The 144,179-nt window shown below is 40.6% G+C and overlaps 3 protein-coding genes across 3 annotated transcripts; 1 reads left to right on the top strand and 2 right to left on the bottom strand.

Moving 5' to 3' along the window:
* The first annotated feature begins 62,564 nt into the window (after positions 1 to 62,564).
* On the top strand, positions 62,565 to 68,682 carry STMP1 (short transmembrane mitochondrial protein 1). The gene is made up of 3 exons (XM_063395602.1): positions 62,565 to 62,670; positions 65,604 to 65,657; positions 68,221 to 68,682. The coding sequence occupies exons 1-3, from the start codon at positions 62,656 to 62,658 to the stop codon at positions 68,299 to 68,301; spliced, it is 150 nt and encodes a 49-aa protein (XP_063251672.1). The 5' UTR covers positions 62,565 to 62,655; the 3' UTR covers positions 68,302 to 68,682.
* Positions 68,683 to 75,078: 6,396 nt separating this feature from the next.
* SLC13A4 (solute carrier family 13 member 4) lies at positions 75,079 to 100,022 on the bottom strand. The gene is made up of 16 exons (XM_063394840.1): positions 99,639 to 100,022; positions 93,993 to 94,121; positions 91,293 to 91,429; positions 90,905 to 91,086; positions 90,149 to 90,203; positions 88,502 to 88,541; positions 87,689 to 87,766; positions 86,209 to 86,399; positions 84,944 to 85,063; positions 82,031 to 82,132; positions 80,829 to 80,930; positions 79,684 to 79,792; positions 78,447 to 78,563; positions 77,941 to 78,102; positions 76,337 to 76,474; positions 75,079 to 75,684 (listed from the first exon to the last, which is right to left on the bottom strand). Exons 1-16 carry the CDS (start codon positions 99,801 to 99,803, stop codon positions 75,547 to 75,549), a joined length of 1,965 nt encoding a protein of 654 aa, XP_063250910.1. The 5' UTR covers positions 99,804 to 100,022; the 3' UTR covers positions 75,079 to 75,546.
* A 1,434-nt stretch (positions 100,023 to 101,456) lies between these two features.
* FAM180A (family with sequence similarity 180 member A) lies at positions 101,457 to 126,834 on the bottom strand. Its single transcript, XM_063394881.1, has 3 exons — positions 126,354 to 126,834; positions 104,983 to 105,083; positions 101,457 to 104,684 (listed from the first exon to the last, which is right to left on the bottom strand). The coding sequence occupies exons 1-3, from the start codon at positions 126,427 to 126,429 to the stop codon at positions 104,343 to 104,345; spliced, it is 519 nt and encodes a 172-aa protein (XP_063250951.1). The 5' UTR covers positions 126,430 to 126,834; the 3' UTR covers positions 101,457 to 104,342.
* Positions 126,835 to 144,179: the final 17,345 nt, after the last annotated feature.

Here is a 144,179-nt window from a genome sequence, read left to right as displayed (position 1 = left end):
GATAAATGCAATAGTACAAAGGACCACTGGCAGAGTCAGAATGCAAACCTGACACCCTGTTGGTCAGGGTGTTGGAAGCAGCCCGCAGTGAGTCCTCCCGGAGTGACCAATGTGGTTCTGTTGGACTAGAGATGATCCTCAAGAAGTCCAGTCATCCTCTGGGAATCCAGTGCAAACAGGCTCCTCTGGTGTTTGGGATTGCTGGTTTTATCCCGGTGGAAAGGCTTTGGCTCCTCCCGCTGGATGGAGCATCTCATAATGGAATGAGGTGATGTTATCAGTGATGTGAGAGGCCTTAAATGGCCCATTCACAGGTGATGTGCCTCGGAGGAGGATGGGTGGAGGAAGAGATAAGAAGGCACTGCCTTATCTGGTGTTATCAGTTGTCCCATTCACAGAAGGCATCTGCTCTTTTCTCCCCCTAGAGTTACAAGAGATAAAGAACAATATCTCCCAATGGGTTTCAACAGATTAAAATAGAATACACATTTTTGGTTACATTTTTCAACCCAAGACACAAGGAGTTCTACTTTATACAGGAATAGGACTGTAGGGAGCTTTGGTGTCCATACAGCGTCAGGGGAAACTGATTTATTTACCATCAAAATAGCCCTTAGTCATGGTGACCTGACCCCCTCACCCCAAAAACTACTCCACTACTGGTTAGCAAAAAAATCAGGTGTATACAGACACCATGCAAAAATTTGAGTTGTTGAAGGATGTCAAGGCGTGTGGTGAGAAAGGGGCAGTGTGGGCAGAGGGATCTGGGGCAGAAGGACAGGGAAAAACAAAACACAGATGGGGGCCTGTAGCACTGTGCAACAGTGTGTCCCTGAGAGCGGCCTGCGGCTCCGGGCCTGGAGCACTCTGCTGGTAAAGGGCTGACAGTAAAGGTGAGGAGACAGGGTCCAGTTTGGAAATCTGAGTGCTGTTTATAGTCTGCATCGTGGGTACAGCCTCGAATGGGTTCCAGGGATGAGAGCCCCAAGGGGGCCAGGGATCCAGGGTTATATACCATATAAAAGGGTGGCCCTTGAGGGTCAGGGTCCAGTGGGGATGGAAAAAATGGTGCAGAGGGGTAAATATGAACTAGGGGGACTAATGGTAATGCCTTAAGTTTTAGCTTTCATGTTTTTCAGATTCTGTGCTGCCTAGGGGTATAGTTCTGAGCCTCATATTAAGTGTTAGTAAGCTCTCTTCACAGAGTAGGCAGACAAAACAAATCCTTTTCTGCTGAAGACCAAGGACAACTTTCAGCCCAAAAACATAAACAGAGGACTGAAGGGAGAAACAAGGATGAGACATCACCACCTGAATCTCTAATTGGACAATTAAACACTCATATGCAAATACGCCAAAACTTATAAAAGTGTAATACATCGTGACCAGCCATCCATTTTGTGACCATTCTTAGTCCACCCTGGGTGTAACCATGGTCAGGCACTGTCGTGCCCTAGGTGTATCCTAGAGGCCTTTCAATAAGTACCCACTTTATTCTCTAGCTCTGTCCAGTCTCTGTTCCAGGTCAGCCATCCCAAGGCATCAGTGGGGTTACAGGGGTGGGACACTGCAGCAAAAATAACCCAGTGGGATTCTAGGGAAGGAAGAACATTCTAGGATGGGAGCATGTATGGTGAACAGGGGCTGAACAGGGTGACATAAGCTTGACAAACCAATAGAACAATGAAACCTAAGAAATATTGATGTGTGGCTGCAAAGGCCTGTGGGAGGAAGGATTTTCTCACCCTAATCAAAAGGGTTTCTCTCCTGGTAGCAGGCCCTGCGTCTCCACACAAGAGCCTGTGCCTAGAGGGATAAAAGAGAATTGGTGAGAATAGGACAGGGTCACCTGGAGCATCAGTGGGCTACTCTCTGTAGAGCTGGGCTGGGTGATTTGTGCTGTGAATCAAGGACCTTTCCTTGCCTGAATATTCCTTGTTATAGCCACACAGGGCCAGCGTCACCGTCCTGTGTGTTCAGGAAGGACAGACACTGCTCCTTCCAGGCCATATGAGCTTTACAATCCTGTGTGGCAGCAGGCTGGATGCAGCTATCCAAGGGACCAGCCACTCCCAAGGACTGACAGAAATGGTGATGATGAAGTCATGCAGCTGTGATTGTATTTCTCACATGAATGCTCTGTGCAGGACCAAGAGGACACCATTTGTTCTCAGGCTGGGGTGTTCTGCATTCTTGTTGTCCTGGAGTTAGATGTTTGGCCATGTCCAACAAACCTGATGTGACCTACTTCCTGAGAGATTAAGGAATCCAGTGTAGATTATGGATTTTAGGGGTAGCAATAACAATTCTGCTTTCCACAGTTATTATGAAAAGTATCTTTAAACTAAAACCAAAAAACCAAACAAAAAACTCCAAACAGACAAACCCCCCCAACCAAACAAATAAAAAAATGCCAAAAAAAAAAAAAAAAAAAAAAAAAAGCCCCATCAAAAAAACAACCAAAGCAAAATGAGTTCCCTGGAAAGGCAGAAAGGTGCACAGGACACCTGAGGCAGTGACAGACACACACCTAATTATGTCTTCACTTAGTCCCCAGGGGTAGCAAATCCCAGGCACCTGTCTACATGTCTGATAGATGGGAATGAACATCCCAGCAGGACAACCTGGCATTTTCTTTTGAACAAAAGGAAGCAGGTTCAGGAGGGAGGAGTAGCTCTGTGCGTCATGCTCTGGAAGAGCGGAGATGAAAGCTGTGGTTAAAATACGCCTTCCTAGACCAGGCAGAGAAAAACAAGAGATAGCAGTCAAATCATTATGGAAAAGGAGGGGTTTATGGATTTCCAAGTTTGGATTATGTCATGCATTTAAAAGAGCGTAACATTTAAGAGGATCTTTTAAAGTTCTTTTTGGTAAAAACAGCTTCACCCTAATGGAACCAGCTGACATTTTCACATTAAATGTATATGTATGCATATACTTGTACATATATTTTCACTCATAATCTGAAATGGCAAAGGTTCCCAGGGACATTAATAGGGACAGTCATTAATTTACTGGAGTGAAGACAGGTTTGTGAAGAGGCCATTTCAATTTCAAAAAGTTCTTTTGGAAAAAGCCAAATTAACTTAAAATTGTTTTGTTGTTTTAAAATTATCTTCTACATGGAAATAACTATGACTTGCAGTTTTCTTTCCTTTGAGTCTATTCTAAAATAAACAATAACTTTAAAGGACACTAAGACCCAGAACAGCAAATTTTCCCTGTCCTCAAATTATATTTTTCATCCTGTCTATCAACAAAAAAATTAAACTGTTTTTAATTTCCTTGCCTCAAGGATATCATTCAGGATTGACAGCAACCAAACACATTAACCATTGTTAAAACTTAAATCTAGGTGGAGTTTAATGACATTTTCATCCTACCTCCCTAACTGTTGTTTTGAACTTTACATCGCTGGATTTTACATGCATTTTAAAGACAGAAAATTCAATACAATTTATATCAATCATTCCAATGCCATAGTAAACACAAGGGAAAAAAGGATGTCACAAATACTTCTAAGAAGCAAAGTATTAAAACAAAAAAGAAATTTTAATTATTCATTAGTTTACAGGATCTTGATTTAGGCAAATTATTGTCCTCTTTTAAGGGTTTAGAAAGATTATTCCCTAAGAGTTATTAACCTCTCCCAAATATAAAGATGATTAATTCCTTAGCTGTTTAAGGTATGATTCCTCACAAAATTTCCTAATTAACTCCTGCACACGCTATTGCTTTTTATTTATCGTACTTGAAGCTAATTAACTTGCATGCTTGTTGTGGCCCTTAGGAAAAAAGCTATATGAAAGAATTGGTTTTTATCAATGAATTGGATGAAAAAAAATGATAATTAATGAATATTCTGCTTCAGGTTTTTATTTCTATTACATCATGGTGAATAGCAGTATTGAACAACTGAGTGTCAAATTGAAATCACAACTTGGCCTTCAAACAGCGACAACTTATTTTAAGTAATACCTCCTAGGACTATGCATAGAAGAGAAAAAAAAAGAAAGAAAAAAGTTGGGTCAATCCAGAACAGTTTCTTCTAATTGATGTTTTGATTTATTGAATGAATAAATGAATAGATTTTTGGGGGTTTATACATGAAAATGGTTGTTTCAAGAAGAAAAGTCAATCTTTCTTGCCTTGGCTAAACGTGTTCAAAGCAAAAAAATTTTTGTACAGTATTGAAAATTTGCCTAGGCTGGGTACGGGTATAAAGTCTCTAAAGATCTTACCACATCTTAGTATCTAAATAAAGTAGTTTATTTATACAAAAGCACATATCTGAAGGCAAAGAGTTCTGAGAGCGGCCTTATTCTGCAACCAATTATAAACCTAGGCAAACAAAGTCTAAACAAGACAATAACTAAAGCATAGAAATCTTAACACACAGAGTTCTAATGAAACAGCAAACAAAGCACAGAATTCCTAACAAGCAGAACTAGTAAGACTATAAGCAAAGCACATATCTGACATTACAGCCTCTAGGTAAATCAGCCTCCCATCTGACCCCAAGCAGGATTTTCCAACCATGGGGTCACAATCACAGAAAGGGAACACAAGATCACAGATCCCAGACAGGGGTCCCGACCGCGGGGATCACAGTGGCAGTGGAGGGGTCCCCAACTTGGCAGAGTTCCCGAAAGCAGGGCCGCAGGGACAAGGAAGGGTCCCGGGGTCCCAAACCCTTGCAGTTCCCGGTTGCAGAGACAGGAACCCTCACAGACTCCCCAGCAGCCCCGAACTGAGTCCCAGGGCAAACGCCGCAGGGGAAAAGGGAAGGGACGGGATCGCAGGGGCCAGGGAGGATCCCTGGGGTCCCGAACCCTCGCAGGAGGAAGGGAGGGGACCCCAGGGCCCAGATCCCAGGCTACAATAGATGATACCTTTACAATCCCATTCGGCTCCCTGGCAAGGCTCCTTCCTCAGGCTGCAGGAGGCGGAGGTTGGATCGATAGATCGGATTGATCAATCAATCGATGCTTCCACCTCCAACCCTGAGGCTTTTTATCCCAAATTGCAAAATGCATATTCATATTTTTTATCTACACACTAACCAATCTAGGTACAATTCTAAAGTTCGTAAAACTACGAAAAACAGTATCAGAACCTACGCACATAACATATCTATTAACGCAAAACACTATCTTGCTAGCCTGAAGTTCTATCTTGTTATTGTAAAAAACCTCTATCCTATCATATATGAAAAACTCTGTCTTCCCTACATAAAGTTTATATGAGTTACAAACAGCAGTCTACCCTATTTTTGTTATGTCTTCACTCTATCGCAAGGCCTGAAGCTGTGTCCTTCTACACTGAATTAGGACTTAGGGCATGTAAAGCTTAAAGCTAAGGGTTAGATTTCTACTTTGTGCATTTAAAGCTTTTATATATTCTAATTTTTCTAAAGGCTTTAATTCTATCTCTGTACTTTTCACTCTCTGTGGAGGATCCATGGAAACATGGACTCCGACAAAAATTAATATTTGAATTAATATTACTAGGCAATACTTTGATAGTTATTAACAAAAGAAAAGAGCTCTTCCATTTTCTGTCGCCTTTTATTAAATTTCAGAGGACTTGATTTATTTTATTTATATCTATATATATATTTCCAATTCCTTTCAATATTTTGTTGGTAAGTTAACCTCTTAAAATTCACTTTAATTTTTATTATCACTATCAGAATATTTTTTTTGCTTAAAATTTACCACCATTTGATTTAAAAATTAACTCGAGGTCTTGCACTAAACAACCAGCTTTTGTTGTTGTAAAATTTGTTTTTGTCTCTCCTAGGTACAGAGAAAAGGTTAAATACATGAATTATAAAATGTCCACAAGCAGAATAAAAAGAGAAAAAACATCAGCTGCATTGTCTTTTCAATCTTCTATCTAGAAATCACTTCTTGGAACTTTGAATATTTGAGTCACAGTTCGAACATTTGACCCTGAGTGGCAGCAAAGTGGAGAGCAGCAATCAGAAGCAGATGCACCCTGCCACCCTGCCAGGACAATTCTCATCTTCCTCCAAAGGCTCGGGGAAAAGATTTCTGCTGAGAAGTTTTATTTAAAATACCATGCCTAACCACCTCTCTGGCAGCACTTTCACATTTCATCTGTATTTCTAGGCCTTTTGTTTCAGATGCAGATCAGCATGTCTGAGTGCCTGCTGCTTGCCCATGTGGGCAGTTTGGAGTGCAGGCAGCTCCAGTTAGAAACCACGACAATCTTCCAGGCTGATTTACAGAGCGAGGCTCTCAGTTGCAGCCCGGCCTTATCTGCGTGCACAAAAAGGCCAAAGCAGCACACAGAGCCTTCCAAACCCCACAATTTATTCAGGGCTGTGCCTCTGCAGCACCGGCAGCGTGGGAGATAAGCTCCCAGAAGTGCCTGTCCAGGCCTGCCCAGGGGTTGTGCCAGGGTGGGAGGTGTGCTGTGGGGCACAGCCCAGGCTCAGGATGCTGACACCGTTTCAGAAGCACTGTGGTGAGCTCCTGGACACGGCAGGAATGTCAGACAGGTCTGAGGGGCTGCACGAAGAGGGAAAACAGCCATGGAAACATGCTACCACAGCAACCCAGAAGTGACAGAAAATCACTGCTCCGCCTCAGTACTTGGTGATATTTAAAAGATGTGTCTCAGAACCACGTTGATTCTGATGAGGGAATAATATTTTTTTTTTCTCCAGAGGACAGAACTTTACTATATATGCAGCTGCTGAAGAGAACACAAGTCTAGAACAGCAGCAGAGCAGCCTAGAGTTTTTGTCTCCAGATTGCTTTGTGCAGTCTTCATAAAACATGTGCTACTATTAAAATTTTTTTCAATCCTATTTAAAAACCCAAAACCAAACTAATTGAAAAAGATAAGGAGCAATGGGTTATCTCATGTTTCTCTCTTGCATCTGTATTTGACTTCCCCAGGAAGAAGTCTCTCAAGAATCAATTCACTTTACTTCATGTACTGTGAATTGAGTTCTCTTTGAAATAGGTCAGTGGCATAAATGTTGAATGTTTAACTTCTGTCCTAATTCATAGCAGCTACTTATAGTGCAAACTCAATTTCTTAACAGACTAATATTTTGTGTGCAAAAATCATCTATACAACTTCTGCCTTTCTTCCAAGAACTGATTATGTGGATTTGTGTAAGATTTTCTTAGAAAACCCTTAGAAAAGGTTTTAAGGAATCTCTTGCTCTTTTCAGGAAACAAAAGGTACGTGATTTGTAACTGCTTCATCCTGAATTGTTCAGTCAGTTTAAAATGCAGTTTAAAATATTAAAAGCAAACCTAATTAATTAATTAAAATTAGGTACTTTTTGCTAAGTCTCTAATTTAATCAGATTTTCCATAGACAGCAGCTTCTGCATAAATATTACACTTATCTTTTTAGTGTCATTTTAGCTTTGACAGCACAGCCTCACCACATAAAGAAGGAATAATTATCTTCACAACCATCCCGAGAGAAGCCCATTTCTCACGGGAATTCATCATCAGAGGTCTCCAGCTGTGACCAAGGCACTCCTCACCCAGCAGAGAGGAGTTCCACAGGCACTTGTGGGTGTGAGGGTTGTGTGACCGTGCAGAGCTGCTCTGGGAAGTGGCAGGGTCACTCATGTCACAGCAGCAGGGAGGGCTCCCTGAGGGCATTAAACACTCGGGGAAGACATCGAGGGAGCACAAAACCCTCCTGGGCAGTGGTCAGAGAAGCCTGAGGAGCTGGATTTTTCAGAGGGAAGGAGCTGCTTTCCACTCTGAGCTGTGGAGACTTCACAGCTTCCGCAGTAGCTGCCCAGCAGAGACAGAATTACAGAGACAGAGGATGGATGCACAAATGCAGGCTCTGATAAACGTAATTTGAAGTGAAACCTTGGTAATAACAGTCATAAACTTTGTACTCCATGGCTAATTTTATTATTTTGCTACTGAGACTCATTAAAAAAACCCCATCATTCGGGGGTGACTTTTATGAGAAATTTTATGTGAAATAGAGATTAATTTTGAAGCTAATATTTTGATGCTAACTTTGTGATGTTGGAGTGAAAATAAGAATTCCTGCTTTTCTGTGTTGACTTACAGTGATGCAGTGTTTCTGGAAGCATGACACTTTAGGAAGACTTGAAGCTGTCTGAGGCTTATTGGTGTTACTTCAATTGCATTTGGGATTCATTTAATATTCTTGAGGGAACATGGAGTGAGAAAGAGTTGAGCATATCAGATTCTAAAGAGATTTTTAAGCCTTTTGCCACAACCTGCTGGACTAGAAACCCATTTCACATTTTCCAAGAAATGTTTATTCTTCCATGGGCCTTTGAATTGGGTACTGTAGTGTCATTATTGCATTAGGGATGGCAGAAATAATGACATGACTCAGGTCTTCTTTCAGAAGGCAAGAGCAAGCCTTTATTGTACATCATCCTTTTTGTAGACAGTTCTGAGAGAACAAGACACAATTGGTCCTCAAACCAACACTCCACCATCACTGGCCACTCAGGAACAACACCCTTCATAAACACCTCGCAAGTAAACAGCAAGTTGGAAAAACAGCAGGTGCAAAGATGGTTTCCCTCTCACAGCTTCTCAGCCAGTGTGGGAAAGTTATGAAACTTGCTTTCCCACAGATTCTGCTGCTGCCTGATACTTAAAAATCTCTCTCTGACCTGGCTGTCAGCATCCACACTGTGGCTTTATGGAAAACATCAAATGTTTAGAAATTGCTATAAAATCTGATTCAACAACAGTGACATTATCAGGAGATTAGGAAATAGTTTAGGTGTGTTTTACAAGTCTTTGCAACATGAGTGGCACAAATATTCATGACTACATCTGAAGAAGAACAGAGAGAGAGAGAGAGACATGAATAAAATACAGTGACAGAAACAGCAATACTCAGATCCACCAGGGACTTGTGGCCTACTGGGTCCACTCTTTATTAACGGTGACTTAGTCATCTCTTCCCAGTGACAAACTCACTTACTGGCCTCACAGTGGTATTGTGAAAAATATTCCATGCTTTCTTGGTTCTGAGGCATTTCTGGAGCTTCATATGAAAGCTTTGAATCTGTATCTAAATAATTTACTGATTAAAATTTTTTATCAGAAGGCAAAGAAATAGGGGAGGTTCCCTTCTGTGGCCCAGTGTCATGGATAATGCAGGGACAGAGAGAGCTGTATGATTTCTATATTGCCCCATGGAAAAAGAACTAGCTCAGGAGTCTTCCATCGAGTGTGACAAGACTGTGAACTACATAGATATCATACAATTTAATCTGTTTTAATTTCCTTCCTCAAACTTTCAGTGAAGGGGAAAATCAAACAAGACTTCCTACACCAGGAATAGGACAAAACCAAGAACCTCAGGGTCTGACTTACCCTTGAATTTATGCCGTGGTGGTGGCTCACTGTGGGGAGGAAGAAGTTTATGTTTTCTACTTTGGTTTTAAAATCACCAGCCCTGTGAGCCCTTAGACTGGCTATATTTCAATTTGGATAGAAGAGGCTACTATGGTAACCTTCTTTGTGTTGCTAGGGCAACCATTTAATAACAATTAGTTCCTTTAAAAGTATTTCACCTTTAACAGAGTGTTAAAGATTACACCCAACTCTTCCAAAAGGTGTGAAGGGAAGGAGTCACACTACCATTCATACCAATTAATAAAACAACGTTTTTTCCTTTTGTTTGTTTGGGTTTTTTTAGAGAAGGAAGTACAATTTTCTTGCCACATATGCTTATGCAACTTGCATCCCATGTACAGTCTCCACAGTATTTTTATGCTTGGAAAAATACACTCAACATCATAAAATGTTAACAGGGCTGCACAAATTCAGATCTCTCAAATTAGTGTGTCTGCATGTCCTCATGGCATTGTGCTCTCCCACCCTTTGTTACTGGAAGTCTTCAGTCCATGACTTAACTGGGCACTTGAAGCAACTTTCAAAGTCAGGAACATTTTAATTCAGGTCTCTGAGCTGCAGAGCTGAGATGTGAACTTGGCAATGTGGGAAATGTCACTCTGTGTATACTCAGTTAACTGACAATTCAACAGTTGGGAAATTTGAGTCTGAATCCATACTTGCTCCCTAACTTATCCACCAGGAATACAGCTTTCATAGAGAATATTCTCTAATGACCTCACTGCTCATCAGGGGTTGGAAGTGAAGGGTGATAAAACCCTCCCACTCATGACATTTTACTGTTGGTCACCTCAGTTTAGTGGCTAATATTCAACAACTCACTGGAACTTTCTCCTTAGTTTTCTGGAGCATCTATATTTCCCCTAAAAAGCTTACCTGAGCTGCCACGGAGAGCCTTTCCTGATAAGCAGAGTGATTCACCACAAAGCTGCAAAGCAGCTTGGCACTTCCCGTAGTGTCCAGAAGATTTTGTGTGCAAGGTTGTTAACTTGCCTTGTTTCCAGGAGTGAAGCTCCTCAATCCCCACTCTGAGGCTTTGGTACCTGCAGAGACTCACAGATTTCACAGCGGCCTGACATTTCATTTCAGCTAACCCTAAATCCTATGGAGAATTTCAGATTAAAATTTCATCTGCTCTGTGATTTGAGGCTCTGTTTGTCTGGTGTGACCTCAAATGATGCTCTGGGTTGCATGAGATTGTTTAGAAGCAGCATTTCTCCCTCTTCTCCCTTACTCATCCACACTCAGACCACAACCAAGGAGATGAAAGTCTGTTTATCTGTCGCACCTTCGTGCAGCCACCTGAGGAGGGAGATGATGAGAAATGGGAAACCCTCTGAAACCACTGTCCCCGTGGCTCAGATTAGCTGGGGGAATGCAGAGAAAAGAAATTACAACAGTGCAAAGGAAATGGAACTGAGAGGAGAAGCACAGCTGAGTCACAACTATTTCTCTGATATGTTCAAACACTGCTGAACCCTTCCCACCAAAAAGGTAAACAGACTCCAAATCCCCACAAGCTGAAATGGATAAAAAAATTCATAACTTTGTCCTTGTTGCAACATGAGGCTGATACAATTAGCCTTGCAGTCTGATTTTTCATGCCTGTAGCTATTATTGAAGACATTATTTTGAAATGTAACCAAAAAGAAAAGTGAAAGTGCAACAATTTTCTAATCACCATCAATTTCTCTGGCCTTTCATCTCTCATAAAATATTGGGTAACATCTGGCAAAGAACCCTTTTTTCCCTCCCCTCTGGCACTTCTTTTAAAGTGGCACTGATGAATCTATCTGGCTGAAGGCTGTAAAAGGAAAGCAGATGGCACACTTATCACCCAGAAACCAATCCCACAAACTTGTCCTTTACAAGCATCTCTGGTGAGGAAGCAACTTGCTAATGATAGCAATTAGCATCATGGAAATACCAAAAAGGCCAGAACCTTGCAGAAAGCATTCCTGACAAACTCTGGGATTGATGCTTCTGATGCCAGCCAGGCAATTAAAACCCCTGGTGTGTCTAATGCTAATTCATCACAACTTATCAGGTCCTGTGGGGCTTTACTTTGTCACAACAGTAGCTTGCTATTAAATGCTAAACCAAGGAGAAAAAAGTGGAGATCTCTGATTTTTGTAGCACTACAGGAGTCTCAGGTTTTTGTTTATTACTCTTATTCTATAGGGACATTCAACATCAAGTTGTCCTGTGTGTATTGTGGTTTGGTGAAAGTCACTCTTTCTCCTTTGAAGTAACTTTTTCCACCAAAGGAGGGGAGGAGCAGTTCACAACAATTTGGCAGGATGAAAGTTGTGCAGAGAAACTAATTTCAGTATTGCTTTAGCCTGTAATTTTATACTGTAATTAGACTCCTTGAGAAGGATACAGTGATAAGAATAGAGGTTCCTGGTTAAGAGCTGGACATGGCTTCCAGGGAGCAGCACTTTGCAGAAGACTAATTTGGGAGTCCTTGCTGCAACCCATGTAAATGGAGCATTTTTCCTCAGCTTAATGCATAAAAGTTACTGAGACAGAAAATTAATTTAGAGGATGCAACCTTGCAATGAATTCTAATTATAAACCCAATTTTGGCTTTGTACAACTCACAAAGGTATTTTTTGTCACAACACTGGTAAGCTGATTTTTTTTTAATTGAGGAACTCTGTTGGTTCCCTTGCAAAACATTTCTTTTTCAGTATGTCTCTCAGCCTAAATGACATTTCCCGTTGTAGGTAGCGTGTAAAGAAGCAAAACTAGGTCGTGTTTTGACAAATGACCCTGGTTTTTGCTCTAGTATTTCTCAGTAGGATAAATCTAGAAAATCAAAGTTATAAAGATTGTCTCAAATTAGCAGTTTGAAAGGTGCAGGGGCTTAACAAGCTTCAAGGAGAATATCAGTTTATTGCTGAGAACTCATCCACTTAAAAGTGAATAAAAGTTTATATCTGTGCAGCCTTATTACACGGCTAGAACACAAATTCCACAACACTTGCTAGAAAAAAAATTGAACAATAGAATCCAAGCAAATCAGGGAAATCTGTTCTCAATTCAACCATGTTTGCGCTCCAAATGGTCATGTTAGAATTTTCATCTGCATGGTACTTTTGTAATAATTTAGAAGCTTCAGAGACTAATTTTAACCTGAAAATGTGGTGTGGGTTTTTTTGGGTTTTTTTTTGGTGAAGGTGGATATTTTATAGTTTCACGCTTCCTCACTTTTAAAAGTGAGCTTAAGAGAAAATGAATGCCCAGACACAAAGTAATGAGCAGGTAAGTGTGCACATACATATATTTCCCGTTTCTCTCGAGTGGTTCAGGTCTTGGTGCACAGCAGCAGCGTGTGGTGAGATTAAAGCAGAGTCTCATCTGTTCTCCTGGCAGACATTGATCAGCACCCACTGTGGCTCTGGGACAAGATAAACCAGGAGCTGCAGAGGAATTTCTGTCTGATCCCTCTGGCCAGAGAGGTGGTACATCAGTAAGACAACATCTCACACTGTCAGATTTGTTCAGAAGATCAATAGAAGACCTCTGTTCATAGGGCAGTCAATCTGTTACCTTTTATAAGCAGTAAATTCCCTTAGCAAGGCGTGAAGAACAGGAATACAATAGGAATTAATTTGCTTTGATCACAGCCAGATCTTGACATTTAGTTTCTGTTTTGTGGATAATAATTCTGAATGGTTAGGTGTTTTCCCCCTCCTGAGGTATAAAATTAAAAAGTCACTGTAAGTATAAGAACAGAAATCATTATAATTTGAAAAAAAATGAAACTCCAGGCATATGCCCAGACATCTTCTTAAGCCATGCTTGATGCAGCTTTGGTCTTGTTCACTGTCTGGCTGGATGATCTCTTTATGGTGAAGAATCATAACTCTGGTCTCACTTTTCTTGGCAAGAGGAATCTGACCCTGGGGGTTTAGCAGTGCAGACTGTGGGAATCTCATATAGCACAAGCATGAACAGTACAGCCCACAAAACCTTCCAGCAGCTTATTCACAGCCTGTATTGGTGATGTGTTTTAAAATCATGAAGTAAAATGTCTTTGTCTTTCATGTACTGCCTGGCTGATTAGCCCATTGTTTTTCATCACACGTTGTCAGAGTATAGTTTTGAATAGATTTATTCACATGTATAAAGTAAAAAATACATGCAAAAAATCCCAGACAGTGTTTGTCCCAGCTGTCTGTTGCAGTCTCAGCTCATCTTTCTGCTTTGATTCCAAGAACATCTGGCAGAAACTGATTTTCAGCAGCTTGTGAAGTAAATAACACCAAAAACATTGGAAATGATCACAAGATAATACAGATGAAAATGGCTGATTGAACAACTACAGCAAAAATGGATGGGAAAAAGAACTGTGAAGCCATTGAACTATAAAAAGGAAGAAAACAAATATTAGGTTTGCAGGTGTTCCAAGCCCAAGATGAATAAGTTCTGCTAACAGTTTCTTTTTCCATCTCTGTGTACTGTGCTGGCACACCAGAGCCAAGCATGTATTAAAGCAATCTACTTTCCAGATTTGTTGAGCTACCTTATTTCAAGATCAAGTCCTGAAGTCAGAACTGAATGAGCCTAAGTGACAAAAACATTAGATATGGTCAGAAAACATTCTGTCTTGTCCCCTGTAGTTCCTGGAAGAGATATATAGAATTATATCCCCAAGACTACTTCACCTCCATTTCCTGGTAAATCTTGCTCTACTTAACTGAAAAAAACAAAACCAAACCAAACCAAAAACCAAAAAACCAAAAAAACAAAAACCAACCAACCAAACAAAAACACACACACACACACAACAACAACAACAACAACAAACAAACAAAAAACAAAACAAAACAAACAAAAAAACCAAACAAAAACAAACAAAAAAAACCCCCAAAAAACCAAAAAAAGCCATTTAGTGAAAGAGTAACAAAAAGAGATCAATGGGGAAAGGAAAATTTCCAGGCATAAGAAAATAAAAAGCTGGTAACAGAGCAATAGAATAAATTAAAAGCACATTTCATAAACATGCTGGAAATAAATGTTTTTTTATCTTGTGAAGGAGTAACACTGCATGTAATGAATTCCAATCAGACTGCAAAACACTTTAGAATGGGTGAGAACTAATTTTCTAAGTGACTTACTTATCATGTTATTATCAATATTCTTTTTTATTCAGTTTATTCTTACAGCAGAGGTTCTGTTACCACATTAAAGTACAGATCAGCTGTAGTCAAACAGCAATGTTTTATTTTATATGAGAGTGGATTCACTTCCTTTTATTTTTGCCTGCTTTTTGTTCTTCTGATATGAAAATTAGTTTTCCTGCTTTCTGCTTCACTTACTGCATTGCTAAAATATTGTTGCTAGCTTGTTTGGTTCTTTTTTTTAATCCCCCAATCTTCCCCTCCTCTGTTATTTCATGTGAAAATCAATGGCCACATCCTATTATTCCCATTATTCTGCACGTTCAATTTCCTGTTTGCACTACAATTTCCATGATACAAATTGTTGTTATTGCTAAATGAAAACAACAAGACATCTTTATCATGTTGAACTGTCTAATAACAACAACAGTGTTTAGCAATTTTTACTGCTTGCTCCCAAAGGGTTAGGGGCTGCAATATTGCTGTGGCCTCCCATTCCACCACATGGGAAGAGACATATTCTTTCCCTTGACCCCTCTATCATCAAGAAAGTGATAATGATGATAATAATGATAACTTTCAAAATTACAAAAATTTTGACTTATTGCCATAAGTAATGCACATCATTGTGGGTTTCCCACAGAAAGAGTTTTCAAGCGAGGGACTTGTACAAATAACATCACAGCACCCACCAATACTGACTGCCACGTGTCAAGACATTATTTCACCTGGCTCTGGGATGCTCTTTAGGTATATAGAGGGCACTTTTCCAGAAAATCCACTTGCACTTTGGAGACTGTTTTAAACCATTGGCATTGAATAAGTAATTCCTGTGGAGTATAGTTTTGACATGGCAAAAAAGTACTAGTACAGATTGATCCCTTGGTAGGGGCAAAGAGATTTTTCTGCAGTGAATCCCAAACTAATTCTCAAGGGAGAAGAATATATGGGTTGTAAAACAGAGAGGAAAAAACCCCAACAATCTAACAAAGAAATAGAACATTACTAAATGACTGCAAAAAAATTAAATTAAGTACTGGTAACAGTATAATGTGGTTTCACACTCAAGTAACAATAACAATATTTAAGTTCACCTTCATAGTTTATTGGTTCTTGTATGAATAGTGCAAGTACATTTCTTAGAACTGTGAAGAAGTCTCTGATGAGGGACTTCATAAATACTTGAATTTGCCAGATTATTTTCAACATGTATGTAACATGGACTTAGAGAAATCAGTGGATTTAGAGCTGTACACACTACCCATGGACTAGTTGTTATTCTTTTAACTAATTTTCATCTAAAGGAGAGGCTGATGAAGCAAAGTGGTCTGGTAACCACCCTCAAAGTGTATTTCAAAAGTTCCTTCTCCTGGTTCTCCTCTTGTTCATCACAACTCATCTTCCCATTAAGAGAGAATGTTCTTGACTTTCCAAGAAAAAAGTGGTGAAAAAATTAATAAGATGTCAGCAAAACCTTTTTAATTCTTAAAGCTTTGTATTAAGTGTCCTTCTAAGTCTGAGGATAAGGAACTCCATTTCAATCTCCACCTCAAAAGATTCATATTAGAGTAATAACAGACACAAAAATAATTTCCTTCCACAACTCTCTGCTGAGGACAACATCTTGATAAAATTCTTACAAGAAGATTTTTTCAAGAGAAATTTTACTTCCACAGTTGCATCCAGTTTTACAGACCTACTCAGAGTTGTTGACAGCAGGTGTCTATGCCATAGCATGTCTGAGAGGATGAGCAGACCACCTCGCTTTTTCAGCTACTGTAAACGTACATAACAATTGTTCCTGTATATTTTTAATTAATAACTTTGTTAATATAACTGCAATGTGATATCTGCTGTCTTTCATAACACTCTCTGAAGCACTCCGTATTCCTGGATCTTTCTCACTCTGTAAAGGTATTACAGTGTGTCAGTAATTTCAGTCAGAAAGATCACAAAGTTAAAAAGCAAAGCTGAAATGTAGCTGGATTCCATTTTTTCCCCCTTTAGCTTTATCTTCTGGTATCTCTAAAAGGTTCCTGTAAAAAATAAGGTCTTGATCTGAACTTGAAGTGTACATGGGGTTTTGATTCATTCAAACACCTCTGGCAATGACAGAACCACAGCCAGGGACCTTCAGACAAAGTCAGAAGGAATAAAGAATTCCTTGTTCTTGTAGCATTTCAGGTGGGGGAAAAAAAAAAGATTAGCAATTATTTTAATAAGCTTTATACTCGGTAACAAAGGTGAGGAACCATCAGTGGAGGATGAGGTGAAGCTGCCACATAGCTCACTGTTTAGCCTGGTGCTGCCTTAATTTTCTCTGACTGCTTACTTGATGTGGCCAGGAGAAAAAAACCCAAAAAACAAACAACTCCAAAATCACATGTAAAGCATTGAAAATATCCTGGCAAAAGCCAGTGTTCCCACGCTCACCTAGACTTGTTGTATCTGATCTTTTTAAGCCAGGTTTAATATTGATAGGGCTCTGCAATTTTGAAGGTTTAAAGCTTCTGCCCAATAGATTGTTTCTGGAACAGCTTCAGAAGTAAATAATTTTATGGTCGCTGCACACTGCAGGTAGTGTATCATCAGCTGCACCTACAGTCAACTGTTCATAGTTTACTAACTCAATATAACTCAATATATCTTGATGATATTGGTTGTATTGAAGCTATCTACCTGGAGAACCATAGCCTAATATGACAGGTCTGTGGCAAAAAATTCAAGGTTCATGCTAGATAAAGGGTGCATGCAAGTATTGAGGATTATTCTAGCAAAAATCATTGCCAAACAAGCAACTAGTTCCAGTGCTGAAAAGGTCACTGGCAAATGAAATGTTCTTTAAAGGATTATGCAATTCCTCATATGGGTTTTAATACCAATTTACTGAGCACTGCCTGCAGGTTCACAGAGCTTTAGATCAGATTTTCAAGTTAGTAATGGATAGAGATCTATGTCACCTCTGCAGCCAGGAACTGCTTGAAGTGGAAAGGGGGAAAGCAACATGAAATGAATAGAGTGGGCATTTATCTTCTCAGAACCAGTGCTTTCAGCACAGCCCATCAGGAAGCATTACACTGGGATTGTCCCCAGCATACAACATAATCAATAGGGACCTGACCTTTCCCGTGCCTCGGACAGTTTGTGATGTTCCGAGGGAAGGAGATAAATAAACAGATGCCCTCAAAAGATGGTAAATGGCTGCCCTCTGTCTCTTCTGAAGGTAAAAAAGAACTTTCCCATTAACATTTCATCTCCTCTCCCTTGGTAAAGGGTGGAAAAGCAAAGATAGCACAGCTTACTTAATTAAGAGTCCAGTCTACCAGCCAAATAGCTTGCCCAATCCAGAAGTGCAGAATTCAGCCTGTGGGTTAAGTTGCATGTAATACATAGAAAACTATACTCTAATTAGACGAAAACTAAACTCAGATTAGATGATCTGGTTGCATTTTAAAACAATTTATATGTTAAAAAGAAAAAAAAATGTTCTTGGGTTTTAATTAAAAATATTTAAAAGGTCATTTACAGCACTTCTTGCAGAGACTTTAAACGAAATGTTAGGATTTAAATGAGAAATATTTCATTCCCTGTTGTAAATGAAAATATCCTTACTGGCTATAAATTTGTTTTTTCAGGGTATGGATTGAGCCTCAAGCTCTTTATCTATGCAGGTGAATCATATATTAGATTCTTGGAAATAACTTTATTTAATTATAAAGTAAATTAATGCTGGGCCTCAAAACACCCTCCTGTTTACAGTTCTTCTCTTAAAACATTTTGTTATTGTTGAAACTGATTCTCCTGTGGACTAAATATCAGTTTTGCATATATAACCCATAGTTTTCATTCCCTACTGTGTTTTCTCCATTCACACCCAGCTGGCGTTTCCCTAGTTAATGTCATGGGTTTGCCTACTCTAGTTTCAAATTTAACGGTTTTTGTTTGTTTGTCTTTTGCTACTTCCTGTTACTTCTGTGTTCCAAGATGTTTGAATTCACTTGATTATCATTTTTCTTAAAAGAATAAAAATCTGCCTCTCACTCTTTCCTTAGAAGTGCAAGTCTAGACATCTAACACTTTGGCAATGTCTCCGTCTGTCAATAAATTTCCTCTGACACCTGGCAGAAGCTTTACACTCTTTCTCCTTGACCTATTGCTACTGATGTGCTTCAAAAATATCTAATTAGGTATTTAAGATGCATTAATATCTTCTTTTTGTCTTTCCTCTTAACCTCTTTCTGCAGTTGTTCCCTGGTCACATCTCCACTTTCCTTCCTCCCCAGGATTTATGCTCCAGTGATTGGGACAGCACAGTCTGGCACAGTGGCTCCATAGGGGAGTCAGCACAGGCTGAAATATGAATATTTCTTCAGTGCTGAGCATTTTCCTTGCCTGTGTCTCTGCACAACAGGCACTGGGGCTGGCAGCTGTAGTTTTGACTTTGCAGGCTATATTTAAGAACTGATTAGATTTACAAAGTTTCTGAATGCCCACTTTTCTAACAGGGACCTCAAAGTCTCTCCTGGCATCGCTGCAAACTTGGGACAGGTGATGAGGATGTCCAAATAACAAATATGAAAATGTTGGTTTTGGAGCCATGCTTCCCACCAGCACCTACTGGTTTCCCAATCCTCCAAGAAGCTGTGTAACTACAGACTTCCAAATCCTAACTTTGCATTTCCAGTCCCTAACTCTAGGCCTGCAGGTGAAACTTGCAGATGGCTCAGGATCCTCACTGCAGTCCATATTCTCTGCGTTTTGCCTGCTGATTGCTGGATCAGCACACTCTGATGCTTCTTTCTCCTTCTATTGATTGTAGTGCTTCTTGTTTGCTTGATTAAGGGGTAAAAATTACTGAAAGAAGAAGTACTGAATGGTCTTACAATGCTTCTAATGCTGCCTTAAAGGCCCCTTCAGACACAAACCTGAGCCTTGATTCCCTTCTTATCAGTCTCTACTAGACAATAAATTGCAAGATATTTTCACACTATTTGTTTGTAAAGTAAAACTGGAATCAAAGTTCACAAGCTTGGGGGACACGTCTTTTATAATAAACTAGTTTTTATCATAAGCTAATTATTTATTAATCAGTATTGACTCTTATTTTCTGGGTTTGTTTTGGAAGATATCCAAATTTCTCTTTTGAACAATTTCCACGTTTTTGCACAGCTCTTTGCACTAAAAATATTCCATTACCTACAAAAAGAAGTTTGGTTTTATGTAGTCCTTAGAATTTTAGAACACAAGTGACTGTGAAACACTCATTAATTTCTTTGCATGATAATTCTGAAGTCTGTGAACTATTACTTTATGTACTTTCTTGATAAGAAATTAGAGACCAAATTGCTTCCTACAGGACTGGCAGAAGAGCCAAACAGAAGCTATTTTTTGAGAACCTATGTGAATGTTTATACAACCACTTGCAAATCAAGATCTATGTTTTTTTTTTAGAAAAAAGTAGCTTAATAGTCTGGAAGTTCCTGGGTACAGTTTCTGTGCCATGATAGGAGTATCTTTCTATTTCTAGAAACTGTAGAAGGACTCTAGAAAAGAAATTTAAAGAGTGAACATTTAACTCTGCCTGGCTAAAATCCAGGAAGACAGAACCTTCCAAGGTGACAGTGTGTGAAGTGTGGCTGCAGAATAGACACTGGTATTGAGAATGAGATTTTCCCAGCTCTGAAAGGCAACCTCAGAGATACAGATGCCACAGATATCCAAAAAACCTCCTTAAAAACAACTACAAATCTCTCCTGCTCTTTGTCTTTGGATATGCCCAGAAATTAATTATTTAGGCATTATGAGTGCTGTGCAAGGAATCTTGTAATAAAAATATCTATTTGTGAGGTATTTTCAGTTAGAGTGACCTCTTTATACCCTATTTTTACATCTTTTCTCCTCTCCTTTCCACTATTTATGAGCTCTGCACAAATTCCATACTATGCTTCGGGAAAATTGTTTGAAATATGCTACACAGGTCTAGAAAGGAGGAAGGGACGGTGGGCACTAATGGAAAGTGACTCTGAAAGAAATCAAGTATCTATGGCAAATATATGAGAATAACCATGGAAATTTGAAATAACCTGGGAAATTTATTTGTGCTGAAAATACCCAGGCAGTGAAGGAAATTCGGGGGGGCATTGAGAAGACATGCAGATCACTTCTGAAAACACAGATTGTCACCTCATTTCACATAAAACAGGTGAGAGCCTATCCTTACACACAGGAAAACACATTCCCACCACAAGGAATTTGAGCACCACTGTTTTCCTGCCATCTTCTCCCTTTTGAGACACTTTTGTACCCATCTCAGTTGCCATTAATACATTGTGAGTCACATTTCATTCCAAATATAGACTCCTGAGCAATAGATGTGAGATCCCAAAATACTAAAATGACAAACACTTGCTAATGCAGCTAGATTAGATATTTAATCTTAAAATATTGCTTTTCTCTGTGTTATATGTGAACTGCAGTAGAACAGGACAGAGTTGTGGTTTTATAATGCATTTTTTATTCAATTCCTCAGTGCTTTCTCTTAATACTGGCTTCCTGATGGATTTTTCAATGTTTTTCTAAACTTAACTCTTGACCTTTGCAGCAGTTCTGGACTCATGGCTTTCATATCATACTGAGTCCTTCTCTAGTCCTCCAGGCAAAAATGCACTCTGTAATGTTTGCCCACTGTCCTGCCACAAAGAGCCTTGGTCATGAGGACTCTCAAAGCTGTCAGCCTGCAGTGACCCCATGACATTTGGTTTTGGCAGTCACTAGGGTATATTTCTCTTTAAGTAGTTTTTACTGAAAATCTTCAGCAAGTAGCTCACCTTAGGTCCTGGAGGCACCTACTGGCCTGCCATCACCTGTTTTTCCTTCCACTCTTTACAGTTTAGCTTTCTGTAGATTCCCTCTTCCTCCTGATTTCCCTTTTTTTCTTCTTTCTCTGTTAACATAATTACTGGTCAAGATTTTTCTTTCTCTCGTATAAATATTTTCTCCTGTCCCATTTTAGGTTGTGCTGGAATCAAACCCTGGTCCATCCCCATTGCCTTTCCCCCTTGTTTTTCTTTCTGGACTTAGGAATAAATGTCACAAATCATTTATTACACCTTTTCTATCTTTGTTCTCCAGTTAACAATTCTCCTCACATTTAGTGGATTTTCTCACCCCAGCCATCAATCACCTTGTCACTGTCTTTGAGAATCTCCCCACTGCAGCCAGCATTTTACTAATTCCATAAATAGTCCTGTCAGCCTCCCAAGAGGAACCTGATCAAAGGGAGGGCTTTTGCATTGCTTTTGTCTTCCTGTTCTAAAACTATTACATTTACCTGTTAAGAGCAGATGCTTCTGACTGCCTTTTGCCCAACTCCTTTAATTCTTTAATTATTCCAATGACCTCACCATGTAGCTTGTCTTCCTTGCACTCTTTTTATCTTTCCTTTTCACTGCTTTCACTACTGAGAAGAGCTTCCTGGCATGTTTTACCTCACAAATGCATCTATGTCTTTTGCCTCTGAGACATCCCTTTTCTACATCATTACAGATTCAAGTGATCTATCTCTCGGGTTTGCAATCTACATTTAATCTTTAATTTAGAGTGCTTTTTAACACTGACATGTAAGACTTATTTTTAAATGTGACAGGTTCTTTTTCAATGCTGATGGTGGGAGTACTGCAAAGGTGGAGTTTCATTGTCCCTTTAAATCCTTCAAGCTCTGCCATCTCACAATTCAGTTGCTGTGGCATCGTGTTGTCAGTTCCTGTCAGAGGCACTTTTGTGCTGCCAATGTGCATGTGGCAGGCTGCTGCTGAGGTCATTTTCCTGGTCCATCACTTTGACTTTCACACTGCAATTGCTCGCACCTTCTGGGTTGTATCAGAGTACTTTTTTTTTCAAATTTTCCAAGCTCTTTGGGTCTTGTCGCAGTATCAAGATGACATTTCCCTCCTGCAGGTGATCTGTGAGGCCAACTTTCATCACACTCATGTTAAATTCTGCAATTCATGCATTCAGGCATCCAGTTACACTTTCACCTATCTTTTATTTCTTAAAGCCTTACCTAGAGCTCTGGTTATTCCTTTTAAAACCACTGCTTAACAACCATTCCTCTTTGATGAGATGCTTACTGAAGTGGGAACTGCTGGGATTTGGGTATATTCTGAGATCAGAAGCCAAGCACGCCCACAAATGTTGCCTCCTTATTTTCCTTTACTCCTCTCATCTGTTTCTGTCCATCTGTTTTGTCATAAAGTTTAATTCCAATCTCTCTGAACAGAAAACAGATTTATATATTCACAGCACCAAACCTACAGCATTTGACACACCAGGATCCTAAACTGTGACTGAAATTCAAAGATGAAGGCCACAAGATAATGTAAACAAATAAAAGGAGATGTAATTATTTGAATAATTTTACCAGTATTTTACAGATGATTCCATTATTCATTATCTTTATTTTTAAATTATTCCTGGAATTTTCATAGTTTAGAAATATTGGTGTTGGGGGTTTTGTCATACCAAACTAATCAACATTAATTTCTGTGTGTGAATCCTGGCAGAATTTTGCCATCAACAGTTCATGAGCATTTTCTCTAAAACAATCTGTAATATTGTGACACAACAAGTGTTAAAAGGACACACTAACATTCCTGCCAATAATGACAAGAGGGAGTTAATCCATATGTTGATATTCTGTCAGTCAAAAGCAAACTAAGAAATAAATCTTTATTTAGGCAAACAATAAAGAGAACACTCCTTGGATTTGTTTTTGGTTTGTTTGTTTGGCTGTTGTCCTCACCCATGGCTTTCTGTAATTATTTTGCATAAAAATAAATACCATAGCTCACGGTAGACACGTTGTGGTCTACACATCAGGAAGGTAAATTAAATTTGCTTCTCTTTTTCTGAAAGCTCTTTTTCTTGTTGTGTGGTCTAATATTAGGAAGAAGAAAGAACAACAGGTAACTTTTCTCAAAGACTTTAATGGAGATCCATACACCTACTATGCCATTTTTATACACAGGTACTTTCTCAGCTCAAATTTCAGGGGCAGAGGTGTGTCAGGGGCCCTGACTACAATGTAAAACCAGCAGAGAAGAATTTTTAAAATGAAACTGTCCTACTGGTTAAATAAAATTTACTGTATTTCTTAAATTTTAATTTTATTTTTATTTGTAATGTCAGGATTTGAAATTCTAGTTTTTCTGAAATTTCTCTGTTTTCTCTCTCTACACAGGCAACTGTGTTCTCCTAAATTGCAGTACTGAATTTCAAGGGACACAATCATACCTTTAAAAGATTTGCTGAATTGAGAACAACGCTTTATTCATGGCAAGTTAAAATAATCTTTCCTCTGTGTGCCCTGGTTAACAAGATGTTTTGATAAAATATTGTCCTCATGTATAACGTCAGAGCCCCTAATGTCCCTAACCTCTGAAACAATTTCTAGAGCAGATAATGAAAGTTGGTGTCTGCATGTCATTTGTGCTTTTGAAAAGGTCCCCTGAAGCCCAGTGATAGAGTGGAGTGCTGTTTTGATACTGAGTGCTTAGAAGAACAGTCAGTTAATGGTTTGACATTTTCTAATCTGGATGCATGAGATAAGTCATAAAAGAAAACCTAGTGAGCTCACTATAATGGAAAATATCAAATAATTTTTTTTTTTAATCCAACCAGGTGTTGTACAGAATTGGGTTTGGCACTGCATTACTTGGGTAACTTTGGAAAGTGCTCCCTGTCTCACCTTAATTTGTATATGCATATACGAGGGTTCTGACTAGTGAATGTCTCTGCTAACTCCACTGTGCTAACTCAGCCACAGTGTCTAAGCATCTGTAATGGTCAGAATTCTTCCTAATGGTCAGAAAAATAGGATATAGCCATTGCCTTGAAAAAACCCTGATGAAATCCTTGCATAAAATATATATATTCTAAATTATAAACAAAACCATATCTATCTTTCTGCATGAATTCTTTGCTGGCCTCCTTGGACCTAAGAGTTCCTAAGGAGGAGGTATGATTTGCTCTTGATGCAAAGAACAAACTGCTGCAGTTCCCCTTCCCCATTCAACCTGTGGCTGTATCTGACACTGATGGCCAGTATTTCTCATGTGACAGAGGAAGCTGTGATAAATCCTGAACTGGGATATTACAGACAGATGGGATTGCTTGCAAAGTTTCATCTTAGCCTCCTCAGCCACTGGTAGGAGTTCTCCTTGATGACTTTTAATGTGTTAGACAGAAGCAAGAGAAATCCTGCACACAGTTCAGAGGCAAAGTTCCTGCTGACCTCAGTGAGGACAGAGTTTCTCTCTGGGACCTCCCTCTCAGCTATCACCACACCAATCTGCTGCATCTGCTTCCCTTTGAGAAAGGAGACCAATCATCTCCTCTGTGATCAGCAGCAGAGAAGACCTCTAAGGTTAATTGAGTAACTTTATGGAAGAGTTACTAATTTATCTCTTTCTGTTGGACTCCTGATATGAGGGCAAAGATGATCCCTGCCACTTGACTGGGTGGAAGGCAAGAACTTGTTTGTGTTGTGGCTGTAATTACAGGTAGTTTTTGACTGATATAAACAAGAATGTATTAGACAACAGATAGAAAAGTAACAAACAATACAGCCCTCTAATGGTAAAAGTGAATGTTAACATTTCAAAGAATAAACAACAATTGCATGAGAAAAATATTTTTATACATCACAAAAAAAGTACTGCCCATAATCCTTTCTCTGGTACTGTGGAGATCAACTGGACTAAAGTAAAGAAGATGTTAAATCCCAAGAGCACAGGTGATGATGAATCCCCAAACACAGCAAAAATGTGTATCCCTGACCTTGAAAGGCAGCAGAGCTGCAAGGGACAGGAGAAACAGGAAGGATGCAATGTTTGCTCTGTGACTCCTTTCCATAACCACAGAGCTCACAAAATTGCCCTGTGCTTTGGGGGTTCCTTTGCCTGGTTTCAAAAATCAGTCACTCCACTGGGAACATTCATCTTCCCTGAGCTAAACTGGGAAGTGACTTCGACCTGAATCCTGCTGTAGAGTGCTGAGGAAAGAGCCTAAAGCTGCTTTTGTCACTGGCTGTATTTAGGGTAATGCCCTACAGTTTCCAAGGCAGTGACCCTGTTGTGCAATTAAAGCAGAAACTGAAACAAATGGATTTTATTCTCTTCATAAATGTAAGAAAACACAGTTGAGGTCGATTAATTGAAACAGGAGATGGTTGCAGGTGCTACACTGGGAGAGTAGCAGTAGATCCAGATCTCTGAGCTGTTTGTTTCTAATGTGTGCTCAGTTTTTCCCTTGTGAATAGGCCAAGGGCGAACAGAAGATGTGGGAGGAACTGGCTGAAGACATTTACTAGTAAAGTTGCTTATGTTGAATTATTTCTGTTAGTATGTGGGGGAAGACCTCAGGTTTAGGGATGTGTAAGTCTTCTGCTTGTTCTCTATTTCATGCCTTTTGCAAGGGACTATGCCTAAATGAGGGACTGCAGTTAGTAATGAAGTCCTGGCTTGCTAACAATCAAAGCTGAGAGCCTCATCACTATCCCCATACCTATGTTCTGTTCTCATGCCCCTGTAGCAGTCTCTATGAGTCTGACTGGATGACATGGAAACACAGACCATGGCCTCTCTTTCCTCATATTAATGAATGAGGGGTTTAATATAATTTCTGTTTACATCCAGACCTTCTACCAGAGAGCTTCTCGCTGTGTTGGAGCTGGCCAACACAGACTCAATGTATCAGATAAAGACAGCATGTAAATTCCACAAAACTCCTTTTTCTCTCCTCCTGGCCCTTATGGCATTCACACCTTACATCATAAAAATAAGGATTTCCTCTCCCTTGTCTTTGTAAGAGAGCACTGACCCCTCACTGATGTAACTGGGTGCTACTACTGTGAAGATAAATACATGAAGAAAAGGGGAAACTCTACTCTTACAGCAATCAGTAAGTAGAGATGTTTCCAATTTAGACAATGTTTTAATACATTCCTGCTTTCAGCTGAAGGTATAATTTACTTTCTGTATAATGTAAAGTGTTCAAGGCTGATGCATCTCCCAGAAGGTTTGTTTAGGCTGCTCTTTTCATCAAGACATTTGTGTGAGCCCTGATCATTCTGGATGCTCTTACTGCACATGGAATCTCATAAGCATTACAGAAGCTCTATTTTTAAACTGTTACTTAACAAGACCTATAGCTTTCCACAGGAGACAATAGTTTTTGGCTGGTTGGCATCTTTTCTAAAATGGGAAGAGACAGCAAATACTATTACCAATTTAATTAGAAGTAACCCCAGAAATAAATCCATTAAAATTGCATCAGTGGCAGTTCAGTGCATTCTTCAGCTCCTCTGAGTTTTAAATAGAAGACAGACAGGCTTCTGCAAGTCACTTACTACTAATATTATTTTTTTCATGTTGTAACTCAAGAGAAATCCAGGCCAAATATATCATATTTATTCGAGTGATACTACCAGTGGCACAGTAGACATGAAATTTGTCAACTTTGCAGCAGTATGTCCCATACCATACATGCATGTGGTGACAGGACAAGGGGGAATGGCTTCAAACTGACAGAGAGGAGTTATTTGTGAGAATTTCATTCCTGTGAGGGTGGGGAGGCCCTGGCACAGGTTGCCAAGAGAAGCTGTGGATGCCCCATTTCTGGAAGTGTTCAAGGCCAGGTTGGATGAGGCTCTGAGCAATCTGGATAGTGGAAGGTGTCCCTGCCCATGGCAGAGGGTTGGAACTTTGTGATCTTTAAGGTTTCTTCCAACCAAAACAATTCTATGGTTCTGTGATTTCGTATCTCACACTCCTGCTCTTTCCTTTGCTGCAGAGCAAGATGTTGGAAAGTACAAAGGTTTACCAGAAATGAAAATATTTTTTCATTTTTCTTTCATAATTTTTTATGAAAACAATTTCTTAACTGTTTATCTGTAAGCTGCCAGATGGGATGTGACAAAATAAAATATTTAAGGAAATAGTAATGTAAGAGATTTAAATGATATGTCCAGGTCCTACCACTGACAGTTTAAGTAAACTTCATTCTTAGCTTAGCAGGATAAAATTGATCATTCTTAATTGAGTTTCCAGCAGACACAGTCTCTTTAATTGATCTTTTGTGTAACAAGATATTTCTCTGAATAAAATTATCTCCTGTGTGTGCAAACATGTTTAATAGGAGCAACTGTGCTCACTGAAATTCTTAATGTCTTGAAATTCAGAGGGTACCATGGAATTAGTTTTGTATATTGACACCAATGGAACTTTGAGCCAGTCCTTTCACAAGCCTATGAGGACAGGTCTAGATCAGAACCAAAGATTTCTCATATCCAGCAAGATAATGGATGCTACAAGAGACATAAAAATCCTCCATCTAAGGAGGACAGCTGAGACCCTAAAATAGTATCTGCAAAAGGGTTCACTAGAATTAATACACACAAGCAGAGGCCAAATCCCAAACAAGCCCTTTGCTATTTATCACTTTAGCCTTCCCTGTCACCAGGTTGTCACAGACTCACTGCTATGAACCCAGGTCCATGTGAATGAACATTGTTCTCACCATCAGTTCAGGTCTGTTGAATGAAGAGGGAATCTCATCCAAATTCAAGAGGGTGGAAAAGAAAAAGAAAGGTGTTTAACTGAGTCTGAGGCATCTATCCTCACTCTGAGAAAGAAAAACATGCCGGAGGAATAGCAACAAAGAAAATCTGGGGAACTATAGTCTGATGAATCTAACCTCAGTTTTTGGTAAGATTTTCTGGTAAATTCTTGAGTAAACTATTTGCAGGCACATGAAAGACAAGAAGTGATTGGGAACAGCCAGGATGGATTTAGCAATAGAAAGCACAACTTGATTTGTTTCCCATGAGGAGATGACTTGATCCATGCACAAACAGACACAGCAACAGATGTTGTTTACCCTGACTCCAGGAAAGATGTCAGCATGGTATTCCATGATGCTAAACTGAAGGACTATATTTTGGATAGATGCAGTATAAAGTGGAAAACTATCAGATTTTTTTTTCTGGCCTACAAGGTAGATTGTCAAAGGTTTAAAGTCCAACTGGCAGCTGGGTACCAGTGGCACCTCTTGGTATTATTTAAAATTTCATTACCTACTGGCAGTCTCAAATACCCACCCAAAGGGCTGCCAAACAAGAGCATGTTGGGGGAGTGGCTGACATGCTGCCATTCTGAGGGGCCTTGATAGCCTGGAGATGTGGGTGAGCAGGACTCTTGATAATTTCAACAGGAGAAATGAAAGTCCTGCAACAGAATGGAGTAAAATGGGGACTGGACAGCTAAATAGAAACCATGAAGGAAAGGACTTGGGAGTTTTCATGAACAACAAACTGAACATTAATCACCAGTGTGCTCCTGTGGTGCCAGCAACTGCAAACTGGATTTTAGTACTTGGATCAGAGACAACAGGTGGAGGAAGAGATTATCCCCTTCTTGTTTCCGTAGCACACTCTTTGTGCAAGACCTTATGCTGGTTAAAAGCTGCAGGAGTGTTAAAAAAAGGGGTCTAGATGAATAAAAAATGTTTTTACCATGTAATGACCCAATAGAAAAAGTACCTTTAATTTGAACACTTTTCTTCTTCATACATGAGATGCCTTTTGGGGGAGGGGATCTTTATGTTTTACAGGGAGGAGACTAGTTATGAGAGGTTCTAAAAAACATGGAAAATGGCATTTTGTCACAGAACCTCGGAAAATAGGTCACAAGGCTTGTGTGTTCACACAGAAATTCAGGAAATTTGCAAGAGTTTTGGTGCATCTGCTGTTTTGATGGGTGTCTGAGCAAGGAAATAAAAGCCTCCTCTGATAGGAAAGGTTTTCAGCATGGATGTGAAAGGAGACGTGAAAGCTGCCAAAATAAACCCCAGTTTTATATATTTCATATCTTCCAATGCTATAAGAAAATGGCTCATTTCAAAGTTTGAATCTCTCTAAGAAACAGATCCATTTTCCTGCATCATGATCAGCTCCTGGATCTCTGGATTGTATTTACTGCTTAGCAAAGTTAGTGGCAAGGTTCATCAGTACTCCTGCCAGGGTCAGAGTTCCTCTTAAAGTGGGTAACAATAGTATTTTTTCCAATACTATTTTCCCAGAATAGTGTCTCAATGGCTGATTTCAAATATAGTTGTTCTGAAGCAAATTTTGCAGCTTTCTTTCATCTGTCTGATTTTTCACTCCCTGACTGGACTGCTAGTTTACATTGGGTGCATGTTAAATGACTCTGTTTTTTCTACCATTATGTGGGCCTTCAGTTCTAAGGCCAAAAAAAAAAAAAAAAAAAAAATTACTCTCAAATCTTTCTGCTCTTACTGTGCTATATTTGTCACAAATATTTTGGTATTGGACAAGACACTCAATAGGACAAACAAAGGTTGGCTTTGTCTCATGTTTTTTTAGGCATTCAAGCAAAGATTCTGTTCATTAGTTCCCTTCAAAGCTGTGCAGAGTTTTATGGTCTTGGTGCACTAAGTCGATGTTTGCAGGTACCCCTCATTTTGCATTGACTCTAGAGGAGGAATTAAAACTCACATCTGATAAATTCCAATTTTATCAGAAGAAATATGGGATAGAGTATGAGAGAAAAAGAAAGAAAGAAAGAAAGAAAGAAAGAAAGAAAGAAAGAAAGAAAGAAAGAAAGAAAGAAAGAAAGAAAGAAAGAAAGAAAGAAAGAAAGAAAGAAAGAAAGAAAGAAAGAAAGAAAGAAAGAAAGAAAGAAAGAAAGAAAGAAAGAAAGAAAGAAAGAAAGAAAAAGAAAGAAAGAAAGAAAGAAAGAAAGAAAGAAAGAAAGAAAACTAAAAAAAAAATTCTAGCAGAATAGATGGTCTTTACAGAAATTATATTTATTAAGCTAGTAGCCTCTAAACAGTTCCATATATTATTCCTGCTCCCAATGTGTTATTAAGATGATTCTTCTGAAATGAAAATCATTGAAATTGATATTAGAAAAACCAGCAGCTCAGAATAATAACCAGCAGCTAAGCTACTGGGTTCTGAATAAGGATTTCTAATTCTCCTTTAGCTCTTCTCAAATTCCTCTTAATACGGCCAAAGACATCCACAAATTGGAAAAGCTTCAGCCAGCAGAATATGGTTTATGTGCCTTGTGTGAGAAAGAGTCAGCACAGCTTCACAAAGGCTCCTCACGGCTCTCCCAGCAGTCTGAAGTGACCAAAGACAGTGGCTTCTCAGACAACTTTATCTTTAATAGGTGCATCCAATTTTAGTTCATCACCCTGCTCAGAGGATTTGTGAATCCTCTGGCAGCTGTATTGCTCAAAAAAAACAGGGTTTTTGTTATAAAGTAGATTTCTAGTGGAACCACATATAAGAGTAGCTGTAACATTTTGAAAGAGAAAAATTATTTTCTCACAAACACAAAGAAAAAACAGTGGTTTCTACAGACCACTGGGTTTGTGAATGTCATGGTTGAGCAGAGGAGCACAGGATATGTTGTATTTTGGATGCCTCTGACCTTGCAGAGAGTTGTTTCAGTTCAACAACTGTGCAGCTCTATTGCCAAGAGAACTATTGTAGTGCTTTTGTTATACAATTTAATTTTTCAGCCCAGATAAAGAATTATCTACTAATGAACCCTGGTACACAGATATGGTCATTTATATTATAAATGGTGACAATAATTTCTGTCTTTGAGGCACTTGTACATCATGCAAGTTATTGCACTCTCACAGAATTAAACATGCTCTCCGTTCCAAATCACTGGCCAACATAATTTATGACATGGGGATCCTTTTTGCTCTATTCAGCTCCTTCAAACTCCTTGATGGGTTCAGAAGACATTGGAATGTTTTCTTATTTGTGCTCTTCCCTCCTGGTTTTTGTAATTTTTACTTTTAATTTGCATCAATTATTTCAATACAATGAAAAAGAGGTGAAGAAAACCAACTGGTGTGAAGCAAAGATATCTAGTGATTTTCACAGAACGGAGCAATTGTAGTTCAGGTTCTTCTTCTGTGGAAATGTTCTGTCATCAGACACCACCCTGAACTGCCCCTACTGCCTGGTGTGTTTGTGCTTTGTTTTAAAGCACTATTTCATTTAAAGCATTTTAAAGCATTGTGGAAAATATAATTTTTCATGCAAGGCCTTGATCTTGCTGAAAGTTGTCGTGACAATGAGGTATCCAAAATTCCCTGTAGGGCAGGAAATTAAACCACTTTGCCAACAAAAGGAAAATGAGGAGAGTTACCATTTGCACTCCCACTGTTTGAAAGGAAAACTCGTGCTTCAAAGGTGAAGGCAAAATTGAATCAGAGGAGGACGCACAACTCACTCAGGTTGGAAATTTTAACCACATGTAATCAGTGTGAGATCTTGCACCTACAGTGGCCTCGAAACAATAGTTCAGGGTGGGATTAACCACTGCACTTATCTCTGCTTAACAGTACATAAACACAGACTGCACAAACTCGTTTTTACTCTAACCCTCTCCCCTGCACTCCTCTGACAAGAGATGCAGCTCTCTGTGGCCCCAGGCTTAGCTCCAATGCAGCCCAGCTACAAAATCTGGGGATAAATTTCCGAGCAAGGTTTCATTGTGAGAAAGGGTTCTAGGGAAACACACATAGCCATGCAAAGTAAAGAAGCTAAAACTATCAACTCACAGCAGTTTGTGGGTCTAAGGGGATAAACATCAATGTGGAGACCTGGTGTGTAAAACCATGAAAGGAACAACAGGGAGCCATAAGACAGAAAAATAACAATATCAAGGCTTGGTGCCCCTGCCCTGCCTGACATACAAACACTCATGGGCTTCTTACTAGGAACTGCGAGCACACGAATTGTTTAGACTTAAAGTTTGGCAAGTGTAGTTGCTCCTTGCATGTATTATCTAGCAAATTACTTCTTTGGTTTTTCAAGTAATCTGTTAAGCACTTGAATAAATGCTAAAGTCTGCCTGAATAAAATGATCCAGGGAGAGTTAAAATGGCAATATTGAAAAGAGCTTTGTCAATTTTACTTTGTCTCTCCATTTGGAAAATCACTATCAGCTTCTCTTTTCTATACCTAGCTCTGACTGGTTAGATGGGAGTATAAACCAACAGAGAAAAAAATAAATCAACTCTATCAACTAAAAGACTTAATTACAGTCATTTGTTTGGTTTTACTTCCTATACTATGTAAAAGAAACCCCTTAAATTGGCAACTCCTCTTCCATCACATCTGTAGCCTTCTATACTTCTGACATATTCTTTATTGTTCTCGTCCGAATTTAAAACTCTTAAACTTCATATAGAGTTCATGGATAGGAATAAAAAGTCTAACATGGAAGTATATATTTGATAGAGAAATAGGAGAAATATAAATGAGATGATATCTACAAAGGTGTTCTTCCAACCAGTGGAGTGAAATATGTGACTTGATCTGTCTTTGAAATTAATTTATCTTTGAATATCTGATAAAATCATGCAAAAATTAAAATTGTTTTCTGCACAATTTCTGTCTTTCTTTAATTCAAGGAATTGTGAGTTGAACAAAGCCAAATCTTATTTAACCATTAGAAGCCCTTCAGAAAGATGGCAGCTAAGCTCTGTGGAACTTATTTGACATTCAGATTATTTTTATTATAAAAGTATTTATTTTATTTAACTTTTTCTGAAAAAGAACAAATATGACAGAGGTAGATAGAGGTGAGAGACAAGACATCTTATTTCAATAAATATTTAGAAAGTTCTTAGGCTGTATTGTGGAAGACAAGTGAAAATGCTACCTCATAAAATGAATGTATGGTGCGTAAAGTGTAGAGTATTGTGTCTTCAGCTTACTGTAGTAGAATATAAGATGCAGTGGATTTTTTTAGGGTAAAATTATACAGTGTCTGCTCTGAGAGCAGGCAATGGGAATAGAAATATTGAGATGTAATAATGCCTCTATTGAAAAATCAAATGAGAGGAAACCTGTCTACAGCTATTTTGTTCTCAGGTCTTTATGTCTAGCCAGACTAGCAGGCAGCAGCTGCACCATGTTGGGAGCTATGCTAACAAAGTTTGCTCTTCTGTAGAGCTGAGCCATCAGGACAAGCTTCTGAACATTCCTGGCATGAAACAGAGACCTTTGCTAGGGTCCTTCTACAGCCTGGACAGAGAAGAGAGAAGCTGACACCACGCAGGCTCCTTTTAAACAGGTTTAAAACGCTCTGTGCCCTCCTCTGTTGGGCCCTCACACTGTAAACAATACACTCACTTCATTTTAGCACCTCTGATACCCCGGGCCCAGCTCTGTTAACACGTTCCACACCTCATCTCAACACCTCTTGTTTCCTCTTTCATGTGTTCCCCATGGCCAGAAGCCTTCACAATTCTGCCTTAGAACTGTTGTGAAGCCTCTGCATGTGTGAGAGCTGGGCAGAAGGGCAAATGCAGCTTTTTGTGAACTCTGTGATGAAAAGGTACCTGGCAGATTAATTCTACTGTGACTTCATTCAGCTCCCAGCTAAAGGCATGCTATAGGCTGGATGTGGGGTCTGACAAAACCACCTTGAACATGCAATGGATAAAACATCCATACAGAAACAGGCAGAGACTTCATGGGAGTCTTCCTCAGAAACCCATGACAGCATAGCAGCCTCTGGCTTTGACTGTCTCACCTGTCTGTGACAGGTGTCTGACAAGATTTACAGGAGTCCCTTTGTATTTGGCTGATGCCCAGCAGTAATTTCAGCGTATCTCTTTTGTTAGCAGTTAAAATATGCCACCCCTACAGACAGCATCCAAGAAAACCCTTAAATGATCTTTGTGAATACCCTCTGACTGCTACAATATGCTTTTCAGTGCTAAAAACCCCACTGTGGTCCTACAAAGACTGCCCTTTTACAGGACTCTGGTGCTTTAGGGCTTATATACTTTAAACCAAGCATTTCTGAATTAGGAGCCTTTTAGAAATGCATGGAGAAATGCACTTTAGTTCTGTTCCTAGGTTTGGGTCTTTCTATTCCTCCAGAAAAATAACCGGTGAATTACATGAGCAAGCTGTCCATTGCATCCCAGGAAATACAGTTCAGGCTGTTTCACAAAGCTAAAGGTATCAACACAAAAGCATTCACATATCACTTGCAAATAAGACACAATTATGTAATTTTGAGATTTAAAGTAAGCCTGGAATAAGATAATAAGTTTACTTCCCTTAGAAAGGATTTTAGGGATTTTGTAGCAAGAACCAAATGTAAAGTTATAGCATTTTTTTCACTAGTATAATATTCTGCATCACTCCTTATTGTGAGATGAGTATTTTGTATAAATTTCTCTGTCCAGACAGTGTGATATCCTGAGACTGTTTGTTGTCATATTTTTAAATAGATATGTGCAGAGAAAACACTTTTCGAAAACAATACACTGCAAATATAAAATCAATGTTTTCCTTGATTGCATGTCTATCCAGGAGAAACGTTCTAGTTCATTTACAGACTATTAGATTCAAAACAGAAATGACTGGATGAAATTCAGTGAGTCAGATGAAGTGCTAAGTTGGAACAGATAATGCTTATGGCTTAAAATCTATTAAATTCTTTAGAAAGCAAAAAATCCCCTAGTAATCGAGATAGATATGTAGCACACTGTCTTGTTTTTCTGAAGGGAGTGACAGCTCAAGTCTAGAAATACATCTTTTCCTCAGAGATCTGTTTGGTTCGTCAAACTAGCAGTATGACTCTACGTATTTTCAAAGGCCAAGAACTGAAGCTGAAAATTTGGGCACTGATTCATCAAGGTACCTAAGAATGAGCTCAGTCTTAAAATTGCTCTGATCAAAGACAAAGTTCCTGGTGCTACAACCTGATTTTAGAGGGCAAATTTAGGATTAATGAAAAGGTGCCAGAATGAAACATGTGAGAGCTGTCATCTCTTTCTGTGGAGCAAAAAAAAAATGACATTGGAAGAAGCATAGCCAAAAAAGCAAGCTTTTCGGGGCCATTCTTGCCCATCCCATCTTCATCATCCTTATCCCCAAGTCTTTAAGCTTAATTTTATTCCTGATGCACTGCTTGAGGTTCTCAGTGGCAATTTTAGTTCACACCAACAATGGTAATGCTGTACTGAACAAATTCTGACTAATAATGTAAAAGGCAGTTGATTGCTCTAGCCAGTCCTCTTAACTAGCCAGCTCCCTGAAGAGTTCAGCATCCTTTCTTCCACTTCTTGTCCCAAATTCATTGCTTGGACTTGTTTTCCAAGGTTCCCACGTTAGCAACACCTCAGCACGATGTCTGCTACATTTTTCTCTCACTCAGAACATGTCAGGACACTTGTTTGACTGACATGTTTAATTATGAGTAGCTGGAGCATGTTACAATCAAATGCACAAAGGTGGTAAAGAGAAATGAGATCTGCAGTGGATTATTGGAGGGTTTTAGCACCTTACAAGCCTCCAAAGATGCTAGGCTGTGAAAAAAAGGGGTTTTTTTTTTGTAGGAAATTTTCAGAAGAGTCATGGTTTCTTAACCAGGGAACAGTTGTAATAAATAATAATGAGTAGATTAACTGAGACCTCAACTTCTATTTATCAATAATGCCCTGCCTTTGGCACTGCTAAGTTTCTCATCAGTACCAAGCATCAACACATCTCTAATGCAACACTGAAAACCAAAATTCTTCTTTTTGTTATGGTAAGGGAAAAAACTTTGGTGGGGGTTGGTTTGGAATTTTTTTTTTTTTTTTCCTCAGGGTGTGTGTTCCACAGCGTCCTACTGTGCTGAAAAAGAATTCTGCAACTTCCTGCAAGCTCTTACCTGAATTTGATGAAGACATGCACTGTCATGAGTTGTCATCCACAGCACAGGACTGGGAATCACCCCAAACTTCCCACTTGGGACACGGGGAGGCTGAATTACAGCCCCTACTCTCAAACACTGCAGAATTTCTACAGCCTCCTCAGAAACCAGGATGCCGGGACAGGTGGAGATGGAAATGGGGGCCAGACACAGTTTTTCTCACCAAGCTTTCTGTCTCTAACTGTGCCTGGAAGATGCACAGGGAAGAACATGGCAAAGCAAGGAGTGAATAGTTCTTCCTGAATGTTGGCCTCGTTTGGGAAAATGAGTCATTACAGGATTTAGATGAATTGGTCTAACGTTCGAATGGGCTAATAGTTTCTATACCCGTGATGTTGTAGAGAAAAAGTTCCAAAATTGCCAATTCACCATTGACAAAACACTTCCCTATGAATAAGTTTGGAGGTTTCATTTTTACCATTATGACTAATTTTGTGTCAGCAACCAATTTTATCATCTCACTAATTTCCCCTTCTTTTTTGATCATTTATGATTAGGAGGAATAGCAAAAGCTCTACAAAGACTCTTGAGTGAAAATATCAATGGCAAGCCATTTATTTACATTTGCAATAGCTTTTCAAAACTTCAATAATTGAATTGAAATTCAATAATGCAGTATTAACCAAGGCCTTTTTATTGCTTGCTTGTTAGCTCTTCCAAAGAATCTGACAGATCTGTAGTGCATGACAAAAATGTTGATTTTCCCCCAATGTTTTACACTTGTATATCAGAAATTATTCCTATTTTATTATAAAGTCTGCCAGTTTTCCTACTGTTGAAATCAGATTTACTGAGATGTATTTTTGTAAAATCTGTCTTAGAAACTGGCTTAACTTTCTCTGTTTTTGGATCAAAGCCTTATTGAATACTTTAGTAAACAAGTTATTATCAACTGAAAGTTATTATCAATTGTGTAAGTTTTTTCTGAATCTTTCATTTTCTAAAAGGTTCTCAGACTTTTACTTGAATGCAGGTCTCTCTTTTAAACCTCTCCATAGCGAAGACTGGGGTATAACATCAAAAATTATTTTTTTCACTTTTTCCCTTTCCCTTTTACACCTGTATAATTTTCTGTCTTGGCTGACTCTGTTTCGCTCATTACTTTGATGTATTTTTAAAAATTCCTATTAATTTTTTCTGCCTTCAGCAGGTTTCTTATCAAGGACGTTACTGATGTGCCTCCTTGCCATTCTGTGTGTCATGTGCTGGTTTCTGTTCTTTTTTACATTTCTTACTTGGACAACATTGGGAACACATATACATATTTTTCCTCTGAATCCACAATTGCCTGGCAGTAGGACGAAGGGAATACACTTCACTGGACTCATGGAAGAAATCCCTTCACAGAAAAAGTAGAGAGGTTTTGGAGACAGTTTTTTGAAGAAAAATTAGCTTTTGGGGACAATTGCTACCCTGAAATAGTACAACTCCACAACACTCACAGTGCTTCCGCACACTGGGAAATAGAATTTTTTTAAACTGTAGGTATAGCCTTTGAGTACAGAGATTATATACTGCACAAAATATGAGCTACTGAGTGACATTTGCCTAAAATTTCACCTTCTAAACTCCTTAGAACTGAATCATTTAAGGAAGCACTTAAAACTCTCCATTAAGCTGACAGTCACTGATTATTAAATTTCCTAGGACTTTTTTGTGTGGGGATTTTTGTGGAATTTTGGGGGGTAAGAATGAATTAGTCAAGCAGTGGTAGTCACTGAAACATCTTCACATGGGCACAGCAGCAACAGAAGAAACAGACCTGCAAACAAGGGGGAAAATTCTGTCTTGACTCTTCAGGCTTATCACAGCAGACAGCATGGCTCCTGTCCAACATGGTCATGGTCTTTTCAGTTTACTTTTCACTGCTGGATCTTCCCCTTTTCAGTTTAATTTCTTTTACCTTTTGTATTTGTACTCATCCACAATGCTGGACCAAGACCACAGACCCAAGCCAAGTGAGAAACAAATCCTGTCATCCACCTCCAGGGCTTAGTGAAATTCCACTCTTTTTTCAGCTTCCAACATCATGTAATCTGTGTCTGATAAAATGGCAGCATAGCACTTGGTATTTCTAAAACATTTGTAAGCACTTTATTCAATTTATCAAACATATTTAAACTTAGCTGTATGTGGAATTGACAGAAATTGCAGCACTTAACCTTTTAGATCACTTGGTGCCGATTGTTGTATTGCACTGGGTATTTTTCCTCTTCAAAACCAGAAAATAATTATGTGCACTTTTTTTTCTACTAATTATACAAAACTATTCAAATGTGTGTTCTCAGGAGTTCACCAGCTGCTATAAAGAAAATTAACCCTATCCCAGCCAAACAGACACTGTAAAACACCATCCTCCCCCTCTCCCCCCTTATTCTATGGCATTGGGATCTGATGTTAAGTGATCAAGAAGGTGCAATTAGGGTTACAAGGAGTTCACAAAGGTCACAAGCTGTTCTTCTGATAACACTGCTGTGCTCTGACTCTTTCTAGAATATCTGACAAATCAATTTTCAAACAATAAGTCCCACATTCAGGGAAGCATCTGAAAAAGTTTTGCAAAGTGATCTGCAGATGACCAGACCTGCTGACATATTAAGAGTCTTTGACAAACAGCGTGAATCAGATCCCTCTCTGGTGCATTCTCCTTCTGCAGTCACAGAAGGTTCTTCCTACAGTTGAGCCTGTATGGGATGCAGTAAGATTGTTTTTATGTTCTACATGGGCCAAATCTTTTCATTTCAGCAAGGAGGTTGTCTGCAGCAGTCCCCCACCTGGCAAAGTTGCAAGGTCTATTACTAATTTAAGGCATTCTGGTTTCATCTCTTTTCTATGCTTCCTTATTTTAGCCTAATATTTGCTCTTTCACTGTTATATTCAAATCAACTTTGTTCTTGAATCTTCATCCAAACTCATAGTGGTTGACTGCCTTAAATCCAAAATGAGTAGTAGGGTTCTGAATATTTAAAACTGCTGCTTTGGTACTGGCACTACAATGACATCATACACAGGTTGATCACTGTTGGCCCTTGGGGAGGGAAAATATGAAAAGAGAAAAAAAATACAACTTTAATAAAGAAAGGTACTTTCAGTAACCTTATGCATATGAAGAAATACCAAGGATGACCCATGTAATACAGCAACTGTAAAATTTTTAAGAAAATGGAAGAAAAATTAGATTTACCTCTTTCTGGAGGAGAATTCTGCAGAGCATAAATACAACTGATGTGCTAAGGTGAGGTGACTACTAAATAACATGGGGACGTAAATTATTGTCTTAATAGAACAGAAGCAAACATACATTCAAACAGGTTTATTTTTCAGAATATAAACTTCAGCATAAAATATAATGACATTTCTAAGAAAAAAACCACATACACATAAGAGGATGCATGGGATAATTCCTTTTTTTTTCTTTTCTCATATCCAGTGTATTTATTTAATTTAGATACTAGTTTTAGACTCTTTTCTAATGGGAAGATTTGAAGAGACCTCTTGAATTTTATAGACAATTTAAATTTGAAGTAAGTACAAATCTTTTACTTTTGAAAAGCAAAGTTTTAAGGACAAGAGTCATTAATTTCTTCTTCAGGATGCTTTGAATATACTGGGACTTGCTTATTTTCTCTAGAGGGCCTTATTCCTAAACTGCAAAGGAAAAAATAAATATTCATCTCTGTTGCTCATATAAACATTAGCTGAATCTTTGTCCAATTAATTTTTAAAATAAGTCTTCCCAGAAAGGGCAAGGATCTCTTATTTAAGACACAGGTGCAGAGCTTTAAAACTTTGAGATACAAGTACTGACAGAAGAAGAAACTGGTTAAAACTGAGTTCATTACTTGTCTCCTGTTAACACAGCATAAGTCAAACTTTCCAAAAACCAAGCAGAAAAGAGTGCCTTGAGAAGGAAAGCTGTGTTTACAGACTAAGCACTGGGCTCTTGGCTTTCCCTCAAAGTGTTGCTAACACTTGCTGCTCTCATTTTTGCCACGCACAGATACGCACACGACCTTCCATAATCCGCCCATACCCCGGGGGCTGTCCTGGCAGCCAGCTCCTCCAGAACCACTCACCCGTGTTGCTCCCCTTCTGCTCAGCCTTCTGCTTTCCAGCTCTGCTGGCAGTGGCCACCACCACACCAGCTGAGCCCCCAAATTCTGATTTTCGTGGCACAGGATGAGCTGGGGCTGCTGGACCCACCCGTGGCAGCTGCTCTGGCATCTGCTCTCCTGAGCCACACGGTGCAAGTGCTCGGTGCCTCCCACTACTGAGCTGCATCTAGCCCTGGCTGTCCAAATGGTTAATTGTTCCTTTGATTTATCCCAAAAGGAGAGTATTTAGGGTCTTTTGGCTTTTCTTAGGTCAGTAACTAGCTGCAATGATGAATATATTCCAGTATAATACAATTGCAGTGAGGTATCGTAGACAACTTGTAAAATATCATCTCTTTTTTCACAGAATGTTAGTTCAGATACACTGTCAAAATGCTTGCTTTACATCCGAGAGTCCTAATAGCAACATCTTGGAACAAACTAAGGAATATCTCAACAATATGGTCAAGAAGAAAAACAGATTCACCACTGCTAATTTGGCATTTACTTGCAGCTCCCTTTACTTGACAGCTTGAAGAAACACCCAGTTTTCACCAAAGCAGTTTTCAAGTTTTCCCTTTATCTTATCTTTATCATTATTTAATTTATTTATCTATCTACCTATCTTTATGTATTTATCTTCCTCTATCCATTTGTTGGTGCTACTGTAAATTAAGACTATCAGTGTTTCACAGAGTGAATTTGGGGATTTAGGCCCTGTGAGATACCTACAGGGTTAATTGCACACCACCTAAGAATGAAACAGCCTAGTCATCCTCCAACACTAATTGTACTTTGAAATCTTTTCAGTGACTCGTCCTGTCCTGGTGTCTTATGGACAATAAGGCTTGAAAAAACCTTGGAAGGTAGATTTCATTACAACTTTTAAATAGTGTTATAAAGTGGACTGCAAAGAAATCAAGTTCCTTGCTCAGTGCTGTGCTGTGAATCAATGATAGACTCTGAAATGTACTCAAACTGACCTACAGCAGGTTCCTTTCCATTAACTGTAGGGCTGTATTTTCTCAGATATTGAATTCAGAGAGTCACAAATATTTTCTTCTCCACTATGGAATACAAAGAATAAGTAACTGGAGGTAGGCAGACTTTTATTATTATTATTATTATTTTTTTAATAAGGCTGTATAATGTTTCACAATTAAGCAATTTCTTGAAGAAAACTTCTGGGTCTTATGGTTTTGCAAAGCATCATGGAGCATGGGCCTATTCTGTTGTTTTAGCTCTTATTTTTGTGAAAAAAAACCCCAACCAAACAAAAAAAAACCACAACACCCCCCCCTCAAAAAACCCCCCACAAACCAAAAAAAAACCCACCAAAAAACCCCACCAAGCCCCAAGAAAATGCACACACACAAAAAAAGGAGAACTTTTTAACTTGAGCTCATTTGTTTTGCTTCTGTACTTTAAAGATCTGGACTGGAAGATGAAAACTGAAATGTTCAGACATGCTCTTTTTCAAAGGTAGCAATTATGAACAAATTGGTTTGAGAAAGGCAGAGAGAATGGCCATTCATTATAAGGATTTCAGAAGGAGAAACTTTTCCCCAGGAAAATATGTAGGCAATTGTTTATTTCTTTCAGTCATTGTTAATAAAATGGAAGTACTGTTTTACAAAACTCATGAAAAGCACTGTCAGAAATTTCTCTTTAGTTGAGATGTCAATATAATGTATTCAATTTTTCATTCACATCTCGTTCTTTTCTTCCATTATTATCAGCACTATTTTTAGATCCAGACTGCCATGGTGTGGTGTTTGTGTCTGGGACAGAGTTAATTTTCTTCACAGTAGTTAGCACAGGCTGTGTTTTTGGTTTGTGCTGGAAACACTGTCTATACTACAGAAGTATGGAAAGCTACTGCTGAGCTGGGTCAGGGTCAGGGCCCTTTCTGCCTCTCCCCCACAGGGATTGGGCTGGGGGTGCACGAGAAGCTGTGAGGATGCACAGCCAGGACAGCTGATCCCTACTCCCCCAAGGGATATCCCATCCCGTGCATTGTCACGTTCACCAGGCAAAGCTAGGGAAGAAGGGGGAAGTGGAGGGATCTTGGGAGTGATGGTGTTTGTTTTCCCAAGTCACTGGGATGTGTGATGGCACCCTGCTTTCCCAGGGATGACTGAACTCCTGCCTGCCCATAGGAAATGGGAAATGAATCCCTTGTTTGGCTTTGTGTGTGTGGCTTTTGCTTTACCTGTTAGGCTGCCTTCATCTCAGTCCATGAGTTATTTCACTTTGACTCTTCTCATTCTCTCTCCCATCCCACCAGGGCAAGTGAGTGAGCTGCTGTGTGGGGTTTAATTGGCAGGTGGGGTAAACCAACACACTCAGCAAGCACTTCTTGTCAGGGAAAGAGCTGCTACAAAATGAGGTGCAAAATCTAAAGTGGTCTCAGCAAAGAACTGCACACTCTAGTGCCATAATGGTGATGAATCCATTCCGTTTCTGATCAAGCAAAATAGTGGAAAACAACCTTAGCACTGAAGCTCTTCAGTCTCTTAAGTGTTTGTTTCATATCTGATGATATTTGTCAACCAGCTTCTGTTACACAGTGTCACAAAGAGTAGGAACCATGTTTTGCACAGCAAACTCAACCTGCCTTGCAGCTCCGGTGACTGTGACCTGGAATTCAAGAGCTCTTCATGTGCCTGCCATCTGGTATCTCCTGATATTTCCTAGCTTTCTGACAGCTTTATCAGGCCTCCAGCACACTGGTGACTTCCAAGCACTATGAAAAGCATGACCAATGCATCTAGAAACATCATTAGGATGATTCCAGGTACATTCTCACTGTGTGATTCCCTTCCTTGGCCACAGGAGCTGTCTGCTGGTGTTTGCCAGCCCTCCACTAGGCAAGAAGTGTGTTGGATCAATTAATGCATGCTCAGCATCCTCTCTTAGTATTTTATTACTTTATTATTCACAGGCAGTGAACTTCAGTGAGCAAGTTCAGTCTTTCCCTGGTGATTCCTGATGTGTTTCAGTATAACATGGAATCTGAAATATTTCCCACATATACTCACTCTTTACTCACTCATATTCTTTCACACTTTCAGTGTGAAAGACCCCTTAAGGCAAACTTTGTTGGTATTAAGGAAGTTTAATATATTAAAAACCCAAACAAAACCCCTGAATTTGAACTGAGAGTTTTAGAAGGAAAAAACAGGCTTCTGAGAATTGAATAATTGTTTTTCAAAAGGCTTTAGATGCTTAGGAGTTCAAGTCTCCCTGATTCACAATGAATATTAGGCTTTCACAGGTTGTGATTTATTTTAATAAGTAAGGTAATTGTCCCAAATTACTGGGAGGGGAGGGGGGGTCATAAAGTTTCCACTAAATCACTGTGCTAAACACTGCTCACAAATCAGACCAGGATTGTGTTTTGCATACTTGCTTCTCTTTGACAAGAAAGAGATTTCACCTTTCTTTTCACTGCAACAATCATAATGTGTTAGTATAACTTAAAGGGTCACACACTTTTATTTTTATAATCAGCCTACGGTTTAAGTGAATTACAAAGCAGAAAAGTGCTATTAACATTTCAGTTCACAGAACTCCCATAGTTATCCTATGTGACATTTTAAACCTAGTATTAACGCAAATATCTAGCCATAATAAAAGAAAGATTATGGATGTTGTAGTGTATGAATTATTGAGAAAAATTATTCCAGCCAAGATAAAATGGAGAGTAGTTAAAATCATTCCCTTATTCTGCTTCTATCTGTTAAGTCAGCTTCGATCAAATGAGATGATTTTAAGCTTTAATCAAAGATTTGTTTAAGATATAATTTTTTGCTGAAATATTAACAAAAGCTTATCTAGTCTTTCAAGCTGTATAATACAGAAAGCATTACAAACAATGAGGATTTCACACATTACTCCTGTGTAGCAAACAGGGCAGCCCTTCTGCTGATCAGCATCAAGCACAGCATTTAAACTTCTCAGTCATGCTGGTACCCCTGACTGAAATCTCAATGGGCTGTAACAAGAAACATTAGGTTTGCCAGTGTTGCTGAAGTGGCAAAGCAAAAATTCAGCTAAACAGAGCTTTCTGATCTCAAAGTTACTGATTTGCAGTCAAATCCTATAATATTTGTGCATCTTTTCCATGTAACATATAACTTTCACAATCTTCTTGAGAGAAACCCTGTTACCCAGTAAAGGTAGGAAAGCCTGTACATGGACAGTAACTGCTTGTGCCTCATTTTACTCATCTGGAAAATTAATATTGGTAACATCTGCTTTCCAGGTCTGAATTTATTAAAAATTTTATAATATGGATCTTGAGATACAGAGGTTCAAATAAACAATAAATATTTTTACAGTTTTCAACTTCTGCCATTTATTTAGGTTTTCTGAAAGCAGATTCCCAAAAAGAGCAAGTAGGCGGAGCAAAATGGAACAGTCATGATGAGCCACACAAAGCCATGCAAAAGGAGGCAGGTCTGAAATAATACATCTCTAACATACCTAAGGAAAAGACTTAGGCATGGAGTTACCTCTTTTAAGTCAGAACTTTCCAAGCTCCAATTTTTCTCTGCACTGCAATCCCAAAAGTACAGTCCTGCCTGTGCCTCTTGCCTAGCTAGCACAGCTGCAAACCTGTGCCCCTGTGGCCACACCACTTCCAGTCTTGGTATCTTCCCTACAACCTCGTGGCACAGGCAACACCAGCACCTGCCCCACTGGGTACGTCAGCTCTGCCAACAAAGTTCAAGTGACACTGGGTTTTCTCCTCTCAAATAGACACTTGCTGGAAGCTGCCTAACAGGGAAATGTTTTTGCCAGATGGCAGAGGATGGTCTGGATCTTGTTGGCGATTTTCCTTTAGTATTTACATATTTTTGCCTTTCACCTGAATCAATCACCTTTCACCATGCTTTGGCATATCTAGATAAACACTGGCAGCCTGTGCCCTGCCTCGTCCCCACACCCAGCAAGGCGATGTTCTCAAGTGGAAGGCATAAAGTTCCTGCCAGCTTAAGGATGCAGATCTCTGTGTGACTGAAATGTCAGATACTGTATTAACAAGGTAGCAGATTGTGGTGATAATGAGGTGCTGCAGCCTGTCGCTATGTTACCAACTGCTCTGAACTGACATGTCAGAAGGAACAGCAAGCAAAATGCCCAGAATCCCTGCTTGGATCCCCTTCCTACTTCTACCACCAACTGAACTATTTTAAACATTTACAGATATAGCCAGCATGTTTCTTTGTAAACAAAGCTTAAAATGATAAATAGATAAATATGTTACTCCAGCAAGGCTACCGTCTAAACTCACCCTCTTGCCTCTCCAGTTTGCCTCAGATTGCATCTTCCACCCTCCACAGAGAAGCATTGCTTAGGGAATTGGCATTTCTCTGCCCCTTATCTGTCCCTTGAAGAGGCCAAGCTCACCCTGCCCCAGCACTGTGTCCAAAAGTGGATTGAAAGAGTAAGGAAGATTTTCCTGCCGACTGGGGATGAGGTGAGAGCTGGGGATGCTCTTTAAAGAGGGAGGAGGACATTCTTCATCCCTCTGCCTGCAGATTTTATCTATTATTGCCTTATTTATTCAGTGCAAGCATCATCATCCTCAGCAATGAGCATTGCTGGGTAATAAAACTTTCTGCAGCTGGCCTGGGGGAGTCAGGGCAGAAGGAAGGAGGATAATGTACAGGGCACAGCCAGCCCCTTGCCTTCATCCTGTACAGAGCAGCACAGAGCTCCCAGCAAGCTTAATTCCTTCCCCTTCCTCAGCAAACCCACCTACTGTGCAAAGCAGAACACACTCCCCACCAAACTGCTTCTGCTCCCATGGAAATTTTGCATAAATAAAGAGAACAAAGCAGTCATTATCATGATGCCAGGGATTCACTGTGACTTGAGTGGCAATTTTGATATGGGTTGGGTCTTCATTACAGGCCATGTTTGCTGAAGAGAGATTGTGTTTGGAAGAGCATCTAGGATGTGTCTCTGTGCTCATAGGCCCCAATGCCATTTTTAAAACTCTCTCCTCAGTCAAGCAAACAAACTTCTTGGAGTCACTTCTGGTTTTTTCCTGCCTACTATGCATAAATGATATTGATTATTCTTGATTATTTTACTAGTTGTGGCTGGATTCTCATTTCCATAAAATGGTAGGTTTTCCCAAAAGTATGTAAAGTGATATGTTCTTTTAAAACCTACAACCTTTAAATTAGAAATAGGTTCATTTTCTGCTAAAAGATCTTATCCTAAGATATCATTATCCTAATTCAGCAGTAAAATATTTTAAATTGGTTTTGGGTGAAAGTAAATTTCTGCTAAAAATGCACAGCAGATACATTTTCAAGAGCCAAGAACACAATTATGGAAGCAATTTTGTTGTTTGTGAAAATCACATCCAAATAGCAGTGGCTGCTAGGCATTAAAGTCCAATGAAGAAATTTTTCTAGATTATATGAATGTAAGCATCATGAGGAAGGTGTCTGGATTTCTGCAGAGGACAACCCCAAAGCTCCAGGTACCAGATGAAATGAAGGAAACAATGTGCTATTATGTGCTGCTATTAGACATGGTACTCCAAAAGTAATGGAAAACAGAATTTAAAAAAAAAAAAAAAAAAAAAAAAAAAAAAAAAAAAAAAAAAAAAAAAAAAAAAGCCAAGACTACCTAAACCCCACAATTCCAGGTACTTCTGACTGTGTTTGAAAACAAATTGCTCAGGGCAGAACTCAAGTTGTCAAGTTGTGTACACCCAGGAGGGTCCAGCACGTCCCTGTCTTTCTGGTGGTAAGGGCACATGGTGGCAACTGCTGTACTAAAAAAAGAGAAAAAACAGGTATTTCACCAAATTTCTGGTTAGCAGTGCATGGAAACTTCATGGCCTATCACACTTGATCAACCCTATTCACCCCCATGACATATGCCATCACTTCTCATTGCTCCTGCCACACAACTCAGAAGAAAATTGGCAGAATTTATGCCTCCAATGCCAGGCCACACCAATATCTTACAGGTGTTGTATTTGCTCCTCTCTCAGCTTCATTTTCTGTTCCTCCTTCTTGCACCCACACTTGTGAATGGGCACAATCCAGTACCTGAGACAAATATCTGAGAAAACATCTTATTCTTTAGGCTCTGCTTAGCAACAGCTGCCATCAGATTTATTTGAATAGGGTAATATTGCATAAAAAGGAAAGAGAGAGACTGTCAGGGCCAACTCCAGTGCTCTACAGCGGCTTCCAGTGACATTGTAAAAGGCTGGGTTTTGGTAGAACACGAGAGGGCTTCAAGTGAATGTGTGTGCTTTCTTACAAGAGATTAATACTAAAGACAAGGAACTGTTAGTCCAAAAAAAGCTGTGGGATGTCCACTGCTCAAGGTTTTCCAGATGTCTCCCAGGTATATTTTAGGCATGAGGTGCCAATATGAGCCTGATGATTAAATAAGATCCCTTTCAGCTCTATTTTCTATGACTGTATAATTCTGACATATATTGTAATACATTTCCTGCTTCCTAAGAAAGAGGAAATGCTGTTGTGCAGTTCTTTAACTATATTTGGTGGTATATTTTTATTGACAGCAAGGTCCCTGGAGTGCAAGATGTCAGGTACACTCACTCAAATATAAATAATAAAATAGGTTTTTCTTCCTCTATTAATTCCACTTAGCCCTTTCTTCCCTTCCTGCCGACAGATTCCTTATTAACATAACTGGAAAGGAGAGTTTTGTTTTCCCTTTTTCAGTAGAAAGTTTTGTTGTTTTTTTCCCCCCCATGGGAGTTCAATGCATGAGCTTAACAACATCAGCCTGGTAGATTGAAATGTGCTTTTTAACTTTGTCTTAAGAGAAAACCTAGAGGAAAAACGTGGAAGAAAAACAACTCTAAATGAGAAGTGCAAGATAACTGCTACTCCACAGCGGATCATTGGCAGAATATTGTTAAGGTCTGTCTGCATCAGCAAGGCTTGTAATGAAACAAATTGTCGGGGCCTTCAGACAGTGTGTTGTAATGAGGAGTAGTCTTCTGTGGTCAAGTCTCTTGACTCTGCTTGTTTTTATCCATTTACTGGCATGGTGTGTTTTATAGATGGACCATTATTGGCAGATGGCAGACAAGCACATGTGCACACAGTTGGATACCCAGGAGCCTCGGTGAGATATCCATAAGACCAAATGAAGCATTGTCTAGGTAAATTTTGACCATAGGGAAATCTGGTAAAACATCAGTCTCTCACATCCAAAGGCTTGACAAATACCGTGTACATGGGAACTGATAGCTTTATGTTCTCTGTTTTTCACAGCCTGAGATGTCCTCTGCATTGTTACAATTCCTAGGGGCATTCTGAGTTACCAGCAAAAGAGAAGAAGCCTCATGAATGTAGCCACATTTCCACATTTCTCTTTATGCTGGGAAAGCAACCGAATTAATTTCCTAGCTCATAATTAATAACTCCAACACTACAGAGGGAGAAAGAGCATTTAAATGATTATACAAATGTAATTTCATAAAGGTAATATATCTTAGATATCAACTTACACTGTGTGCTTTAATTTCACAAAGTCATCGCAGTAGAACAGAGGCATCTGTGAATCTTTCCCACTGTGCCCAGGCTCTGCACAGAGGCTTTGTTCTTTTCCAGTCCTCAGAAGTGCAGCTCTTACTCTATGCAAGAAAGAGGAGAACATTCCTTGACGTTTTTAGCTTCTCAAGTGCTTCCTTGACTGGCCTGCTGCTCTTGTGTTAAGACAAAAATTTCACCTATGTGGTTAAAAAATTGTCCATCTCTTCCCTCTGCTTTTGAAGCATCCAAAACTGTGCCAGGGAGAAATATTACAGAGAGTTACAGAAAGATAAAATGGAGAGGTAATAAAACAGATCCAAAGATGGCATGGAAGAGTAAGAAAAATCTGCTGTCTCTCTGCACATAGAACTTTTCTCCTGGGTTTTCTGAGTTGAAAACATAGTACTTAGATGCAAACTCTTTTGTGTTGGACAGTGGATGATAATACGCCTGTTGAGATGGATTGCAGACTGACAGCAAGCATGCAAGCTAGTGGTTCAGAATGGAAATGAAGAGGATTTTTTTGTCTTGAGAGTACAGATGGGCAAACTACAATGAACTGAGTTGGAATTTAGCAGGAAGGAAAACAGCCTGCAAAAGAGAGCAAACTGACTGGCTTCCAGTAGGCTCAGCCCCTTACTGCCAAGTTTGCATCCATATCCAACCCCAGACTCAGCCACCTGCTGCAGGAGGAAGAATGTCACCTCCACCACCAGGAACATACAGACTTACATGGTTGAAAGTCCCCAGTCTTCACCTGACAGCCCAATGGTGGCTTTAGAAATCACAGTGTCTTGTGATGTAACTTAGTACTATCCCCAGTAGTTATTAGGATCAAATTTACCCTCTGAGAATTTCACTTCAGTGCCCTGGAACTGGTTGCCCAGAGAAGTTGTGGATGGCCCATCCCTGGAAGTGTTCTAGGCCAGGTTGGATGGAGCTCTGAGCAACCTGGCACAGTGAAAGGTGTCCTTGCCCATGGCAAGGACAGGTTGAAACTAGATGATCTTTAGGGTCTTTTCCAACCCAAACCATTCTATGATTTTATTATCTTTTTATAATACTTCATCTAAAAAATTTCTTAAAGATTAACAGTTATATCAAGGAAAAAGAAGTTTCGTAGAATTTACGCTGAGACTGACACCCACAGTAATATGGAACCATTATACTACCATTTCTTATGAAAACATAAACAAATATCCAAAGTGTACAAAAAGGAGATTTCTAGTGGAAGCACTGCTAGCAAATTCCTGATCAGTTCTGGGCCTTAAAATAACAGAGGATCAGAAGAGCATCACAACAAATTAAGTACACGACAAATATAACAGGGAAAATAAGACAATTTTTATTTATTTCTCTTGGTGGCTTGCAATCTATGCTTGCTAAGCTATCATTTTTTATAATAACCAATATGACTTTAATTTTCAGGGTCTGTGATAATGCAAATGTACCTTTAAAAAAATAAAAAGTAGATCCCATTCTTCCCTTGGGACAATTTTAGGTAAGATAACTTCAGCTTGCTTAAATGGGTTCACTGAAATGATAAATTGCAGCATTTATAAAAGTAGCCATTGTACCCAAAGGCAGGTGTTGTCCTTTACTACATTGAAGTATTTTGTAAAAACATGATGAGCAGTAATCAAATATTATTATAAAAATGATACAAGTAGCATGTTTGTTTATCAAAAAGAGTCTATTTCAGATTCTGTCAGAATCCAGGCAGAAACACTGCTAGAGCCATTTAGGAGCATATAAACAAATTATTAATTTGGAAGACAAGCTCAGATCAATACATGTTAGATCAGTAGGGTCTCTTTAAAAAAAAAAAAGATGGAAGGCACAAAGGAGATGGGCTTCTTTATGGATTGAAAAAGTGAAAGTGGTTAGAGGTGAGATTATTCTGCACTCTGATAAGATGTGCTCAATGCCCTCCTGACAAGGTGCCCATACTAGTATGGGATAGTACAGAACTATACTTCCAGTTATTTCTAGAATATCTGCTAGTACAAGAGTTTGTGCATAGATGTGTGAGCACCTACATGCCAAATATCACCCCACGCACACTTTCAACAAGATAATGCTGCAGAATATGTTGGTTTTAGTCTGGATTGTATTCACTGTGATTCTGTCAGAGTGATGCGTGACCTTACATCAAACTCTGTTATTTCTCGATATCTCGATTTCTTCATTTCCAAAATTATGCCAATCACACTGACATAGTCATGGACTGTATTGAGATCTGATGGTGAATAAAATTTCATGTTAATGGACTGAAAATCACTTATGGCTATTTCTCACTAGTGTGAGTTGGCTAAAATAATAGCCATCAGTTTGATTTCATTTGTCAGTGTCAGGGTTTTTACCTCCTACTCAGAACACTGCTTTTCACTGAACTTGTCTTTTCCTTCCTTTGGCATTTTATTACAATTTAGGAGCCTCATCAGATCACAGCACTTGCACAGAGAACACAGAAAGGTTCCATTAACCCAAAGAACTCAGAGATCCATAATGGGAGTTTCCAGTGCATTTGTGTCAGCTACCTTTGTACCCTTTAGCATTGCTTTCTTCACAGTATTCCAAACTTTCATGCGAGTCTCAGAAACACAAGGGGAAGGAAGAGAGAAGAGAGAAGAGAGAAGAGAAGAGAGAGGAGAGAGGAGAGAGGAGAGAGGAGAGAGGAGAGAGGAGAGAGGAGAGAGGAGAGAGGAGAGAGGAGAGAGGAGAGAGGAGAGAGGAGAGAGGAGAGAGGAGAGAGGAGAGAGGAGAGAGGAGAGAGGAGAGAGGAGAGAGGAGAGAGGAGAGAGAAGAGAGAAGAGAGAAGAGAGAAGAGAGAAGAGAGAAGAGAGAAGAGAAACTCTCTCCCTCTGGGTCTAAGAGCCTGTTCACTGATTCCTTTTCCCACTCCTAGTCCAGCAGACCCTGAACAACTACCTGCCAAGCTTTATTGTGGGATGTTTTTTGGTACCTTTTAAAATGTTTCTATACACTCCTCTCAAAATAGAAAAGAATCTGAATAACATCTGACAGCAAATATACTCACATTCTGTAGATACAAAAATATTTTCAAATTCTGCTATTAACAACACAACAATAGCCAATAACTTTACTTATTTGTGAGATATAGAATGGAAAAATAATGAGATGAGAATACATGCATAAAGTGGTCCTTCTCTCCAATACTCAGTTTTTCCAAGAAATTAAGATTTAGCAGCTTTTGCATTCCCTCCATCCCATTATTTTACCATACAATCAAAGAAATGTGACACAGATTGATTTTCTGTTCAGGATAAGACATGTGGGTTCCTCAGAATGTGGCTTCCATTCTAAGTGCAATAGGTTTGCTGGAAGAAAGAAATGAAGGGCCACAAAGAGAACAAATTACATGACAGCATTACTCTCTGTGCAAAGAAAGTATTGCAATGGCACCTTGCAATGTTGTATCTAGTTTATTGCTTTTCTTCAAAGAAACATATTCAATTACTAGGGAAGAACATGCTTATTTTACCTTGTCTGCAGTCTAGATTTTTCAGCAAAGGCCCTTCTCAGAGTTTCTGAGCTTTACGTTTTAACTTGTACCAAGGAGTAAAGGAGGTGGAAACAGAGGTAGAAATGTCAGGACAAACTTTTTGGGATCCTTGGGCAGAGGGCATGGAGATAATGATGGGGAAAATAATTTTTAACTGGTATTAAAGTTCAGGATAATTTATGAACTGCACCAAAATTGCTTTTTCCAAATCAAACTTACATAATTCAATCATTTTTCTTATTTTTCTATCAGCCTTTTTATTTGAGGTGGGATGGAACTTTGAAAATCATTTTGTTTGTTCTGAGGCATTTACCTCATAAATAATATACTGCATGCAAAATAATTAAATAGTACACAAAACAAATTAGGGAGTACGAGGACTGAGGAGACCTTTTCAGTTGTCCTTCTTCCCTTTGTGCAGTTCTGCTCCTACACAGTCCCTTGAGCTTTCATTTCATGCTTACAACTGTTTTTCTCAGCAGCACCCTTCCTGATACAAAGAAGTCTCAAGCCTCTCTGGAGACTGTGTTTAAACATTCCTGCCTGAGGTCCAGGCCATCAGCTCAACAGACCATTCCAAATGATCTTGTTTTATGTGTTGCTGCACATCAAGAGCCTTACCAGGGCCATGTGGCATGACACAGCTGTGCTTTTCCAACTGCTTTAGACAGAAGGAAAATGAAACTTTTGAAACAGCAAAATAAAATATTGAAATTTAAAAAAAAAAATGAAAAAAAGAGAAAAATTATACACATCTGCTAAATCTAAACAAAAAGAGAGTGTCTAGTGAGGCCTCATTGATTCCAGGATACAATGATGCCAATGGCTGGGATTGCTAAAACATCTCAGAAGATGGGTTTCATATAGTACATCCTGCAACACATTGAAGTGCGTTTTTCCTTTCTATAACAGCTTCTTACCAAGGTTTCTCTGCTAGCACAGGTCTGTTGCTCAGGGATCACACCTCCTCATATCCCTGAGCAATGCCAGCACAGATTTTTCCTGTAGGAGCTCATCTGATATCAGCTCTTTTAGGGGCCAGTTCAAGAAGACATGAAGGGAGAGCAGTTTGATTCCCTTTCTCCTTTTATATCTTTAAGATATGACAATGCATTGTGCAAAATTCCCTGCGTACAGAACCAGCTATAGCTTAACACTTTAGTTCTTTGGCTTTAGTACTTTAAGCTGTGACATAATTCTTTTCATGCCTCAGCAGATGTAACTATAATAATTAGAGGCAACTCCTGGAATGAGCTGTAAGGATAATTGCCTGGGCACTTGTGAAATAAGGGACAAGAGGTAGAAAAGAATATCATCTTTCCGATTTCATTAAACACTTTGCTAAACAGAATCAGTAACTTCTAAACAATATTTGTTTACCTGTGGACTTCCACATAAATTCATCCTCAGATGTACAGTGATTTTTATGAAGCTTTTGACTCTTATGTGCATATTAAACAAAAAGGGTGCAGGAAACTGTTCTGTACTTAGGTTATGTAAGAGGTTAACAGGGAGCTGAGCCAAAAATTTGCTATAACATTACAAATTAGCCACTGCTTCTTCCAGAAGTTTCATTCAGGCCCTGGGAAATGTTTCCCTTTACTATAACAAGGAAATATTGCGGGTTAAATTTACATTGCATAGGGGGTTAAATTAAATTCTCAGTGGGGAAGGAATGGTTACTAAGGCAACAGGAGCATGCATTCAATACCTGTTATTCAAGCCTGTAACCTCATGCTCATTACTATCACATTGTTTTTTAATATTCTAAAATGGATGCTGCCAGAATCACCTTATTTTGACCTAAGTAGCAAGACATGAATAATATGAAAAGAACTTGCAACTGCTATCAGTATATTAAGATACTTCTTGAGAACTAGAGATCTTTTTATCTGCAGAACAACTTTTGCTTCCATGGAATAACAAATATCCAAAAAGCATTTGTAAACACAATTCTGAAGGAGTTCTGAACTGGAAAACAGCAAGGCATACTGGGATTTCCTTAAAAAACCCGTGGAACTAGCAAAACAAATACCTACAACCCCTTAGTAGATACTGAGCACTAACAGGTTAGAACTGCCAGCAGGAGAAGATTAAGAGCTTGTTGAAGACAATAAACAATATGAAATGTTTGAGGTGAAAGTGGAGCACTTGTGTCTCTCTACATTTTTCTCCCATGCTAAATGAGAATAATACATTCATTATGAGAATATATTATCAGAATGAGAACGTATATGCCAGTTTTGATACATAGTTAAAAGAGGTCAGGAATATCATGACAAGAACTTGCAAGATCTAGTACACATTGTATAACACAATAGCACTTCATAAAGCTCTTAGGACAAGATCATAGAATCAAATACACATAGCAATTCATCCCTAAGCTTACTCAAACCTCTCCCATTCAGAAGTTAAATGTCAACAGAAATGGATGCTTTAACTTTAACAAAAAATATATATGCTTTTAAAATGCTTCCTTGAGAGTGAAAATGTTTTCCCTTCATAATCATCAGATTGTGTAGTTTCATTTAATTTAGACTTTTAAACTACTCTAATATAAATATGTGATATCTTACAGAATGAACATGACACACATGAACACATTGTTTTATTTTAATAGCATATAAATTTGACAGTGCAGTTAACAATGTCTGTTCATGGAAAGCGTGAGCTTGCCTTGCTGTTTCTTGACACACTACCAGAAAGGAGTTGGGGTCAGCTGGATCATCTCAGCTTTCTATTTCAGTATCCTTTCAGAAGGCAAGGCATTACATTAGTCCTTTTGTAAATTAGGCCTTAAATGCCCAATGCTTTTCATAATTTGGAGGTAGGCCTCTAAGTCTATCACGTTTCTTCATTTACGGAATTTACACCTTTGCAGCCTCAATGTTACCAAGTATAACAGAGACATATCTATCATCCATCTAAAAGAATTGTGCAGTTGAAGTAAAGGATCTCATTGTCTGCATCTAAATGAGCCTATGAAAGTGAGAGCACTCAGCACTGAAACAGAAGGAAATTGCCAGTTCTAAATTACATATTACAGACAAGTACAAAGCACAGATTCATCAACCTGGTTAAAAAAATAAATATATATTTTGCTTAAGCTAAAATCTCACATCCTATAATATCCTTCACTGTATGAAATCACAGTGATTTGTATGCTCCCTGTAACATCACATTGGCCTAAACAGAAGAATCATTCAAACAGTTCAAAAAGTCATTGCAGGAAAAATTATGTACATAGTATGAGTTCTAGACTTTTTCTTTTGCTTTTATTAAATTCTTGTAAATATTCTATTCTGTAAAGGCAGCTGTCAAACAGAGCATGGGTTTTAGTAGCATTTGAAACTCTAAATCCTTCTTGGGCTCTTTAAATTACTTAGCCCAAACCCCAAAGCCAGCAGAAGGCTCGAGACGCTCTGGAGCTGTAATTCCTCAATAGAAGCACTCACAGCACAGCAGTCAGGGGCAGGGCTGCCAAAGAGCATTCACAGAAGTTGTGCTTCCCAGATTTACTTTAATGGCTTGTCTTGTACAGTGATGGAAACTTGGGAAGTGGCAATAGAAAATTTCTTGGTAAACTTGGTAACTGGGAGCATTTGAACTATGCTTGCCAGTGAGTATGACAGTCATCAAAGAAAAACAGAAAGTGAGTGAACACCAAATAACTGTAATCAAGTAAGTGGGGTTTCTCAATTTCATGTGATGTGTGCAGGTTATTATTTGCACTGAAGACTAAAAAGCAATATGAACAGGGCTCAGCAGAAAGCACCAGTGTGGATTTTCTTGTGTCAAAGATTAATTGAATATTTAGAGCCACAGTCCTACCAAGGCATGACAACTGTGACTTGTCACCTGAACTTCTCACTGCATACATGGAAGTCTCTTCAAGACAAGAGTCCTGCGGCATTTATTTTTAAAAAATCTCTTCTTTCTGACATTACTACTGTAAGGAGAACAGGTCACCCTTTAGTTAATCTCTATATTCATTTAAATTATTTTAATTAACTGAAGAAATGATGTATAATAAAATAACACCAGGGAGTTCAAGGGGCTTGGGATTTGGGGGGGGGGGCAGGTTGGTTTTGTTTTGTTTTCATAAAAAGCAGAACAAACAATCTCATGATAGAAAGAGGAGAGCTAATTAAAATCTGGACAGATAATCTTATTCTTTTTGAAGGGCTGCTTTCTAAAGTGCAACACCACAATTAGATTATTCCACCAAGTTTAATGAAGTGGGTCAGTTAAACCAGTGTCTCTCTGTCTGTTATGAAAAGCTATCTAGTGAAAATCTGGAGTCACTTTTGGAAGGAAAAAAGTGTTCGAAAAAATTCTTAATAATTATTACCTAATTCTGGAATAAAAAAATTTGAAAGATGTTGATAATATTTTTGTTAATTTGAAAATATGTCTTACATTCTTACTTGGGAAAAGAGCACCATCTACTGATCATCTCTCTGAAATTCCTGTATGATGTTTCCCTTGAGTGTGTTTTCCTTTGTACAACGCCAGAAGTTTTGGATGACTCTTCAACACGTGAAAGAAAGCTTGTGTATCTTCAGCCATAAGCTCATACCACTGAGATGTTTTATTGTTTTAGTAGCCAGCAACAGCTTAGCAACAGGAAGCAAGCTCAGCTTCAGATCCAAGGCAGGGAGGTCTCTAGTGAGGTTTCTCCCAGCTCTGTCTCACAACCCAGGGGGAGCTAAGGCTGTAAAGCCTGTGGGTGCACTCAGGGCCTTAACTGCAGCAAGAGAGCTTAGCTATAAATAGGTTTTCTTTGCTCATTTTTCTGCACTTTTGATAGGATCTGAGTTCTTAAAAAGCTCTAGTGCTGTTCTGAGAAACAATTTCAGAAAACTGGTGTGCTGGTGATTGCTGTCATCCTAAGAGTGATGGGACTACTTCCCCAATGTCTCACACCTGATGTGATTGTGATGATTGTCTCTAAGCCAGAATGTCAGGAGCTCCCATAGCTGCATGCACAATTACAGCTTGAAAGGCTGGTTAAATCTGCATGACTGGCACCCATGCCCTCTGTGGGTCTGGCACAGATTGGAATTCATGACATGTCTATTATCAGCTCATGCAATTATGCCTCTCCTTGAGTCACTGGAGAATTATATATTCCTCATATATTGTCTGCTTCTCATATATTGCCCTTTTCAGGCCACAGCCCAGCAGCAAGATCTGAAAGGTATCATTATTCAATAACTCATTGCTTGACTCAGCCTCCAATTTTTGAATTCCAAGTCCCAGGGACATGTGCTCATGGGAACTTCTCACCTGCTGGGGGAGGAATTGTTTAAAGAACATTTCTAGATGTTGTAGCTCCAGGGCAAAAACTTAAAATCATGACTCATTTACATTCAAGATACTCTGCTACCCTGCCTATAAATAAAATTACCAGTCTTTTGAGTTTGAGGGGCTTTTGTGTTATACCCTGGAACTTATAATGAACAGGTTTCTGTTTCTTCTGGCAGGGTAGATGGTTATTTCCATGGCTTTTTTTCTTTGGTTTTTTTTTTTTTTTTCCTATGCAAAGACTGAAAAATCTCTTTCCTCCATTAAAAGAAAAAGAAACCTGAAAGATGGATATGGCACGGCCTCTCTGACCAACTTCCACCATCACCTCACTGACCTCATGATGAACCAGCTGAAAGCTGAGTCCAAGTCAAATATAAGTTGCCTATATACATAAATATACTGAAGGTGTGAGAAAAAAGAATAAAGCAAAGACATTTACATGGGTAAAACCAGAGGCACTTAGGTGTGTGATCAGATATTAAGCAGAGAAATTACAGCCATCTATAGGCCTATCTATATCACTGTGAGACAATGTCAAGGTATATGATAAATTCATAGATATGGTTTGCAGGTGGCCTTTTGTTGAGATGCAGAATTAAGTTACAATGCTAGGATGGAATGAATGGTTGAAAGGGTCAGGAAATGCAGTTTCATGCATCTTCAAGTAACAAAAAAGTGTGTTTGAATTATGTTTTTTTCTTTTTTTCAGTTAAAGTATTTCAAATTCTCATGGTTGGTTTGTTGTAGGAGTATCCCATTATTTTAGGATTACTATTTTACACATAAATAAAATTTTGCTTGTATTTTATGTTTTCTAGCTATTCCTCAAGTCCCTCTGATTCCCCCCGTTGTGCCAAGGGACTTGTGGAGTTACTCTAGAGAGGAACAAGCTATAGATGTTTAGATTCAGAGATTGAATTAGAACCTCTAGCATCAGACATGCCATGAGAATAGGGACCACTTTCTCATTTTCTTGGAAATGCAGAAACAGTGTTCATTGAAGTGAGGCCAGGCTCCTGCATTGTTGTGTCACCCCAGGAGTGTGACCGACGCCTCAACTCCAACTCATGATTCATGCTACCCTTCAGCCCTGCTGCTCAGAGAGCATCCGTAGGTTTATCTCTTCTAGTTCTCCTGAGGCTCACGTTCCTCATGCTCTAAAGTTTCCCTCTTTCTGCTGGGGAGCATTTTTAGCAGAAGGGGGTGCTGCGGAGCGCATTCTGGAGTGCACTCTGGGCCCGGTACTCCTGACATCTCCCTGTTCCAGCAGGAATGTTTCCTCCAGGGCAGCAGAGGGGAGCACACACTGCAGGTTGGCTGGGGGCTGGCATGAAGGGCTAAACTGCTCTCTCTGCCTCTGACAGAGGCTTTCAAACAAAGCCAGGCAAACTCCAGTGTGCAGAATCAGCTTTGGCTCACAGAGTGCTCTGTGTAAAAATTGACTTGGAGAGAGTCAATATGAACCACTATAAACCAGCTACCTCTTCTAATCATAACTACGTTTGAAAATTTGGCCTTAAACAATTTGACTCACACAGGGAGTCAGGGATGCCTTCTGTTTTTCTATCTGAAATGTAGTAGGCTATTGATATGAGAACTCCAGAGGGCCTTTGGAATACGGCCACTAAGAGGAGATGGAAGGCACTGGAAGTTATTATGGAAAACTAGGAAAGATTTGAGATGAAAGGCTACCTTTTCTTTTTTTTTTTTTTTTTTTTTTTTTTTTTTTTTTGGGTAGGCAATTACACTTGATGTATTGAAAGGTCTTAACTTTTACTAAGTTTTTGACAAGCTGACTGCACTGGAATTCTGATTTCTTGTTACATATTGTTACATATTATTACAATATGTAATATTTAAATTGAACAATCCCATAATTGTTCAATTCTTATTACAATTACAGTTGTTCAATACATGTCAAGTCCGTAATACATTATTTATCTATTGTGTACTATAATAGTACAACTTCTCAGAAAACTTGAAACCACATCAGAGATTATAAGATACTTCGCTAAAGCAAAGCAAAGGAAATGGGCAGAGCTAAAAACAAAATGTACAGATTAAACATAATAAAACTTCAACAGACATTTTACTAGATGGGTTTCTGGCTCCATCTGGTGTTCATTTTACAAAATTTCTAGCTCAAGGAAGTATGATTTCCACTTCCCGTTCCAGCTACACATGAGAGATGAAGAGTGGTATTTAAAAAACAGTTAAATGTATGTATCCTGAGGACTTGCATTCAAAGTTGTGTATTAGTTATTGTGAAAGTACAAGAATACTTTTTAATATTAGTTTTTATATCCTGTGACTTAAATATTTTTCAGCTCTGAGAAAGGACTTCTATGGCAAACTTATAATTTCTCCTTGGGATATTGGTTAGAATGCCAAAATACTACTCCTCCCTGATAACCTTGCTTTGCTTACATCCTCATGATGGCTAAATCAATAATACTGCTTTATTCAAATAAACTCTCAAATATTTGCAACACAGGTATCACAAGTTTTCACATCAAATATTTCATTGGTGCTGCTTTCAGATCTGACAATAACATATTTAGTGGCTGTACAGAAAAATCTCCTGCTTCACTTGGCTTGTCATAGTTTCTAGGAGGAGTTGATCCATCACTGTCCTAGGGGTTGAAGAAACACTAATGTGTCTTTAATTTCCTGGGCTTTCTTTTGGGCCCTTCTTGTAGATGTGTTTGACATAGGCCCTCTTCCAGTCATTAAAGATATCCTCTGATCTCCATAACTTTTAATTATAAATATTAATATTATAGACAATGGCCCTGCAGCAATGTCAGCCATTTCTCTCACACTGGGGCAAATTTTGTCTAGGTAAATACTCATGTGGATATCAGAATAGAAACTCATCCTTGTTAGCAATTCTCACAATATCATGACAGAACACCCTTCTTTTTCTACTGGGCCTAACATATGAAACATCCCCATCCTAGTATGTTATAACTCACCAAACTTATGGTAAAAGCAGGGTAAATTAAATGTTATCCTTTAAAAAAGGTATTCTCACTTTCCATAAAGTGGCGTGTATATATACTGCACAAGCATTATAAAAACAATATTAAATCAACATGAATGCATCTTCAAATATGATTTAGCACTTAAGACTAATGTTGAGGAGTCAGTACTTCCTGAGAAACAAACTTTCTACATGTCTCAGGGGCTTGAATGTACTTGCAGAATACCAGAGTGCAGTACATAACATTGAGAAAGTCTTCCCTAGAAGCAAAAAAAGTAGGTTTGAGTTGTTTTGTTGGGGTTTTTTTGTGGTTTTTTTTTGTTGTTTTTTTTTTTTTTTTTCTTGGGGGAGGGTGGTTTTGTTTCTCTCCCCCATGCCCCCATGTATAAAAGCATAATAGTTGCATTTATAACTGCCAGACTGAGCTCTTCCTTCTACTAACGTATACCATCCACAGCACCCGACACCTTGACAGTCTTTGACCCAAAATGATTCAGAATTGGCTGATGCAAATGGAATAGTTTTACTTTAAAGGAAAAAAAAAATTGGCAGTCCGCTAAATGTCACAGAGGAAATTCGTGGCATGTAGGAACTGTGCAGAGTAATGTTGAGCCAAGACTGTCTAACACATGTTGTATTCATTATAGCCTAAGCATAATAACAACATTTTTAATGAACATTATCTCCCTGTGATGATACTGTGGAGGCATTATAACTACTAAAACCTTGTTTGACATATCTGACATGTTTCTGACATGTGCCCAGGCTGGAGTCTAATATTATCTCAGTACTCTGATCCTGCACACATGGAGAAGGCTTCAGCATTAGGAAAAATAGTTGTTAGCAGTCCATTTGTTCTTCTTTCCAGAACGAAGCTCATTTGTGAGACCCCTGGAAGAGCCAGACATTCCAGAAGATGAGGAAGCCCAGCCCTGGCTCTTGTGCCACATCCATTTAAATCTTTGTGTCATTTCCAGGTGGCAGCTCTTGCTCAGGGAATGAAGAACAATGCAGCAGCCTGAAATTCAGGAGAAAGTGGTCTCAAGTCTGGATCCTTACTAGGGTATCACCAGAACAAATAAGAAGGTGTTACTTAGTATCTTTCTGTGTTTTATCTTTCTTTCTTTCTTTTTTTTTTTTTTTTTTTTTTCCTTCCTGAAGTGGGTGGGAGATACATCTTTACTTCACCAAGGTACCTTCCCCAGAAAGGCAGAAGCTACATGTTTTCTATTAGATGGAGCATTCGAGTTTTCTGGGAACTGAAACTATGTGAGTTAACCTGCTTTCAGGGTAGAGTTTTCCCAAGAGTTCAAAAATATAGGTATCTCTTCTTGTTGTTGTTGTGTTGGGTTTAGTGGTGTTTTTTTTTTTTTTTTGTTTGCTTGTTGGGGTTCTTTCTGCCTGAAAACTTGAGGGGCGGAAAAACGAGTTTTGAAATACATTGCGATAAAGCCTGGGATCTCTTAGTGACCTGCAGCAGGAGAAACCCTCCTAACTGATATTTACTGCCCAAATGCCAATGAATTAAGTGCAGCCATTAAAAGAAGCTGAAGCCAAAGTGATCCACAAAGAACGACAGATACTCATACAACTAAAAAAACAAAAACAAAAAAACCACCACCAAAAACCCAAAAACCAAACAACCACGGCCCGGCCCCGCCCGTGCAGCCCCTCAGGCGGCGCTCCCCTCACGCCGGGGCGCGGCGGGGCCGGGCCGGGGCCTCCCCCGGCCATGGCGGCGAAGGCGGGCCCGGAAGGGGAGCAGCCGCCGCCCGCTGACATCCCCGGCTGTCGGGCGGGGCGGCAGCGCGGGCAGCGGGCGCCATGCTGCAGTTCTTGGTAAGGCTCCGGGCTCCGAGGCGCGGCCCTGCCGCCTCGGCACGGCGGGCAGGGGGGCGCTGCCCGGCCGGGGGAGGAGGGGCGCGGTGCCCGGCCCCGCCGCGGGCCCCTGGCCGTGGCCGGCCCTGTCAGCGGGGCCCTGCGCCCGCTGTCGGCTCCCCGGCAGCGCCCCATGCTTGGGCGGCTTCCCCCTCGGGCGGGTCCCTTCTCCCGCTCCTTCCCACCCGTCCCCCTTGTTCTGTCAGAACGGTGCCTTAAAGCCGCTCTGCAAATGGAGTTCCACGGCCTTTTTTTCCTCCAAGTCGTGCTGTTAATTTGCCTTGGAGATTCTGCTTGCTCACGGTGATGCTCGCCTTGCTGCTCGAATTTCTTTGTGTAAGCGTAAATACCTCTGTCCTTTAGTGAGAGCAGGCGCGTCAGCCCTTGCCATTTAGTACACCCTTAAAAATGCATCGCTTGAGATGTGGATTTTTATACACGGAAATTAATGCAAGGGATCACATTTCATAACTGGCTCGAAGAGCAGCAGAATTATTAGACTGAATTAGTCTTTTGTTCAGGTGGCTAATGAGTTTCATAGCAGGTTGATACCAGCAAGAAGTCATGGCCTATTGTAAGTTGGGAGAGTCTTGGCTGTTTTTATATAATAAATAAATGAGGCCTATTTCTCATCCCAGCTTCATAAGGACAAGTATGAAACTCTCAGTCATTTCTGTAGCTGTTTATAATCCCCTCTGCACTCCAGAGGAAACCTTCAGTAAGGCTAAATATGGTTAGCCTCTCAAAGTTTCTGTGTTTATCAGCTCCACTGCTTTCTGCTAATGTATTTTTGTTGTTGTTGCTAGATAAAATACTTTATATTTATGACTTCTCATTAGTGCGTGAATGTTAGACAAAAGATATACTAATTCTGGTTTTCTTCCCTGTTTGAGTGTAGATTGGACTTACTGTGTCTGCTTAGGTCGGTAGCAGAGAGATAAAGGAATAATCTCACAAACCTTGTGTTTTTGCAATCCAGAGTTAAGCTTTAAAAAAGTAATTTGTTTACAATGCATCTTGAAATGCTGGGTGCAAACTGGAAGGCCCTGAACCCTCATCAGTCCCATTGTTTTTAGTGAATATGCACATTTTCGTTGGCTATGTGTTTTACTTTCCAAATAATTGAAATTTTAAGTAGTGACTTTTTTCACCCTACTGCTTGAATTGTCAGCTCTAAAAATAAATGCAACTGGGTGGATGCAGTGCTGGACTTTCCAATAAAGGAGTACACTTCAAGGGAGTACTGATCTCAGTACTGAGTACTGATCTCTGCTGAGTCAGAGTTATCTCACAGCAGAATGTGACATATATTGGAGAGGTTTTAGGGTAAAAGCCTGGAACACTGCTAATAAACAAGAATCTGGTTTGTGTTTCCAGGTGACTTCCCAGACACTGCTAAAGATACAGGAAATTCTCCTCTGCTTAGAGTGATGCTCTGAATTAAGAGGAATCACAGGTCTGGTTTTCATCAGTGCATTATTTGTTAGTATCTCCTAGAGTACCTACTTAGCTGATCATTGAAACTACAAGAGCATATGCTAATCAGGGCAATACACACAAGAATAATTCTTCTTAAATTGTTAAATCTAAGCTTAAAAAAGTGATTATAAACAACGAATAAGACCAAAAATCTGTTAAGGGAAATACTGAAGTAACTTGCAGTCAGAGTTCATCTGACAGCTCTTATCCAATTTTAGTTTTCTGTAGATAGATTTTCACCAGTGTTGCTTATGGAGTCTGAATCACAGAAAAGATGAGCTGTGCTCTGTGCCACTTTGGGCCTGGAAAGGATGTCTGGTCAGTAAGTGACGGCAAAGTTGTTTTGTAGACAGTGGTTTTATTTTTCTTAATATAGTCTTATTTTGACAGCAGTAACCATGAGCAATAATGCTTTTTAAATAGAACTGGCCTCAACTGCCACAAAAAGTGATTTGTCTGCTAACAGTGAATGAAAGCACAATATTAGTAGTGTCCCCTTTCAAAATAGTTAAATGAACTTTCATGGTATAGGGCAAACTTACTTTGAGGTGTAACAACAAAAATAAAATGTAGACTACTGAGGAGCTGCTGAATGAGAATCTCGCGATGTGTCTTTGAAGAGAGGACTTTCTTTCACTCCAGAAGTGTCCTTATGCTTGAGGATTTTCCTCAGCTGGCAAACAGGGTTGGGGCCCGAAACTGTGCTTGTGTTTTGCTTTTGCTCTGCTGCCAGAGTTCATTTTTATGGACACCTTCATCAAGTATAAGTTTGCACAGTTGTCAGAAGAGGTTGTGCCCAGCTTCCAACCAGCTGTACTGCCTTGGAGGAGCCCCTAGATCAGAGTGGATTTGGCTGAGAACTAATCTCTTGGGGTCAGAAGGGTTTGTCTGGAAGATGCACAGCTGTTGCTGCAGAAGAGAAGAAGGAGGTTTACATCAGTTTAAGTTCATGTTGTGAAGTTGTTTTTGTTGTTTTTTTTTTTTTACTTCATACTGAGACATGTATGTCTCTTTCCAACACTGAGCATTGTTCTAGTGAGGTGTTGCTTTAGGCTTTCCCAGCATGAACCAAGAGCTCTGTGTTATGTAAGTCCCTTCTGCTGTCTCCCCCATTTTTCTAGGAATTACTGCCTTTGTGGGTGTGTAGAGAACCTTACAAGGGTGAACACAGCTTGATCCAAATAGTCTTGGGGATGTGGATTGAATAACAAGACTGTGTGGTATTTTGGAAATGATGGCAAAGTGTTTCTGGTGAAGAAGATGGGTAAAATTGCATCTGTCTGGGTTAAAGATGGGAAATTAAGTAGGAGTGGAGTTGAAACTCGTGAAATACCTTGCAATATCCCTTTTTCTTTATTTTAGCCAGTAAGCTTTTGATGGAAGGATGTTAACTCTTCTCCCTTTGTTCCTTTTAGCTTGGTTTTACTCTTGGCAACGTGGTTGGGATGTATGTGGCTCAGAACTATGATGTGAGTATCCTGGTATTCTCAGAGGTAAACTTGTTCTGAACTGAAAATGTACAGTTTTTCCCTCAATTAGAATTGAATCAGCCTTTATCTTCATGGCTTATATTATTTGAACAGAATGCAGATCATGCTGATTTCAGTTACAGGAGAACTCAGACTTTTTCAGGAAGAATTACCTCACTGAAAGAGTGGTCAGGCATTGGAATGGGCTGCACAGGGAAGTGATGGAGTCATCGAGGAATGACTGGACATGGCACTTAATGCTGTGGGCTAGGTGACAAAGTGGTGATTGGTCAAAGGATGGACTCTGTGATCTTGTAGGTCTTTTCCAACCTTAATTGCAAAAAAAAAAAAAAAAAAAAAAAGGTGTAACCAAAACATCGTCTTCTCTGTGGTAGTGTAGTACTTAAAGCCTAAACTTCTGTTCAGTCTTAGAGCCCAGCCATCTACAGGCAAAGACAGGAGAAACTGAAAAGGTTTGTCATGGATTTTACCAGCATTAAAATACTGGTTTCCTGTCTTGGATAGCCTGTCTTCTTACAGTGTTCTCCACTCAGTATAACTGTTAATAAAAATCCTCAGAGCGTGTGAAATGTATTTCTTCTGGACCTGTAATGAAAATAAGTTTTGACAGCTTTTTTGGAAAATGCGATACTTTCTCCTACTTCAAAAAGTGTATTGACCTGCAGTCTTTCTTTCCTTATTTTCTCACAGTGAGAAAAGGAAGAGAGCATTCTTTTTTTTTTTTTTTGTAACTCAGTTAACAGTTTTCAGTGTGAGAAGGCAGAGGAAGAAGATTTCATGTTGAGCCTTCATAACATGCTTTTAATTTCTGCTGAGTCAGCAGAATCCCCTGTAATAGCAGTGCCACTTTCTGGCTAGAGGAGTTGATAACATTTAACATACAAATTTTTTAAAATTCTTATGCAATCTCTATTAGCCTTAATAAAAAACCAAAGTTGTTGAGGCTTTGGTGACATTTATGTTTTGCTTTCCTGTCATCTTCAGTATTAAAGTCCTATTGACTTACTACTGGAGTCATCTTGCTTAAAAAAAATCTTACATTTTGGTCTTTGTTTATGCACAAACTGTGTGATTTTTCCGGTCAGCCACTCCAGAGAAAGGACTAATGAAAGGCTGGTGTTTCTGTGCAGTGTTTTACAGTGTTACAAAAATGTAGTCATAAGAGTATATTTCGATATATCAATAGGTCTTACAAGCATTGTATGGTGCTCTTCTGGCAGCACTGATCAAGTATTGCCACAAGAGGGGGACTCAGGCTTTTGATTTGCTGGAAGTGGTTCCCTGGAAATGCAACGCTGATTTGCAGGATAGACGTGGAAATTTTAATGCTGGTGTTGAAGATGATTGGTTTGATATGACATTTAATATAAGCTTGTTATAATGAGATCCTAATTCTGCAGCTGTACGCACAGTGTGCTTAGTAATAAGTACGTGGAGGGCTCTGCTGACAGTGGTGGAGTTCTCTTGGTTTAGTTTAAATGTCAGGTGTGTTACAGTCTGGGCTCTTAATATCATTTCCTCAAACAGTTTAATTCTGAAAAGAAAGGTAAGAGGAACTTACGTTACCAGTTCTGTGAGCTTGAGGCCATTCAATAAGAGAACTGCATTCTGTTTAGATTAACTTCTGCTCTGTGGTCAGGTTACCCATGAAGTAAAAACCCAGGATTTTTTTTTTTTCACAGCCAAGAGTGGAAAATTTTCTTTAATTTCATTTGAATCGATTAGGTTGTAAAATCATACATTATCACTTCCCAGTTTTAGCTAGTCATAGTCTTTTCTTTGCTATTAAGAGCTTCAGCTTTTTTCCCCCATTCAAGTTATCAAAATTTACTGTTGGATTATTTTATCAAAATTATTTTATTTGTAAGAGAAAGCTGAAGTTTTGAAGCTCACAAGCAGTAAATTGAATTTTCATTCAAATGTGAAACTTTGTAAGGGTGCCAATTTGCAATGCACTAGAATTCCCCAGTGAAGAATTTTGTTTTCCACCAGATAAACCAGGAGAAATATTTCTTAATAATTTTCTTGAGAACATATTTGATGCTCTTGAACATCTCTTTTCTCTTGGGTTATGACCAGTATAGTGCAATCTAATTTCCCCTTTGAAAGCCTGTGCATCAGTGTTTAAATCTGCTTATTCTTGGCAGTTCGTCTCCTTTCAGTCAGGAAGCCAGACTGCTCATGCTAAATTTCCTGTAAAGTGATCTTTTTTCCTTCTTCCTCTTCCCATCACCACTGGCTGACTTACAGCCTTAATAATCAAAGTATTTCATGAAGCCCCATGTGAGGTGCTCTCATCTGCTGTTTGCCTGATACTGCTTAGATTTAATCTCTGTGCATGGTAAAAGATACTGGAAATATCTTTTAAAAGCCGGTTTAAACTTTATAGAATTTCTTGCTATGTGTATGGTATTTTTCCTGATGAAACTCAACATAGCCCAGGATTTTTTGTTGTGTGGGGTTTGATTGTTTGGTTTTGTCTTTAAAGATACCCAGGATTTTTTGTTGTGTGGGGTTTGACTGTTTGGTTTTATCGTTAAAGATTCCTAACATTGCAAAGAAGCTGGAAGATTTTAAGAAGGATGTGGAAGCCAAGAAGAAACCTCCTAATGACAAGTCCTGAGAGAGCAATGTTCCCCAGGTCGACTCTGTGTGCGCCAAGGATGCAATTTACCTTTCAGGCAGCAAAGGTCAAGTAGAGGGTTGGCATGGGAGGTTCCTCCACTCTTAGTCTCCTAGAACTGGAATATCCTTCTGTTGAAAGGGCAGCCGTGAACTTTTCCTGGGACTGATTTTCAAGGGTTTCAGAATTTGGATTTGCAACTGATGCGTGACTGGATGATATCATCTGTATTTTTCAGTATTTCTTTTCCTAATATTTGGTAACCTGTTTTTACCTGATCCAGCTGGAGTGCTTTTGTTCTTGTTACAATGTGTACCTCACACTTGATAATACCCTAGCTCTTAGAACAGCACAAAATAAATTAAATGCATTAAGAAGTCACTTTCAGAGTTTCTTGTCATTTGTTGTGAGCAGTGGTACTCCGCACACACAGGCAAAGCAAAAAAAGCAGCCATTAAAACCCCTAGCATGTGAAAAAACACACATCCTATCGTAGAACTCTTGTCTTCTGCTTGAAACCATAGTTCTGAAAAACTCTTGCTGTAAATTCTGAAAAAAAGGTTGCAATGACTTGAATAGATGTCAACTTTATTAATTCAAGAATTTCTCAAATAATTTTTTCCCTTAAAATGGAAGAGTTCTATCAACTCTCTAACAGCCTAAATGACAGTCTCCTTGACGGTCTTTTGCAAGATGTAAGGAACAAAGAAAAGTGCCAGGAAGATATTCTTGCTTTTATTGAGGATGCTTGGTGATGGGCTACTGCAGACAGGCACAGAATGATCTCCATTTGTTCAGGCTCTAGATTAAAGCATACCTAGGGTGCTGCTCTGTTAATGTTTTAATTAGGATGAGGATTGTGCCTTCAAAGTGTTTCGTCCTTTTACTATGTTTTCATTCTCATCATAGGAAAACTGTAGAGCACGTGGTCTGTATTCCTTTCAGAAGAGACTAAATCAGATGGTGTGCTTTGATCTCTAATGGATGTTTAGTCCATTAGACAGATCTAGAGACACTCAGAAGGAAAAGGACCCAAACTCTGGGCACTAATTGTCTTGCTTTGCCAGTGAACTGTGCTGTTTGATATAAACATAGCATCAAAGCTTTAAAGTACAGAACTCTCTATGTACCCATTGTAATTTTCACCCTCTATGCCAAAGCCTTTAATTCGGATATATCTGAGTGGATTCCTAGTTCAGGAGTTCTCACTGGATCAGTGAAGACACATTTAAAGAGTAACCCAAACGCTGGCTTCCTTTGCCAAAGTTTGATGATGACAAAGTTCTTCCACAATGCATTCCTGAAACAGAGGAAACTATTCCTCATGCAAAGATTCTCCTTCTTAAGCACTATAAATATATATAAGGAATGTTTCACTTGTAATTTTAAGTCCTTCCTTTCACCTCTGCCTTGAAATGTGTAGCTGACATAAAAGCTTTCAATCTTTGCAAAGGGTTATTTGTCAAGTGTAAAAGCCAGCTCAAGTCAGACAATCTTAGTAGTGATACAACCAATTTTCTCTACAGTAAACACTCCAAGAAGCTCCACCAGGGAGGAATGGTTGCACCACCTAATATCAGATATCAGAAACCTTGTGCTAGCAGCATGTGTGGAAGATGCCCATAAAGTGCTTGGTGAAGGGAGTTCTCAACTGCAGTGCTTAGCTTTTAGTGAGTTAGTACTGTATGTTCTGCTTCTTGTGAGAGCTTTCCATTACCCTTCACAGACTTCAGACCTGACTGAAGGGATTTTCTTCCATGCCCAAAAACATTTCCATAGGGTGATAGCACTGCACAGCTGTTTTGATGCTTTCATGAACATGATGAACTTAGGTTCCCCCAACTTCCTCTCCCTCCCCTCCCTTTCCTATTCGTGAGCATTGAAAAATACTGTCTCTAACCCATTCATTTTCCTTTGCTCACCATATAAAATTATATTAGTGTTTAAAATTGGATTATTTCTTTCCTCAAACATACTTTATATTCTTCCCTTTCTTTACATGGGGGTGAGAAGTGAAATAATGTTCCAAATCTCTTGTTGCCAAATAGGCCAGTTATTCCAAGTGTTTTTGGAACTAACTCTCAGCCAAGTATTCAAAGCAGATGTTAGGATTTATTTTTTGCTATCATATTGGGAAGTGAAAAGCTACAGCTGTAATGCTGTGGAAACAATCTATGCTCATCAATACAGAAGACAGGATTTCTGAGGTGTTTCATACTGATTGTAGCACTTTCCATTTGAACTCAAGCTGTGTTTTTTCCTCTCGCATAGTAAGCTGTAAATCCGGATAACATTATAACAGAGTTGATACGGAATTTGCAACTACTGTACAACACCTTTTACCTAGCCTGAGGTTGTCCTAGGTGATACTCAAATTTAACCTTACCTTCCAGAAGTCAGAGGGTGAACATAGATAATGACTACGTGATGCAATTATTTTATCTCAATACAAATTCAATAAAAAATACCTTGGTTTAGGAATTTTTAAAATAAATGTTAACATGTACCACAAAGAAGTCTAACAAACAAAACTACATCTCTCTTTTTTGTCTTTCTGAAGCAAAAATGAAAAGAACTGTACAGCAAACTTCCCTCTGGATTTTAGCAGCAACTTACACACTAATATCCACTCAGAGTGTTTTGGATGCCCTGGTGTCATAGCAGGGCACAAAAGGTGGATGCTCCATGAAGTTACCTAGGAGCAAGTTTTCCACTTAACATGGGTTCTGTGGGTATCAGTCCCTTTCAAATGCCTATGTGGATAGCTAAAATTGCCAGCTAAAATATGCAGGCCTCCTTCCTTTGCTGAAAACAGTTGTGTTCATGTATTGATTCTTTTGAGATGTGTTCTGGAGCTGAAGGTTCAAGGCAAAATGGGAGGAAAGGAATATATGAGCTACTAACAGACTTCCAAGATATTTACTGTGGATTGAGAGTATTATCCTGTGTTAGAAAAGGCTCTGCTCTAAGGCTCTTCTGCCATTGAACACTCAAGGGTTAATAACCAAAATAAACAAAAAGATAGCAAAGCTAATTATTATCTTACTGGGCACCAGAACCCAAATAAAGTTGGTGGAACTTCACTAACATGGACGTTCTGTGGTTTTACATCCCAGAACCACAGCCTGCTGCCTCATGATGTGTGCTCCATCCCTGGTGAAACGAAAACATTGCAAAACAAGAAACTGGATTTTTTTGGAATTAACAATGTGTTAATTTCATAAAACTGGATTATATCTGTGTTTGCAGAAACAAGATTGTGCATTGATATTCAAATGTAAAAATCAGTATTCTATATGGGATGCAGAATTAATTTGGACATTAGGTGGATATCAGTGTGTAAGTTGCTGCTAAAACCCAGAGGAAAGTCTCCTGCACAGTTCTTTTTATTTTTGCCTCAAAAGAACAAAAAAGAGAGATGTAGGGTTTTTTGTTAGACTTGGTGGTACATATTAACATTTATTTTACAAAGTCCTAAACCTAGGTCATTTTTATTGAATTTGTACTGAGATAAAATAACTGCAGGTTATTTGCTTTTTGACCTGAAACATACATTATTCACAGATGATGAATTTTACTTTCTGAAAAATAAATTTCATGAGTTGCCCTGAGAATAGGTGCTCCTCTGTTCTGGCTTTAGTCTTTAATGCACCCAGAAAAAAAATGAATACCCCAATCCTGTAAATCACTGGCTCAAACCAAACTACACAGTAACTTTCCTATGCTGTAAGCCCAAATGCTGGAGTGGAACACACTTTTTGTTTTCTGTGTGGAAACATGGATTCTGCAACAGAATAATTACAGAATTCCACAGATTAGAACCTTTCTCTGACCACTGCACTTTTTTGACCCAAAGATGCAATCTAATAAGTAAGATCCCAATCAACATATGAAAAAAATATAAAAGGGCCTGTTTTAAATTCTATTATTCAAATTTTCTGCAAACAAGAGGGACTTGAACAGCCATGTATAAGTATTAAGTACAGCTATCATGCTCTGGTTTTTCTATTAGAAATAAAACATTATCAGCTATGGAATAAGCTCAGTATAAATCACCTCAATTTGCTTGAGTTAAATTGTTCAGATTTTAAATCAGGTATATTAAAAAAGTACATCTATGAAGCCCTAATAGGATTTTAGTAAAAGGTAATATAAAAATGTAAGATAAAATATTATACCTCTATTAGTTAATGCAGTTCTCTCTTTGAATAACTACTGAGCTGAAAGCAGAATTTTTGTTTTTAAGGCTTGATGTACGTGCTGAATCTTGAAAGCACCTTGAAATCACTTAAATTGAAATCAGGCTTATTTGCCCTCTGAGAAAAATACTTCTGCCTTGGTTGTTGGTAGAGACAAATTTGAAGTTGAGTGACAGTACACTGTATCTTATGAGTGAAAATTTCTGACTTCCACTTGCCACTACTATTGCTGCTATTATTATTAAGCAACAATGAAGAGCAGAACCTGCTGGTGGGGCATGCACTGACTGATCTGATGTGGGAAAAAGGCCAGGACAATACACTGCCTTCCTGCATCTACCTGGTGGGACGTGGCAGTGACAAGTACCAGCAGCTGTGAATATAGAAGTGTGCCAAGAGCACCAAAAAAGAATAAATAGTCTGTTGGGGAAATTCCTTGCCTGAGTCTCCTCCAAATGCCTCTACACCAATCTCGTGAGACATGGGCTATGCCAGAGCCGCCCGGAAATGTTTCTGAAGAAATATTGTCTGAGGTGTGCAATAGCACCAAGCCATTTCATTTACCTACTGCTATTGCTGTTCTTACTGAAGAGCGTTGCTGAATGCCCTGTTTGATTTGTGACTAATCCCAGGTCTCCCTCAGGCTGCCTGGAATGCCAGCTGGTGCCTCTCACAAATGAGAATATCCCCTGGGAAATCTCTGGGATGGGAAGGTGTGATGGGAGCTGAGCAGTGCTGAGAAATCACTATAAGGAGGGCAGAGAGTGATTTGTTGCTGAACAGCAATTGGAAGATGCTGGTGGATGAAGCGTGAAGTGAAAAGGATTAGAAGATGAATGCAAGTAAAAGGTGCAGAGCAGCTAAAGCCCTGGGAAGAAAGGAAGCCAGAAAGAGTTTCTTGGCAGGGGGAGACTGGTCAAAAGTAATTTTAGGCACTGTGAACAAAGAGATGTTCTTCCTGTTGGTATTGCAGACACCCCAACCCACTGTAGTGCTTGTCCTGGAGGAAGCTGCCCATGTTGATGAACAGGCATTGCAGCCCCTTCCTCTCCTGCTCCTGGGGCTTCGGGATGGAGCTCAGGGGAGGCTGGAGTGCCTCTGCTTAGAGCACCATTTTGGGGTCTGTGCTCAGCAGCAGCCTCCTGCTGGGGAGCAGGGAAACACCCAGGGAGGGGAGCAGAAAGGGTGTGGAGGGTCTGCATGGCAGAGGCTGCTGTGAGCTTTGTGTGCTGGAGTGCAGCACAGCAGCAGGCTCAGGGTGGGGGGAACACAGGAGCGGGTGGGGTGGGAGAAGGGTTGCAAAAGTGAGTTGTTTTATGCATCAGGGGTCGTGGGGATACTTTAAGTGACTGTTGCACAGAAATGCTTTGCCATTCAAAATGAAATTTTCAGGAACTACCAGGAGTAGCAATCGTTTTGCTAAAGGATGCCACTTCCTGCTTTTAGAACAAGGACTAAGACATGCTGTTGCTTTTTTTTTCCCTCTGCCAGCTTCAGACCTTTCATTGTACCTGTTTATTTCCAAGATGAGTCTGTGGGATCCCTCTGTTTTGACAGAAGCAGTAAACCAACACCTCCTGCTGTCTCAACACTGCTTCTCTAAGGGTTTGGTGGGTTATGGGTGAAATATATCCAGTTTGTATTCTCATGGAGCACTAGAATGTGCAGTAATGAATAATTTATTTATTGACATTTTATTTTTGCAGAATAGACATTCACACTATCAACTAGACAGCCTAGATTAAAACTGGAAAGCAAAAATTCATTAAAGTGTATGTGTGATTACATAAGAGTCAATCATCTTAATATACAGCTTAAATGTATTGACATTAAAGAAATTATTAAAAACTGGGCATAATACATGAGAAGACTTAATGTGTGTCACAGAGATCCAATGAGGAAAGCAGGGCATTCACTTTGTTGCTGAGAGATGAAGAGATTGGCCTTTTGGCTTGGTAGTTATTTAGTCTCTGCCACAGTTCCCTACATTTGAAGTTCCTGCTCTCTGGGCTGCTAGAGAGCAGGGGGTGTGATGTTCAAGTGAATGCACAGGATGGGGAGATACACCAGCACCACTCCACTCCAGCCCTCTCCCTTCTTACTCATGGAGCAGCACTGAATGCCGTGGGGATGAGACTTTCTCTGTCAGGGGAATTGTAAGTGCACAACTAAACAGCAGCCAAAGAGACAGGAGAGTGACAGGGGGTATTGGCCTGGAGAGGTTTTGCTGGTCACAGCTTCCCCTGCTGAAAGAACTCCTACTGCAGTAATGATAAAGAAGGTCTTGTACAAAACTTTCTGTTCCTGAAACTCTTCCTTCCAAAGCTGAGACTGCAAGTACTGAAATATTGGAAATTTATACTAGTGCTGTGTGAATACCCGCCCCCACCCCCCCCCCCCCCTCCATTATTCTCCTTGCAGGGAGATTTCTCCTTCCTCTCTGGTGGTTTCTATTATCCCTTTGAAGTGCTGTAGCTGGTAGTTGGTAGCTGGATTTCTGTCCAGGTCATATGAGTTAGGTGGAAATGTGGTTTTTGCAAAACAGTGATGAGTCATCTCAAAAAAAGAATAATTTGCCTTCAAAAGAAGTAGGTTTATAAAACTCCTCTGGATTTGGGGATAAGGCTCACCCTACATTCAGTGTAGAAGTCAATAGTAGGACTGAATCTGCTACTGCTGAGTACACCAGTGTAAGTGTACTTATCTTCTGCCACTGGAGTCCTGCATAGAAGTCCTGTATAATTGCTCTAAGGCATGAAAAAGCTATAGGCAGATAATTTGGAGGAGTGCATTTTTTCTGAGTTAAGGTATCCCAGAGAAAGCAACAATAGAGCAAAGCTAATCTCTCCTTTTAACTCATGCTGATTTTCAGAACAGAAAAGCTGTTGCAGAACACCTCCCAGTGAATTTTCTTCATGGTTTTACAATGGATCCAGGTTCTGTGTATGAACGAGTTTCCTTCTTTCTTTCAGATGTGAAATGTAGGTGCAGTATTTTGTCCCAACTTGCTTTGGTCTTGCACTTTTGCTCTTTTTTTCATTGAAGATTACGTTTGGCTTGTGATGTTGCTGACTGCTGCCCATTCTGGAAAGGTGTTCAGCTGGAAGAGCCTGATTCCCCACGTGTTGATGGCCACCATGACGACAGCCAGGCCAATCAGATTTACACCCAGGCCAGCTTTCACCTGCAAAAGCAAAATGCATCAGAGCAACTTAATCAAAACAGTTAACAGGAAAAAAAAAAAGCAGAAGAATCTATACTGACTCATATAAAGTATGACAATTTATGTATAGTGATTTCTAGAGCAAAAAGAAAAAAAGCATAAATGAAAGCATAAGTGTTAGGGATATGTTGGAGTATTCAGGAATGAAGGGTAGAGACTGATGCAGTTCATTGTGAACTGCTCAGTTTGTCACTTGGGATTCTCAGTCAGATAATCAGAATGGGGAGTTAAACCACACATAACAGGGTGATACATGACTTACTGTGGAGCTATGTGATAAATCTAATTTCTCACGCTCTCTTGTGCTTGTCTTAGTAGGCCAGTGCAAAGAAATGCATACTCCTAAAGCTCTTTGGACCATTACATTCATAAAAAATACACAGGTAAGAAATGTGTGCATTTTACAGCAGATCTATGGCTGCTCTTAACCTGACAGCTCTATTGTGTAAGAGCAGTGCAGACATTGCTACTTAATATTAGCACAAATATTATTATTGCACCAATGCTGCTATTATTATTATTAATTATTATTATTATTACTATTAGCTGAATGTGGGAGTAGGTGTTGGAGTTGCCTGAAGTGTGGGAGGGTATGCCCAGTGCCAAGACTCACCATGTCTTTGATCTGGCAGTGCCCATAGCTGAAGACGATGGCGTTAGGAGGGTTACCCACGGGCAGCATCACCGCAAGGGAGATGCACATGGTGACAGGAATCAGGGTGTACAAAGGGTTGATAAGCAGGGTCTCTGACTGGAAGAACAGAGGGAGAGAGGTGTTTCACCAAATCAATGACAATTACTATGAAAGGACCTCCTCTGTTTGCTGTGAATCACACCTGCCTAATTTCTAAACTTAAGCGTGGAAGTATTTTTTGGTTTGGTTGGGTTTTTTAGAGCAGTGCCATAATTTGGAACTGGTCATGCTCCATGGATCTCTTTTGAGACATTTTACACTGAGGAAGGGTGAAGTTTGTTACTACTAGGACACCTTTGCTTTTTCTCCCACTCGTTCTCTCTGTCATTCTGTATTGTGTCTTCTGGACCTTAACACTGACTGCTGCTTCAGTCTTCATCCATGAGAAGTAACAGGTTAACACAAAGAGCTTGCTTCTTCCATTTGCTGAATATGCTGAGACTATTATGTGATGTCCTCCTGAATAGAAGTTAAGAGAACCAGCTGCTCATGATCCAAACTTGCATGGTGAGAAGGCAGGGATGGTGGAGCATTCTTTACAGTGGGGTAAAGAATGCAGTTTTCAATGGTGATAAAATTCTCCATTTTCAATTACATTGCTTTGTCCCAGTTTTATATGAGAGGGAAAGGGAACAAGGCTACAATCATTTTGGGAAGTGTCTCCAGGTTACTTTTGCAATCTAAAACCAGAGAATGCCTTAAGATGGCAGTTCATGCTGCAAGTAGATTACTGCTCTAAATAATTTTTCAGAAGAATCTCTTTCTGCATGGAGCAGAAGCAAATCTGAAATCCTAAGGCACAGAAATACATATTTTGATCTGACCACATCTTAATATTAACTCAGAACTGTTCACATAATGTGCTTTGGGATAATCCATAAAATAGTTATAATAGGAAAAGATGAATAATGACCTTCAGTCTTGGTAAGAAAAGTTTCACATTACATATATATATATAAAAAGGAAATGTTCTGTAACTGCTATTCCAATATAAAATTAAATTATTATCTCTTTCTTCTGCCTTTGTCAATAACATCCTGATTTTTTTTTCCCCTTACAAACATTTCTGCTTTCCATGGTGGAAGACAGTATGCTTACCAGATCCACCCCTTGAACACTTCTAAATCTGAAAGAAAATTCAGCACTCCAGTCTTTTCTCACAAGTAGGGAACAGGTGACTACTAAGTAATGAACAACACATTTAAAGTAAGATTGACAAAAGCATCTCAAGTTTTATTTGAAATTCACTTAACTTGTTGATTCTATAGTCATCTTTTCTTGTACCTGACATATGAATTCCTCAGTGCGCTTTGTCTGAGAGGTATTATAAATTCCTTGATGCTAAAATATGCTTTTGGCTACCTAATTATATTATTTTTTCCTAGTTCCAAGACTACAGAACAGTAGCTTGGGAACTGAGGCTGGATTTTATGTGAACAGAGTGCCAAGACCCTGACATCCTGAAAAAATCCCTCAAGACTCTGTGGAAACAACAGACTAAAAATGTCACTATTTTAACTCACCATGCTGCATAAAATAGGCAGAAAGATGGTTATGGTTGCTGGATTGCTAACGAATTCTGTTACAATGGACACCAAAATGCAAGCCAGCAGAGTCACAGCCCAGTAGGGAAGGCTGCTGAGGGACAGCATTTGACGTCCAATCCATGTAGAGAGGCCGGAGGTCTGAGGAAAGGACAGAAACATAAGAATTACTAAATACTTGGTATGTTTGTAAAATAGATTCTTTCTGTGGCAGTTCACATCAGAGAATCCTGCCAGCAAATAAACAAAGTTTAGGTCAATGCTTTCCGCATTTCCTTTTGCTCAGTAAACTAGATTTCACTGCAGTGTTTAATAAATAACAAGAAAGACATATATTGAGTGCAGAGAGTGCTGCCCACTACGTTATAATGTACAAACTTGTAAGTATCCGTGTTGTAAATCCAAACTGGGGAACATTCAAAGGAATAAAAGAGCAGGTTGATAATCAGTTTAGGAAGGAGGATAAAATAAATCTACAGCAGTACCTTGCATCCAGCTGCTAAGGCATAACCTCCTCCAACCAACACGACAATTTCCCAGGGCATGGTCTTCTGAAAGTCCTTCCAGGTAATGATGGGCTCCAGTGTGTTAATGTCTGTTGACTTTTCACCATCTCCTATATCAAATAAAGTGTGTGACCAGTATTATACTTCCCTTTTTGCAAAGATCTCCACATTTTTCACAAGAATAGAAGTGATTGAATATGCATGGGACTACCTGAGAGAAAGGCAAAGAGGCAGTGCATAGCCTCTTTCTCTGGATAGCCTGGCCACAGAAAATGCAGCTTATTGATTCCAAACATCCTGACTTTCTCTTGGCTGCTCTGTTGATGGAAATAGTTGTAAACCCCTGTGTTTTCATGTTACAGCTTTTTGAGGGACTGTGAGCTGTGCTGTGGTATGTGTGTGCATGTATCTGTAGATCACTGAGATAGTGTTATAATGGATTATATTATCAAAGAAGGGCTATGAAGTAGGCCATGATGCTTGATAAAGTGCATTTAGGCCCCTAGATTTTATCTGAGGACATTATGTTTTTTAAGTGCCTGAGTATTTTCTTGAAGGAGGAGTAGCAGAGTGTCATTTTCCTAAAACTTGTACAAGATATGACAGTATAAAAATATGTTTAAATACATCTATAATCTCTACATAAGACTATGCAGACAATTCTACTTTCATACAGCACTGCTGAAAGTCTGGCACAGCAAACTGATCAAACCACTGAGTGCTACCCAAACACAAATGTGAAATGATCTCATTATCGAGAAGACTGTGAGAAAAGCATTGCACAAAATTGGAACATTGTCTGGCACTTTATAACCTCTTTTATGTTTATCTTAAGATATTCCAGTGATTTCCACTGTATAAGTGATGACTAATTTTTTACTAGGGCTGATTTTGATCTTGAGCTGATTTTGCATTATAGTTTTTTATTAGGGAACTCCATCTAAACCTTTCCTAAAGCTCAGTCTTAAAGTCTAATAGTTCTGCTGGCACATAAGAGGTGGCATTCTCAGATTCAAGATCTGTTTGTCACCCTCTGAATGAGACAATATGAATTATAGCAAAGGAAAAGGTCTGATGTAGGAAGGGCTGGTATCAGAGGAGAAACTGAACCTTAACTTACCAACATAAAAGTATCTTCTTGGAACTTTTTACAGACAAAACAAACAAAAAAAAGTCATTATACATTGAAAAATGTACCAGCTCTCTTTCTTACTGCATTCTCCTCACCTTTTGTCCTTTTACCAAAACATGGCTTTTTTGCTGGAATCAGGAAAAGGAGAAACCCAAGAAATACAGAGACAGTGGCATCAGTCCGGTAACCTTTCCTAGGAAAGAAACAGCAAAGTTTTCATAAAAACACATTAACAGAAGCATTTCCAAACCAGGTACATCACTCCAAGCACATTTCTGCACCTGCAGTTGTATTCCCACATCTGAAGTCATACTAATAGCCCACTAGAAAAATATGCCTTCATATCAAGGATACAAATTGGATTTTTTCCCATTTATTAAACTGACTCTTGTAGCCAACTTCAATCACAGCTCAACAACTTTTAACATTCTGATTGAAAAAAAAAATCCCTTTTGGTTTACAAATCTATTAACTTGGAGGTACAGAAAAATAGTGTGTTTACTGTAGTGTAAGAAACAGTAAACATTCTGGGGAAAAGCCAAACCCAAGTGATCCTTTAGAAATGAACTGTAGATTGATTTTAAATTAAATGTTTAAAACTCTTTCTGTAAAAGTATTTTGAGGACTGCTAAACTCCAGTGATCATCAGAAAATCACAGTATTAGAAATTGTTTTTCTGTCAAAATTGGAATGAAAAATTAAAGAAATTTTATACGGTAGAAATATAAAGAAAACTTTCATTCAAATCACTTACTCTTTGATGTACAAAGTGTATTATAATAAGCTTTAATGTTGTTTCAATGTCATTTAAAATAAAAGAAAAATTATTTGCTTCAGTTACCATTCTCAGCAATATTTAATTGAATGGATATTTTCTTGATAAAACACTTTTTGCCAAAAATTTTAATTTCGATTATAGTTGCGATATATTCTAGTGAAAACTTCTTTATGAATGCACTAAAATGTTTTAAGCTCAAAATCTGACCCTCCTCTTCCTTTACATTTGAAATTGTTTAATTTACTTTCTCTACTTAACTCACTTTGAATACAGAGAAATAATGGAATTTTTCATTCTAAGAACAAATATAATATAAGAAAAAAATCCTAATTTTTGAATAAAGACTCCATTTTTCACTGCTTCATTAAATGTGGCTGATGATGTCTTAGAGGAAAAAAAATTATTGTAGAAATTTGTACCCCTGTGCATTTGTTTAGGGGATTTTACTCACTTCTCAAAAAAAGATGACCATCCTGGTACAAAGCCAGGCTCACGAGTGAACCAGAGCAAGGTCATCAGGATGAAGAAGAATCCAGTCACCATCTCAGGATAGCTAAAAATAAAAAACAGAAACAGCAAGGAAGTAGTTCCAAGGTCTGTCAGAAAACTCAAGAGCAAGTTCCAGAAGTAAGAAAGTAGAAACTGGCTTCAAAAAAAGGATAAAAACCATATGAAAAATAGCAAAGAAGATTAGTTTGAATTAAAGAATTCTAGATTTGGCTTCCAGCTGGGAACCATCTAAACCCAGTAAGAAATAGCCTAAAAATATCCATCTGTATTTAGAATTTAATCATTCATGGGCAAGACCTGAAGGAAACTATTTCTAAATGCTTGTTTTGTAGTTGCATTATTATCTGATTAAATGTGTTAGCAAGGTGAAGCTCATATTAGCATTCCACTGTAAACACATTCTCTTGCATTTTTTAGAAGGGTAGAAAGCCTAAGAGCAAATGACAATGTAAATTAGCACAGATGGTGCACACAAGGTGACTTGAGGATACTTGAGGTGGCTTGAGGATTTTTAATTTAGCATAGATTTAAATTAATAGGAATTTCATATTAAGGCACAGCCTGAACAACAGTTTGGTTTTAGACTTTATTGCATTCAGGCAGTTGATCTCTCAACATTTCAGTTAAGCAGCACAAAGATGTTTTGTGAAGGAGTTCTGTGCCATATCAGCCCTCTTGAAAAGGAAAATCTTGCCAAATAATCTTTTCAAGAGACATTCCTTGCCATCATGCATAAATATTCTGGGCAACTGGGAAGGCTGGGCAACTCATGGCATGGGAAAAAGCCTTTGTTGAACTTCCATTGACTAAAATATGGGCCTGAATTAGGAGAAGGGGCCCTTTAGGGTTCAAAGGTCATCTGAGTCAAGGTTTGTCTTTGAACCCCGGAATAATTTCAAACCTTTCCTTTTTATTTCCTTTTTCTTCAGAAATAAATGAGTTACATGTTAACATGCATGCTTGTAACAAAGTCTTTGATTTTAGTTCATTTTTGCATTTAGTTCTATTTCTATCCTGGAAGGGAGGAAAAAGAGCTGAGAGTTTTAAAATAAGTTACATGAGCCCAAGGCAGCATGGAGGGCAATAGGAGACAATGGTTTGGCCTAGAGAGGCAAAATCCCAAGGAAGGGAGGTCTGGTTTACCTAACGTTTCCCAGTTTCTTGTATTCCTCTTGAATTCTTCTCTCTGACATTTCTTCCCGTTTGGTTTTCTTCTTCTTGCTCACAGAACAAGTCTCTTTAAAACTGAGATAGCACAATAAAATAAGGCAAGGGCATAAAGGGGAAGGGGGGGAAGTAATTAAACAAACAAACAAACAAAACCAGCAGTGAGGTAGACTGAAAACTCTGGTATCAGGGACTGTTGGGAGAAGATGTGACTGGGGCAAGGCCTGATGGCAATGGGAAAGGAAATAACTGATATTTGATTAATCTGGTTTCAAGTTCTTTTAGGATTCAATTCTTGACATAGTTGGAAGGTCCCCAGGGTGCTCTGACTAGTACTGAGTGGTATCTCTGAGCCATCTTGAGCCATGGCTGGGCTCCCTCTGCGTAGGCTTCTTCAAAGAGCTGCCAGAAACCTCCAAAAACTACGGCTAGTGTCTATCATCACATGGAAAGATTGTGACAGAGGTCAGCTATAAATAGAAATTTTTCATGGGCTAACTATGCTTTCCAGTTGGATCAAGGTTATCCAACATATTTGGGGCCTACTCTGGCTTTTGAGACCATATTTGCCTTGAATATTCAGGATTCAAAATGAAGGAAAGCTGTGCTTGGGATCCCATTAGCTGCCACAACCTGTTTCTGCTTCTGCTTATATGTCATAATAATAACTGTTTCTAAACCAGTCAGAAAAGCGGCCAGAGAGTCAGCCTGGGGTTTTGTCCAGGTGAAAAATGCCTGTACTTCTGCCAGGGACATGAAAACATGAGCATATTTCCTAGCTGGATATATTGACCCTCCTATACATTTGTATGGATGTTAAGCGGATTCCTTAGTTCAGTTTGCCTTCATTCTGTAAGAAAGCATGGACATTCTTAATTCAAATTGAGATGCTTTCGAGCTCACTTTAACCCTCTTCTTTTCCTCTTTCCAGAAGGGTTATCTTGCTGTGCTTTGAGCCACAGGTCCCTGCTTTTTCACTCCAGCTGTACCCTCTGTCACACAGAAGTGTAACAGGGTCTCAGCCAGCCTAAAAGAGGCAGCAGCAGTGACTCAGGTACCACGGCAGCACAACTTTTATAGCTCTTTTAGGTGATAATAGGTGCTTGTATGGGTCCTACTATTTTGGTATCTCATTTGGTACCTCACTAAGCACCCAAGCTGTAGCACTGGCCAAACCATGGATTACAGTCTCCGTCAATGTATCTGCTGAGGGCCAGACTTGCAAAGGAATTTGCATTGCTCAGGATCCAGACAGACCTTGTCTGGTCAACAAAAGGACTTCACCAGGATTTTTGTTTCACATGGGCAAATATGTAACACATTTTTTTGCTCACTTAGCACTGCTCTTCATCTATTGGTGTTTTAAATTTCCCTGCAAATCTTACTGTTAAACTTCAGTAAAATCTAGCAGCAGGGAGACACAAGGCTGGAAAAATCTTCCAGGCTGGAAGAGAAGAGGTTTATGACTTAAAAAAGATAGTTCTGTAGTAACTTCTACCCTTAGCTCTTCTTTGCTGGCAAAGATCCTTTGATGGGTCCGTTCTCTTTCACCCTTGACCTGGTCTAGGCCCTTAAAGTCTGAAATGCTGCTCCAGCTAAGCCAAATAAGAACAGATTGATGACACAGGGCTTCCTAGGAAAATAACATGACGGGAATTTATTAAACATTTATGCACAAGCATTAGGCAGCTGTTTCAACATGTTCTGAGTGTTTCCAGGCTCAAGAGGATGTGGAGGCAGAGTATTGAACCCCAGCTCCCAACATAATATGTTCTTTAATGAAGTGCAGTGAATATAAGTCAGAGATTAAGGAGCCTTGAAATCAACTAGTACTTCTTAAAAAGTCAATAATGCTGCAGTCTCTGGTATTATTTAGAACAACATTAATCAGCATGAAGTCTTGGATGCAGTGTGGAATTTTAATTTTATTTTTTGTTAAACCAAATTAATTGAGGGTCATGTTAGGACCTGTTTCTTCTCAAGATTAAAAAAAAAAGTGGCAGAGAGAATTTATATTAGCCTTTTAATTTGGAACTACAAGACTCAGAGACTGACTGAGAGGGGCATGGAGCCATTCACCTCTAAATTACTTCTTCAATTCTAGTCAAGGTCAGCAGCAAGCAGAACCCATTATCAATTTATTCATTGTCCTAGGTGAAATAGTGATGTCAGTTCACTTTACTTTTAGGAGTAAACTAAATCAAATTAAGGCAAATTTAATTCTGAGTAAATGTGTCTGCATCAATTTAATGGAGATTAACGAATACATTCTAAATGCACACATTTAGGCTGTTTTCATTAACTTTGCAAAGACAATATGTGGTACAAATTAACTAGAAGACTGAAACTTTTTCTTATTTTGGGGCTTAGGGACTTACTGCTGTTAAATGTATTTGTCTCTTAGGCTATGAGTCCTTTCCACTTTAAAGAGATATATATTGAGTCTATCTACCTTTAATTTTAACTGGCTTTATGTCAATTTCATTGAGCTGGAGGCAGATCTGAATAGTAACTTGTTCACTTGCAGTTATTTTTCAATTCATCTTTTAAACTGTGTTTTTCAAAAGGACTTATAACAAGATTTTTGATCCACAAGGGAATCCTCATTGTCATAAGAATGAAAAACTCCCAAACCAGTTGAATGTTTGGAACAGATTTCTATCAGCAATACCTGGGCTCTTCAATCTCAAACAGCAATACTCTACACTACTGCCTGTGCAGGGCAGCTAAGCAGTGAGATTTCCTCTTGTAATTGTTCTGGCAAGAAGAAGGAAATTGTGCTCTAAATTCTGTCATTTGCCAGTCAAAACTTCTTTATGAAACATGATTGAGAGGAGATGCAGATGCTGTGCTTTCGTAATTTGTATATCTTGAACGACTTTCACTCACTTGCAGCCCAAGAAAAGCCAGTGCAGCCAGAACCAAGTCAGCACCAACATGATGAGGGAGATGGGGAAACTGAACAGAAACCAGGTTCCAAAATTCACCACTTCAGCTTTTGGGTACTGGCTGTAAATTAAAAAAGAGAATGCATGAGAAGTTAGAGCAGTAGAGTTACAGGGACCTCCAACAGTCATAGCTGCACACACATCTATAGGCATATATATCTGTCATGGGGTGATAGAAAAATTCCATCAGTTCACATTTGCATCAGCATTTGCATTTGTATTGCATGTGCAGAGTGAAACCAACAGACAAACAGTATAGCTTTCCAAACCTTTAACACCAGATACCCTGGATTGTCTGACCAGCTTCAAAAACACTATCAGCTATTTCCAAATAGCTGAAGTGAAACTCCATCCCTACCTGTCACTTATATTGAAGCTTATTTTAGGGTTGTCAGACTTCAGAATGGTTTCATCCAGAACCTCTTTCTATGTCTTCTCATGGGCCACACAAATACTGACAGCATTCTGCTGTGCTCTGACAAATGTGTTGGATGTGTGTATTTGGTGCAACTGTCATAAAAGCAAGATCTTGGAAAACTGTAAAATCCAAGTCCTTGGATTAAGCATGACTTCTGAACTTAGTCTTCTTTGCTGCCACCATTTAAAAGAGAGAAATGAGAGATATCAGGGCAGTAGTGGCAGCAGTACATAGTCAGAACCAGGTCTGAGCTTGGACGTTTCTGTGCATGAAAAGTACCACCAGTCTTTTGACAGAAAAACATTCATGTTTCTGACATTAAAACATTTGTGTCTTTGAGAGCCCTGGGTCTATGATAAAGGAAATACTTAGGTGATCAGAGAGCTGCTTCCCATCTTCTCTGAAGCAAATGTGTAAGGCCACATATTAAATGGTGGTTTTTTCTTTTTGCACTACATGTTTAGCAGCTGTTTTCATAACATTTCTTCTTTTGTGAGTATTTATTTGTCTTTGCTCTATCTTCATAGCTTTAGTGTTTACTTTTCCAGAGTGCCTGCTGCCTTCATGATAATCAGCATGTCAAATCAAAAGAAGTTTCTTGAGAAACTTCAGTGTTACCACACCCTGAGGAGTTTTTACTTTGCATGAGAGAAAGACATGGATATGTATTAACGTTAGAGCAGAGGAAGAAGCAAATTTTCCTTCAGAGAGAGTGTTCTTACGAGGGTTCCTTGAGGTGGGAAATGACCCATAAGGATGATGACGACTCACCCACCAGTGTCACTTACTTGTTGAAGTGCTCGAGGAAGATGAGGCTGGTGGAGGTGCCTATGATGGTGGTCAGCCCCCCGATGGTGGCCGCGTAGGAGATGCTCAGTGAGAGGCACTTGCAGACCATGTGGTCGTGCCTGCTCTGGTACCTGTACCTGCTGCTCAGGCCGAGATCCGAGGGCTCCGGGGGCAGGACCAGGATCTGAGCCTGTGAGGGGACACATCCACAAACAGAGCAGGTGATCAGAACAGCAGCCCAGCCTGCTCTAATGTCAGAGTGATTCGGGGCCCAGAGGAGCAACAGGTCCGTGTAAGAGAGGCCAGGTTTTCCTTCACAGAGATTAACTGGGATCAGTCCTGGAAACTTGTCCCAGGGCCTGAAATTGCCTGGTCTGTGACGAAAATGTAGGACAAGCAGTAATCAGACTTCTGGCTGAGGTTTGGGCCAGCTCCAGGTCTGACTGGAATATCAGTGGGATACCAAAAGCCTTTGAGGGCTGCAGGGACGGGGTGCCAGCACTGAGCAGAAGGAATCCATAATCCTTGAGGCTTAGGAGCAGCCACCACACAAAGGCTTTGTGAACTTTTCACACTTAAACTGTATCAGAGCCTCTAATGAGGGATGGAGTGCTGGGGATCTCAAAATGGCATGGAAAAGGCTGAGTGATGGGAATATGGAAAGAGAAGATACCAGAATTTTTTTCTCAAAAAGATGCTTTTTTATCAGTGACAGAAAACTGTCTGTGTTGGTAGATCAAGTCCTTGTACTGGGAAAAAGATACAGTACTTCAAGGCACTTCTTATGCAACCTGTAATTTAAGAATGAGGAAAAAGGTAGCAAGTGGTTCAGAAAGGATTATTACATTTACTAATTTGTATTTTGATTTATTTTTGAACTGTGAACTCAAATTCAAGTATTGATTTTAGCCTATTCTTTCATGGACATAAACCTATGCCATTAGGCTACTACAAAATTGTTATCCAAACAGCAATCTCTTCTTGGATCCACTCAAGAAAAGCAGAAATACTGGAATGAACTAATTTAATGGAGGACTTTGGGGCTGGATATTTTGAAAGACAAAAAGGAAGTGGATACTAAAAGTACCTAAGAAAGTGGCTGAACAGATTAATGGTCTGTGCCTGCTGGTTTTTTGTTCTGAGTAGGGTTTTGTGTGCCAGGGGTTGTTATTTTTTAGTTGGGCTATTTTCCTAGGAGGATTTGCAGAAACAAAGTGACTATTACAGTCAAATAATAAAGGAAACTTGTGATCACATTACTGGATGTAGAGTTAAATAAATTGTCCCAGCCATTGGAGAAGGGTCTTCTGAACATACCTGTGCTGGTTGCATCTAAATGGGAGCAAGAACTGGCAAAGGGCCAAGCTGTGGCTGGGGTGAGGTGGTGGAGAATGATCCCTTTCAAGTAACAAATATGAAACAGTGGGGAGCAGGTGACATTCACGTCTGTCTTTTGTCTCAGGTCTGAAATTTCCTTACCTGAGGCAGGTGCTGCCCATTGCTCGTAGAATTCATTGTTCCGATAGAGTTGGCTATCATGTGCACACCATTCACACTCTGCAAGGAGGAAAATGCCTTTGGATTAGCCTTTGTGGTGTTCCTAGGGACACTTGGAATAGAATTTGTGATGCTTTGTAAAGGTACTGGGTGGCAGGCTTTGGGGACAAAAAAGAAAAAATAAAAAAAGGATCCAAAACTACAAGAAAATCCAACCCAGTAAAAATCAGCTGTTAATTTTATGCTGGGAAAAAAAAAAAGTTTTAAACCCTCTGTTTTGTTTGTTTGTTTTGTTTTGGGGTTTTTTAATGTTTTTAAAGTCAGATTATATTGAGATTAGGTCTTCTTCCTTTGCCATGTAGGAAGCCCAAACAGGACCCTTGGGCCTGTGACTTTGTGATATGTGCAGGCTGCTATAGCATCTGAGAATTCTCAGCTTCAGAAGCTGAAAATACTGGAACAACAAAAGATCATATCTGAATTTGCTAGAAACCATTTGGAATTGTTGGTTCACTGGCTGGATCTCAGGATCTCCAACAAGGAGTACAACAGACTTCTATTGTTTTGTATTTATGCTGTTGCTGTTACAGAGCTAATGTTCCCCTAATGATTTGTGCAAGCAGGCTGATGGGTTAAATACAAAGCAGGACATTCTGCAATACCTACTTTCTGCCAACAACCACCACACATTTGAAATAAAGGGAGCAGCAGCTTTTCCAGAGCTGTGTGTGTTTTGCTCTGCGGTTCCTGCATTAGAAGACAGCGTAGCACAGAAGATACCACCTATGACAATACCTGTGAGTGCACCAAGGAGCTGAAGTCAGTAGTAGTAGCACTAAAAACAAAGAAAGGAAGATATACTTTAAAAATGTCTGTTCACCCAGCTCCTGCAAGAGGCACACATCATGGGTAGCAGGGGCAATATCTGCAGGAGAACTACTGCTTACTGAAGTGCTTAATACCACTTCTTAGAACCTCTTATGTGGGCTCTTGGCCAAACAATAAGAGTCATTATTATGTTTCATGGTTCGAAGTCCAGCTGTGTAACAGTGGAGCTCCACTTCCATGCAAGAAAAAAATTGTTTCTTGGTAGTATTTACCCCATTCTAGAGAGGACTCCATTCTCTGTGGTGTGAATCACCAGGCAGTCCAGCACCACTGCTGCTTGTTCCAGTCAAATTCTTTCTCTGCCAACTTTTCCAGTGCTGTTTCTGAGTACCTACCTGTACCACATTAAAGCCTTCCCAAAAATCTGCCCTGTGTGGCATGTGGATCATGCAAACAATCCACTGAACTTGTTTCCAGATGTGCTACTTTTCCTGCCAAATTCAAAGCTCTTTTTCAAGTAATCCTATTTTAATAATAGTTCTGTATGAAATATCCCCCATATACTCTTCAGCAGGGTTTAAGGGGATTAATGGCACAGTGCCAATCTGAAGATTTGATTCTATATTACATAGAAAATATGTCTGGGATAAAAAGAGATAACAGAGGAAATATTGGAAAGCCTCAATAGTCTTTAGACTAATGAGAAAACTATTTAGATCTTGCAACTTAACTTAAAGTCATCAACCTGTACTGTTTGAATTATACTATTTGTTTTAAAGGAAATTAAAGTTTAAAGTAAAAGAAACTTTTTTATTTTTGAACAGTTGCAAACAGTGCAGAAGGAGCTCAAAAAAGAACTGTGCAATTTTGTTCTCACAGTTCATAAGATGCTCCTTAGAATTGATCTATAATAAATTCTTAGAACATTAGCTTTGTATACTGTCTTGTGTATCTTGAACTGATGGTTAATTAGATAATTTAACAAAGAAATTAGTCCACTTGATTTACCCTTTCCCCTTACTAGATTCTACCCCAGATAGAAATTACTAGTGTTTCAAACCTCTGAAGAAATTTGTCTATATTTAAAGAAATCTTCTACAAATTTTGTAAGGGAGGAAGGGTGTTTTTTTATGGGTTCTCCCTTTACCCATGTCCCCTTGCCCTCCACTCTCATCTCTCTCTTAAATGCAGGCAGTTCAGACTTTCCTCAGGAGTGCTCTGTAAGTGATGTCCCTCTGGATATGTCCTGTGGGCAGTCCATGCTGTACTTGGATCTCCATCACTGTTCCTTCAGAGGAACAGAAATAAAAATCTGTTGACAGCACTTTCTTACACAGCACAAACTCAGACTTCAAAAGAGCTTTCAAACCCCCAGAAATATTTTCCTTCTCCCTAAAATATCCATAGTGTTAAAAAATAAATGGATACTGTGAAGTGAGATCCAGACCACTGCATTAATCCCATTTATCATGTAAGCCTTGCTTGTCAGCCATATGTGAAACATTCACTTGTAAGGTTTTGCTTGCCCTTCCTGGCTCTGACTCCTGGGTTCATCTCATTGCAACCTGTGTAGGGCTCAAATGTCCAGTCCTGGTGTACAGGGTTCATTCTTACTCCTCATTGATGAAGATAAGCTCCAGTGAGGGCTGGCCGTGCTTCTCACCGAGACCTGCAACAGAGGAACAGAGAGCAGCCCTTGGGGTAAGAGCTGAGCTGAGCCCCTGGGTCACACCACTGGGCCTGGAGGAGCTGCTGCAGGCAAAACTTGTCCAAGCAGCCTCAGGTGCTCTCTTGATGTGGATTTTTATTATTTTGCATCGTACTGATCACGTGCATCTGGCAATTAAAAGACTATGGTACCTAATGTAATAGACAAGGTTGGATGAAATAATTTTCAGCCTGCAAACTGTAAAGTGAGAGAAAAAAAGAGATTATTTTCTTCCTAAACCTTTTCCTTCTGGGAAGGAATGAACAAAATGAACCTTAGAGCTCTTATCAATTTTTTATTATGGGATTGTCAAGAGAAAACTTCTGAGCCTCTTCTAAATTTCCTGGACTTTATTCCCAAAGATTTCCTTCAACCCTGTAAAATCCTATGAGCAAGAGTTTATGAAATAGCTACAACAGATGCCCTAATTTATTATAGTTTCCCAGCTCCTATTCTTCCATCACTTCTAGAACTTCCTTTCATTTTTTGAAAAGAATACCAAAGTACAAAAAGAAAGAGTATATATCAGTGCTTTTGGCAGTATAAGTCAGACAGCTCTGACCTCGATAGAATTCGAATAATACATATCAACATGTCTGGTCACTGGTAAGCAGATGAGAAAAGAGTGGCCAATACTATTTATATGTTATTTATACAAATACCTATTGGCTTCCTTTCTTCAGCAGTGGTGCTGCCTGCAGCTGCGATGACCTCGCACTCCTCCTCAGCATTCACCAGCTCCTGGAGCACTGCCTCCACGATTGGCATCACCATGGCTGTGGTGGAGGTGTTGGAAAGCCACATGGAGAGCACCGTGGTGCAGCACATAAAGCAAAGGAGCAACCTGGAGTGCGGCACAGGGAAACACGGGGAGTCGGAGGTGGCAGGAAAAGGGGGGGAAGATTTGTAAGCTCTCAAACTCTGAAAGGAAAGATGGGTATGGAAAATGGCCCAGACCAAGGTAGCTTCTGCCCATGGATGGGAAGATCAGAGTGGTTTCAAGCTGCTGCTCTCAGCCTCAGAGTACCCCAAAGCCAAAGGTTCACTCACATGCCTGGCTTGGCTCCAGCCATCATCACCATGCGCAGGGCAATTCGCTTGTGGAGGTTCCACTTCTCCACGGAAGCTGCCACACAAATCACACCCATGAGGAGCAAAGTTGTGTTCTTGAAATATTCAGCAGCCACCTGCATTAAGGGCCAGGGGAAAACAGTCAGTTAAAAAAGCACACAGAAAGCATGCTGAATGAGAAGAAATATAGCATTGTGCATTTTTGCTCTCCAGAGTAAGAATGACAGGGAGCTCGAGAAAATGAAGAATTCACAAACCAAAATATTCTCTTTAATCTCTTTCTTGTTGTGTTTACAAATAAGGCTCTGTCCCCTATTGTTTATAGGGTTCTCAGTTTTGAAGAGATCAAGAGAAATGTTGTATTTGCAAGCAGGATGTTCAGTGCCTGCAGTAAGTCAGCCATACTCAACTAGGTTCAGGCGGAATCAAGCACAGACAAAACTGAAGGCAGCGTATTCATGTGCTTCTTCTGCTTTTTCATTCTGGAGGTACTATTGTCTATCTTGCCTATGTTTATTCCGTCTTGTTCAGCTTTTGGGCAAAATGTGGCATCCCTAGAGCTTAGAGTGTCAGAAAAAAGTCTTTTGGGACTTGCTCTTTGAATGCAATAAAAATAAGGTTGGTATATTGCTGCAGTGATCCTCAAATCCTGTGCCAAAACTTGTCACACTGGAAATCCATTTCCATTTTATCGGGAAAAGAGGGGAAAGTTTCAAGAAAAAGAACTTTGAATTAAAGAGAATGAGCAAAAACCATCACTGGCTCAGAAAAATATTCAGAGACCAGCTCCAAAGCAGGAGTGGGTCTTGCTAAAACCTATTCTATGAAGATATTCTATGAAGCAACTGCAAAAATTACAAATTGAGAAAACCATAAAATTCTACACAAACATACACACATCTTTCTGTAAAAACAAACAAAATGGGAGAAAATGAAAGTTACAAACAGATAATTGCAGTCTAGTAAAATTTTTCATATCATTTTGATGCCATCCTTCCTAGACTGTTGCTGGAATATTTTTCAAAAAGCATAATTTCTTCAGTTTAAAACTATTTCTCTAACCAAATGTAGGTGCTAGCATTTTAAAACAATTAAGATCAGGGGAAGCAATAGTTTTTCCATTGTCCTCAATTATACTGATGCTCCTCCATAAAGAGCAAGAATGACAATAATGTTATTTTGTGAAACCTGCAACAAGTTATATATTTAATGACATTTATTTAATAAATCTGTACGGTGACTAAATAGACCTGGCCATAATCATTATGTGCCAGAACCTTTAAATATCACCTTTCTGGCTTTCTTCCATTGGTTTCTTTCTCATTAACTTTCTTTATTTTCCTGCTGCCTTTTCAAAAAATAATGAAGTGAAGGAAGGAAATCCATCAATCCAGCAGCATGAAGAATCTGTTTTTTGGGTTTTTTTTCTTTATTCCTTTCATAGCCATTTTGGAGAAATAAGTGAATGCTAATAGTCTTATTAATCCCAGTATGCATAGATATGACACACTGGTTAATGTTCTTAAGGCCCTGTGAGTCATTTATAGCTTAAATAGTAGTAATTTTCTAGGCAAGAGTCACTCTAGAACAGCAGATTTGAAATACTGCAACATCTTCAGAGCTGTTTATTTCTGAAAACAGGATTAATTTCAGTTCCTAAAGCAAATAATACATTCTTTGCAGTAGTCTTACTGTCACTTTATTTACTATTGTTTTGAATTTCTCTCAAGCTGACATTAAATTTCCTTCTCCAATGTGCTGCCAAATTTTTAATGAAAATGCCCAACTACTTTACCTTTATGTTAGGAAAAAAAGATTGTGAAAATACTGAATTGTGTTGGTATGAAAATGTAACTCATTTTATTACAAAACTTGGGGGAATAAGCAGTCATAAAACTCTCGGCTCATGCTCGTCTCTCTCCATTTATGGGTATTCCCAGTGCCAGATTGTGAGAGAAATCCAAAAATTTTATGTTTGCTACATATTCCTCTGCATTCTTATCTGTATTACTTCTCCTTAAATCAAATATGCTGTCCCCTCATCCCCCAAAAAGAAATTTAAAATGGTAGGGGAGAAAAGTTGTAGAGAAAATAAAAGAAATTCTTGGCATATAGCGAAAGAAATTAACATTCAAAAAGCCCTCAAGTAAGCAAATTCAGGACTGATCATTGAGACCTTTTTTACAGCTGCTCTTTTGCCTGAGAACTCACGGCAACAGTGCAGCAGGAGGTTAGAGTTTGAAAAAGGTCTAAACATTCACCTGAATAACAAAATTATCTAGTCTTTTGCAGTAAATGGTAACTGGTTTCAGCATATGCAGTCTCTTGCCTTATGTGCCATCCATAATAAATACAATTGGAAGGAAAATTTACAGTGTATCCCCTAGCTGCTGTTTACATGGATTTGAGGAGGGCAAAGGTGGGATCCTTTGGTGCAAGAGGTTTTGGTAATGGTTGGTGACGCAGTAGCTGAAAGGACGGGCATCTCTCCTGGCTAATAGAGCCTATGCTATGTACTCTATCTATCTTCAGATGAAGAAAGAGCTGGTGGCACCCAGTTACACGTGCAAGACATCCACTTCTGCCTCCCAAGCCTTGCTGCTGCACTGAGATCAGCCTCATTCAAAGAATCAGCTGAGAGTAAGAACATCAGATGGCAAAAACACAAAACAGTCTGACCTCGCTGGACTTCATGACCCCAAAGAGGGGGTAGAGAAAAGCAGGAACCAAGGCTGCTGCCCCAAGAGGCACTGCTTCAGAGACCCAGTACACCGCTGTCACCACGAGCACGTAGGCACACGAGGCTTCCTGCAGGGACAGAGCACAGACCATCAGTGGTGCTGCTGTGGGAGCCCTGTGAACTCACCCACAGGATCCTTCAGACTTTGGGTGCTTGGGTTTAAAAAAACAAAAAAGGACTGTGTTGGGACCTCCAAAGGTGCAGCTGCTTGGGTGTGAAATCTTGGCTACCATCTGAAAGGACAGTGTCAGAAGATGACACTAATGAAAGTTTTCACATATAAGCCAGGGCAAAGTGTTGGGATAAGACAATTTATTAGCAAAATAATGGCTTCAATGCATTCATAAATCTGTTTGATTTCATAATCCAATATTTACCAAGCATTCAATCATCATTCCTCAGATTAGAGCTGTTGACTTGTTACCTCTGCATATTTTTCTCTCCAGTCCTGGACAAAGACAGGAAATATTAGTTTTCAGGACATGATGAGGGCATTCATATTTGCAATAAAACTGCCTTGTAGGTATTTGGGGAAATGCTCTGGAAGTTTGGTTTGTTTTTTCTTTTTTTAAACAGTGTGCAAACTCTTTTGTTAGCTGATTTTATTTGCTGAGGTGATTTCTACAGACCTTTGGAAGAAGACCACAGGCCTGTGGGATTGTAGGCAATGGATGATCTGAGTTAATCAAACAAATTTGCTGCTGTCCAAGGTTCTGGTAGAAAAAGGCATGAGAGCATCATGGTGAGCAGCCAGTCATGGGGAGCTGGAATATGATGGAGAAAAGTGCTGTCTGCTGGATATTCTTACAGGGAAACACAGCTAGTGAATGGAATTCTTCTGGTCCATTTCTAAGATATTTATTTATTTATGGCACTCAATGAAGTTCTCCTTATGCTCAGTTTGCTATACTTAGCAATAGTTTGTATACTTAGAAACCTGGGGATATCTGCTGATAATAATTACAGAAACTGTCCTCAAGAAAAGGGTTTTCCTTTTCTTTTCCTTTCTCAGATTTGAAGCCAGGTCCTGTATTTGCCTTAACCTGCTGTTCCAGGGCAGCTGGTAGGTCTGCACTGACTTACTTCAGCTATCCGTTTATCTGTTCTTCATTATGCACCAGATGTTCCATGTGAACCTATCGAGCCATGTGGAGTCACAGCTCACACACGACTATTGTTTAGAAAATTTCCTCTTCAAAAATGCTATTTGAGCCTCTCAAAAAATAATTTTATATATTATACCTCCATCCTGGCTGGATGACTTCTAAATAAAGCAGCTTTCAAGAGGTCACACAAGCAATTCTCACAGATCCTTGTGCAAAACTAAGAGCATGTTTTACATTTCATTGTTTTCAATCAATTTTGTGAACAAGGTGATAAAGGCTGGTGAAATTTTACAGGGATGTGGGTTCAATGGAATGAATCAATAGCTTGTATTTAAATTCATCTTTATAGATGTTATTTTTACATTACCTCTAAAAAAGAGCCACAATCAGATGGGTTTTTTTTAGGATAGACTGATATGTACACTGCTTCCTTTACTTGTGTAAGAATTGTAGCCAAAGTTACTCAGATGCTTGGATTTAAATTAGCTGCCAGATCTTGCTCTGACTCCTATTTCAGAAAAGTGTAACATTAAACAGTTATAATTCAACAATGCCAAGTTAGGTTTATGTGGAACATTGGGGAACACTTCTTCAGTGGTGGGGTGGTCAGGGATTCTATGACTGTTGATTCTATTAATCAGGGCCACCAAAATAACTGAAATAAATTTATAAGAAAACCTAACTTTGAGCAGATAAATGCCAGTTACTTGAGAGATTATAAAGAATATCTGAAGGGCTGCTGGAGAAATTTAGCTCGAGATTAACCAACTTGCTGCTCAGTCACCTTTAACTACATTATACCTCAAGGTTAATATTCCACAGGGAGCAGATCATAGGGCCTTTTTTGTGACCTCATGACTCTGACACATTTTTAATTTTTAATTAGCTTCTGCTAATGAACTACTGTGTTTGCATGGGCTCTGTATGACGTCCAGCAGTTGTCTGAGGAGAAAAATAACTTCTAATGAAAAGGAATCAATGATTTTTATTTTAAAGAAGTCCAGATGTAAGATCCGAGGGGTATCTATTGCCAAAATTAATAAAATTAATTTAATCCTAACCTGAATCAAAACCTGTTTCTCACTCCAAAAATGTACTTCTCTTTGATTTCTTTGAGAGATTGTTATATTCTGCGACTCGGTGTGTGGCAATAAAGTAGGCTGGTAAGGACAATGGAATATGGCAAAAGGAAGTTGCATCTCTACCAAAATCTTACTGGAATGGACACTAAGTCTTTGTGTTTCCTATATATTGAGCTGTAATAATTTTACAAAAAAAACCCCAAAAACAAAACCCAAAAAAAAATCCCCCAAATAAACCGCATTTTTAAATGGTACAAAACTGTAAGCAAGTTCTGGGAAAGCCAAGCTTGCTAATCTCCACTAAAAACTTAATCGGCTTGTCTGGCAACTTTATTTATTTTCTCAGTTCGTTTCCATGAGAAACCATATTAATCTCTTCTGTTTGATTGAACTGAGTTTATATATTTAATTAATGGTTACCAGAGCTACTAGGTATTACACTGAAGCAGTGGCAGAGTAATTTTAGCTGTTTCACCCTCCTTACCTGTTGTTTTACAGCTGAAAATTTCTGTTAAACCCACTTCAGAGCTTGAAGCAGGGAATAGAAAAACATGTGATGGCTGAAGGGACTATCATCTGCCTTTATTCAGTCCCTTAGGTGAAAAGAAAAGAAGAGCTAAAAGAAAGCCAAGGCTAAAAACTCCACATGAAGGGTCATGCATAAAACTTCTGTAACTAAAATATTCAAGGGTCTCAGAACGATCAAAAGGAAGAATAAATTCTATGTTGGAAATTTGCCTGCTTATTTGCCCTTTGTGTATCTTGCATGCAGACATGTGATTGAGCTCTGCAAAGAGGTAGTCCAGCCTCTTTTATTATTATTATTATTGTTGTTGTTGTTATTGTTACTGTTATTATTGTTATTATTGTAATTATTATTAAATTTTTGATTTTATGGAATCATACTGAAATTCCATCCTTCAGCTTGTGTAAAGAAAACCAAAGGTGAATGAAAATGTGTCAACTGTGGCTCTTCAGAGCCCGTTCTGTGCTTTAGGGTCCATTCTGCTGATTTGACATATCAAAATGCCAACACCCCCTGATACTGCAGGTCTCCCAGCTCTGCCAGCAGCTGACTCTCAGGAGTCATCCAAGTGTCCTTGGCTGGGTGCAGTGTGGCCACAGGAACAGTGGTCACAGAAAGCCTGTCCCCACCTGACTGAGATCATGTGGCCTGCCTTATGTATCTCTGGTGGCTTTATGACAAAAAAAAAAAAAAAAAAAAAAAAAAAAAAAAAAAAAAAAAAAAAAAAGTAGATAAAGATTACAAAAAGAAGCAAAAATGCTCACATGCCACTGTAAACAATGAAGGAAATAAGGAAAGAATGAAAAAGACCCTCAGTTTGTGAAGCACACGGTTTTTTTGACCTGAAAGGTGTTTCTGTATGTCCAAACCTGTGGTACAAGTTCAGTCGTAACTCTGGAAGGGGAAAAAAAATTCAAGCAAATGTTCTCAAATTTATTTTTCACCCAACCATTTCTTTACACAAAATAATATAAAAGAAGGTGTGGACTTTATTCCCATTAGCAACATCTACAAACAATTCTGAGTCCTTGTGCTCCCTTTGATCTCTCTTGCCACTACACATGTAATGCTCCTTTGACATTTCCAGAGATGTGCTGGTATCAAAGAAACTGCAAGCTGATTCCCTGCAGAAATGCAAATATAAACGACCTGGTAATTTCAATCTCTATAAAAAAGACAAAACCTAATATAATTGTAAAAATACAAGCATGTGAGCAGGCATCAAATTTAATCTTTATATTTAAAAAGTAATCATAGTCAATGGGTTGTAACAAAGTAAGATCTGCACAAAAACACTCAAATAGTGTACTGTCAGCAGAGTTTACTTGGTGTAGGTGTTTTCTAATAGCACTACAAACATTTGTCCAGCTCTTGGGCAGATTGTCAGCTGTGCTTTGCCCTCTGGGGTCACTCACATATATACAAAGTGGATGTAAATCTCCACTGGATGGATTTTCAAATCACTTTGCAATAAAGCAGCACCACGAGGTGCAGAGTGATAGTGCAGAGGAGCCTTTGTTGTACAATAGCAATTCTTGCAGCACTCCTGTCAGTGAGCTCTTGTTTCAGCATCCCTAAGGTACTTTACAATCCCCTTGGCTGAGCGTGCCAGGGAGCATCTTTTTTCATGTCACCCTTCCAGTGACATCAGGGGAGATTAAACCCCTCTGTAAAACAAGCTTCTGTGAAAGGGTGAGCATTTCTGTTCCCTGAAGAGCACAACTGTCTGTTATTCATTCCCTCTCTTGAGATAAAAGAGATGAAAAAGTACTGTAAGAGAACAGCCAGGACACATTGAAGTTCAAAGCAGGAAAACTCAAAGTGCAACCTACAGTTCAGTGGTGCAGCAATATTCCCTTTCTATGAATCCTGGTTTATTTTTCAAACAAAATGTCACTGTTTTGTCTTTGAAATCAGCTATGCAATTTCTAATCCTTTGCATTTCTATTCAATAAAGTACTAGTATTCATAAATCTCCTGATACTTTAAGAAAGAAGTAATATTTAGCAGGGTAGAGGATAGAATGGATATTGCTGCACCTTTTGGACAGGTTTATGTCTAGGTCTATGGGAAAGGATAAGCTGCAGATTTTTAATGCACTGCAGATTTTGATAAGTTACATATCACCACCTCTCTAAGCTAGGAAAACATTGCTATTTTATGGGTTACAGCTGCAGATATGTGCAAAGAGAGGAATTCACCATATGGTCGAGGTATTCAGTATCTCCAAAGCAGTGTCACGAGCACAGCTGCACTCACTCCTTTCCCTGGGCTGTGTGTCAAGCAGAGGATATTCCCTCCTTTGCATTTCTGTGTCTGTCTCTGGGCCAGCATTTATGAGCCAATGTCAGAGCTGCAATGTTCCAGCAGAGGTGCCCACACCTGCTCTGGAGCAGCCAGTGCCATGCACTGTCACCAAGTCTAGTTCCTGCCTCACCTGAGGTGCTGTCTTTATAAACCCCCACTAAACTGAAAATCCCTCCATGCATACTTATTACTAAAAAACTAAAGGCTCTATAAGCACTCATTTTAAAGATCTGTCTTTAAAGAAAATGTCATGGATGTGTTGGTTCTGTTTCCCCTTCCACACAGATATTATTTTGGAAAGAGATCCATAATTTCTGCTTTAAATCAGTGCTTTTCTACCTTCACCTGGCTCTTCAGCTCTGCTTGTGACACGACTCAAGGTAGCTCTAGCTCTTAGTGATGATTTCTTAGTGCCCCTCACAGTCCTTCAAATATGTCTTTGATTTTTCTAAGATCTGTGCTTCTTGATGTCTTTGTCATTTTTTTGCACACTGCAAACTTAATGAGCAGGACTACCTGCTGCACTCAGAGGCTTTGTTAAAAAGAAAATGAAAATATACTTACACTGCTGGGGTATATCAGTGGCAGAGGAAGCAGCAGAAGTGGAATGAGAACAACGAGCAAGAGATTTCTGGATCGGAGAATCTCCTTCATCACTGCCATGCTCCTTCTGGTGGCTTTCTTCTCCTTCAGATTCTTCTCTGCTTCCTCAGATAGTCCAATTTTCATGCCACGTTTTCCTTCACCTGTGCCTGGATTTCCCTCAAAGATCTCTCACAACCTCATCTCTTATCCCCACAGTCACCTAAAATACCTTTCTTAGTTTATTTATTCTTCAATCTGTTGTTTTGAAAAGGTTTTTTGATTAAAAATATCAGTTTATGTTGGGCTCACCGGCACATCCCAATTATTACTACACCATAACACGCAGAGGTTTGCAAGTTGGAGCATAGTGATCTTTTGACAAATTTTCTTTTTAATTCAGACTCACAGTTGTAGGTATGTTGTATCCTTATTCCCATGTTGTATAATTTTATTTTCTTCCATCATCTAGTGGTGTAATTTCTGTTTTCATAAACCAGGCAAGATATGACTTGAGGTGCTGCTTTTCCTCTTCAGTTTCTTTTCTGCTGGAAAATTACTAAACCAAAAATTTATTTTTCAATGCAGGTACTTCTTTAAAGAAAAGACCAAATTCCCCCTCCATTTGCAGCTCCTTTGGATTTTATTTCTTCGCTTCTATTTTGTATCTACCTTTACCCTACTTTGCCCTGAGCTTGGAATTCACAGGGCAGTAATTCCAACCTGGATTATACTTGATCTTAAGACAAAAAAATTGTTAAAAAGCCACAGGCAACTCTAATTCACCAATGAGGACTGCAGAAAGTAGAAGTTGCTCCACCCATTGTCCCAAACCCAGTCAGAACATTTGAGAAAACCAACAGCCTTCTGACATTCCCACAAATATATAAAAAGACCTTTTTTAGGTAGCTGAACAATTGGTTATTGTTTCAAGGCCCCTGTACTGATGATAAATAAGTAATCATTGTTTTCTGAACAGTATCTTTTGTATTGATGTTTCTTCCATCATGACCCTTGAATGTCACTAATTCATAAGGCATGGGCTGACCTCTGTACTGACTCGTACCCTGAGTAACCATAGGGTTCAAAATCAAATGGAGAATTTTTAGACTTTCTATTCTTGTTTTCTAGGGGAAAAAACATTTCTCCAACTCTTCTGTTATTAATGCTTTTTGTGGGGTAGAAAGAACAGGAGATTTAGGACTGAACCCACTGGCTGGTTACATGCACCATCTGCAGACAAACAAATGTATATTTATCCAGTATCTCACAGGAAGAGCATCTAGGATTTTCCATGTCCCCAAAACTTTCTTGCCAGTCCTCTGCCCAGCCTCTTCTAGTCAGTGGCAAACTGAGCTCCCCAGACTGGGCTGGGATGCCTCTGGGACCCTGAGTCCAGGAAATCTGGCAAATGCAGGCGTGCAGAGGAGTTTGATGTGCAGGGTGAATTCTTCCTGAAATTAATAACTGTATCTCAGACTTCTATACCTGGAAATTTCCATCAAGCAACAGAACTTGGAGACCTTTCAGGTAAATTTAACAATTAGTTCTGAAAGAAAAGCTTTAGTTAATATGAAGATTTTGGGTTGGCCAATACAGTTCAGGATCTCTTTGTTCAATTGTTTCAGAGAAACTAACTAAATAATACAAAAAAGGTCTAAAACGTTCATAAAATGAAAAATTGTTTTATTTTAAATGGAGAAATAAAATCTTATTTCATATTTTTAGGATTCATAAGGTCAAAGGTTGGATAAAATGTGCCATGTAGGGGCAATGGTCTTCTAACCTGGGAGATAAGAACTGCCCATAAAGAAGATTCAGTCCATAGTGATAAGATGAAAACTGAGATAGGGAGAAGGCAACCTACACCTGCATCTTAAACAATACTGAGGGAGGGAAATGCCCTAAGCCCAAAGAATTTCCCTGAAGGCAGGGTGCTCCTTTCCACCTGAACTCTGGAAAAAGGAGGCACTCTGATTTCTATTTATTGTCTCCTTCAGAGGGAGGGGCTGTCCCCTCTTCTCAACTGTACCATTGCTCCCATGAAGAGTTTCACAGTCTGAGACAAAGCAATTACTCAAGCTGAAGTTGCAAAATAGTAAATCTGCCGCTGAAATCAATACAATCCAAAGGCAAGGACTTTTATGTAGAACATTTTTATTATTACATTGAGAGTCTCTGTTAAATTAACCTGGGCCGTCTGAGTACTTTCCCAAGGAATAAATCTTTTTCTTTACATTACACACAGTAGAGGGAGGAGGGAAAAAAACCTCATAAAACCTGTATTTTCTGTTGAGGAAATAAATGCTTCAGCTACCAATTTGTAAGTATGGTAAGATATGTATGCCATAGGGAATTATAAGATATTAAAAAATATCTGTAATACTTTTTTATGGGATATTTTATGACAAGCAGACTCTGCTGTGCAGTCCTGTTGTGGGGTGAGGCGCATGGCTAGGAGGTGTTTCTCTGATTGGTGACTGCTAGCCATTAATATTTGCTCTAGTTCTCTTTCTTGTTATTTTTACAGACTTGGTGAAGCTGGCTAAGAGGCATTTATGAATTGCCCTGGTTCCAGGCTCTTCCAGCAAGTGGTGTTTCAGGGAGCCAAGAAGCAGAGCTGGAAAGGCAATACTGCACTCTGTGGCATTTCCCCTTCATGTGTTTGTAAAGCCTGCTGGGGAAAGAAATCACAAGCAGTGTTAAAGCTGAGGGCTCAAAGGGCAGGAGTGCAAGCAAGGCTGCTTTGGGGGTGCTGAGCTCTGTGTGTGCAGGCAGAGGAGACAGAGATTTCTGGCCCACAGCTTTGTGGCTGAGGTTTGCAGTTTCCTTTGCCATCTGCCAGTCAGGCTTTGAAGAGGGCCAACAAAATTCTTCAGGTATAAAAGTGTGCCTACATGTGTGTGTCTACAGGAATGTGCACACTCATACACACAAATCCAGAAACTCCTGAGGGAAACAAGACTGACTCTGTCTTTTATAAGCCCTTTGTCCAGCTGCTAATGCCACAGCCAGACTGCCCCTTAGGCTGCTGTGCTTCCACATTCCCACAGGTGTTTGCCAAACCCAGTGCTTGCACTGCGCTCTTTGCTGTGCTTCAGGGTGGATTTTTTTCAGCTCCAGTCCTTGAAGTATCCCTTTTAAGGGATACAGAAGAATTAATTCTTTTTGTTCAAGTGACACAAAAGCAGTTAAACATGATTCAGAACTGGAATCCTTAGCTCTGTTTTAGTCTGGGGATTTGTTTTAGGGGATTTGTGATTTGGGCCTGCATCCTTAATGTATTATGCAATAGAAAGATAGAGAATGATGATATAAAAGGATGAACTAAATGTTCAGCTATTTTCCCATTGTCTGGAAGTAGAAGCACCTCTAATATCAATAGAAAAATAGAGTTTGTATCTCTTGAGCACAAAAATTAGAAGGTTTGATTTAGAAGAATTTGGATTTTTGATAGCTAGTCATCGTTTTGGCAAAATAGCTCTCCTTTTTTCTATTTTCTGTTCATGATTTTTTTCCAGAGTTTATTATAATTGGTTGCAGCATTCCTACAGTTTTTCCTTTGCTGCTCCCAAATTCATAATTCGCACCACTGAATTGGTAAATAGCCTTTTCTGCTAAGTGGTCAGATGCAATTGTTCACTGACTGAACAATTTCTTCTACGTACTCAGCACTTATGTGCACACACATGCATGAACACAGACACACAGACACACACACACACTCAAATGAATAAAAAAAAATCTACTGCTAAAAAAGAGCCACAGTGCCAAATTCGGCACCAGGTATGTTTTAATGCCCCTTCCTTCCTTGCCTCAGTCAAGTTCTGAAGCATGGGTTTAGATAATCTACGTTCAAGTGATAGAACCAGGAAAAATGTGGCACTATTGAATTAAATAGGGCCTTTGCCTTGCCTTGGATTCCACTGAGGACAAATACATGTTCCTTTCAAAAAAGCAAGCAGAAGCAAAGTCATGTGCAAATAACAAAAGAATCATTGCAGACTGTTTGGGAGGACAGCTTCAGGAATCAGGAAATACGTTCATAGGCATTGTTTGCTGCTGGTCTTCACAATGCCCTTTGTCTTCTGCAAATGTTATTGCAATTAAACACTTGCTCAGCCAAATGAAGTGAATCAGAGAGTGCTTATTTATGAGAACATTTGGAATAAATAATATGTGGCATAATTTTAAAGGCTGACAGTTATGAAACCTCTTCCTTTTACAGCGGGCCTCCATCCTTGTGTAATATTCTCTTACTGGCCAGCCAAAACATGAGCTTGTTTCCCCAGCTAGGAAAGCTGGGGAAAACTCTCCAGCACTTCACAGCAGCATGTGAGCATAAGCACACTATATTGATGTACTGCTCAAAGGAAACCCAAAGGATGAATCAAGGGTTTGCCTGAAACAAGGGTCTGCCTGGGTGTACACCAAACTCCCTTCCTTTCCTGTCACACAATGTGCCTCCAAGCCAGCACAAAAATCGAATTCTCAGGACTGAATACGTTTTTCGCTGTTTAGCATGGAACTGGAAAGCAGATTCCACAAGAGGGAGCCAGAAAACGAACAATCTTTCCTGAAGCAGGTGATTAAACTCTTTTACAGAATAAAGTGGTGGGCGTGCTGCACTGTGTCCTTCATCAGCCAGAGCAGGGGGCTGAGCTGCTGAGCTGCTCCCCTTCTCCTCTACGAGGGCTGTTTGTGGTAGGGCAGCATCAAGTCGTTCTTCAGGGCTTTGTAGAGATTGACAAAGGACTCAGCCCAAGTGTCTTTCTGGTGCCCCTGGGACTGAGCAGCTCTGTAGGCCGTGTAGACCATGGTCAGCACTGTCCTTTCAAAGTCTTCCTTCTCGAGGACCCTCGGGTAGGAAGACAGCCTGCTGCTCAGCCTGCGGATCTCCGGGATGCTCTTGGGGATAATCTCGTTGCAGATGGTGTTGAACTCAGCAGCCTTCCTCAGGGAAGCCAGCTCCTCATCCTTGATGGAGATCCTCTGACCTTTGTCAATGTCAAGCTCAGCTAAAAGAAACTGGTGCAAAATCAGAACACAGAAAGCTATTTATTTTCTCCAAGAGACTTCAGACAGAGTACATGTGAATTAGCAATGTGTCCTTGGGTCTTTAATATTTGTCACTTTAATTTTTGCACTGTCTGGAGGTGGAGAAGACCAGACAGTGTCTATGTGTTCCCACCCTTCTGGTGAACTATCACACAGCCACAGGCTGACTGCTGGGATGAATAAAAGTGGCACAGAGCCAGACAATGGATAACCCCAGAATGGACAGTACCCCCAGTCCTGGTTAAGGCTTAAGGATGATATACTGAACCTCATAAAGCAGGACCACATCTTCCAGCGAGTTTTGTAACACTGGGTTGAGGAAGGCAGCTGAGGACCTCTTGAATCGCTGAGCAGCTGGGAAAAGCTTAGCTGGAAAATAGAAATGGGAAAGGAGAGGTTCTGTAAGGTGCCAAACACTGACAAGAAGAAGCACTTTTCAATAGTAGAAAAAATGGCCTTTCCTTGTAAATGAAATGTGTGGCAGTGACTGCTTTGATCCTGATCTACCAGGGATCGAGGTTAGCTCTTTGTCCTGGATCCACAGGGTGCCTAACACAGGGTGCTTTGTTATCCATCCTGGGAGTCTGAGTTGCAGCCTCAGAGGTGAAAGGGATAATGATATTTGCAGCATTAACATTGTCTGAAATACAGGTCCTTTTCCTGGACCTGAAATGGGAAATCAGTACTGATACTCAACAAAACTACTTTTTTTGGTCCGTTCTCCTACTGTCATGCTTCTGAGAATCTACATTTCTCCTGGTTTCAATTACCTAAAAGTTGATCTCCCCTTATTTATTAGAGACAGAGAGTAATCAGCTCTTCTGTCCTGGGCATTTACACTTGGAAGGAGTGACTCACCCAGATGTCTGTGTCTCTTCACTGAGCCTGTTACCAGCTTAGACAAGACAGCTACAACCAGCGAGGTGAATCCCAGCCTAGTGTGACTTTAATACTGTGCAGTGTCATAACTGCTCTGAAAAAACAGAGCCTGCTACCATCAGGTATCTGCTCATCCCTGTGAAGTGCAGTACAGACATTGTCTCAGGGAAATGAGACAGAAAACATATATACAGTCCCTGAACTCAGCACCCCAGTGAGGCAGAGCATTTGTGGAATCAATGACCTAGACAGTCCAGGGTACAGAAAACATCTGATGCTGCTTTAGAGAAGACCTAAATGCTTTGAGTTATTAACCAGGTTATTAATCATCTATGTACTGTTAAAAACTCTAAATTACTTTCAGAGTAAAAGGGAAAAAATATTTTAGTGTTTTATTTTTATATTATTATTTGCATGTTACTTAGATATTGATGTTTGGGTAATCATAGTTTGAATTTGTTGGATTTTTGCTAATAGTCAGGACTATGAGGTTTTTTTTAACTTGTGCTGATGTGACTCTTGGTGTATTTCCCATAAACTTCACTTCTCAAATTTAACTCTCTTTACCAATAGATAAATTTGGAAACCAAGGAAAAAAAAGAAACAAATCTTCCACATTTTGAAAGGCATTACTACTCGCCTGTCAAAATTAAGAATTTTTGAGAGTTATGAGCAACATGCAATGGAACATGCAGCTTACTTTGAATTTCTGGAAAGTTTCAACCCACCCTTCCTCTACCAGATTTTTTTCCATGAAACACTTTAACGAAATCAATTTTGTCTGGTTTTGCCAAAGTTCTTGTTATGAATTTTGCATGCTGCCTGTACATAACCTGAACATCATTTAAAGCCCTCTCTCTTCTGGGCATTAAAAAAAAAATGCTGGAGCAGCTGTAATTATTTTACGGAAAAGTTGTCTCAACTCTCTGACTACATGGTTTGTCAGACAATTTGACTCTTTGAGGTTTGCCAAGCAGATCATAAATATGCAGTTTCTTCCAGGCTCTGTACCCTAAATGCAGCCCTGCTGCCTACACCACTGGCAACTGCTGACGTTGTTATAGTTTGGCTTGTTAATGATATTTAAATTCTAATAAAGCAAGAAGAGAGAAAGAAGAGCCTCAGAACCTTTATTATCCAGCATATGAAAAATGAATCTCAATAATGCTGGGTATGAAGCAATTAATGCTTGACACGACAAAGGGTATTTTGGCCTTAAATTAGCTAGGGAATAGGAAAAATATTTTGTTACATTGCAATAAATATACTGTAGGTAGATACAGCAGTTAGGATGGGTTTCAGGCATAGCTGCTCCATCCCTGATGTTTCTCTCTCTTGCTCAGAGTTTTGCTGAGGAACACTGGAGCTACTCCATTTTTCACTCTTGATGATTCAAGAATGGAACTGAGTGTGTGTAAAGCACTTGAAACTTCAAGCACTAATTGCTGAGTAATTAAAACTTTTATTATCGAGCAATTAAAACTCTAATTACTTAGCAGCTGGCAGAAATCCAGTCCATAATGATGACTATTCATTTTTTATCTCTTTTAGCTTTTAGATGCCCTTTTGGTGATAACAGCCTCAGAGCATGGAGTACCTCTACATATGCAGATGGTTTATACCTCAAATATGCCCTGAGCCAGGGAAAAATGTCTGTGGCATTTTGCTTCAGTGCTGTCCCTCTTCTTGTCATCACATGATTGCTTTTAACTTTCAATCCAAGCAGAGATTCCCACCGTGGAGCTGAGCTGGGCGCCACCAGCTTCAGCCCATCACCAGTCACCCAGAAAAGCCTCAGCAAAGGACCCACACAAAAATCAGAGCCATACCATTGATGCAGTACTGGCCCACTTGCTGAGTCCCAGGCAACACCTCAGAAAGAAGAAGGGGTTTGTTAGGAGATTCAAAGGGACAGTGGCTTGGGCTGCTCTGTCGTGAGAAGGGATTTTTATGTATATCAGAGGCATGCCAGCCTCTGTAGGACTGACTCCCTTGTCTCATTATCTCATTCCCAAAACATATTAAAGTTTGTTACAGCTCCTAGAGACTCTACTCAGAAAGTCTTTCAGAGCTCGTTTGTATTTGTCATGGTTATCTGATTTTCCTGATCTGCATTTTAGTCAGTCCTTCCCTTTCTCTTTCCTCCTGCTCAGTAGTCAAATCCTTCTACCATCACTCCCTCCACAGTCCTCTCCATGAATTCATGAGTTCCTCCAAGTCTGTATGAACATTTGGAGCAAGCACTCTGATTTTCATTGTACTGACTTGACACATGTGTCAGTTAAGCACGAAAGCTGAGATACAGAAAGATTTTCAGACAGTTTCTGCATTTAACAATTGCTAATTCCACTTGAAACTTTTTGCTGACTTTTACTTCTTCCTGTATTTACTTCCATCTGTGACGTGAGTTATGTGGAGACATCAAAGAACAGTAGAAGAGTTTTACTTTTTACTAATTTACTTTTTACTAATTTCTTTCCCGAGGGACTTCTCCATAAAGCTATCAAGCAATTGGAGATGCAGAGTGATGTGCATGATTTTATGTTGATGTTGCAGCCAATTCATTTCAATGGCAGTAGCCATGAACATCTAAGCAGCAGAGACTCAAGTTAGTATTGACAGAGAAAGCCCAGCCCAGTGATCTCTGAAGTCAGTGGAGAGTCTTCTATTGATTTATTGTTTTTATTTCTCTTACATATGTGTTAAGACATCTCCAATGTAGACACGGGCACTTCTGTCCTCAGGGCTCGTCAGTCATGTAACAAAAAACTTATGATTTGCAGAGACAAGTTAGGGAAAAAAAAGGCTTTTCATTATCCCCACTGAAATAATTTTCTATTATATGTCTGTCTACTGACACTCTCATGCTCCTCCAAATCCTTTCTCCAGAGGGGAGAACTCCAGAGTTCTGCTTTGCTGCCCGCTCAGGGCTGGGGTGGATCAGAGAGAGCAGCGGATCTGAGCACAGCCAGCCCCTCCCAGCCTGAGCCTGCCCAGCCCCATCCTGTGCCCTGGAGTGCAGCACTGCCTCTACCTGAACACTGCAAGCAGCCCACACTTCTACTGCTATGGGTAGTTAAAGGTGCCCATCAAAATTGGCACAGAAACCTCTACTCTCTGCTTGCTGCAGGAACCCATCCAGCCTCCCATGGCTCTGCTGACTCAATTCCACCCTCCTTCAAGACTACACAGGCTCTTAAACAAAAAGAAAGCCACATTTGCCAACTCACTGACCTGCTTCTATCTACTTAGCTGATGCATCTTTATGGTTTAAACATAACACCACATTTGAGGCTGACAATAGCCTCATTTTAAAGATGTTTTCATCTCTCCTAAGAGATTCTGCCAGAATCTTCTGCACTTCATTAGCCATGTGGTAAATATTTGTGATCCTCTCCCAGGTTTTCCCTGCAGTTTGATTGGTGAGGGTACAGATGTTTAGTTTTGCTTTCCAGTTCATGCATCTGTTCATTATTTCCCAGTTGCTTCCTGTGATGTGTTTGCTCAATAAGCACAGAGCATAGCTGCAGGAATTCTCAGCTATTTGTGCATCATCAATGCCCTTTTCTTCCCCCGTAAAAGGTATGAAGCATGATTTGGGCCCTGTGCAGACCACTGCTCCCAAGCAAGTACAGCTCCCTGGGGCTCTAGGACATGAGCAGTTTAATTGGGGTTATGACTCAAAAGGAATTGTTTTGATTGTCATCAGAGGCATGGAAAAGAGTTATTGCTTCAGGAGGACAGCTCTCATGAAGGACAGGAGGAGCAGAGGAACAAAAAGGATTTGATTCTTCAAGAGGGACTCAAGTTTTTGCCAAAGAGAACAAACCCAGCACTGTCCACAAAATGATTGTATGGGCAGATACATTAGCCATTATAATTACTGCCTTGCAAAAAATGATGAGTGGTCCAGGCTGACAGAATCTGTTTTGTTGTAGAGACTGCTGGGCAGTTCCTGGAGGCTGCTGCTTTGGATTTTAGAGCCAATGCCTGAAATGCTCACAAGAAGAATCTTTTCTGTGTGGGCAACTGCACACTGGAGCAGATTGTGCAGAGGGGTTGTGGAATCTTCCACACTGGAGATTTTTAGTAATTGTCTGAGCACAATCCTGTGCCGTGAGCTCTGGGATGACCCTGCCTGAGCAGGGAGGTGGGAGCAGGTGATCCACTGTGCCCCCTTCCAACCTGGCCTGTTCTGTCTGTGATTCTACACCTGTTTGTGGAAAGCATAGATTTGAACTCTCCTTGACTATGCTGTGCAGAAGAAAAAAGGACATAACTGTCAAAGTTTGTATACTTTGACAAACTTTGTTTTATGTTTCTCTTTGATAACCTTACTTCTGAGGGCGTGCACACAGACCAGGAGTGTCTTTTATACATAAAGAATTTTATTTCTGTCTAATGACACTTTGGTGGCTCCATAGCTTCATTCCTGGAGTAACAATTCCCTATTCCCTATTTGCTGCCTCACCTATGCCCTATTTGCTGCCTCAGGCTAATAGGAAAATACCCTTGAAAATACCTGTCTTCACCATTCTGCCAAAAGCATCACTTACACCAGGGTGGGGGATGTTAACTTATGGCAGGTGTGTCAGACAGTAAAAGTGGTAATGTAAATTCCAAAAAGGGCAAGATTATTAAAGGATTAATGTGTTTTATGCATTTTACTCCTTGTCCTGTGCTTGGTTCATCCCCAAGAATGATGCATCATCACCATCTGCAAGGTGTTTGTGCTGTGCTGGGCCTGCAGCTGTTGCCAGGGCAGAACGTGAGCTTTGGCTACACTCCCTGACTTTTTACTTATCTGTATCAAAATTAGAAATCATTGAACACTTTGTCCCAGTGCAGGAGAAATTGACTGGGGATTTGCAAGAAGAATAAGGGCAATAGAATAAGGGAAATGCACAAAATCCTAGAAAGACAAGAAAAAAATGCTGCAATGCTACAGCTTAGCATCTGAAACTTGTGTATGGATTTGCAGTTATTCACATAAGTAGCTTCTATGACAACAAGTGCAGTGCAAAGACTTTCACATTCCAACTCTGATACATTTAAATCTCCATCACTGGGGGATTAAATCCCAATGCCCCTTAGGAGAACACAGTAGGGAGATGGAGAAAACATTTTAATTACAAACCAACATGAATTAGCACATGTTTAAAAACAGCTACCAAGAGAATGTGCCTCTTTTTGCTTTCAGTTCATATCTTTGCTAGCAGCTCCTGAGGCTAAACGTAATTCCTGACTTGACTAAAGTGAGAATGGACATTAGCATCATCTCTAGTTATTAATAAAAAAAAAGGTTAAAGGAAAAGAGAAGCTTTGTCTTGAAAAGTTTTGTCAACAAGGATGTAGGAAGTAGATCTCCCTACAAAAGTTGTTAACAGGCAATAATGTTCTTAGGAAAAAAAATCAACTTAAACCACTTTAAATTAATAGCAGATTGTATTCAATTCCATAGTGCAACACGTTATCAGTTTTTTTTCAAAGTAAGTTAGTTTTTACTAATTTTTCTCCCTTTAAGAGACACACTCTGAAATGGTGTGTCAGTTGCATAAAAAAACCCCCATTCCTACATAAACTTTATAAATGGCCGGAGGTGTGTCAGATTAGATTAATGTGCAGTAGAGTTCCCATACAAAAAATTAGAGTGGTAATAGCCTGTCTAGCTACTTGGCACAAGTAAGAAATGCAAAAGTGGGTTAGAAAGACCAAGAAACCATTATGCTTGCAGAAACTGATATTGGTAGAGAAGAAAATGGTTGGTTGAGCCTGTGTTCGTGAGAGGTGGAGGATATTTACATTTATGAGTTAAGTGAAATGGGTTCAAAGATATCACTAGCACCGACCAACTAAAATGGTCTGAGAATTTATTCCCTCATATGGAATTTCCATTATGCAGCATTTTCACCTGCTCCCAGGCTGAAACAATGTATACTGTGTTATTTATTCCTCCCTTGGTGTGATAAGGAGGGGTCCCCACCTGGAATTATTTATACTCATAATAAAACATTCCAGTCAGCCAGGAGAGGCCTTTAATGTGCTGGAGTAAAGTCGCTGCAGAAGGTGTGAAGAGAAAAAATGCACCCAGAGAAGCTGAAGGAAAGAAGAAGTGAAACATACTGTTTTCTTATCCTTCAGCTTGCTGCTGTATTACCACAAACTGGGGATAGACTATGGCAAAAACTGTATAAATGAAGGGCAGCAATAAAGGAAAGAAATATCAACCCTGCTCCACAGGTTTAATGCATAGGCAATAAATAATTGTGGTAACACAGTTAATTTCAGGCAGAGTTGGGAAATGGAGCAGTGCTTTGTATTCCTGTCTTCACTGAGGAGCCACCTCTCCTGCCCTGTCTGTGCTGCTCTCAGTGGTCCTGATCCAAGGGAAGGACACCAAACAGTCCTAATTAAACACACTTGAAACAGTTTCTTACATATGAAAAAGTGAAGGCATGATCCAGTCTACTCCCATTTCTCCCAGGAGGCAGCAGAGAAGGGAGGGAGGCAGGAAGGCAGGAAGGCAGGAAGGCAGGAAGGCAGGAAGGCAGGAAGGCAGGAAGGAAGGCAGGAAGGAAGACAGGCAGGAAGGCAGGAAGGCAGGAAGGAAGGAAGGAAGAAAGGAAGGAAGGAAGGAAGGAAGGAAGGAAGGAAGGAAGGAAGGAAGGAAGGAAGGAAGGAAGGAAGGAAGGAAGGAAGGAAGGAAGGAAGGAAGGAAGGAAGGAAGGAAGGAAGGAAGGAAGGAAGGAAGGCAGGAAGGAAGGAAGGCAGGAAGGAAGGCAGGCAGGAAGGAAGGCAGGAAGGAAGGCAGGAAGGCAGGAAGGCAGGAAGGCAGGAAGGCAGGCAGGAAGGCAGGAAGGCAGGAAGGCAGGCAGGAAGGCAGGAAGGAAGGAAGGAAGGAGTACAGCAAGGTGTTTGTGTTTTGGTGCTGAGCTGTGAGGAAGCACCCGAGGAACAGAAGGGAACAGAACGGAGCAGAATGGAGCAGAGTGGAGCAGAATGGAGGAGAATGGAGCAGAACGGAGCAGAACGGAGCAGCTGCCTCTGCTGATGAGCAGTGCAGAGAGAGAGCAAAGGAAATCAGAGCTCTGCTTTATGGGAAAGACAGAACTTCAGCAGCTCTAGGAGCTTCCTGCGTGGTGCTGCTCTGGAAGGAAAGCGCTTCAACCCTGACATTGCACACCCAAGGGGTGGGCTCAAGCCTTGCACCACCTCCCAGGTGTGTGTTTCCTCAGAGCTGAGTCACTAGACACGGAGGAAAGGCATTCTCTCGGTGGTTAAGAAGGGCTGGGTACCCCCTGTGCCTTGGGTTCTGCTGAGCCTGCCCTGAGCGAGCGGCGGCTGCAGGGCAAATGCGGCTCCTGCCCTCCTTCCCCGGGAGCCGACACCGGCCCCGCGCTGTGCGGCCACGCAGGCAGCCGAGCCAGGAACCTGCCTGGTGCTGGCTGAAGGGAACAGCAAACCGAATAAAACAGCCGTGGTTTTTAGCTGTCTCGCTTCCCAAGATATCTGCTATGCCAGCAGCATTTCTGCATGTGAGAAACTCCCAGTGCAGCTGTGCTCTAACTGTGCTTAGTGTACCTGGTGGCGATTCAAGTCCTCAGATGACCTAAGGATGGAAATCAGCCCTGGGAGGAAAAGCAGAAGCCCTTCCTCATGCCTTCACACCCTTGATCTAACCACCAGATGGATAAGAGCCTTTTGTTGTTGTTGTTTTTGTTGTTGATGGACACCTCAACAAGGGCAGTCATTGCTCCTGCTGGAGGTGAGGGTTGGCTGCCAAACACTTCTTCCCCTTCTATGCTTGCACCCCTCTGAGCTCTTAACAGAGAAAATTCAACTGGCAGAAAGAATATGTAAACTTTTTTTCCCTGACTGGATGAAAAGAAAAGAATCAAAGGTCCAGTTTGAACCACAGACCTAACAGGGAGCAGTATAAAATTTTATTTCATGATCACATGGCAGCTCAGAAATGCCAGGGACCCTGGAATTATTCACTTAAGCCATCTGTGAATGGTTTCAACTGGCAAATAAATTCAAGTGTCTGACAGTGGGTCTAGGAGCAGTCTCTGATCTGATTGCCAACTATTATTATTTTATTCATGTATGAACTGCTCACACACGTGAAACAACAAGGTACTCCTCATCCAAAGTATGAATACCACAGCTCAGAACGGAGGAGCAATAAACATTAGATTGACCATTTCTTCTCACTCCAATTAGAAACAACTAGAAATGTCTTTCCTTTTCCTTTAGATCCCCATCCAAATTGAAATAAATTGTTAAGAAGTGAACACATAAATACCAGTTTTCTGCTTCCTCTGCTCTGGGATTTCACTTGCTCTTCAAAAGCAGGGAAACCCCAGCTGCCTTTCCAGCTGTTCAGTGAACTCCAAATGTCAGTGCACCTGCTGGGGTTTTCTTAATGACACAAACATGTCCCAGATGAGAAAGAGTATAAATCAGCCTTGCCTAGTGAACAGAAAGGATGGGGATACTGGGTCCTTTTTGTAAAGAAATGTGTTATTTCTGGAAGCAATGCCTTTTCAAGTCATTGTATGATTTCTAGTAGTCTCAATAATGGTAAGAAGTCTGAGAAAGGGACTCAAGACCTGAAGATGGATTTGGTTTTGTCTCTGAACTGGACTGGTACAGCTGCTTTGCTATGTGAGCAGACCATGAAGGATGAAAAGCTGGGCTGTATCCCTGGGTGGGAGTTAGGGCAAACACATGTTTCTCCTGGAGGGGTGAGTGAGGATCAGCATGGGAAGACATCTGTCCTCTCAAGTACACACCTGTGTGCATGCCTGGGCCCTGCTGTGTTAGTGTCTGCATCTCTGTGGAAATAATATTAAAATATTAGTGAAGCTCAAATATAATCCTTCACTAAATCTGATCAGTGCATTTCAATGTGTGCAGATGCAATGTTGGGCCAAGACAGTCTTTGTGATATTGTCATAAACATAGCACAGGAATATAAAGGATGACTATAAAATGGGTTAGGTTTATAGCTGCATCCCCCATTTCACAAACACTCATATGGGATTTCCACTGTACAAAGCTGACATTTTTCCAATCTTCATTGTTATTTCAAAATCTCCTAAAACCTGGCTATTTCTAGATCTTTCAGGTTTCAAGATCTGCTGAAATAAAGCTGAGACTGGTGTACAACTGCATTCACCATTAAATACAGAAAGCCTTGACAAAACCTGGAATGTTGAAAATTGTTAAAGGCTGCTGGACACTGTGGGGGAGAGCCTCAGATGACCTGAGCTGGCACCACCAGCCCTGTAACACTGCTCTGCAGGCAGCCTGTGCTGTGAAAGACACACCTGGGATCACAGAGGAGAAAAGAAAGGTAGTCAGGGCTATAGAAATCTTACAGTCAACAGAACATCCCAAATATCCTGTTTCCTGAGGAGAGAGAAAGGGACAAAATGCTGACAGCTGTGCCTGAAGTTGATGGAAATTCAAAACCTTTCTCAACCTCTTTCACTGCTGCAGTTCTTGCCTCTACAGGTGCCATCTCCCAGTGGCTCCCAGCCCAAGAGGACCCTGCCATTTGTCACAAGTATTTGATTCAGTGCTCCTCTTCCTTAACATACACCCTCTTCTGGAGCCATTTGAGCTGAACTTGTAAAACAAAATTTAGCTTATGGGAAAATAATGTAAGTAAATGTTTAAGGAAAAAATGACCTCATCTTCTAAATTTATGATGAATAAATTTAGAGAAAGGGAGGAAGGCTTGATTTCCAGTGAAACCCTCTAGCATGCTGCTGACTGAAAACAGCTGGAAGTCGGTTCTTTGGTTTAACTCTGTGTGTGAGGACTATGTGTGCAGGCATTATTACTGTGGAGAAGCACTTTAAATGAGATGCTGTGACACTCATCGTAAATCTCATCCTGTTGTTTCCTATATTTAAGCTATCTTCTTACTAGTTCAGAGACTCTGAAGCTTACATAATGAAATGAGCTTACTCAGAAAGGTTTTGCTGGCGTGTGGGTTACATTCTGCTAGAGAAAACTCTTCTGGTCAGTCAGCTGTCCGTTGCTTTGACCTACAGAATCACTCCTTGCCAAAGCTGGACTTCAGCATGTGATTTATCTGCATGGCAGATCTTCCTCAGCTTGCTAGTGATGGTGATCTCCCAGGTAAGCTTATAGACACCACCTGGTTATGAATATGTGATTGATACCCATCTTACGTCACCTTCATATGATTCTGTCAAGTTAGGGTAATGATTATCTGAGGTACTGGAACACAGTAGTCATTTGTAGGGGTAGATTGACATTTAGTATGGTCACAAAATAAGGCAGGGACTACTTTTCTTATTATGTATAATTCCAAATGCTAGCTCCAGTAATCTTTAAGTTCTGCTTTGACCTCTGAGTGCCAAGAATTAAGGATGGATGAAGGAGAATGGAAACTAGCTGCTCATGGCTGAGCTCCTTGGATGGGTAGCTGTTGGCCATTGCTCTGGGTTGCAGAGACAGGCTGCCATGAGCACGCTGACTTGTTGGGAAAGGACTACTCAGAAGGTGATTTATAACTTTGTCTAAATAATACATGTGTTAATTTGTCAGCAAAAGCACCCATAGGGAAAGGCACTGGGCTTTGAAAACAGCTCAGCAAACCACACAATGTTCCAGCAGTTGCTCCCAGCTGGAAGTGCAATGAGAAGGACTGGCACTCTTTTCCACCTCAGCAGGCAGACATCCAGGGGGAGAAGAGCTCCAGCCTCAGGTCCAGCAGCACACAAGTGCAGAGGAATCAAGGATAATGTATCTGCTTCTCTGGCAGGTTGCATCTTGGTTGGTAGCATGAGTTTAACCAGGAGGGAAAAGCTCCTGGGGGAACATCACAGATGGGTGTGAAAAGCCAGCTGGGCATGACACACAATTCCATCTTTGACTGTGAAAATAGAAAGGGAGTATTTGAGACATGTGACAAGTTGGTTACACTGGCAGATTTGTGCAAGTAAAAACTGAGCTCTTTACCTTGATGGTGACATTTTACTTCAGAGTCCCTCTATGTTCCTTTGGAGGATCTTAGTGCACATGTTTTTCAGCTCTGGCATTCACTTTGGCTGGACCACACTGGCTGTGAGCAGCACGCACAGGGAGTGGAGCTGACATAACTGGGTGCATGATGGATTGATGGGCTATGGCACATGCAGTTAGACATTCAGGGTTTGAAGGGTATCCAGAAATTCCCAGCAAGTGTCCAGCAGCCTGCTCCCAAAGTACAGCTTCTGGCTAGAAAAAAGTGTCTTTCTAGGGAAGTACAATTTGTTATGGTATCCCTAACACTTAGGTATTTACCAGGCAGATTCTTCAAAAGCAGACTTCAGCAGCTGAAGCCCACAGCACTTCCCTGGTGTGAACATGGAAAATGCAGCACCATGGCAACACTACTCACACTACAGTCTGTGTGGCTGCCCCATGTCCCTCAGTCCCACTGCTAAACATCCCCATCCTGCTCTCTGCCTCCTGCAGGATTCCCTCCATCCCTAGAACACAGCGGTGGCTGCTGTCTTCCCTCAGAGCAGTAGGATGGTTTTAGGGAGACATCAGATGCTGTGCTGCCCTTTCATTTCCCCCTGGCTTTTCCCAGATGTCCTGTGTGTCTACAGGGCCACATCATCATCCTCCTTCTGCTGGAGAGCCCAACAGGGCAGAGACACTGTGTCCCCTGCCACTTGGGCCTTACAGATCTGGTTTTTGCTGATTGCATCTGATTCCTGCTATGGGACAGCCCAGTGTGGAAAAATCTTTGGATACTTTTCTATCCTCCTTTCTTTGTGAGGACCCAACTGAGCTTTTTGTTTGCTAAGTACAAGTCAGGGTAGGACAGCCCCTTTGAGTTCTGTTTTTTTAAAAAATGGCAGTAGAAAGCAATAGAACAAGCAGTGTATACATTTTTATCATTAGACTATTACCTTCCAAAACTTTCTGCCAAATTGGCATGGTAATCCCTGAAAACAGAAGTTGCTGCAATTATGAAAAATGGATGGTTTCATTCAACACATGCTGTACTATATTAGGAGGCCCACAAGTAGTGTTTGACTGGAAATGGAGTTTATTCAGTGCCAAGCCATGAATAATTACAGTAAATAAAAAATGAATCATGTTTAATGTCTTTTATTTTAAAAGGGGGCTTAAAACATGAACAGTTCCCTGAGACATAAAATCTGTGCTTAATAAATAAATTCAATAAACACTTCATGTTTCTTCAGAGCCAAGCATAAACAAAAAACTAATGTCAGGGCTGTGAGCATTATGAAAACCAGGGAGGAAAGTGAGGGCTTTCAAAACTTGATCCATTCCTCCAGGGACAGATAGGGAGATACAGCGACTTGTGCAGTTGTGGTGCTGTTTCTTATGACTGATGTTCATGGGAAATGCTGTAGCTCCACAGCCCTGTAAAACTGCAGGATTCCTGCAGCTCCTGTGGAATAAAACAGGCTGTTCCTTGGGCAGTGGCAAGAGCCTTTTCGCATACCTACATACTGTAGAAAATCACAGGGATGGGTTAAAAAAAGTGAAGAAAACCTGACACACTGGTGATCCAGTAGCAGTAACTTTAATTTTTATTCTGTGACTAGAGGTCAATTGCACAGACTAGAAGCTCTCAGTATCCTGGTAGGATGAGAGGCTGTTGGGGACTAGAAGTAAACCTGAGTCCTGCTTACATGAGAAACAGGCAGAGCCAGCTCCAAAGAAAAGCAACCACTCCAAGAGCCTGAGAGGCAGATGGGTAAGATGAAGGCCAGCTGTGACAGATGGGCATCTGCTGAAGTGGGGGTTCAAATGGATGACACTGTGCTGACAAGGGAGGCAATGCTACTCTAATCTTGATGTGGTGCAGTTTAATTCTTCCCATCCATATTTATACGATTTCTTTCTCTCTGCACATTTCCTTTATTTTTCCTCTCCTTCACACCATTTTCATTTTTATGTCCAGCTTTTTCCCTGTTCCTTCTCAGCATATCTGTCCTTTGCCTTTGTCTCTCTCTTTGTGGCTCAAATTATCCCTGCCAGACTGCAAAGTCTCTACTCTTCCCAGGACAGAGGAGAGATTAGAAACATCAAATCCTTTTGTGGCACACCACCACCTGCCAAATGGATGGAGATGATTAAATCCTGATGTTCTGTCTTGCAGCAGATATCCACATCCAGTCTAGTGCAGTTTACTCTCTTTACTATTAGGCAGAACCTGTTTGGAGTGCTCTGCTTCCCCTGTGCCCTGCCAGGGGGCCCAGGCAGGCATTGCAGAAGACCTTGTGACCGAAGCACGGCATTGTCCTCCCACTGTCCCATTTCCTCCCAAATAACCTCTGAGCACTGAACAGCTTATTTTTCCCTTTCTCAGCATCTTTTTTTTCAGCTACCCACCTGGCTCCTCCTGAGCAGAGGGAGACTCAGTGGTTTGGAGCCTGGCTCCTGGCTGGTGACCTGTTTCCCTGTGGCTAGGGAGGAATTTCCAGAGGACGAGCGGTATGCAGGCTGCTCTCAGGGGAACTGGGGGGCTGCCAAACCTAACCAGCACACTGGGCCAGGAAAGGCCTTGCATATGCTTTCACCAGAGGAAAGGAATGTTTGTGGAAACTGGGAGCAGTGGAGCTTATTTAGCTTTGCTTCCCTCCTGCTCACCCTGCCAGCCCCCAGCCCAGCCCTGGGGCTGTGCTGTGGCACACACTGTGGCACTGTGACAGTGACAGGAGTGCAGACAGGTCATTGCTGCAGCCTGCAGCACCTCGGGGGTAAAGGGAGGAACTGGCTGAGTGGGCATGGGGACACCACAGCTCGTGGTGCAGCTTTGGGCTGGCTGGATGCCTCTGAATGAGCGAGTATGCTGTAGGGGATACATCATAAAGCTGCCACAGCAACTCCCAAATTAAATGGGATTTGGGCGTATTGAGAGACAGGCACAGTGGAGACTTACAGCATCCCTGCCTTGATTTTCTTCCCTTCCAGTTAGAGAGAAAACCCTATAAATGACAGTCCCCTTGGGTTTTTTGTTTGTCTTAAGTAACAAGTGTCATTTGCAGCTTATCCTCAAGTTGCCTTTTTTTTCCTTTCTTTTTAATGACGCTTTGATACATTTCCCCCTCTGCTTCCCAGCATCAGCTCTCTGCACACCTGACCTGCATCACCCTCACCTCTGCTAGTGCCATTTTGCTGAAAACCCCTTTAAATAACCAACAACTGATTTGGGCTGGAAGATTTTAAAAAAGCAAAGAAACAAAATTCCAGATAATGAATTGTGGTCTCACTCCTGAGAGCAGAAAAACTACTGCTGACTTTTGTCCTGCTGGCTTGTACACTGGAGTGCTTTTGAAGTCAAAGCAAGGGCCAGGTTTGTCCCCTTCAAACCAGGGCACTCACAGAGCTCCCTGTTTTGCTGCACCAGGTCCATGTACCCAGCTGGCTTCTCTGCATCTGGGATGGAGTCAGCTCCCCTCGGCAGAGCCTCTGTGGTGCAGGGACATTCTCAGAGCCCTGGCTGTGCCTCTGGGCAATCCCAGCTCCTGCTCCAGCACTCTGGGCTTGCCCTGCGGGTCCTGCCCTGCTTTGAACCCAGGCACAGGCTCTGTGTGCAAAGTTAATTGCTGCCCCACTCAGCAATTTCCATCTTGCCTGTCACCATCTGAATAATCAGAGCCTCTGCAGCCCGATGATGTTCATTAAGGCCTGCTGACTTCCCTTTCAATTAGATTGTACTATTCAGTGCTTCTGACAGGGTTCCTTTCTGCGGGAGAAGTCATTACACTCCTGCTGAATTTGGCATGATTTACCCCGGGAAAACAAGAAAAAACACTTTATGCTTCAGAAACAGAATTAAAAAAAAAAAAATCACAGCTATTAACAATACACAGGACTAAACACACACAGAGCCATCCTGAAGAGATTTGGGGCAAGGGATTTAATGACTCTGCCTCATGACAAAAAAGAATGCTAATATATCCTCTCCTTAATTACACTGAAAGTTCTCTGGAGAAGGACAGCTTATTTTTTATTCTGTGTGTTTGCATAATGCCAGGTACCACTGAGGTGTCTGGGCCCAGCAGTTGAGTATAAGGTAACCAGGAGGGGACTCTCAGTGTTTTACAGCCTTTGCATGAGTTACTTCTCTCATCACAGAGCTGCCTCACCTATGGAAGAGAGCACTGGCTGACCAACAGGCACTGAGAGCAGTGAGATGGTTGCTAGAGGTGAGGTGAAGGCAGCTATTTCCAGGTGAAAGTGGAAGGAGGGGCTCAAAGGGCAGCAGGTGCCTCCCAGATGAGCTTTGGCTGGGGCAGGAGGACCTTTGTGCAAACTGATCCAGATCCCAGGGCAGCTCCACTCCTGGAACTGGGGCAAAGAGATGTGACCCTACAGCATGCAGGAATTCTGAAAAAGATGACCAAAGTGGCAGCAAATGTCTAAGTGACTTGCCAGTCCTCAGTACTGGGATGGAACTGGGATCACAAGGAAGATTCTACAGGTGCCACCCTCAGCAAATAGATCTCATTTGGTCTAGGACATATCAAAGAAAAAACAGCTTTACTTCCTATGTTTTCTTTTTGTTATTTACTCAGGTTTCCTCAAAATTGTCTGGTTCCTCTCCCTTTTTAACTTTTAGTGTGTGAGCTGTAAGCTTGAGCCATTTTTTGGCTGCTTCCTGTGGTGAATAAAGTCTCAGAATCCATTAGATCCTTCCTTCCTAACAGCACGACTGCTTTTATAGAGTTCAAAATCATTTGTGATCTAAACTAAAATGCGAAAACTTCCATAATTTATCTTCCCTCTGATCTCATGAGAGTTTAGCATCTTGGCCCTAGAAGAGATTAGAAACTTTTATTTTTAATCTTTTTTTTAAGCATCCTTTGCATGTCTTTCAGGTTCAGGTATCCACCATGAATTCTGATTTAGGGATCATTCTCCATGCAGTTAAATTAATTAAGTCTGGCCCTACAGGAGCATTTGGGGAATCAGGACATGCTAGAATGGTTTTTGATTACATTCACAGCCCTACCTTACTGGATATTCATCCTACCATGGTTAAAATACAGAGACTGTGATTCCAGCTACCTTTGCAACTCCAAGCCACTTTACTAATAAATAATTCCTTTTCAGACCTTCTTTAGGAGATGCCTTCATCTCCTTACAGACAGAGTTGCAATATTTGGTGCAGAAATAATTTGCACCAGGGGACTCCAGCCCACAAACATGCATTCCCAGGAACTGGGCAGACTCATGGAACAGACTCCAGGTGGGAGAGACCTCTGCAGCAGATCAGTCACCCCTTTGGGAGCTCCAGTGAGGTTGTTGGAATGGGCCCAGCAAACAGGGAGTTTGGGGCAATTGAGGCAGTTTTCCAAGAGAACACACGAGAGCCAGAGGAAAAGGAAATATTGCATTTTCCTCAAAAGAAGTTACGTTTTTTACACAGCCAGGCTTAGACAGAGTTGGTGCTGTTCCATAGCATTTCATATCCTTCATTTGCACTGCACATTTCAAGAACTGGATGACAATGTCTTTATAGAAATTAAAGGAAGTTGGATAGATGTTACAATCTAAAAATTTGTGGTAGCTGGTCCAGCTGATGTAACTTCTTTTTATGCTTGGACCAGATCTCTGGAAACCTTGTCACATATCAAAGAACATAGACCATAACCTGGTTTACTGAAGGACCACTGGCTGCATAAATGTGGATGAATTCAACTATTTGAGTTGCAATTACAGGCTGTGCTCAGGCCACTTTCCCTTTGCCCATGCTCTCCAAGCCAAAAATGTCACACAAGAGTTACTGCCGGTGGTGGAATCCCAGAAGCTGCCCTAGCAGGGAGTGGTTGTCTGTAGGGATGCGATGTGAGATGCAGCAGGGAAATAAGATGAGAAGGAGTGGGGATAAAGGGCATGCTCTAATTTCTGAGGCACTCGATCTTTGCACACACAGCAGAGATCACCAGCAACCAAACGACCACAGAGATCAGAATACATTAAACACTGCTTCCTTACAAAAGCACTGTCCTTCTAGCAACAGCCAGTCCCTCTTTCTCTTCTGCACAGTCTTTCCTCTCCTGGCACTGGAGAGCTGCCAGCCTGCTCCAGCTAAGTCCACAAGCAGAAGTAGCAATGAACTACAAAAGTTGCTCAGGCAGCAGCTGCTCCATCAAACCCACAAACTGAGCTCCCAGCACACTAGAGCAAACACTAAGAGTTGGCAATGTTTGGGGAAATCAAGGAGGATGGATTTTCTATTCTTTCAAGCAATTCCTTCTGCAAAAAACCTGTAAGGAGAGCAGACTATTCCCCTGGTGCTCTCAAGCAGCCACTGGACTTTCACCAGCCACTAGAGATAGGGTAGAAAATAATGCACATGGACCAGATGTGGAAGGAACTGTAATGCTGCCTTTGAGGTCCAGAAGGAGCAACACAAAAGCTCCCCAAAAGCATGAAACCTCTGTGGTGCTGATATATCCTTTTGACACTGATGAGCGAAAAGCATTCTACCTTCTTCTTTTGGGTCTTTTAACATCTCCTTTTCCAGCCTCCACCGAGGGGTGAACTTATCCTTGCAGTTATTTCTACACTATCCAAAAGCCACCACAGTAAGAAATCTGCATCTTCTCTCCCTGAGTAAACACACAGCAAGAATGCTCCTGTTTGTGTGTCCCATTTATTAGAATCAGGCAGCCTTTACAGCAAATAAAGGCTGTAAGCACATCCAGCCAGCTGAGATGTGCTAATAAAGATTGCCTCAGGGCTTTTCCTCAGGGAGTAGACAACTCTCCTAACGCTCATAAGGCTGGCTTCTGCTCTCCAGTGGAATGGTACTCTTCAAAATTTGATGGAAGCAACTGGCAAGCAGTGACACTGGTTGCCATAGCTGCATGGAAGGGTTTTTTTGCTCATTTTTGTTGAAACCCAGGATTTGTTCCTTGGTTTCTTCAGAAGAAACATCTCTTAAGACCTAGAATTCTTATTTGGAACTCGAAGAATTTATATGACCTCACCTCTGCCATTGCATAGGGAATAATACTTAGCCAGTAGAAACTTTTAATTACCTTTTTTTTTCATTAACTTGTTTCCCTAGACAGATGCTTCACAAAATCTGAGAGGATACTTCCATGCAGCTAAACCTACAAAAGGCCCAAGGAAACTTGAGGTGATGACAAGAAAATTATTTCACCATAACTCAGGATCTTTTCTTTGTTATTTTAAACACACCCATCCTAGGGACTAAGTTTTGCATGTGTCTTCTGTGTCCACAGCTCAGTCAAGGCAGGCTGAGGAGTGTGTGAGATTTTAAATGCAAAGGGCTGAGACAGTTTAAAAAGAAAAATAAGTGAATAAAGCCCTCTGTTTTCCTGCCAGAAATGATTTTGCTGTTGTTGTTGTTTTTCCCCACTCATTGATGCTTCCAAGCAGAGGGAAAAGGGAGGTGGCAGTCAGGAGTTCCCACAGGCAGCACGAGTGTGCTCATCTTTTCTCACTCTGAGCTTTCCTTGAGCCAAAGCTTGAATGATTTGCTGCAAGGGTTGGGGATCCCAGGCTGCCCCAGAGCTTCCCAGTGGAAAAATGGTCATAGCCAGACGTTGTTGTATACAATACTGACTGCTCTTTTCTACTGCAAACAACAACTGCTGGCAATTAAAGCAAGACCTTTGCCCCACTGCTTTGTAAACACTCTGGATGACAAGTCAACATGGGGATGACACACAGATCTGCCTTTCATTTCCGTCACACCAGATGCTGGTCTGTCTTTGCCTTTCCATTGCAAAACTCAAATCAGGACTTGGATAAGCCTTAAATGACCGAGGTTTAACCTAAATAAGACTCAGTTGTCATTTGTGGAGGGGGGAAACAGCTCTGAGTGTGCAGAAGAATGTGTCCTTTCTCAGTACTCACATTTTATCTTAGGTTCTAAGCAGTTCAAAAATTAAGACAGTCTTTGGACCCTCTCAAGATACTGCAGATTTGGTTGGGTTGACACACAGTTCAAGGGAGTGGAGGTTCACTGAAGTAGTTATTGCTGAGGGAGTTGTGCCTCTAAAACATCTTTAGGGCAGAATAGTCCCAGTGGATGTGGAAAAGGAATCTGGTTTCCTTCTCAGAAAATGCCTGCACACACTATTTGTGACAACTGAACTCCTTATCACAAAAGGGAAAGAATCTTCTCTTCCCTCTGAAGTCTCCAAAAACAAGTGCTAGAGCTTTCAGCTTGAAAAAAATATCTGCTTTCTCAAAAGCCACAATAGAATTCTGATGTTTTTCTTTAAATATTCATGGTGATTAAAAATGAACTTTATTAGTTGCATGAATTCTTTTTAGAGTTGTGATATTGTTTAATTAAAATAAGTATGTTAGTAAAAGTGAAGGACATCCTTAAATTACATAGTGATTATTAAATGAAATTGAACTCCCTTTTCCTTTTTAATTTTTTTTCCATTTCTTGGGCAAGGTGACATAATTCCTCCAAAGGGTGGGGCTGTGGTTTTTTATTAATATATACAGATCTAGTCTGGATTTTCTCACTTTTTTTTTGTCACCCTGGAACAACAAATTCCTACCTACAGAACTAGAGGATGTTTTGACAAATATTTGTGCTATTTCCTGTCTTATACCAGAAGAGAAAAGTAAGGTACATGCAGGTACCAGGACACATGCAATATCAGCCAAGAGTCTGATGAAAAAGTTGTGGAAAGAGCCTGCCATGGTGAGTCCCAGGTCAATGCCCTGCCAGTGAGCTCCCACTAACAGGGATTTTTAAAAGGAAAAATCAAGCATTGTAAGGAAAAATTAAGCGTTTGAACAGCCCGAGCCAGACTGGGTAGCTCTTCATCAATTCCCTCAACCATTCCCTCTCCTACAAAATCAAAACCAAACCCGAATGGCAGACTGGAATTGTACCAGCTGTGATGAGGAAGACATGGGTGACTGCAGTAGGGAGGGAAGCATTTGAATGCTCTATTTTTTAGCAGACTCTGGTTCCTTTAAATGTCTGTGAATCTCTATATCAGAACCAAAGAAATCTTTTGGGAGGTGTTTCCTTTCTGCACTTCCAGCAGCTACGGAACCAGTGCCAAATACCAGAGAAGAGAATAAAACCAAAAAAGGGAAAGGACATCAGCAGTAGCTTTGAAGCAGATATCTATGCAACCCAATAGTCCCCAAATATTCCATATGCTTCTGTCACACTTAAAAAAAATACAAATATGTCACGACTGTGTATTGTCACAGTGGCCTGGTAACACACCAGGTCATTTTCTCTGTTATCTGTGCCCCTCTGTCAGGGTAGGATAGCAGCATTCCCAGGCATCTTGCACAATCTAGGCATTCTTTGCTTTACTGCCAGGTATCTTCCTGCTAGAGCAGATTATGCCACCTGTGACTGCACAGGCTTTCACTTTAAGGTTTCAGAAGCTATATGTTTTTGTTAACGCAGGAGAAAAATTAGAAAGAAGAGGGGAAAAAGTGCAAGAATGTAATTCTGGTTCTTGGGCTATTTTATATATTTTTATTATAATAGAATACATATATTATTTTACCTTTTTGCACTTATTCATGCATATTTTATTTTTATATGTATATTTTTAGCTGACCCGTTTAACGGAGAAAAAAATTCCAGAATCGAAGGGCAAAAATTATAATTGTATATAAATATATATATATATGTATATGTATATATACACATGTATAATGCAATATAATTTCAGACCACACAACTCACATTTTTTCTCTAAATAGTTTTTCAGGTTGAAATCTTACCTCTGCTCCATCTGTGGGTCACAGTGGCATGAGCATTGTAATAGAACAGCAGCAGCACCAGAGTCTTCCAAAGCATCCTTCTCTTTAAAAGTATGTCTAGCTGTACAGTAGCTTTTTTATTTTCGCAACTCCTTTCTTTTCAGGAATAAATAATGGCTTTTCCTCTCCCCCTCCCCCTTCAGAGAAAAACCTGTCTGTTCTTCTGAGTAGAGCTGAAGTCAGCGCGCTGCTCCTCTCCCAAACCAAGTCTCCTTGGGATCAGGAAACTTACTTTCACAGACAGACTTTGTTTTTATCCACATCTGGAATGACTCATAGTGCATGTGAGTTTGCTGGCAGCTGGGTGAATAAATATCATTACATTTTTGTAGTTGAGTTTCATTTGTTATATGGGCCAGTTGGAATTTATTTCCATCCAATAAACAGCCACAAGTAACTTCATTAAAAGAGACTCTGGAATTGTAGCTACTCCTCTGTAACACAGGGGGCTGCACACTAGCCCTGTCCAAGGCAAATCCCTTCTCTGGAATGATGGACAGTAGCCCTTGGATGCTTAAGTCAGGGAGTGGAGCATGTGCTCTGCAAGAACATTTTGCTGCTGTGATTCATATAATCACTGCTTTGCTAAGAACACATCATGCTGCCTTTAGATTTCAGCTCTAGGCCAGACAGGTCCTGGCCTTTTCCCCCATTTGGCCTGTATGGAAGGTCCAAATCTTTCACTGGCTCTCCTCAATGGAACACTAAACAGCCCTCAGGACAGTCTACATTAGCCAGGCTGAATGTGGAGGGGTGAAGCTGAGAAAAATAAAAAACTACTGATAGGCATCTCCTGGCTGATGCTGGTGCCAAGGAACACAACCCTGGAAGAGTCTATCCCAGACTGGCTCAGCATGGAGGAAGCTGCAGGTACCTACTGTCCCTGACACAGCCTCAGCAGCAGCACCGTGGGGTGAATTTTGGGAATAATAGCAGGCTGATGTGTGTTGGAACAGATTGACGGAAAATAGGAATACAAGGAGTATTTACAAAACCAGGGGATAGGGGATACTCCATTTGGTACCTAGAAGTGATGAGTCTAATTCTCTTCTTTTATGGGTGAGAGTAGAGCAGAAACAAACCCACAGACTCCACGAATTTATACTGGTGTAAAACTGGCACATAAGAAAGGAGACTCCAGCTCAGAAGGTATAAATAGAAGGATTAAGGGAAAGGATCAAGAGCTGGAAGGACTGAGGGCACTGTGGCTCAGGATTAATGTACACTGGCAGGAAGGCATGGAGAAAACCTGTTCAGCTCCTGTGTACCTTATTCCAACATCTGGCCTTAGCCTCAGTCCCCTCATTCTTCTCTGTCCCAGCTGAAACACCAACTGTAAAGGAAGGAGGAGGGTCAAATAAGGTTGTCTTGCTGAAGGCAGCTCCACTTCTTTTCCTACATGTACAGATTTTCCTATGCTCAGACTGCCCCAGGTTACTCCCACATGAACAGCACATGAATGCAGGACAGTATTTTACATGCCAAGGGGATGACAAAAGGTGCCATTCAAGTGGAGGGTGGCTCACCAATTCCCTCTATACACACTCCTGTTGCCATAGCATACCAGGGGTGGGTCTGCAGGGTTAAATTTAGGTATGGGCTCATTCCTCTGTCTGTCCAGAAATTACAGAGCTGGAGGGAACTGAGTTCTATCTTCCCTGGAGAGGGGGAGAAAGAAAGAGAGAGGATTAGTCCTACTTCGCTTAGGCCGCTTAGGAGAGGATGAGTTGTTCTTAAAGGAGGTAGATTCAGTCATCAGCTTGGCTAGTTCTGAGGTGATGTGCATCAAAAATGATGATCTTAATGTCAGCAGGGTCTGTGAACTAGGTGCTTCAAAGTCAGGTAAGCAAGGCAGGATTACCTGGGATGCCTATTGCACGCTTGAGAAATGGAAGAAAATTCTTAGAGAACCTAAAATCCTGTGGGGTGACAGAGGAACATCTTCACAGCGTTATTTGGAGAGCATGGACCGAAACTTCAGAGGTGCTGTATTGTGTAATTTCTTACATTTAAGGTAATAGCAGCTGATAAGAGAGGATTAAGGAGGTCAGACAGGCTCTAATTCCCAAAGCCAGAATCAGAACTATGCCCTTTGGAATGGCTCTCTCTTCTGGCTGGCAACAATGGGTCACTTCCTCTGCTTTTTAATTATCACTGCTTTACGTATGCAGCCTAGAAAGGTTGAGAAGAAGAGTCCTAGGAATTTCCTTGCCTAATTTCCCCTCTACTTCTAGCCTCTGGAGCAAGAGTCCTAGTAGAAACAGAGGAGTTGCATCTGAGACAGAAGAGATGAGTGGTAAGAGAGGCATAGAGATCAAAGGGATATGAGAGTATGAAATGATTATTGAGCTCTCCTTTTTCAGACCCTGGAGATGTTGCTCTGAAGTTACATAATACCTTTTTTTTCATTGTAATTTATTTCTCCTTAATATGAGTCTGGCTACAGAATCCTCTCAGGCAGCCTCTTCCTCATCTGAGCTCAAATACAATCTCTACCCACATCCCTCTCCACAGCACAGTCTTTGAGTGTCTCCCTGCTAGTACCACAACTGTACAGCAAATTTGCCTGTAAGACTGTGAAGGGTGCACTCACATCTGTTTTCTTACAGGAAATCCAGCAGCTGTAAATACAGCAGGTCCATGGAAAATAAATAACCCTTTCTCTGTAGCACCTCCTCAAGTAGTGTAAATGTCCCTTTCCCCCCTCAAAACTTTAAAATATTTTTCTCTCTTATATGGATATATATACACACACAGAGTCAAATCCTCCCTATTAAAAAGCCCTCCAGAGGAAGCCAGGAAATAAATCTTTCAAGTATGCTCAAGGCACTTCAACTGTATAACTCTTATTCATCTCATGGCTATATTTTATTAGATAGTTGCTCAATTTCAGCTCAAGGCAGTTCCTGTCTATGCTGGAGGTTTGAATCACTGCAAATATAATGAATGCTCAAGCAGGGTAGAAATCCTCACTGTTTATAAATATTAACCATGCCTACATTTCTTTGGAAGTATATAACAGGGGAGCTTTAGGGTGAAGAATTCATCCTGAAGGTGCATCCAGAAGTAGAGGGTGCCATGCTGCTGAAGGCAGGAGGCTGAGGGCTGCTGGCTGGTCAACATTCAGGCATAAATCAGAGCAGTGCCAGACTTAAGTGTCACTGTTATGTTAGGGTGAATATTTATGTTTTACCAAGTCTCAAGAATGTAGGTGTTGGAGCTGCAAGTGCTCCCAGTACCTGTGGGACATGTCAGGCACAGGAAAGGTGTGACTGCTGCCTCTGGCAGGCTTTTTGAGGTGAAAATGGACATTCAAGCAACTCCAGTGACTAGATAGTAACTAGCAGCTTTTCTATTTGAATCCTCCATCCTAATGCTGTCGGTCACTGTCTGTCACTGCTATTCCCACTGCTGTTCCTATCCTTTTGAGGAACCTGGACACAGGGCAGGGTGGAAAGAAGTGCATGAAGACCCCAACAGGGAAGGTGCCAGCTGACATTTTGCAGTGCAGGCAGGGTGAGAGCAGGCTTGTAGTGGTACACCAAAGCTGTCCTTCTTCCCATCACACTTGTCGTGGTGGAAGGACAGCTTCAGCCAGCTGGATACACAGAAATGCTGAATTTCCCAGGAGATGCTCTGGAGTGAGCAGTGTCTCAAGCAAGGTGTCCCTTGTGTTCTCTTTAGTAGCTCATGGTGTGAAGTAACACAGTCTAAAAAGTGACTGGAAGGGGAAGCAAGGCAATGGGTGATCAGGAGCCCGTGGGTCTTCCAAGGAAAATAATTTCTGTTTCACTGGGGAATACCAGCTCATGATGTCAGCTCAGCTCTGGCTCTGATGAGCTTCTCCCAAACCCAAGGCAGGACTGCAGTCTGCCCTGGCACCCCAGTCACTGTGAGTGTCTCTTGCAAATCTTCTGTCAAACAGACAGAATTTTATTTTTTTTTAGGTGTACTCTGTTTCAATAGGAAAACAGAGTGCATATGGAAAGTTCCTCTGAGCAAGCATTTCTGCTCTGCAGCCAGAGCCCTGCCCTGTGCCACAGGCATTGCAGGACCTGCCTGCCAGTCTGCCAGCACAGTGGAACAACGTGTGTGACACAGACACTGCTGTCCTGCCCACCTCAGGGGTGGAGAAATGGAGACAACACACAAAGGGACTCACTCACTGAATGAACTGAGGGTGGAGCTGGGACAGGCACTGAGAGCAGATCCTTTCCTCTGCCCAAAATACAAGGGACTGCTCTGCCATGGCAGGAGCTCACACAGCACCACTGCCATCCACCAAAAAGAGAAAGTGGCTTCTGCAAGGGGAAAAGAAATACCCTCTTAACATGGAGAACAAAGAGAGGGGGGAAAGATAGCTGTGCACAAGCTCGTAGGAGAAGAAAAGATCTTTTGAAATTAGACTACCAGCATTTGAACCCCATAGTCCATAGTGGCTATTGCTGGCTCCTCAGCTGAACATGCAGCTTCCTGCAGCAACAATCTGGATGTCAGAATCTCACCAAGCCTCAGAGCAGCCACAGCCAGGATGAACCTTACAAGGCCACACAGTGCCATGAGTTGGAAGCTGGAAGGGACTTTAGGGCACCTTTTTGTTGTCCTTGTGTCCCCAGAGCTCCCTTGTTGCCTTCATCCAGCTGCCTGAGCTCCCTTTCACAGGAGTACTTAGATGCTGAGCTGATACTTTACAGATTTACATTTAAATAACTGAAATTTAAATTCTGCACATGGAGCTTTGCAGATATCTGAATTCCTTGTGCACCTGAGCTTCCCCTGTGAGGCTTCTTAAATGCTTGTATTACTATATCTACCTTAAAAAACAGAGCTTCTTACATCCTACTTCATATTTCAAACAAAATGTTGTCTTGCTACTCACAAAAACATATGACTGCAAAGGCCCCTCTCAAGTCCCATGTTGCACATTTCAGTGTTTTCCACATATTCAGGAAGCAGATGAGGAACATATTTTACTCTGTGACTTGTGTTTGAGAAGTTGTCTGTTTTATAAGGTGTCCTGGCTCAGCCCATTCTCTGCCTGAGGAGATATAGATATACACCATAACAAATACCCTAAGATAATATCCTAATTACAGAATCTTCTAGGATGGAGCATCTCTGTTGCTGAATCTCTTACTATCTGTGGGAGGTAATTAAATATTTATTGTGGCAGAGAGAAGGAAAAAGAGGGTGGCGCTTTTTGCCATGATGGCAGCACTCACATGTTAGATGCAGATTTTACTGCCTAGATATTTTTTTTATTTGGAAGCAGGATGCATTCCATCAATATTACATTACTCACCAAGCTCATATAAAAGATGAAAGTTCAAGTTTCCTCAAGTAGAAGAGGTATTTGAATCCAGGCTCTTGGTTCTTATTCGAGTATGTTAAGTATCTAAGAAGAGATCTCTCTCTTGCTTCAGATACAAAAATTAGGAAGAGGACTCATGTTTGCAATGAAAACTTGAGCAGAGACAAATAACTGCCACTAGCTTTAAGCTCCAAAGAGACACAAAATTTAATATGCCCCTTTCTTCTTGGTATTTCCTCTTGACTAGCTTGGAGAGTCTCTGAGTTTCAGCCTGGATTATGTGAAACATTCTCAGAAATCAGGCTTTCTCCCCAGGCACTGTACAGACAGCCCAGATACTGAAACTGGAGCTGTGAATACAGCTCAGAGTGATGCTCACAGTTTCACCCCAGCAACAGTGAGCCAGAGCCTTCCCTTAACCAAGACTTCATAAAAAATGACATGTCAGTAATGCAGCTTTGGTCAAATGTGTGTTAGGCTATGTAGAAATGAATGATCCCACCTCATGATGCAAAATGCAAGGGCTTCTTTTATTCAGTCCCTCAAGCACCAGTCCTGTTGCTGCTGCTCACAGCAATCTTCAGTGGAAGGAGCATGGAGACAGGAGACAGCAGTCAGCAGGAGCTAGCACAGAAAGTCACTGGTGGGAGGCTGATTCCTTTCTCTTGCTGCACCTTGTAAAATGCAGACTGTTAACTTTCCTTGTGGCTGCTTGGGCATTGCTGCTGTAAATCCCTACAGCTACACCTCCCTGAGAGACTCTCTGAGGACTGATAGCAGCCTGTAGGCATGCAGACCTTGGTGGGTAATGCAGCACCACCCTTTTGGATAGTTTAACTTTCCAAAGATCCCATCAGCTCTGCTTGGTTGCAACCTGTTGGCCGCCAGTGTAAGCTCCAGTGGCACAAAGCCAGTGGAAACACCAGGGCTGTGACTTACAGTCCAGCAACAGAAAACAGGCTGCTAGCACTGCTACTGTAAAACGGGGCCTGAAATGCAGCAGACGAGAAAGATCTGCCACAAATCACTGCTAATATCATAAATGAAGGTCAGCTATGCAGAGCATTTCCTGCTTTTCAGCCTGCAAAGCCAGTACTGACAGCAGTGAACATTCACAGGGGGAGTTTCGTGATTAAATCCTCAGAACTGCAGGGAAAGAGAAGTCTCCTCAGTAAATGTTATGAAATGTTAAATCAGAAGCAACACAAAACCAGAGCCTGACAATACAAACCCAGGAATAACTGGTATAACTATCCATAACTATTTCACTCTGCTCCTGCTATCTCAGGAGCAGAGTGAAACACCAAATGCTGAACAAAGGCTCATTTCCACTCATTATCAAGAATAGCCAGACCAGACCTTTCTAGAGATTTCACATTTTATTTCAGAGTATAAGATTCATCAGCTTATAGAAATTGTGGATAAATTTGTTCTGGGGTAAAGAGAGAGGTAAAGACTCTGGCTAATAATTATAAAATTAAGATATTAGAGACACAAAAAAGATGGATTATGAGGTGGTAGTGTTAGAGGCGGGGTGTAATGAAGTAGCATTGCATGAAGGCTCAGACTGGAGTGGGATGAGACTGGACCATGCAAAGAGGATGACAGAAGAGGGGCAGGGTTAGGAGTGGGTGCCAGATGCAGGTGAGGTTATGACATCAGCAAGCAGGCACAGGAGCTGGACAGAGCTGGGCTCCTGTGCAAAAGCTCTGAAATAAAACCAGAGTCAAAGGGAAGTGCAATGTGAAAGTTTGGTTCATGACCTGAAAACTTTCATCTGCTGCTTCTGCCTTTTTACACACTGATATTCCCACCTGTTTCCTCCAGTGGAACACTCGTGGGGTTCTTCAGGGGAGGGTGGAGGAATAAACACAGCAGAGAGGTGAGAGGGCAATTCAAACTGTTCCCTTCAGGCAGCAGCAGAAGGGTGGGTCAGCTCTTCCCTTCTTGGGAACAAAGCAATGAGAGATGCAACAGGTGGCCTGCAAAGCAAAGCCTGACCCTCCAGATACCAAACACTGCCCTCAGGAAAATGAGCACTCCCTCCCACACCAAGCCTTCTTACACTGAGGAATCGCAAACCCATTGCGTTCTTCCTGCAGAATGAAAATTGACAGTTCTTAGTCTCCTAAATAAGCCCCTTAAACCAGTTTGCAGTAAGGTAGGATGCAGCAAGGCAAAACAGCCTCAAAAAATGGGAGGTCTGATGTGTGTCTGAACCTCAGTTCCACTGAGAATGTGCAGATCTTTAGAGAGGCAAGAGTTACTTTTCCTTTCTACCAGTACATCTGGCTGTCACACCTTCAGGGGACCAATTCATCATTTCCTGAAGCAGCAAAGTTTTCAAATGTGAGAACAACATTGTGGCAAAGGTCTTCAAGAGTAATTCAGGGACACTTCCATTTCTTTCTGTGTGTGATGCAGGCAAACATTTGCTTCAGGTAAAAGGCAAACTTTGAGTAAAAAAGGCACTTTTTTTCTGCCTTGTTTGCCTGTGAGCAGAAAAGGAAGGGCAGCACTCTCCTTGTTCCTTGTCTATCTCTTTAGGATCTAAAATCCTTCAGCCAGAGCCTGTCTGTGCCACACTAAGCACACAAAGCCCTCACCTCTGCTGATGCCCCGGGGTGCTTTAGGAGTCTGATCAACCCTGCACACTGTGCCCATGACTGCAATGAGCCACCAGGACGAAGGAAGGGAGAAAGGAATTTTCACTTTATTTTATTCGAACAGGTCACATCCTGAAGGGTGCCAGCTGACATAACCAACAGTGATATTTAGCACATAGATTTGTTTAGAAGCCTTAGGAGATGAAAAAAGTGAAAAGATTCTTCAGATTAAAAATCAAGACACCTGTTTCAGGTGTAGGGAGGTGTGAGGACAAGAGCAACAGCAGATGAACTCACTTCTCCAGGACTTTCTTTGGCTGCCTTTAGTGAAACAGCAACTATATCATAGTGATAAGGGCTGAGACACAGTTTTACTGACAGCACAGAAAATAACACACAGGTTGGAGAGGAAAAGGAGGTCAGAACCAATTAAATCTCCTAGGCTGCACAGACTAGAGTAAAAATCAATAACCTGAACACACTAAGTGTTGGGTTTTTGTTCAAAACACATTTTTCAGACTTGTGAGCCAGGATTATTCTTGATAAACAGCTGTAAAGTGAATAGCATCTTAAAGCCCTAGACTGTATCTTAGGCTTCAGGAGAGGGGTGAGCTCATTGATTTAACAACTCAGGCTTATAGCTAAAATCTGTCCAGGATGTGAGATTTGAGCAAGGATAAAGAAGCAAAGGTGAGTGGAAAGCACAGGTAACGCCCTGGCTTTAGAAAAGTTCTCACAACTGCTTTAAATCACTGCAGCTTTCAAGTTGCTCTTCCCAGCTGTGATCCCTGGCTCTCTGCTCGGGCTCACAGGCATCCTCTCACCTCGTGTGGTGGGGCAGGGGTAGCTGCAGCCCTGCAGACACCCCACCAGGCTGCCTGTGGCTGGGGCATGTCCTCGTCCCCAGCAGCTGCAGCCGCCCAGTGCCACGTTTGCACAGCAGCATAAAATACTGCACTGTGGTGACAAAACTGCCTCAGGGCCTGTATAAAACTGTTTCTAACAGTGCCAGCTTCCTAAAAAATCCCAGAGTAAACCAAAACAAACAGATTGTGTGAGTGAATAACGGGCACGAAACAGAGTTCCTTCTCTTTCAGAAAAATAATGGATGCATACAGCAGGCAATTCCCTTGCTGGAGAGGTCTGGAACCTCTGAAGTTAATGTATATTCCAGCTAATGGGAGCTGTAATCATTGGCACCAGGCCCACATTTAGCTCAGTACCAGCCCTAGCACAAGGGAGGCATTCAGAGGCAGCTCACATCCGAGGGCAGGAGAAATGAGCTGCCAATTGTGTCAGACACATTGCCTCAGGAGTGGGGAAAACTGAGCTTTTGCTGCTGCTGCCTGCTCCATTCCTCTGGTCCCTTCCAGAATAGGCTGCCCCTGCTGTGCTAACACCCACAAATTTACAGCACAGCATTCTTATTGTGTGCCAAGATTTCTTGATCGTGTATGTCACAGTGCAGGGGTGACAATACAACCAAATACCTCTCTTGTTGCTGAGAAGGGTGTGGGCTGGTTCCTCTCCAGTGTGCTCTCACTTTCTTCTTCAGCTTGGAAAAAGGCTTGAGGGCAAATGTAATGAAAAACCAGGAAATTCTGGTTTCCTCTGTTCTCCTTGAAGAGCTGTACATGGAGGCATGTACACAAGTCTGTGTGTGACCATGCAGCAGGAGTGAGCTCACTCCTGACAGCAGCTCTGTCAGCAAGGGGACAAGCTGTCTGTCATGGCTGTGAATCCCCAGCAACCTTCCCTCTCTGATGGCTGTCACTCATCAGAGGCTGTATCAGCTGCTCCTTTGCTCTCTGGGCTGTATCAAGTGCCAAGACACCAGGGGAACACTCTAATTAGCTTGACTTGCACCAAGCCTCCAGTAAACTGAGGATCCACCGAGCACTGAGACCTCCATCCTATCTGTGAGCTGAACAGTTCCCTATTGCTAACTTTAGTCCAGTGGGACTTGAACCATTACTTTTGTTCCCAAATCTTTCTCTCATACACAGAAAAAACTGTCATGGAGGCCAGACTGACCCTGTTTCTTATATCTTCCTTCCTTCCTTCCTTCCTTCCTTCCTTCCTTCCTTCCTTCCTTCCTTCCTTCCTTCCTTCCTTCCTTCCTTCCTTCCTTCCTTCCTTCCTTCCTTCCTTCCTCCCTTCCTCCCTTCCTCCCTTCCTTCCTTCCTCCCTTCCTCCCTTCCTCCCTTCCTCCCTTCCTCCCTTCCTTCCCTTCCTTCCCTTCCTCCCTCCCTCCCTCCCTCCCTCCCTCCCTCCCTCCTCTAAAAGAAGAGTTTACAGAGTACAGTAGGCATGCTGCAGAAGGGAGAGAGAAAATACTATCTCCCTTTTCTAAACAGTAAATTCAGTGAGATTCAGTTGAACCTAGAGGGAACTCTATGTTCCTGAATGGTTAAGATGTTTGCTCTTGGAAAACGTCAACTAAATGAGACTAAAATTTTCTAAGTTGGGGAAAATATGTGCACCATTTCTGGCAGGAAATGTTTGTGAACCCCAGACAGAACTGTTGGTCCAACTTAAGAGAGCATTCAGTCCTCAGTGAATGAATGAAATTTTTTAGTGTATTGCTACAAAACATGGAAAACTTGGATTCAAATCCTTGTGACCCAGCTTTGAGACAGGAACCTTACCTGTTGCTTGCCTACATGTGGAGAGAATCCTTCAGGCTGCTCCATTGTAAGGACTCCATTTCCTTCAAGGAAATCAGTATTAATAGAGACAAGGATTCCAACTGGCCTCCTTCACATCCCATCAGCCTTTTATAAACCCAATGAGCACCTTCCTCACTCTTCTAAATGAATATTTACTTATGCAAAGTGAAACCACTTTAACAAAAGGAGTGAGGTCAAAGCTCTCTTTCTCTGAAAGGTGTTGGATTCGTCTCAACATTTTTGACAATGGAAAATCTCTTGCAGGGCAGGAATCCTGGTTTCCACTCAGCATTAATGATGCCCCTTTAACAGGACATGTAATAAGCTGAACCAGGTTTAATATACCTCATTAAGTGAGGTTTGGGCACCAAAATTCTAATCAGAAATGGCTTGGATTTATTTATTTTAATTGCGCTTACAGAACTCAAAAGGATTATGCAAACAGTTGAAAAAATGAACAGGTTTCTCTTCTCTTGGAGCCAAATTATTCCAGGCTCCATAGAAAGCAGTGGTAGGTTTTCATCTATAGACACAGGATTTTTTTGACTATCCTCTTTGCAGAAACAGGAAAATGCCTAGTGCAAAACAAGATGCCTGTCTCTTTTCCATACATCTGTGTTCATATGATTGAGACATCTTATCTTTTAACCAAGTTTCAGATATGAGGTTTCCTCAAGGAGAATTCATCTCTCTAATAATGTGGATCTTAGAGAGCTCAGCATCAGGGGGTGTGCATCAGTATCACTGTTCAGAGTGCTGGAAACACAAAAGCATCAACAGAGCCAGAGGAAGGTGTGATGGGAGCTGGGCAGAGCCACACCAGACACGTCCCACTGTTTGAAAAACATCCCCACTCTGTGGGGGGACAGCCGTGCAGCACAGCACTGGCACTGTGAGACTGAGGCAGCTGACACTGCAGAGCTCTCACAGTGGTCAAGAGCATGCAGAGCTGTAAGGGAAGATGAGGAATAATCCCACTGGGGCACTGCTGCAGGGCAGGCAGTAAAGGCAGGGAAACAGCAGAGGAGATGAAATGTGGAGGAGGTAACCTCCTGTCTAATGCATGTGCAATTGTAGCATGGAAGCAAAGGTTTGAGTTGAACTGCAGAGCACAGCTGGAGATAAGAAAAAAGTACAGAAAATCCATTTTAGCACAATGCCCTGAGGATTTAGTCACAACATCCCTTTGGAGTTTTACCACCTCAGGATACTGGGCATTTTCAGCTTTCTGTCTCCATAAAAGCACATTCAAGGTGCTTACTGCACCATGAGGACTCCTATTCCTGCTGGGCACCAGGAGAAGCCTGTGCTTGGTGTTGGGGGATGAGGACAGGCTCCTCAGCAAGCATTGCTTCATTCACCCCTGTGGCCTCATTACAGCTCTGGGGCCAGTCCTGGTCAGGCTGGTGCAGCTGGGAACTGCTTGGCCTCACTGGAGCTGCCCCTCCAGGTCAGATCTTGTGCCTTGTGTCAGCAAAGGGGTGCCAGGCTGGTTGGGTACAGAAAACACGTGTGGCAAAATTTATCTGGACACAGGTAGGCCCAAGTAACAGTGGCAACAACACTGCTGTGCATAGTCTGTGCTAGCAGGTGGTCAAGGAACCAGAGAAGACTTGGAAAAGAGTAGGAAAAAATGCTCAGATAACAGTCCTCTTGAGAGGACTTCGTCCCAGTGATCTCTAAGTGTAGATCTACGGCACTGTTAAGGTCAGTGTCAGATAACCTCCTTCTGTGACCTGTGAAATTGCTTGATCATTAAATTAAAACAAACTGTCCCAATGAATGGAGGCTTTAAAAAGGATGCACATTTCACTTCTAAGAGGTCCCTCTATGTCCTCACACGATGCTGGCTGTTGACAGCAGAAATGAGGGGGAGCAAAACTGACCCTGTATTCTTGAGAGCTGGATCTAACAGTTATGACACATTTGAGTTAAAACAGGAGAATAAGGGAAGGAGACAGATTAAGCGGAAACAGATTCTGGGAAGTATCAAAGAGAGATTAAATGTAAATGTTAACAAACTTGGGAAGCAGGAAAAAAAAAGGAATTTAACATAATCCTTTATGAAATTAGAAAAAATAAGATGGCTGGTCCCTTCTTTTTCCCTCTCTTTCAGCCATTTTTATTTTTATTTTATTTTAGTAAGCCTAATAGAAAACCAACGGCTGAGTTAAGTTGTTGAAACATTGGACAGCAAAGGGAAAAGATGAAGGCAGCTTTGCAGATTTTACAGGTTACTGCCTCTGTGACAATAACCTCTTTTATTCCCTCCACCCCCTCCCTCTGGGCATGTGCATGGCCTGCTGGCTTTAGCTGGAGAGCAGAAAGACACTGAGCAGATAACTGGTTTCAAGCATGTGTCCCAGGCAGATAATAGTGCTGACGTCATTCTAATTTTTCTTAATAAACTAGGGCTTGGTCCTGAAACACCCTCTCGGGCAAGGAGCCCAAACATATTTCAGGAGCCCTACTTTAATCACAGAATAATATTTGCAACAGAGTTGTTAGGTCTTCATAGATAGCTGAATGGGGCAGAACTTAGTGTTTGGTGTTTGACAGGCAGAAAAGAGATAGGACATTCAGATGGTGAAGCAGAACTGTGTAACCCCACTGAGTGACCCACAGCAGCTGCAAACTGGGGTGGATTTACCTTCTCTCCAGCAGCTGTCCTTACCTCTCCCTGCCTCCTTATCCCACACTCTCCTCTAGCAGTGTCTTGCTGCCTCCTGGTATCCAGCTCTGGGGCTGAAGGAATGGCAGGAGGGGAGCTGGGCTGGGAACCAAGCACTGTGTGCCAAGTTTGTGGCTTTGCAGTTTACCTGTGGTGGTTTACTCTGCCTCCCTCTCTGCCCAAATGCTCTTCATAGTTTACTTCTAATTATAACCAATGCCATCTCTCTGTGGTTCCTTGTGGCTTGTTAATTAGTCTGCTGAGGCTTTACTGAATTCCAGGAGAGCAGAGAAGCCATATGTGCCAAAACCTTCCCCACGCTGTGTCTGTCTCCCATGTGGACACACCACCAGAGGAGAAGCAGCTGACTCCATTGGCGCCAAAGGTAACTAAAATGTTCAAGACTCCACCCAAGGCTATTGAAGTAATTAGAAAGATGCCCAAGGGGGTATTAGTCAGGCTCATAAAGAGCACATACTTTTAAAATTAGTTGTCACTACTGGGCAGGGAATGGAAAAATGAGTTTTGTATAGCTTGTGGCTGTGTCAACCTCAATCTTCTTTGCACAGTTAAAGCAAGATCCTGTGTGGAGCAGCCTCTGACCTGGATTAGCAGATTTCCATACCTGGATGTTGCTCCCTGGGATCTGCTTGGAATTTGGCTGGCATCCTCTCTCCTTGCTCTCAGGAGACACACCAACTCATATGAGTGCAGAAGGACATCTCCAGGCCCTCAGGCCCTTTCCCAACAGCTCCTGTTCTACTCCCAGCCCCACGAAGGGCAGAACAATTTTCCTGAATTCAGCTGGGAAAGCTCTGTAGACCATGTCCTGTAAGAGACACGGAGCTGGGACTGTGGGCAGTGCTGGCAGCTGGAGCAGTAACCTGGAATTACACCCCCGGAGCCAAACCACACTGATCAGTGCCTGCTGTGTCCCAGCCCCCCATGGCCCGTCCCAGCTGGTGCCACTGGGACACACCAGGGTGGGAGGAGAGGTGGAACCCTGCAGTGGCAGCAGAAGCTCTCTGTGCAGAGGTGCTCTGCAGCCTCACTAACACCTGGAGAGGAAACACCTGGAACGCGCTCCCCCTGTCACCTGGGAGGCCACAGGAAGAAGTTCCACTGTGGCTTGGAGGGCTCTTTTCTAAAATGAGGAAAGTAGGGTTTTGTCAAGGAAAAAAGCACACTTCTTCCACCCACACAAAGATTAATTTTCAAGGTTCTCAAACTTGGCACAAAAGTTATGAATCTATTTAAAGGAACTGTTTGTTCTTTACAAGGAAGCATTACGTAGATTTATATTTTTTAAATAAGCTGTTTGTGGTGAGAAAATTACACCATTCATATTTGGTTTCTGTGCTAGCTTGGAAGGTACGTTGTTGTTTGTTGTGTGTTTGTTGCATTTGGTTTAAATTGTCATAAGAAAATTGATGTCATATTCTTTACAGCTTTATGACCACTTGCCTGGGCCTGGAGCTGTTTTTGTATTTAAGATGTCTTGTTCCACAATTGCAGGAAATTAATTTTTTCCTGAAAAGGAAAATTCAATGTATGACTGGAAGACTAAAATCCGACCTACAGGGTAAAAGCCCTTCTAACAGTCTCTGTAACTATGTGAGGGCTACATATGGTCAGAAGAAAGAAAATATCTGCTGAGTACAGATCAGTATTTCCAGAACCACTGGAAAAGGCTGAGAAATAAGACATTAATGTGCGGCTTCAGAAATTTGTAAAACAAATCTCAAATTGTGAGGTGGAAAGAAAATACTGTGACTCAAGTGTGCAAGCACTGTGCTGGGATTATTTCTGTTGTATGCCTCACTACAGTGGGTGGCTGCTGCCAAAAGAGGGTGAGAGAATTCCACAGGGCATGGCACTGGCCCCAAATCCTGATGAAATCAAAGAAATAAGTTGGACTTCAAACTGAGATGTTCACATTAATTTGAAGATTGCCTTTCCCACATTCTGATAGCTCCAGACTTTCAGACTTCCTTAAACTTTGTTTCAATTTTTATACCAAGACTTTTCCAATTTCTTCTTGAAATAGGGGACACAAGTTGTGTTTCTCCTGTTTCAAAGTTCAGGTAGGATTAGAGGCATGAGTTTGAACCCATGAGAAAAAAATATAGAAATGCTATTTGAATTATTATTTTGAACACCACCATAAACACAGTTTTTCAAAATACGATAAAGCTTTTTAAAAAGTATTTCTAAAAAATACCATAATTAAAATGCAAAATTACTTAGTAGCAAGTATTTTCTCTATCATGAAACATGATCCCTATGCTGGATACTTTAACCACAAGAAATCTGTTCTGCTAAATTTGCAGAGTCATATGATTTATTTTACAAACATTTAAAGGAAACAAGAAATTACTTACATTCCTTGTGGCTGGATGAATACGGAAAGAAAAATGTAGATTTGGATATAGATGTAATTTGTTAATACTTTTGAAGCCTAAATCTGTTCTGAAATAAAAGGAAACAATTATCCAAAAAATAGCTAAAAAACAAGTAATTACAAAGACTGAACTTTATATAATACTAAAGTGTTTCCATTCTTAGTTGACTAATACTGCATTTCCAACTGGCTTATGGTGCTTTGCACATGGATCACACATACTTATTGCTGAAACATTCCATATTTTAGGATGCCCTCCACACTGCCAGGTATTAGGTGTCCAAAATATCCCTATGTGAGCACTGCTGAGACACCCACACAACATCCCTGCTGTGTTCCCCACCGCTCCTGGGACCTCTCCACACATCCTGACACTCTACTGGGTGGCAGGAGAAGACATTTTTGGGTCGGGCCATCTTCATGCCTGCAATTTAACCATCCTATCAAACACCAAAAGGAACTGTGAAAGTCATACAAGGTGATCTATGGCAAAGTATCAGTCAGAAATTTGGATCCAATCAATTCCATGTTTTCTCCAATGAGATCTTAATGATGTGGTTGACTTACCCATTTGGGAAGCTGTCTCATCTTGGTAAATGATGCAAATTTATAGTGAATTTGACAAGTATTTTCTAAATTTGTTGCAAAATTAATTGTCCCCGTTGTTACAGCTGCTGTACACCTCCTCCAGGTAACATGAAGTTCTTGACAAAATGAAACAGCATGAAGCATTTCTTCATTGTGGGAGTGGTGAGAGACAGTGGAACAGGTTGCCCAGAGAAGCTGTGGATGCCCCATTCCTGGAAGTGCTGAAGGCCAGAATGGATGGGGCTTTGAGAAACCTGGTCCAGTGGCAGGTGTCCATTCCCATGGAGGGAATTGGATGATATTTAAGGCCCCTTCCAAATCAAACCATTCTGTGATTCTATATTCTGAAGATAACAGGAACAGATCACCTACCTCAAAATCTCTGACCATACCTAAACTCATACATGCCAAGTATGTGTCACCATGAAAAGGCTTTCAACCTTTCTGAAAATGAGGAAAATCACACCATAAATGGAACTTTCATAGTCCTATGGGTGTTTGAAGTGAAAAAGTAAAGAGATGTCCAAGAATAAAGCACAGTTACGTGAGCAAATAGGCACAGGCAGGGTACCCTATGGATGTACTCAGTACCACAAAACCTGCTGAGTTCACAGGAATTCGTACTCTGTGCTTTTGGCTCTGCCACTGCATTTGTAAAACACCTCACACCAGTTCTGTTTTTATGTCTGTGCAAAGCACACCAGGCTTTAAGCACAGTGGCTGCACTTTCAGAAGGTGAAGCTGAGATTAATGTATCTCATAAAACAGTGTCTCATTATCAAGCCATCAGCATTTTAATCTGAAGCCATACAGGAAAGAATAAAATCATAAAAAATTGCACCTTTTTTTTTTTCTTTTTTTTTTTTTTTTTTTTTTTTTTAAAAAAAAAAAAAAAAGAGGATTCTCACTTTTTGCACATTAACCCAAGGTTGCCAAGGGTTTCTAGTAAAAAGATGTCTAAATGAAGACTCCTAGGACTGCTCCAAGGAGAAACTGTTATGGGTTTGTCTTAAGACAAGCTTCTGTAGGTAAGCAAAGGGCTAAATTTGTGTTGATTTATTAGATAATCTAGCTCTCAGGTGTTTTAATGTTTGCTTTGATTGCTGACTCAAATACAGGCAAATTAAGCTTAGAAATGGTTCAGCAGAGAAATGGCAGCAAGAATTGCACTTTGTGGTTTTTATGTTCATTTGTAAATGTCTTATGTTTAATCTCTCAGGTTCATTAGCTCATTTTACACTTGGGCAGTATACACAAAGAGCCTGCATTTTCTCTTTACTTACAGCTTTGAAAATTCTAACACCATTGAAGCAGACAGATAATTGATCATGTATTTCTGGCAAAGTAAGACTGGTAATTTAGTTTTTTTATGCCTCAAGATGCTTCATACCTATATAAGAATCATGGTGAAGCTGTGATATTACTGCCTTCAAGGCTCCAAAAACCTTTGCAAGGAGCAGTAAACCCACCTGCGTATGGTTCACTTCTGAGCTAGGAAAAAAGGACATTATATTGATGGGAAAAGCTTTTGTCACACTGGG

This window comes from Prinia subflava, chromosome 4 (genome assembly GCF_021018805.1).
Source record: "Prinia subflava isolate CZ2003 ecotype Zambia chromosome 4, Cam_Psub_1.2, whole genome shotgun sequence".
In the NCBI taxonomy this organism is placed as follows: Eukaryota; Metazoa; Chordata; class Aves; order Passeriformes; family Cisticolidae; genus Prinia; species Prinia subflava.
Note: the sequence above shows the minus strand (reverse complement) of the source record. Positions and strands in the feature narration are given on the sequence as shown.

Excerpts from the sequence above, each read along its gene's own strand:
- STMP1 (XM_063395602.1), top strand. Across the intron at positions 65,658-68,220 it reads ATGTGGCTCAGAACTATGAT|ATTCCTAACATTGCAAAGAA; the intron begins GTGAGTATCCTG and ends TTATCGTTAAAG.
- SLC13A4 (XM_063394840.1), bottom strand. The coding sequence starts at position 99,803 with ATGAAAATTGGACTATCTGAGGAAGCAGAGAAGAATCTGAAGGAGAAG. Across the intron at positions 94,122-99,638 it reads CACTGATATACCCCAGCAGT|GAAGCCTCGTGTGCCTACGT; the intron begins GTAAGTATATTT and ends CTGTCCCTGCAG. Across the intron at positions 76,475-77,940 it reads TGCCTATTTTATGCAGCATG|TCAGAGACCCTGCTTATCAA; the intron begins GTGAGTTAAAAT and ends CTGTTCTTCCAG.
- FAM180A (XM_063394881.1), bottom strand. The coding sequence starts at position 126,429 with ATGCTTTGGAAGACTCTGGTGCTGCTGCTGTTCTATTACAATGCTCAT. Across the intron at positions 105,084-126,353 it reads GACCCACAGATGGAGCAGAG|CTAAGCTTTTCCCAGCTGCT; the intron begins GTAAGATTTCAA and ends TCTATTTTCCAG. Across the intron at positions 104,685-104,982 it reads ATGTGGTCCTGCTTTATGAG|TTTCTTTTAGCTGAGCTTGA; the intron begins GTTCAGTATATC and ends ATTTTGCACCAG.